The sequence below is a fragment of the Sturnira hondurensis genome, unplaced genomic scaffold (assembly GCF_014824575.4).
Source record: "Sturnira hondurensis isolate 20B ecotype Veracruz unplaced genomic scaffold, ASM1482457v3 Scaffold0006413, whole genome shotgun sequence".
Taxonomy (NCBI): Eukaryota; Metazoa; Chordata; class Mammalia; order Chiroptera; family Phyllostomidae; genus Sturnira; species Sturnira hondurensis.
The window spans coordinates 40,546,464-40,668,359 of NW_028079044.1; the positions used below are offsets into that span (position 1 = coordinate 40,546,464).

A 121,896-nucleotide genomic window follows, 5' to 3' on the forward strand; every position below is an offset into this window, starting at 1 on the left:
TCCACACTATGATGGAAGACACTGAGACATATTGGTGCCTCTATTTTAAGAGGCAAGCTTTAAGAACACAATTTTAAAGCCAGAATATCCTGGGTTTCATTCTTAATACTTCTTGCACTTATTAGCTGCTTGCCTTGGACAAGTCTCCCCATCTCTCTGAGCCTTCCGCAGATAAAAATGAGGACAATATCTATCTTATGATTTGTTGCACTAACTAAAGAAGGTAACAACCACCTGAAGCATCTTTAATGAAGCAGATGGCAACAAGTGGTAGCCGGGATTATTTTTGTTTTGTAAACTGAAAATTAACTGTAGGCGGGAAGCTGGATTCCATGTCTGCGTGATTCCCAGGGCCAGAGTTCGTTATTGGTAACACCTTCAGATAAGTAAACTGTTTTTGGCGAAGGGGATCGGGGCAGGAAAATTAATTTCTTCGTGCCCTGCAGTGACCTGTTTATTCTTCCCACTCACTCTTTAGCTATAGTTATTATTTTTACTTTTTAGCAGTTTGGGACACGGGCAGTATAATTAAAATATCTTCACATTAGTTTAGTATCCCCCCAGCTTGTCCCTAGGGCCCACGGCAGGAGCTTCGTGGGTAAAAGAAAGGGTGCTCACTCAATTCAAGCTCCACGGGTACACGAAACACAGAACCCGCGCCCCGTCCAGATGTTTATATTTTCCTCCCTCGGCCCCGCCCCCGACCACGCGGGCTTCAGCCACGCCCCCAAGCTGGAGTTCCTGGAGCCGACTTGCGCAGCTCGCCAGTCTACCCACAGGGATTCCCTTTCCAGCCAATCCTGTCTGAGCAACGGGATTGCCCCTAACAAATATGGCGAGAGAGGCCTCTGTAAGGGCAGACTGATTTAACACCCAAACCCGCTGCGGCCAGCGAAGGCAGTGGTAGTGGAGCGGCTGGGAGTATGGAGGGCGGTAGCGCTGGCAGCGCCGGTAGCGCTGGCAGCGACAGCAGCCCCAGCGGGAGTGGCGGGGCGCAGCAAAGGGAGCTGGAGCGCATGGCTGAGGTCCTGGTCACCGGGGAGCAGCTACGGTAAGGCGTGGGGTAGTGCCGGTGGGCTCGCGGTAATACTGCCAGCCCGTGTCTGCAGCTGTCCTGCGCGCACACGCGCCGTGGCTCGTGGCTTGCGGCGCGCGCCGGGCTCCGGGACCGCTGCTGGCGAGCGGACCGTCCGCCTGGCGCCCGTGCCGGGCTGCTGCAGCCCGGCGCCTTAGAGCGGGGCTCTGAAGGCGGACGCAGGCGAGCGGGTGGTGTGCGGTGCGCCCGCAGACGCGCTGCCGCCCACAGCGCGCGCTCCCTCTTTCCTGGCACCCGGGTGCTCGTTACCAGGCCTACCGCTTGACAGCCAGCTCCTAATCCACCCGTAGAGCCAGAGGGGTCGGTGTGGTGGACCCAGCCGGACCCAGCCGGACCCAGCCGGCTCCAGTCCCCTCCTGATTACTCTTGGATAAAAGGATCCAGCCCAACGATCGCCCTCATTTAAGGTTTTTCTTTTTGCTGTCAAGTCTTGCTTCACTTCCCTGAGCCTCAGCATTTCATCTGTAAAATGGGGCTGATCACTGCGGCCCTCTTAAAAGGCGTTTGTGAGGGCTAAACTGGAAGAACATTTTTGAAAGACTGTACCTATCACTAAAAGGCACGTCCTCATCAGTCGTAATTTGGGCCCGCAAGGGGGCGTGGAGGCACCTTGTCCACTGCGCTGCGGCTGAGTCAACTGCCCCAGCGCGCACATTTTGGGCAAGAGTCCATCAGCCCCGCTGTTGCCAGAATTAGGATTTGACAGGTCTCATCCAGGTCGGGCAGTGACCTTTCTTAGAACTAACACCGCCTTCTCTGTACATCCCATTCCTGATCCTTCTTGGATTCCTGTTTAAGAATTGTGCTTATGGTCTGACCGGTTCCGCGGCTTCCCTTCTTCTGGTCGTAAATCAGTTTGCCAGGGAAAAACCCCGACCTTCGCAGTGTTTGAGTCACAACTTGCCTGCTGTCCTCTCGCCCCGCGGTAACAGCACGCACACCGCTTCCTTTCAGTTCTTGGTCCGAATCTCCAGGCTCATTATGGTATCTAAATGCTGTGTTTCGGACAGACTTGAAAGACAGAAAACTTTGCAGAGGTGAATGCCAATCCCTAAGGTTTGGCATCCACCCTGCTTGCAGCACTTAGATTGAGGAAGTAAATATTGGACGTAAGAATTGAGTGTAACGTTACAAGAATTGTCTATTTCTATTTCCTGAGGATTTTTTAAATATATAGCCAGATTGAAGTGAATGAAAGCTTGTATTCCTTCATCAGGAATGTTTCTAACTGAAAAAAATTAAAGTTACAATTTTCTAATTCAATCTGAAACACTTTTAAATAATTTGTTTGCTTCTCATCACTACATTGTCCTTTCAAAATCCTCAACTGGATACATTTTCTTGCCTTAAATAAATGGCATGGTGCCGCTCTTTGTCCGACGATGCAGCCTAAATGCTTTTTCTTGGTGCCCCCAGAGCTCCTGTTACTCCCTTGAACCCTAACACCCTTTGGCACAACAGTAGGTTTCAGGGCCATGCTTAGCATGTTGGTGAGAAGGGACAGGGCTCTCTCTCGCTCTGGCTGTAGAGTTAAGACAGACCTGGGTTTGAATTGCTGCTTTGCCACTTTGTAGCCAAGAGTTAGCCCTTTTTAAAAATTTTATCTTTATTGTAGGTTTTTTCCATTATCATTTAGTCCCTTTATACCCCCCAGCATTTTGCTCTGTTGAGGACGTTTCGCCAGAGTGGGTCTTGGTTTTGCCCCTTACTAGTGTGGGACCTTGGGCACGTTTCTTAACTAAGATGATTGGGTCATAATGGAGCCTGCCTCATCGCATTATGATGGGATCCCAGGAGTTGTGCCTAGAACAGAGCCTGGTATATACACAGTGAGCATCACATCTGCATTAGCTGTTATAACTCTGTGACCTTGGACAAGTTAATTCACTTCTCTGAAACGCTTTCCTCCTCTACAGTGGTAATAAGTACTTCCTGGGCTGGTTGTGAGAATTTTCCCCTGGGCTTCATGTATTAATTGACATTCAAGAAATGGCTGCCAGAATTAATAGTATTATTGGTCTCCTGTGTCACTACATGTGACTTCCAGCCGGGCAAGATCTGGCAGGAAGGACTGGGTGGTGGTGAAGAACACAGGGAATGGGCCCAGGCTGCCTGAGTTCTTATTCCCCCTCCACCCTTTCTTCATTCTGTGACCTTGGGACAATTTACCTAACTTCTCTGTGTCTCAGTTTCCACTTCTCTCTTCTTGCAGGAATTTTGTGAGGATTAAACATGATGCTATATGTAAAAAGTTTAGTAAATGTTAGCTATTTAATTTTACTTTGGAAAATTATAGTCATTGCTTTTTAAAAAGATCTCATCTTAGCATTGTGCCCGGCACATAAATAATAGCTCAATAAATGTTTGAATAAATATAGTGTGTGTAAATTATGTACACTGCTGTAAGTACAGATAACACACAATCAGAATTTAGGGACTTAGGTGGCCTTATGCCCTGGCTCCTTGATTTCTCCAGGGACCTCTCATTAAGGAGTGGGCATGCCACCATCCTTGCCATCTGTCACTGTCTCCAACTTGTTTTTACATCCCTGGCTGCTCTCTTACAGTCTGATTGTGGGGACTTTGTGTTGTTCAGGCCTCCTGCCTCTAATTGCTTCACACACACAGTTGCGCACTGTCCTCTCTTGCTTACCCATTACTTCCTGGGTCACCAAAGATGAGGTAGATGAAGGCGATGAGGAAGGAGGAAACTAAGGACGGGGATTTAAAATTTAAAAAATCGGCATCCAAGCCCAGCTCTGTGAATTTTATTCATTTAATATTTTTTATGTATATAATTATTTATTTTGACAACTTTTGGGGGGGCGGGCAATCAGTTAGCCACTCTGGGTCTTACTGCCCTTACCTGCAGAATGGGAATAATAATATCCTCCCACATAAGGTCTGTGGTGCTGGATCCAATGGAATATAACACGGAAAGGAACGTTGTGAAATAAGTCAATAAACCAAGGTAAGTTGTTATGATTATTGTAAGCTCCAGATGTGAAATTGAGGGATATTCACAATCCTGACCCTTGGGATGGGGCAGTTGGCTGCGTAAGGACTTGAAATTGAGTAACAGACAAAGACGGTTCCTCTTCCTTTTCCAGCCTGACCCTTGGGATCCTTTTCCTAAACTCTTCCTGCTTCCCCTTGTCACAGAATATCGTACTTACCTGTCCAATACCTGTCCTCCATGTGTTTACATCTGAAGAGTGCATTTGGATGCCCCTTCACACTTCCAGGATGGCTATAATTAAAAAAAGACATAATAACAACTGTTGGCAAGGACTTGGGGAAGTTGGAACCCTTATAAACTGCTGGTGGACAGGTAAAATGAAGCAGCCACTTTGGAAAACAGCCTGGCGTTTCCTCAAAGGTTAAACTGGGACCATATGACCCAGCAATTTTACTCCTAGGTATGTACATTCCAGAGAGATGAAAACAGATGTCTGCATAAAAATGTATAAACACGTGTTCACAGCAGCTTTATTCATAATACCCCGAAACAGACACAACACAATTACCCGTCAACTGATGATGGCATAAACAAAGTGTGGTACCCCTGTACAATGGAAAAAAGGGATAAAGTACTCATATGGGCCACAGCAGGGAGGACCCTCGAAAATGCTATGCGAAATGAAAGAAGTCAGACCTAAAAGGGTGTGTACTGAATTAGCATTTATACGGAATGTTCAGAATAGGCAAATCTGTAGAGAGAAAAAAGTTTCCAGCAGCAGCAAGAGGGGAATGGAGAGTGATTGCTAACAGGTGATAGAATTTCTTTTTAGAGTGGTGAAAATGTTCTACACTTGCTTGTGGTAATTTCCATCCATAACTCTGTGGGTATACTTAAAACCATTGAATTATCACATTAAGTGGATAAAGTGTGTGGTATGTGAATGACCTCAATGAAACTATTATGAAAATTGCATTTGGATGCCACATTAGAGTCATGAAAGACAAGATATTTAAGTTTTTTAAGGAACCGTTTTGCTTTCTTTGTTGAGGGGCCAAAGAATGCAGTGATATTTATCACTCTCAGGAACGCATTGTCACCGCACCAGAAGGAACTGATATTTTACACAGGTATTTTTTACAGTATTGCTCTGAACACAAAACAAAGATGCCATAAATACTCAAGAAAACCTCAGAACATTCTTAATTTGAAGATGATTAAGCACATAGAAATCATTCCTATTAGTGGAGTTTCATACTAAGATTTTTCAGATCATTAGTTGTCTTTGTATGTTTTATGGATAAGTCTTTCCTCTTGGAATTTGCCCACGCAACGATGAGATTCTAGTTATGACGTCTGAAATCCACCTCAGGTTTCTTCTGTAGGCTAATCTCAGAGACACGTGACAGGAAGTGTAGTGGGGCAGTTAAATAAGAAGCCAACAGTCACTTCTGTGTGTGGTGATGGGAAGCATGACCAGAACTGTAACACATGGCATCGGTTACCTGCCAAGGACTCTTCTAAGTGTGTGTGTGTGTCTTTCTATCTTTAATCTTTATAGCAATTCTTCACAGAAGATGTGCTTAGTGTCTTCATGTTGCCGATGCGGAAACCGAGGCATTTAAACTAACCAGCCCTGGGTCATTCAGCCAGAAAGTGATAGAGCTGAGTCCCTGTTTGTAAGGAGGATGCTGAACTGCAATTGAATGGTGTCTTCAACCAGCTCTTCAGAGGGTTAGAGATGCAACAACAAGACAGAAATAAAACAGAATTGTGTTTATAAGATGGTCACATTCTAGTGTGACAACTTTTGCAAACAAACAAGTCGATGAATGATTTTTTCCATCCTTTGTTGGAAAAAATCTCATTTATTTCTAGAGAGTGTTTATGTTTCGACAAGATAGTTTTCTCTACTAACTATTAATAGTTTTCTCTACTAACTATTAAACCAGGTCTTGCATGATACGTGGTTTTGAAAACTTAATTTACACTCCACTCGTTTTGAATGTATAATGATTTGAATGGGAAGATAAACTGCAGTTACTATTTTGCCAGCTGTGAGGATGGAAATGGGGTGGGGAGGCGTATTAAGAATGTAATGAGGAATGCTTAATTAAGAGAAAATGGTTCAGGCATTTCAGTTATGCTAATCTACCTAGACTAAATATGCTAATTACCATCATCTCATCCAATCACGAGCTAGCTCCCTAAAAAGCAATTTACTAGGCAACAAATTTTAGCTAAGATGTAGGAAATTGCAGCTCCTTCAAATTGTTCGATTTTTGTTATAACAGACTGCCTTTCCAGACACTTAGAGCCTTGCTATTGCCTTTTTCATGAAAATGTATTCAGTAAATGTTGGGTTGCTTTCCTGAGTTTGCTTCTTGCAAGTGTTAATGCAGTATACAGATAAAAGGTAAAAGCCAGCTCATTAAACTAAGGACCAAACTACAATAAAATAAATCTCAGATGTGGCATTTAGAGCATACAGTATAGAAAAAAGATAGTTCATTTTATTGTACATTGAACTTAAGGAACTTTAGGTTGTCATAAGGAATGTCGTAGGGGGTAGCCCTACTGGTGACCTTTAATAAGGAAACTTAGCTCTACTAGACACTGCCTGTCCAGGAACAGCAGGAACTAGCCCAAAAGTTACTACCCAGAAGCTACTGCTGAAATCCAAGGATCCAAATGGAAGGAATGCACTTCCATTCTTCTAAGAAGCAGAGAAGGTATATCCTGGAGTCAGGAAACTACTGCCTGTTCAGCTTCTGGGGGTGGTTAGAAAACGGAGATCACCGTATTTGGAGTCGGTGTAGAGAAGCCTGGTGTAGAATGTTGGACTGTCTTTGAACTGGGGGCTTTTCCAACACACACACCCTCCTCCTGTGAACTTCCTTTCTCCCTCACAAGTGGGAGTGTGTGTGTGGGGGGTGCTGAGCACGATTCTGGCACCGACCAGGCTCTCAGCAGAGTCTTGTTACTTGGAATGAGAGCACTCGAAAGTGCTTTGTCACTTGCCAAAAACATCATGCAAATGGAAGACAGTAAGTGTTCGATAAGTGATGAGGAATTATTTTATGCCCTTGTGCACTTACTCTTATAGTAAACCTTATTTCGAAATGATTAGCGTGTGAATCATTTACAAACAATAGAGTATTTGTGATTCTTTTTTCTAAAAGGCTGATGCTGATATTTAAGTTGTGGCTTTCGTCAGCTTTGGAGTCAATAAACCTGCAAGTAAGTTAGAAACTCCTGCAGTGGAAAGAATGGGAGGTGAAGGAAGATCGCTCTCCTCTCCTGCTATTCGTACCATTCATCAGGAACGTTGATCCGGACGAATGGTACGAATAGCAGGAGAGGAGAGCGATCTTCCTTCACCTCCCATTCTTTCCACTTCCCATAACCACTTCCCCGTATTGGGGTGCTGGCTCTTACGTGGTGGGTTTCTATGAATTTAGTGGTTAGGAGAAGACAGAGGGGAAATGATCAGCCCTCTTCCTCCGACGTAAATCATCACACCTTCCTTTGTCCCTCTTCTTATCTCCCAGGGAGATAACAAGAGGGACAAAGATCCCTGCTCCAGTATTTATCAGCCTTGACCAAACTTGGAAGCTTCCTTCAGGGACTGTTTTCATGGGTTACCAGCTACTTGGAGAACAACACTGGAGACAGGGTGGGGACAGAGGGCTTAGTGGGTCAGACAGCATGCCAGCGGCAGCTGTTCCCCGTGGCGGTGCCAGCAGGGGTACGGGGGAAGCAGGAGCTATTTTCATCGGGGCTGTCTGGGATGGTGCCGCCCCGGGAAGAGTTCAGAAAGAACACCGACTTGCTCAGTTCTGCACAAAGAGTCATTTTTTTTTTCCTGTAGATTTGAGGATATTTCTTAGGTTGGATAGAAGAGGTGAGATGAAGAGAGAGAAAACACATCAGGAGTGTGGGACAAGTTATCCTTTCCTATGTATGGTTTTCAGATAACAGTTCGCGCTGGGGTGTGGCAAGAGAGGACAGATGCCAGGGCCTCCATGGGAAAGCCCATGGCAGCTGAGCAGAGGAGATCGTTAGCAGCTGGTGTCAGCCGTCGGGATAGGCCCAAGCTTTCCCCTCTTAAGCCTCAGCTGCTACTTGTGGTTCTGCTACTGTTGTTAGTGTTTCTTTGTTTATCTGTTTAACTCCTGCTGACACTGTCTTTCCGCAATACCGATACCTACAGATGTTGATTCCGATGTTTGCCCAGAGATTCCAGGCCGTGGCCCAGCACCCACTGAGGTCTTGGCGTTATTGAGACCATCCAGCTCTGTGGGGTTGCCCTCCGTGTGGCAAAAGCAGTCCAGCTGCGGAGACCCGCACCTTGGGTTTTGAGGCAGATCAGGCAGGATTCCGAAGGACCAGTCTGAGCCCAGAATGCTCAGCAGTTACTCTGGTCTTGACTTAAGGTGTGAGAAACAAATGTTCTGATGAACATTCTGTCATTAAGAGAGAGCGTCTCACTTCCTGCCGTCCCAATTTCATTAAGCTGAGTCGCTGCATTTTTATTATCTGTGACATTCAGCCATTTTTTTGACAAGTTGTGAAGTTCTGGAGGAATACACTATGAATGACATCTTCAGAGAAAAAGCAAGGGGCACTCGGAAGAGGGTAGCATAGAGATATGTAATTCTGTGCTGGTCTGAGAACGAGCAATGTATGTGAGTGCAAGTTTATTTTACAAAGCAAATATTTAAGAAGGGGTTGCTTTTTCCATGTTGAAGAGGGATTTTGCACATATTTCTATTGTAGATCCTGGGTTAGTTTGCTATTTAAAGTGTAATTCTCTTTATAATATTTGCACACTATCTTCAGGCACATGTATTTAGTCCAGGGTAGCATGAATTTCTTGGAATGTAGAAGTAACTGTTTTGCTTCCCGATTCCTTTCCTTTTCCCCAGGAGGAAAGGAGAATGGGGTAAACTTAGTTCCTGTTTTCATTGAGTGTTTTTTTTAAAGTTCTACTTACCTTTACTCTTTAACTTTTCCATAAACAAAATTAACTCTCACAAAATATATTTCCTGAAAAAACAAACAAACGAGGGTTTATTCCCTGTGTTGATATACAACAGTTTTACCATGAGTATAAAACGCCCCTTGTACCATCTTAAGTTAAGCTATAACAAAGTTGATAAAATAAAACTTTACTAAAGCTCCTATTTAATGTACTGTTTTCTTCTTTTTTTTTTAATATGAGTTGATTTGGGCCAAACTGATGATTCAAGCCAGGGAGCAAATGCTCCCCCATGTTCTTCTTGAGAATGGCCAACAAAAAGCAGTGTAATCTGAGGTTCGAGGCAGTGATCTAATGCATAACCATGACTCATTTTTCTTCTCGTTTGTCAGATGTTATTTATTCGTAACTGGCTTGTAGAATCTGATAGCCAAGCATGCCAGTATATATGACCTAAGTCATCATGACAGAGGATTAACAGACCTCGGCTTACTGACCAGGGCCACAGGTTATTTCAAAGTATATAAGGTCATCCATACATACAGAATAAGGGTGAACTGGTGCTTTTTCCCCCAACATTTTACTATGAGAAATTGCAGATGTACAGAAAAGTTTAAAGAATTCTACAGTGAACACAGATTCCACAAGTAACTTTTTACCGTGCTTGCTCTATTATATATAATAACTATCCTTAGAGTCCTTCTTTTATTCATCTATCAGGTCATATGTTTTCTAGGCATTTGGAGTAAATTGCAGACAATTTATGCTACTGAAACCTTCAACATGCAATTCACTAGCTTGATCACTATTTGTTTATGGCTCTTTAAGAGATAAAACTTACATACAATGAAATGCAACATTTGGTGAGCATGGACAAAGACAGACATCTGTGAAACTGAAACCTCCGTCTAGATATTTTTTAATGCTTTGGCTTCCAGAAACAGAAAACCAACTTAAACAGTATATTGGCTCCCCAAACTGGAAATCTAGGACGTGTGATGCCTTGAAGTATAACTCATTCTTGGTAGTTCTGTCGGGTCTGTCCTGTAGCTCCTTCATGTATCAGCTGTTTCTCTTTGGTTGGCTTCCTTGTGAAGCCAGTGGTGGCCCAGGAACTTCCGGCCTCGAGTGGCTCCTCATAATGTTCAGGGGAAGAGAGGGAGCATTTCCACCTAGGATTTCAAACTCAATTCCTAAAGTCCGTGCTGATTTGACCACTTAGGTCCCATGCCTGCTTGTAAACCAATGGGATTGGGGCTAGGGGAGTGGATAACACAAGCCAAGGAGGCATCTCCCTGCTGAACATACACAGTCTCTATTTCTATTGCCATCTCTCTGTCTCTTAAGGGTCATTCTGCAGTTCATGTATTTTATGTACTCAATTTATACCATTCTAGGATTTCCTTGCTCATATATATATATAGAGAGAGAGAGAGACAGAGGGAAAGAGAGACAGAGAGAGAGAGAAAGAAGGAAAAAAATCTAGCACAGGTTGTTTTGAGAAAACAAACAGTAAAGCATAACATGTTACAAAATACACTAATAAAAACAAAAATCTTTTGTTTCTCTGCAAGTGTGAATTACGATGCAGGAAGTCAAAACACTAAGGCACATTATTTTTACAGACAACTATATATCAGCTCATTCTAGAAGAATTTCTTTAAACCTTACTGTAGGTAAGGTTTCTTTAAACCTTATAGCTTGTATTTGTTGTCTGTTGTATGTCAGGCATTGCAGTACTTGCTTTGAAAGACGCAAAGTAAAATAAGAGAAACCCCTTACTCTTGAGGAGCTCAGAACTATGTCTTGTCTAGTGTGGGTACAAGGTGGAATCCGTGGCCTAATAGCACACTGTGTTGACGCCAGGCATTGTATTTGTCAGTAAGGAAAACAACTCAACGCTGGGGAGAAATGATCATGTCTTTTACCAGTTGTCTTAAAGTCACTATCATGTTTATTTTTAAATGTTGTGTGTTTGTAAAGAGAATACAAAAATCACATTTTTCCCATCTAGGAAAGAGAAATGGCTCTTCCAGATAGTATAACCAAGTGATACTATGTACATATATACTTGTATTTCTTCTGAAACAGTACTGTCTCCTTAGAATTTGGTAGTCTACTTTTAGAATTGTCACGTGTCAAGCCCTTGCCTCCATTTCCTTTTCAGAACCCAGCCAAAGGGTTGCAAAGCTGAAGGAAAGGTTGAATTTGGTGTTTTGAAGCCAAAAGGTGGCTCAGCAGTGGCATGAAGTCGCTGCCACCCTGCATATCCTGGCAGGAGCCTGCCCAGGGCCTCATCACTGGTTCTAGAAACAACCCCTGCACGCCTTGTCCGTGCCAGACCCTGGGTTAGGTGCTGGGGGCAGGAGGAGGACCTCTTTTGCCAAGACCACCTTCAGTGATCACGTGTATCTCTAGGAGTCTCAACGCCTAACCTTTTGAACTAACTGAGTATCAGGGACTTTACATTCACCTTCCTGGTTCAAGATTTCCAAACGGTGAAGATAAACCACCTGCAACATAATAAAAAGAATATAAATCCCAAAATAGCATCTCTAGGCTTCCTAAAGGCAAGAGTCTTTTGTTCCCTTGTATTTGTCCTGTCAGGGAAACATCCAAACCTGTAAGAGTTGTTACGAGTTTATTGGAGCCAAACCTACAGAAATTGCTAGGAAGCAAAATCTCAACAGAAAATGCTCCAGAGAGTGACTGCCCTGTGCCTTCTATTATGAGTTGCCGTCAGAGGAGGGGGCCTGAGGGGGTTGCATGAGTCCCCCTGGTGGGAGAGTGGGGAGGCAGGAGAAAGCAGAGCAGAGGAAAATAGACAGATACATGCACAGGTGGGTATAGGATAGTTAACATTTAATATGATAATAATACCAGTGAGGGGATTTGTGGTCTCTGCTTTCGTTGGGTGGTTGTGCACGGAGGGATCAAAAGGAAATTATTTGGAGGTGAAGAGTGAGTGGTCTTTGTTACAGAGAAGTACCCGCCTAGGACGTGACCACCTGCCATGACCTACTTTTAGTGAGAAAGTTTTAATGTCAGCCCATCTTATGTGGTCCTGTAGGTTTCTGCGTTTGTAAGGCTCCCATGCCGGCCTCCCCCGAGCTTGTCAGGTTTAGTAGGTGGCCCCTTCGTTGTCCACAGTCTGAAGGCAAAATTAAGCACATAAAGGGTGGCTACCTCAAAGGGGCGGGAGCCACGAAGGCGCAACTATCATACTTTACATGAATCTCATGTCATGTATATCCTCATACAACACATTTATCTTAAAATTTACAAAAGTACAATATAGTCCAATAAATTGAACTATAAATTTCAATAAATTCATACATTCACAATTCAATAAATATAAAAATGGAGTCATGCGGCATCTAGGGAACACACTGAAATAACAAGCAAAGTAGAGACAGACCCTTAGGGAGCAGGCTGACAGTTCTGGGCGAGAGGTGGAGCCTAAAAAAGGACTCTCGGATACGGACCACAGCGTGGTGGTTACAATGAAGAGGGTGAGTGCAGGTGGAAGAGGGTGTGAGGGGGAGAAATGATGATGGAAAAAATATAAGAAACTGTTTTTAAAAAAGACATTGAAAAGAACTTACTGAAAATCTAAGGCTGGGACATTATCGAAGGGGCTATCAAGCATTGAACTAAGAGGACACTTAGAAAAGGAGGCCATGCTTCTGGGGTAGGGGAGATGGTGGCCTCAGAGACCCCTGCAGGGCAAGAGGGCTCAGCGACAACAGAGAGACACAGGCTATGCACCGAGAAGAGCTGTGAATCCAGGGGGCAGCCTGCCGTGGGGAAACGGGTCAGATGTGGGCCCTCCGGATCTGGGGGAGTACTCTTTGAAAAGTGCTACAGTACAAAGATCTTCTCATAACTCACAGAGATACGGGGGGCAGAAAAGTTAGTTACAGAGGGCGGTGGTCAAGGCATGTATTTTTATATGCGGATTGTGAAGATGGAAAGCTGGAGAATTCGGTAATGAACTCCTGATAATGGTGAAGTGTCGGGTCCTGTCCTATGTATGCATTTCCACGTATATTATTTCACAGAGTCCTGATAATGGAAGGAACTAAGGTACGCACAGTTCGATCGAGATTGCGAGAGTAGTAAGTGTGGGAGCTTCGTTGTGAATCCAGGTCTCTCCGAGTCCCTGCTGGGTGCCCACAACTGTGGAAGTAGCTCCGTCAGATGTTAAGAAGTGGGCCCCCCCTCTTACCTTCACGCCCCACTCTAAGTGGGGTTGGGGGGGGGAGAGGCGGATGCAGTTACGTAACATGTAGAGGGCAATTTGTAGAGTGGTTTAAACTGCGAGCTCAGTGAGTATTGGGGAGATAAACACCTTGACCTCCACAAAGGACAAGTTGGGCTCAATGATGAGAAACCATGGAAAGGTTTTGGAGCAAGGAATGATGTGATTAAGGCAAACTCTTAGGAGCAATAATTTAAAATTGGGAAGGGGAGCTTATACAGAGAAAAAAGCACCCACAGAAAAGCCACAAGAAAGGTACAACTCGGGAGGGGTTAGGAGACGCTCGCATACATCTTGGGCTCTGGTGCTTTCAACGTGATGATTTTCCCTGCCAACCTCCCCACCGCAAGCTCCCCATCACCTGTGCGGCATCCGCATGGACCCTCCCTGAACTCTCGCCCCTCACCACCCTCTGATTTGGAAGTTAGGCCCCGGTATTCGGGATTTGCTCAGTAATAGAAGTCAAAGAGAACTCTCAACTAAAACGGCACAAGGTTCAGGTTCAAACCCCAAAGAATGCTTTTTTTTTTTTATCACTGGGTTTTGATGTCTTTCCAAGGAACACCTCCACCCAGAGATAGTCCCAGCCAAAGCTGGGAAGGCATCTCTTTGTTGAAGCAGAGCTGCTTCAGGGATAATTAAGATTCAGACTTTCTGGGAAAGTGGCCAAATGCTCTTTACTTACATAACACAACGAAGAAAGGTCTTTCAGGTCACATGTTTCAATGTATTTTATCAACTTCCTCCCTTCCTTCTGCATAATTTGGAAAAATGGGAGCTCCTTGGATTTTCAAGGAGGCAGGTTTTTGTCCAAGATTAGTAAGAGGTAAGCTTACATCTCAGTGCATCATGGCACTGACTTCACGGCAGAGACTTTGGCATTGGTTTTGTACCGCATCTCCCCATGAGGATGCCTAGGAGGGACATGGCCAAATAGAAGTGTGTTTTTTTTTTCTTGGATAATACTCCTTGAGTTTAGCTTTTTATTCTTCAAAGTGGGTGATGTATACAAAGGCACCAGACGTTTCCTACTTGAGCACTGGAGAGGCGTTGTGATATAAAGAGTGATTTTTCTTGTGCCCGTGTGGAGTACAAGAGAGAGATGCTCCAGTTAAACCCGTCGAGGACTGTCCGTGAAATCTAAGAAGTCGGGCCTGGAGCCAACACTTTGGTCTACACGTTTGCAGTTTGCTGACTTCGCCCTGATGAGGGCTTTAAGCCCAGAAGAGCCGAGTCGGATCACTCAGGACTTGCTTGTAATTTACAGTCGGGTCCTTCCCATGAAGGTGTAGGATGCAGGGCCGGGAATTCCTTAGAAACCGCCATTCCAATGCACCAGGGTTCAGCTGAGCCATTTTGTATATCATGGGACAAAACGATTTGATTATTGGCATGCTTAGTTAGCCAGAGGGAATCTCTCTGTCTTCCTGTTAGCTCCACTTTGGGTGGCTGTTTTGCTGTTAGATAATTTCATATCCGAAAGGGGAACTTGGAGAAGGAGAGGAAGTTGGTTTGGCTACATGTCAGCACTTCTGGAGAAGTGTTTACTCAGGGAGTCTGAACACTGTGAGAATTCGGGGATGACGGAGACCTTTTCGGTTCTTTCATGTTGCTCCTGCCCTAGCTGTGCTCCTCAGCTGACCTCCTGGCCCCTGCCAGAGAAAACTTCTGGTGACCAGGACTCAACCAGTTCTTTTTTAAAAAAAAAGATTTTATTTACTTAGTCTTTCTTTCCACCCTGGGCCCGGCCTCACGGCTCCCGCAAAGAAGGGCGGCGAGAAGAAGGGCCGCTCTGTCATCACACAGGTAGTGACCAGAGAACGCGCCGTCGAAGTCCACGAGCGCGCCCATGGGGTGGGCTTCAAGAGGCGCGCCCCTCGCGCACTTAAAGAAAGAGGTGGCCCTCTGCCGTGAAGGGGATGGAACTCCAGATGCGCGCAGGGACCCCGGGCTCAACAAAGCCATCTGGGCCACAGGAGTGAGGAAAGTCCCGCACCGTGTCCGCTGCGGCTGTCCGGAAAACATAGTGAGGGTGTAGATTCCCCAAACAAGCTCTGTACGTTGGTCACTTACATACCTGTCACCAGGTTCAAAATTCTACAGACAGTTAGTGTGGATGAGAACTAACTGCTGATTGTTGAATAGAGTTATAAAACTGCAAAAAAAATTGTATTTATTTATTTTTAGAGAGAGGAAGAGAGGGAGAAGGAGAGGGAGAGAAAAATCGATGTGTGAGAGATACATAGATCAGTTGCTTCTTGCACACCCCCACCTGGTGACCTGGCCCGCCACCCTGGCATGTGCCCTGACTGGGAATTAAATCGGGGACCTTTGCGCTTGCAGGCTGGCACTCGGTCCACTGAGCCAAAGCAGCCAGGGCTCATTCTGTTCTTGGTGAGCTTCTAAATGTATGGGCGGTGGACGGAAAGGCCCCGTTAGCACAGCACGCAGACTCATGGAACCTAATATACATGTGCAGAAATCACTGCAATTCGTATTGGTTGCTTCTGTGAAAGGAAATTTTATTATGAAATGCAGCCTGGCAGTCTTTAGAAGCACACCCGTGTATAATAAGATATGACAGTTTATTTTCTTTTAGAGTCAAAAATCCTATCCTTGAAAGAACATTGGAACAGTTACTAATTACTTTGTCTGGGGAGTTCTGGGAAAGGCCCTTCCTGGAAATTTTTGTGCACCGTATATCAAGGAGGACGCTTATTGAAAACTCTGTGGTTGTCTATTAACCTATTACCAAAGGTTAAAGTTGAGAAATTCAGTTAGTCTTTTAAAAAACTGCGCTTACTAGGATTTTTCAGTATCTCTCAGTATCTCCCCACATGGTGCCATGAGGCCTTGAGAACCGCATCTTATCTCTGTGACCTGAAGTCCCTGCCATGGCAGAGGGGTTGTTCAAGTTCAAGATTCTCAGAGAGCCCATGTTTTCTTGACGGAGAAACCCTGTGTCTGTGCGATAATTCTCCAAGAGGAGGGTCAAGGTGATTATAGGCCTGTATCCCCTTCAGACTTTTGGGAATGGAACATATAAGCCAGAGGTGACACCTTCTAAAAAGGGAAGTCCTGCTCTGGTTGCCAACATTCTGGTGACTTAGAAGAATGGGTGCTCCTCTTGCTTTGAGTCTTTGTGTGCTTTGTACAGACTTCCATCAAGGCCTCTACAACCCTTTTTTGTCCCCCCTGTGGGGTAAGGAGGGTAAAGGTGAACACCATGTTTTATGGTGTGGCTTAAGGAACACCTTTACTGGGGACCCATAAATACAGAGGGTTGGCAAGAAAGATACATGGTCTTTTATCCTCTCATTATTCTAAAAGAGCTGGGCATGAGCCCAGAGCTGCCAGACCCAGGCCCCACTGCTACTTGACCTTCCTACGATGCAGTGTGAAGATGGCCTCGCCTCTGGCTCATGAATAATAGGAACTCAGGCACTGAAAAGACCGAGCTGGGAAATGCCAGGTGTACACAGGTGTGCTGTGCCTGGAGACCTTGGCGCCTTGTTTGAAGTCACAGCCCAACCTGCTGGAGAAGGGAAGCCATGAATCCTCGGGGGAGTTTGGTTTGGCTACAGCCCTTCTTGCCGAGGAAAGGCTGGGCTCCCAGTCCCAGCCAGCTCACTGCCTGGCAAATCAAGCCGGGCCTCTGGGGCCACACCCACAAATCCCGTGTGTCCCTCCACAGTTGGCCGATCTGTGCCCTCTCTAAGGGGAGGTACAGTGCCTTACTCGTTCTTGGGTCCACGGCTGCCCGGCCTACAATCCAGAGGAGGCATTCCGTCTTTCGGCACTCCAAGTACATTTTGACTTCCTCTGAAGTTTTGAAATGAGGACTTTAAGCTTGGCTTTATCTGATAAATGATGATGTTTAGTTCAAAGGTTAACTGAGGTGGTCTTTTAACCTCTGATTCTGTTTTTAATTGCTAAACATGCAGCTTCCATCTATTTTCCTTCTGCCAAGATAAATTATTCTTTGGCAGTAGCCTGTAAGTTTTATTACTATGCTATTTATTGTGATATCCATTGTTTTGGTGTTATTCTGGTTTTCTTTTAGCCATCTCAATAAATAACAATAATAATGTAATAATAATTAGATTTATTGATAGTATTGGATATTACTGATAATGACCAATATTATTACCAGTATGCCAAGGAGTGCAATTAGGATTTTACATGAATTGCATCATTTAATCCTCAAGTAGGTGTCATTAGTCCCATTCTAGAGATGGGGACACAAAGGCTTAGAGAGGTTAAGAAACTTGCTTGGGTCACAAGACCAGCCAAATGGAAGAGCCGGGCTTTGCAGCTCCACGGTGTCCATCAGAAGCCATGCTTAGTCCTGGCTGGTGTGGCTCAGTGGATTGAATGGTGGCCTTGAACTGGGAGGTCATTGGTGTGATTGTCAGTCAAGGCACATGCATGGGTTACGGGTTGTTACCGGGTTGGGGGCATGTGAGAGTCCACTGATTGATGTATCTTTCGCACATCCATGTTTCTCTCCCTCTCTTTCTCCTTCCCTTCCCCTCTCTCTGAAAATAGATGAATAAAATTGGAAGAACAAAAGCCATGCCCTTAGTCTTTAGTCTAGGATGCCATGCCCTTAGTCTTTAGTCCTTAGTCTAGGATGAGGACACAGCTGGGCTCAGCCCTCAGACTGGGGTCAGGGGTGGAAAATGCCCCTACCCCTGTGGACATGGATCTTAGACTGTTAAAATTGGGCTTGTCTCTAAATATTTGTGTCCGTGTTGAGCAAAATTTAAACTTTCTCACCTAGTAGCGTATCAACTACATGCATCAAAATGATGAATAGCAACATTAATATATTTAAGAATTAATTAAGAAATACTTAAAGCTACAAAAGTTGGGTTAGTTGTGTGAATAATTACCTCGTTATACTACACCCTATGCCTACACAGTAGGAAGCATACTGAATATATATATATATATATATATGCATATATACACATATATACACACAATGCGTCAGATCAACTTTTGTGTTTTAATTGAATAATAATAGTAAATACTCTCCACCTATGGGCTTTCATTAACTAAAACTATTAGAATTTCTGGAATGTGAGTCCAGATGTGAGCTGGTCATATCTTAGGGTTTAGAAGGGAACTTATTTGTTGCTGCTTCTTAGTGACATGAAACTCTAGAAAAATGCATATTCCCAGAATTATGTTTTGCACATGAGGAGTAAATTATTCAGCATAATCTCATGTAAGAAACATTTTAAAATATTCCAAATATTATTGGTACATTGTAGATGAAGAGTTTTTCAAGGTGTTGCTCAATTTCTATTTAGAGCTGGAGTAAAAATTGTTTCCATTATCATTTAGTGCCCTTCTAGCCTCCCCCCACCCACCGCAATCACCACACTGTTGTCCATGTCCACGTGTCCTACCTATTTCTGTAGGTTCTTACCATAGACTGTAATAGAGAGCTTCTGACTCATCATTCTCGAAGAGTCTAAGTTGAAATAGCAGAATAAGCACTGGAGATTCAGCTTAGGACCCTCTTCTTTTATAGGGACAGACGAGACAATGACTGTATGATTATAACTGAATTTGTTACACTAGACCTTGACATTTGGTGGGAAATAGGTCCTATGGTTTAGATGTTGGTTTTAGGATTAGAAGAATGTAGAACTCTAAGGGTTGGGACATCTTGGATTTGAGACAATAAATATGAAGATTTTATGAGATTTCAGTGGATAATGGCATAACATTAGAATTTTCAAGGACCCTGAGAGGAAAAAAAAATGCTTTAGCAGGAGACAGGATAAGGAGTATTTCGGGGGAGGGTATGTAACTTTGGCATTGGGTTCCTGAGTAAACAGGCTCTCTCAGTAGATCCAGGGGCTGTCACTGGACACTCTACTGACTAAATCAACTTGAAGTTCAGCTTTCTTTCCTATAAAATGGGAAGAATAGTTAGGGCGCTCGAGGTTACCTGCACATAAAGTTCTTAGAACGAGGCCCAGCAAATAGGGAACACTCCTTGTTAGTTGTTGTTGCTACTAATAGTAAATAGGTCAGCATGCTCATTCCGGAAGCACTTTTTCTTCAATTACGAGATGAGAGTGTCCACGTTTATTTATGAGATTGGGAATGTGAATTTAAAATGACACGAGAGTCAATTATGTGTATGTTGTAGATCGGCAAGAACTATGGCCGCTGAGCTCCACTGCCAGTTGAGGTGAATGGAGTTGTATGGGAACACAGCCCTGCCCATGCACTGGCCTGCTGTCTATAGCTGCTTTTGTGCTACAGCTGCAGAGTTGAGTCGTTGTACCCAGGACTGTATGCCTTACAAAGCTGAAAATATCTACTATATGGTCTTTGATAGAAAGAGTTTGCCAGCTCATTACGTATATCCGAGAGAAAGAGAGCAAGAGAGAGTGGGGAGCGGGGAGGGAGAGAGGTTGAAGGAGGTTTGTTTGTGCCAGTTATATTGAGTAATACCTACTAGAAGTTGGTGGCATTCTTCTAAAGAAGAGATGAGCATTAGGCACGTTTATAAATAGATTTTGAGAAGCGTTTATTATTGTTTCCATTATTTGAAAGACGTATTTTATAGTAGGAAACCAAGATTAGAAACATACTAATTTCGATCAAGGGTAAATGCTTTCCTTAAATAACCAGCCATGCAGGGAAGTCAGCTACTTGCTTTCTAGTTATTTTGCACCATCATGGATGCCTGACACCTGTTGCACCCACACAGAAGATGAGGCGAACGGCGTGGATACGGCTGTGGGCTCATGGGTGCTCTCTGTGCGCTCTCTGCCCAGGGCCTTCTGGGAAAACCCATTTCAAGGCCATGTGCCAGTGTCTTAAACAAACAGGAAATGCTGAGTTTATTTTCTCCTGTTGGTGTTTTCCCCCCAACTTTCTGTCAGTCACCATGGATTTCAAAATAATGTTGTAGGTGTCAAGTTGTGTTGTTCTTTCATTTCTCCTGGTCCCATGATACGAAGCTCTTTTTATTTGCTCGCACATTGAGCAGCTGCTTGTATGTGTGTGTGTGTGGGCTTTGTCACATCGCTGGACAGGAAATTACCCTAAAAGTCTGTTGTTCCTTAGCTGTTAATTCTTGCTCTTGGTCTCAGGAACTGAATGAAGCCTGAAGAAGGAGTCATTCATTTCCATATCTTATTTTTTAAGGGAAAAGTTGTCGTTTAGACACTTAATATCAGTTTATAGAAGTTAGTGCTTTAAATCTGTGTAAGAATCTGTGTACGTTGAAATTGTTAGTCAAGAATCTCGGTTCAGGAGTGTGGGAGATCTTGCTCCCTGGCGTATGTTGTCAGTTGGCTCAAATAAACTCTTACAAAAAATTCTTAAAAAAACAAAAACAAAAACTCAGTTCAATAAAGTATGTGCTTTCAGAGACAAATCTGTTGTGGGCAATTGGAATGGCTTTTGCTTTGTAAAACATTTTCACAAATCTGTTGTGAAACAACCAACACATGTGTCCCCTGGGTCACTGTGTAGCTCGGAGAGACTTGCTAGCCTACTTCAAGGTCCCGCTGGTGTCACCCGCTAGGAGTGCCCCCCAGTCTCCGGGAACGTCTTGCCCATGTGGCCTTCGTCCCATCTAGCGTCCCCGTGCTTCCTTACTGAGACTCTGGAGCCTGTTCTCGGCGGCACACGGCTCCTGTGTTTTCTCAGCTTCCGTCTTCAGTCTTCTCGTGATTTTGCTAGAGGCACTGGATCTCTCAGTAAAACCTCTCTTTTTGCTTAAAATTAGCCAGAATTCATTTTGTTTCTTACTAGTACCTGGAATTGTGTTTATAAATACCCTGTGACAGAGTGACAAGAATTATAGGTGCCTATTGCAATCTTTTTTCTCTAAAAACACAGTCGGGGATAGTTATGTAAAATTTTTGTCTGCTAGACAGTGTAAAAAAAGGCTACTTCTGCTTGGTACAGCATAATCATCGTATGATCCCTCACATTTGCCTGAGCTATGATACGTGAAAATGTTGGACTTCTAACCACATTTATTGTATAGGTGGCTGTATGTTATTTGATTTGTGTTATCCTCGTGGGAACGCCACTGTTCCAGAAATAGGGTTAGACCATCAATAAATGCCTGTTGATCGATCCCTTATGGAAAGTAAAAGTGCTTTTAGTTTCCAAGTAATGAAATTTCATTTTCCCCTTTCCTCCTTTGAAAATAGGAAAACCAAATTTGGGGAATTGGACCTTGTGCTTTGGAATTAGCATTGGGAGTAAGAAGCCGAAAGTGTTTTATTTAATTGATTTCATTTGGTTGTTTGCAGTTTTACATCTTTTCATGGACAAAGACACTCGTGCAGTTCTAGCATGAGCCAGTAAACACTTTTTTGTTTTATTTTGGTCCTTTTACATTTTAGTCTATCACTTCACTGTGCTGTGAAAATTGCAAATATTTAGTGATGAGCATTAAAATCCCACTTTCAAGTCAGCTGATTATGCAATCCCAGGTAAGAGGACACACAAACATATTAATATTTTTAGCTTTCACAGATGCTATTAGAAAGGTATGTAATTACAGCCTTGTGGATTTATAGCAATTATTAGCTGGTAGCCCAGATGCCTTCAGAGAACATGGGAGGAGGTCATGCTGTGAGGCTTTGGACTATAAAATCACAGGCACTTCCTGGGTGAGAGGAATATATAAAACTAATATATATATTAGTTTTATAACAATTTCCCTTTCCTCTAACTTAGTTCTGTGTGATCATTGTTTGCTATATAAATTATGATCACCAGGTAACATTTAAATAGCATCTTATATTTTAAAAGATTTTCTATGTAGCATTCTATTGATTCTTATCATTCTGATGGTCCTTAGCTGGTGAGCTAATAGGAATCCGAGTGGTGGTTTTGATCCCAATAGAGAGCTTGAAGTGCTTTCCTAAAGTTCTGTCATACTGTCTTGTTCCTTGTTAATGTCCCTAGTAGTCACCACAAGATGGGCACACAGTTGATGTGGAATCAAAACTCAAGTGGGAAGAGAAATGCAGTTCAGGAAGAGAGTAAGTGACTTGGCCAGAGACACACAGTTACTAAGTGATGGAGGCAGAGCTCAGATTTCGATTTTGTTTTTTTTTAGATTTTATTTATTTTTAGAGAGATAGAAAGAGAGAGAAAGAGGGAGAGAGAAACATTGATGTGTTAGAGGCACATCGACTGCTCGTCTTTCACACACTCCCAACCTGGGACTTGGCTCTCAACCCAGGCATGTGCCCTGACTAGGAATCGAACTGGCGACCCTTTGGTTTGCAGGCCAACACTCAATCCACTGAGCCACACCAGGTTTTTTGGTTCCAAATCCCACACAGCTTTGTAATGCTGATGCCCTGATGAGGGCAGCTGGGGTAGTTTTCAGGGACAAGAGCTAAAATAAACAAACACATTTAAAATCCTCAAATGTAGCTAGATCTCTTAAATTGGATGAGGGATTATTTTACAGCTGAAATTAAGTTCTATAGTTACGATGCATTTAAATGGAATTTTTAAGACTACATAGAACTGGAGAAAAAGTCTTGAGAGCCATGCCAGTTTGGAGTTCACACAGAATCACCCCATTTCAGGGGTTTTAGGTATGAAAGCGTCTTCGCATGTTGACAACAAGGAAGGTGAAGTTTACTCAAGTGCATAGTCCGTGAGGGCGATCCACGTTGCTTGCTACTGTGCCTGATATGCACTAAGTGTCCAGTTTATATTTGTTGACCAGGTGAGGTCCAGAGAACTGAAGTAGTTGCTCCAAGTTATGCCGTGGTGAAGGGCTTCCTAAAGGGGTGATCTTACCATGTTGATCAACACGTATTTCCATGTCATAAATATTATCAGGTTGTGGAACGTCAGGTTGGAGGGACGTCAGTGCTAATCTAACCTGGCCCTTTTAAATGACGCTTGCATGGCCATTTGACTTTGTACCAGAGCCAGAATGGAACTGACAGTCTTGGTTCCTTCCTACTTCCTACTTACTGCTGTCAACTCTGAAAATATTTCCGAGGAGTCAAAGGTGTCCTGTCCTGCAGAGCAAGTGGCCCCGAGGTCGTTAGCGTATGTAGAGTCAAGACAGGACATGAGGCTCCTATCTCAGACCTGAGCTCCTTTCCTCTCAGTCCCATGGGCGTCTTCACAAGACTGTTCCACCCAAATGCAGTGCGTCCCTGCATTTCTGATTTGCTCTTCCCAGCCAGGTTCGGTAGCACTTGGTCTCCGCCTGTACTAAACTGGCCAGCCCCTCACTGGTCAGTTTAAAATGTATAGTTTCCTACATCCCAGCTCTAAATTTTCTGCTCAACGGGGGTGTCAGGGGTGATGCGCTGATGCCTTCAGCATGAACACCCTTCCCCACCCCAAATGCTTCTCGGCCCTTCCACAAGGGCAGACAAGGGGAAGTGATCCCCACTCTGATTGCCCACGTGAAACTTCTGTCTTTGAGTCAGTTGCAGGTAGAAAGAGAAAACTGTAACTGTATTTCTCACATACCCTGTGAGTGTCTCTTAGGTGCCAGACACCAATGCTAGAACATTAGGTCAACCAGAGGAACCCTGCCTTTGAGGAATTGATAGCCAGAGATGCTAGCCAGCTAGAGACATGAATGGAAATGTGGGCAATTACCCACTGTGATAGTTTCTGCTATAGAAGGATGTGGCAAGTGTAGTGGAAGCACCTGGTGGGACTGATCGACAGCCTGGGGAAGGAGGATGATGAAGACTTCCTTGAGCATTGACAGCTAAGCTGGGTTTTGGAGGAGTCAACTCAGAGTACAGTGGGGGAAGGGAGATACAGTCTTTTAAGGCAGAGAACTAACAAGTAGAAAGACTCAAAGATGTGAAATGTTATGGCATGTTCAGGAAAGTCCAAAGAGTCCTGAAGTTCACTGGTTTTCAAATGTTTCTGCTTGCCCATCCCTATCTGTAAACATATTTTGGACATAGATTCCCCCCATCTTATGTGTGTTAATTTAACAGTTGTGCACATGCACTACTATTCCAGTGCATCATGTATATCATAAACACACACATACACAAATAGAAGTTTAAGTCTCTTGAAGGTGTGTGACGTATAGACACTCTGATCTTTTCTGGCTGCACCCCAAATGATGGCATCGGCCCCTCCTGTGTAGGCCGCTCTCTGGACTCTAAGCCCCATGAGGGAGGCTGGGTGTGTGTCAGGTTCACTGCTGTGTGCCCCCTGGTTAGCACAGTTTCTAGCATTACTAGGCGCGCAGTCGATGGTAATTGGGTTGAGCTGACTTTGAACATTGTCTGAGAGTTAGCCTAAAGAAATGAGCTGGTGACAAGTGTGTCTCAACTTTCCTGAAGGAAGAGCTCGGTAGGCTTTCCCAGGGATCTAAGCAGAAAAGCAGGACCTTGAGTTTAAGCTCTGACTCTCACTCTTTATCTCCGAAGCCCCGTCCACCCGCCTGAGCCATACCTGCCCGGACCAGGGCGGGGCAAGTCGCTCCCATCATTTCTCTGTGTCTCAGGAGGCCATTCTCGCTGTCCAACTGGGCAGCAATATTCCTGCACATCACATGGCGCTTGTGGCGAGTGACGGATGAAAGTGATATTGTGAAGCCTCTGGCAGCGGTGAAAGGCCCATCCAAATGGTAAATAGCCCTTGTATAAGCGGCCGGAGAGAATGAGGCCATTCTTCCTCCCACCATGGCTCTCACTGGGAATGATAACAACATCAAAAGCATATTTTTCTGTTGGACTTTTGAATCCAGGGGTCTGTGATGTCATTGCAACAGAACTGTCTTTTTTGCCTGGCAACAAACAGTGCCCTGCAATCCATAGATGGGTTTGAAGAAGATTCCAGGCAGTGTATGTGAGCCTTTTACAAGTGCAATTAACAGTTTATTATAGATTAGTTAAGCTCATATACTTCCAGGTAAATAGAGAGAACAGATTTCTTCAGCAAATTTCAGAGAAACTAGGAGATTATGTATATATATATCCTTTTTCATCTTTTTTTTCTCCCAGAATAACTTTGTAGGCATAGGCCTGTTGGTAATATTTGATCTTTAGTTACTTAGCCTGCAAATATTTATAGAGAGCCTGAGGGGCCAACCTTTGTTTGTATTAAACAAGATATCAAGAGATAAACAGCATGATTCCTGCCCTCAGGAAGCTGACTTTTACATAGAGAAATAAAATAAGAATCCATGAATAAATGGAGGACAACTAGACAAAATATTGCAAAGGATCCTGGAGTGTTGCAATAGTGGCTTTAGAAAGGAGAAATCCTTGTGACCTAGAAAAGGAGATGGCTCTCTGGTGAGGTGGGACAGGAGGAAAGATGGGAAGTTTTTTTGCTTTTGTTCTTTTTAGAGTCCATTTATTTACTCTTTAGAGAGAGGGGAAAGGTGGGAGAAAGAGAGGGAGAGAAACAGCAATGTGTGGCTACCTCTCACATGCCCCCAGCTGAGGGCCTGGCCCTCAACCCAGGCATGTGCCCTGTCGGAGAATCAAACCTGTGACCCTTTGGTCCACAGGCTGGCACTCCACTGAGCCACACCAGCCAAGGCAGGATGAGAAGTTTGCATGGAAGTCAAAGGGAAGAAGGATGGGGATGCTGGAAGCATCCTGGCAGTGGGGATGCTGTGGACAAAGGCAGAGAAATGACGTAGATGGAGGAGATGTGCCTGCTTGATTGCAGCAGGGACCTGGGGTGGGGGACAGGGCTCCACAGGGTTGAGAAGGGGGAGAGGCGGAGTGAGGGAGCTGCGACTGCGGCCCCGGGGATGCAGAGCCTGTGTGTGCCAAAATTAAAAGCTGGTCTCTGTATGTCCTTACCAAGGACAGGTGAGTGGGGCGGCAGGTATGTGTTGGAAGGGTGGAGATCCGGGGACTAAATGAAGAGACTCTGGACTCGGAAGAGTGGCCGAGGAAGGGCGGCCGTGAATCAGAGGAAATTTCCCAGGGGTCAGCAACAGAACTTGATGGCAGCTGAAACCTACAGCATGAAACAAATCTGACTGCAAGAAACATATTCTCTGTGTGTGTGTGTGTGTTTGTGTGTGTGTGTGTGCGCACAACGCAACAAATGTTTACAGTATAAATACATCTGCATAATCAGCACCTCTGTCAAGAAATAGAATGTTACTAGCACACCAGAACCTCCCCCTCATCCCTTCTTTTTACAAGAAACAGTCTCGGAGCGCCTGTCAGCACTGCACAGATTCCTGGGGATACAAACCCTAACTAAAGCCTAACTTCTCTCCGTGAGGGGCTCTTAGGTCAGGGTCGGTGAGAATGTTGCCCGGGTGGCTGGAATATTCGAGGAATCATTCCTAGAAATCACGTGTTTGGGGAGAGGAACTGGTTCAGTAGGGAATGATGATGATGGGGTAATGTGTGTGTTTTTCTGAGGGGAGGCAGGGCGGGGGAGGGGGGAGTCGAGAAGGAGCAGCAGTGAAATGATGGGTTTGTGGCGGCCGTGTTCTCGGGGTGTCGAATTCGGGAGCGGGTGCTAGGCCGGGGCAGTGCAGCCGTGAGAGTCAGGGATGGTAACGCCTGAGGCATTGTCACCTTTTGCCCACAGCAGAGCTGTCTCTGGCCCGTTGCCTCTCAGAACTTGAGTGAACCTTCAGATTTGGCTCCTTATCCTTGAGTCTGCCATTCCTGTGGTCTTCCCCAAATTTCCTTTCTCTCTGGGGGTCTGGCTCCTTGGCAAAGCCATCCCTGCAGAGCCCCATCCACCCACCTGAGCCATACCTGCTCAGGCCTGCCTGGGTCAGCAGACAGAGTTTGAGCTAAACCTCAGACTCCTGCTGGATACACAGTCTGTGAGAAACGGCATGGACTGTTCCTGGAGGGAGAAATATTTAACATTTCTTATCCAAGGGGAACCAAACATAATCACAGGTGATCCAGATAGATACTCCTTCAGATGAATGGACCAGCAATGGCAGAAACTCTTCGAAGCGCTTCTGAGTATGTACCACCTGGATGGGTATATATGTAGCCACCAAAGGGCCCAGGACTAGACACTCCGGTTGTGCTTTTTGTGCTGTGCTAGAGTTTGTTCTGGTCCAGATGAAAACCCAGAGCCTGTACTAAATGAGACCACTTACCATTAGCCCTATCCCAGACACTTTGGGGAATAGGAAAGAAAGAGAATTCTTTACTCATATAATTTATGGTATGGTTGAAGAGAAAGAATGGGTGAAAATAAGAGTAAAGAAATACAAAAGACTATGTGGATGAATGCTAGCACTGTATGCAAGGCATCCTGGGCAGTCAGGGAAGCTAGATGACGTCCGGTTGGAGGAGAGAAAGTGTAGTGGGAGAAGGTTGAGTTAAGTTAGGCTTTAATGGCTGGGTGGGAGAAGAGGGGCAGCAGGCACTCAAAAAAGGGTTAGCGTACATCTCAGGGACAGTCACAGCAGTGGCGACACATTGGCTAAAACCAGAAATAGAAGAAGAGGGAAACAATAGTGTTGGATAAATTCAGTGTGTGTGTGTAAGTCACACACATAGAAGACAACATTTTTAGTTTGAAGAAACAATGCCTGTTTCAGTTTCATAGCCCTTGAACTACAGAAACTAGTTCACCAGGAGCAGTTGGTGAAGCGATGCCTGGTATGCAGTTGGGGCTCCATAAGTGTATATGGGTTGAGATTACCAGCCCCTTAGCAGGAAGCACCCTCCACTGTGGCTGCAGATGTCACCGAGAACACTTTGGAGGGCCCCTGAAATATTTTTAAACCCTGAGAAATCTTGTTTTTCCCCCGTGTTACTGACCTGCACCCCCAAAGCCTCTGGCACCTTGGCAGCTTCAGCATCTGTTGCATGAGCTGAAAATACACGGCTGTAACCCTACCCGGTGTTTGGACAGCATGCTTAGCACAAGTTTCTCTTTGATATATTCATCCTCGTCTGAAAGCCCAAAGGAAATGAAATGTGCTGTTTCGTGCTCCTTGGCGCTGTGGTTTGTGGTAGACGGTTTCAGTACAAGATGTGCCCCAAACAGCCTGTTCTGTTTTCAACTCAGGATTGAGGATTTACCCTGGAGGCTCTTCGGGGTGTCCGTATAAACAGAGAAGTTAGGAGTTGAAAAAGATTTTAGAGATAAGTCTAGTCAGCTTCTTCATTTTCCAGATTAGGAAACTCAAGTCCTAATTGGATAAGAGCCCTCCCCTGTTACCTAGACAGAAACCACACTCTACAGTTTAGGTGGCCCGATTCCTCCCAGAGACAGTGCAGTCCCTGGTTTCTACTGGTCGGCCCAGGCTGGGACGAAGTGAGTCCACTTTCTCAGCATCATTTCCGCCTTGGCATCTCTCCCACAAGTGGGACCAACCCTTTCCTCTTCTTTCCTGATTACAGTTAATATGTGTGAGCTTGTCACCTATTTCTCAGCCAAGACCTGTCTTTTAGAGAGAGAGGAAGGGAGGGAAAAGGGAAGAGAAACCTCAGTGTGCGAGAGACACATTGATCAGTTGCCGCTTGCATGCCCCAACCTGGGGACCTGGCCAGCAACCCAGGCATGTGCCCCGGACCGCAGGCCAGCATTCCATCCACTGGGCCACACCAGCCAGGGCAGCCAAGACATGTCTTTAAAAAGAAAGACTCTGACAACTTCTTACTGGACAGAGGCCTTTACTCCCGTTCTGGGAGGATGAGCATTACTGAGCAGATGGGGAGGGACTGCGGTGGCTGGCCAGGTTCAGTGGATTAAGAGCTGGCCTGTGATTCCCAGTCAGGGCACAATCCTTGGTTGTGGGCTGGGTCCCCCGACTGGGGATGTGAAAGAGACAACCAGTCAGTGAGTCTCTAACACATCGATGTTTCTCTCCCTGTCTTTCTCTCTCCCTTCCCCTCTTTCTGAAAATAAATGAAAGAAAGAAAGAAAGAGAGAGAAAGTGGGGCCAGGGGTGGGTGGGTGGGGGGAGGCAGGAGGAAGGAGGGAGGGAGGGAGGGAGGGAGGGAGGGAGGGAGGGAGGGAGGGAGGGAGGGAGGAAGGAAGGAAGGAAGGAAGGAAGGAAGGAAGGAAGGAAGGAAGGAAGGAAGGGCTCCAAAAATCACACTATAAGTCAGGCCAGGGAGTTAGTTTCCTTGTCAGCTTTGCAGGGATTTCGAGGGTGCTCCAGTGCCTGGACTAGACTCCTCCTCCCAGAAAGTGTGTCTCACCTTGACCACACCCTGACCCACAAAGGTCTGTTTGATTTGCACACACCTTACAGGCCACGGGCTGTTCTCCTTTCTGTCCCCTCCCATCACCCTCCTCTTTTTACTCCATCACACAGGATGGGTTCTGTTTCACTGCAACCTGGTGGTTTGCAAAATGTGCTCCCGGAGGAGCAGCATCAGCATCACCTGGGCTTTTGTCGGAAATGCAAATTCTTGGACCCGCCGTTTGTGGTGTAACAAGCCCTTCAGGTGACCTTCTTGCAGGCTGGCTTGGAGCGTCACTGCCCTCTCCTTCCCTAAGTTCAATGTCCGCCTCAGTCTGCAGATCACCTGGTGTGTGTTTCTCATATTCCATTCATTTTAGTTATTATTTCATGATCTTTTGTGCTTAATCTTTCCATATATTTTTTCTTTGTCTAAAAATGGGCCCTGTGACGTTTTTCTGAGGGATGAAATGTTCAGTTTCCCACACTGGATTGATGGCGGTGTCTTTCTCAAGACGCGAGTGCTGTCTGCGGGTTACCAGCCAGGATTTGCAAGGCTGTCGCAAAGAGTCCAGGCCAGCTCTCGATAAAGTGCTGGATTAGCAGCAGCCTCTGTTTCCAGGCCATCCCACATGGCGTTCAGCAGATAGCCCGGCCAGAGGCAGAAGGTCAAGGTTGACATTCCAGCAGGGAAAACAGCTAACTTCTCCGAGGCTCAGTTTTCCCATTTGTAAAACAGTAATGTCAGGGTTGGGGGGGGCTTATACTAGATATCCTGAAATCATAACTAGATGTTTCAGTTAAAACAAGTCCGTGATTTTAGTTATCCCTTTGCTTCTAGCAATTCTCATGGGAAGCAAAGACTTGGGGGCATTTTCAGGTAGTGACTGAGCTCTCTCTCTCTCACCTTTGATGGCCTCTGCCTTTACCTTCCACTCCACATGTGGGGCTCTCCTGCTAATTCTTTGACAAAAAGCAGCAGCCTAGTCTATCCAGAAGTTGTCAGCCCTCCCTGTACCTGACTCCCTTCCAGAAACATTAAGCACAAATTTTGTGCAAGATCCTGCATCCATGCTGGGGAACTGGTCCACTGAGGACTACGTTTGTTCTACAGAAGTCACTGAAATGCTTATTCCATGGCTTCTTGGTGGTGCTTTGGCAAAACCTGGCAGTGAAATATGTACAGAGTAAGAGTTGACATTAATTGGGAGCTTATTATGTGCTAAGCACTGTATCTATCTAGTCTCTCCTTTAATCTTCACAATAGAAGGCACATTATTATTCCCATTTTGGGGATAAGAAAATTGAGGCACTGAGAAGTTGAATGCTTTGTCCAAAGTTACACAGTGAAATGGCTGGAACTTGAATTGGAATTCTGGCTCCTCAGCACTTCTGTGAGTGAATGATGAACAGTGAGTGAGGAAGGCAGGAAGTTAATTTGCTAACTCATGCCACTGAGTCCCCATTCCTACCTGAGAGCAATACTTTCCTATCCCCCACTTGGGACCCACTGAACAGCACCAGTTGTTGGCCCTGTGCCAGATGTTGGAGAACAGAGGTAAAGGGAGGGACGTACTGTATGTCCCAGTTCGGGAATCACTGTTCTAAGGGAAGGGAAAAACCCTTGCATATTGATCAATAGTCAGGACACAGCATCCTTGACTACAGAGGGGCAGGATGGGGTTTGGGGACCACGACTGGAAGCAGTTGCCAAGATGTAAGAGCCCTGCCCAGTCCTTTACCAAGAAGATAGCAGGGACTTTTACCAGTACCGGTGCTGAATCATTCTGTGTCCTTGTGAGTTCCACGACCCACTCTGGCCTTGTTTCTGCACCTGTAAGACGGCAACTAGAGGCCTGCTACTCCTGGGTGTGGTATGTAAACATAGAATGACTTGTTTGAAAAAAAATTCTGGAGCTTCTTGGAAAGGCACTTTGCAAACAGGAAGAGCACCATTCCATCTTCTGAGGAAGAGATCAGGGCTAGACATGTTGACACATTGGTCTGTCCCTTTAGAATAGGACACCTCTTAGGAGAAAGCCCACGTAGAAGAAGAATGCAGTAAAAATATTACATCTGAGGAGATAAGGCTGAGTTAGGGACCCTCCCGTCCTGGCCCTATACTTACCTCTTATCTCAGGGATGAGATGAAAAGTTATTTATTTATTTTAAATGGTTTTTTATCTTTCAATTACAGTTGACATGCACTATTATATCAGTTTCAGGCATGCCACATAACAATTAGATGTCTCTGTGACGTACAAAGTGGTCTCCCTGGTGAGTTTAGTACCCGCCTGGCACCATACATAGCTGTTAGGCATGAGATATTTAAAAGGGACTCTTAAACTTCTCGGCACACATAATTAAAGTAGGATTTGCTTCCAAGAGTTGGAAGCAACCTAAATGCCCATCGGTCGATGACTGGATCAAAAAACTATGGTACATTGACACAATGGAATTCTATGCTGCAGAAAGGAAGAAGGAGCTCCTACCCTTTGCAACCTCATGGATGGAACTGGAAAGCATTATGCTGAGCGAAATAAGCCAGGCGGTGAAAGACAAATACCATATGATCTCACCTTTAACAGGAATGTAAACAACAAAACAAACAAGCAAGCAAAATGTAACCAAAGACACTGCAATACAGAATGTGCTGACAGGGTCCAGAGGGGAGAGGGGAGAGAAGCACAGAGTAAAAGGGGATGGACTCACATGAATAAGTATGAAGGACACATGGACAATAACTAAGATGGGGGCCAGAGATGGGAGGGGGTGGGGAGCACAGGGGGGGGTGCAGGGCTGGGAATACAAGAAAGAAAACTGTACTTGAACAAAAGTTAAATAAATAAATTAAAAAATAAAATAAAATAGGATTTGTTATATGTCCTGCATGGCCTGATGGTGACTCTCTGGGATGGTGTGACTCTCCAGGTCCATTCCCTGTCCCCCAGGAGGGTCATCGTCGTTAGTGCCAACATGAAGACAATCTGATGATTTCTTTTATAGGCACTTCTGCAAACCCCATCTGTGTTTACATTGGTAGGAAGATCTGTGTGATGCATAAATTGCATAAATTTTCACCTCGCCATGGCACTCTAGCATAACTAGAATGTTTTTTTTTTCTTAGCCTGTAGGAGCATAAAATAGGCAGAAGACGGGTGCTTCTGCCATTTAAAATTCAATGGTACGGGAAGCTCTCTACAGACGAGAATCAGAAGATCTGGGTTCAAATCCTGACTCTCTTCCTTTAAAAATGTAACTTGGTCACATCACTTTGATCCTTCTGAGCTCCCTTCCTTATCTGTCAAATGAGTGAGGGCGGCTTCCTGATTCCCAGGGATGTTGCTAGTCTCAGCTCTGACAGTCATGGCTTCGCTCAGATGCAGGGCGCTGCTATTATTGTTTCTGCTCATACTGCTTCAGCCTGATTTCCAAAAGTGTACGATATATGGGACTTGGAGTGAAACCTGCTTTCTGCCTGGGTGTGTTTACCGTCTCAGTTCATTGTGGTGACAAGACACACAGTATACATGGGACTTTGTACCGACTTGACCAGGGGCCTGCGGGGGCTCCGTATGGAGACTTTCCGAGTCACAGAGCCACAGCTTGCAGCCCTCCCGGAAAGGAGTCTCGCTGGTGAACCGTTTGACCGAACCACGGCGGAAGGCCATTAGTGCAGCTTCCTGCACGTTACGTGCGTGCGTCTGGGGGCGTGTTTCCGAGACCCATTCCTCTTGGCTCTGCAGAACGGCATGTGCTCTGTTACCGTTAAGCAGTTCGATTCTCTCTCCTGCCTCTCTCTGTATTGTTCTCTTGTTCTGACTAGGCTGAGAGAATTCAGGCATCTTCTTGAAGCAAAACTGCATGAAATGTATATTAGGATCCTATTTCACACAAATAAACACATATATGTGTAGGTAAAAAAACTTTTGCAAGGGTATATACACAACTATTAATGCTGGGTTCCTTTGGAAAGTGGGGTTGAGGAAAACTTCAAACACATCCTAAAGCACATACAATAGTGTAGCAAGCGCTCACACATCATCTCTTAGTTTCAGCAATTAGTATCCTGTTACCCAACTTTCTATTACACGTATTTGAATTGTTTCTCTACCATGAACATGTATGATTTTGATCATTTGAAATTTTAATAAAATAAATCCAGACATTCAAAGGAAATGCAGTATGTTAGATTTCACTTGTTCTTGTCTTTTTTCTCATCCTTTAGGGTGGGTGATTAACAGTGATTTCCCCTGAGTTCTCTGGGCCCCAGGGACAGACATTGGCTGTTGCAGAACATCTGGAAAGGACAACAGCTTTGGTTTAAAGCACATCTATGTCAGGGCTACAGTCCAAATCACCAGGCTCCGACTGGCAGCCCCACTGTTGGGCTTGCTGTGTTTTTTAATTAAACTGTTTACTTTGGCCGAGATTTATGACACTGTTTTTAAATGAGAATCTGTAGTTTCTGCCTCTCTTTTGTTCCTTGCCTTTTACAACCTGCTGTAGTTCTCTGCGAGGTATTGTTTAAAAGGCAACAACAATTTCTCTTTTCCTTGTCAGATGGACGGTAATTTCGTCGGGATTATTGACGCCCTGCACTCAGCAGTGTTTGTTGTTTGGGGGCTGGGAGAGGAAAATGTCTGATGCCCTTTCAGCAGCTGGTTAGCAGGACAGGAATAGAACATCACAGAATCACCTTGACTCTCAAGCCTGCGGACCAGCTGTCTGAAGTGAATGATGGAAAGGTTGTTTTTATACTGAAATTTCTTTGCCAGTGAGATTGAAAAGGCAGCTAAAATAGAGATGGTTATTCTCCCCAACAGTGCAATGGAGATTGAATTGACTGATGTAGAATGTTACTGAGTACATAGTGGGCACCAATATTTTTCACATCAGTGAGGATCTGTCCCCTCCCTTGGGCCAGGCACAAGAATGGTAAAACTAAATAAGCAACCCTCGCTTAGGATCCCTGACCTCATTTAGTTGTAATACAGTAAGATGAATGCTTTATTAGTGTCATTAAAATATTAGGAGAAAACAGAGAAGAGGTTGTTCCCTGGCTTTGGAAGGCTGGGGAGGTGTTCATAGGGGGAGGTGCCTTTCAAGCTGAAGAGCAAGTAGAGTTTTTGAATTATTGGGGCCCTGAGGATGGAGCATTCCAAGTGGAGGGGTCTGTCTGGATTGGAGGCATAGGGAGTGATGGCATATTCGGGGGGACAGAGAAGACCCCAGTGTGTCCAGACTGCAAGTGCTCATAGCTGGGAAAGAGGCCAGAAGGCTTGGGAGAATCCCTGGGGTCAGGGAGAAAGGTGTTTGTAGCGAATGTGATTCCAAGACATACTCCTTAGAACCTGGGTAGGTGAGGTTCTTTTGGATCCAAGGAACCGAGGCTTACACAGCCACCCGAAGGGACTGATTGGTACTGTTCTGGTTACCATAGGGTGTGCATAGCTGGAAGAAGACTGGAAAACTCCAAAGAATAAAACACTGCAGGCTGTCCTTTACCGCCTCTCATTTCCAGCTCCAGGGCTCTTTCTCCTGAACTCTCAGCTTTGCTGTGCTGTCCCTCCCCACACCTCTCTCACTCCTCTGCATCTTCTAGTCCTGGGGACTTTTGACCTTTGTTCTAGGATTCCATGCAGACACTGGAGGATGTGGAGAGGGTATGTGGCAGAACTGAATGGGGAAACCAGGAAGTATATACTTGGACTTGGCAGCTGAACCCCTTTAGCCAGAACGCCCCACATTGCTGTGTTTTATACATTGACACCTGGGTAACTTCTGCTTCAAAAAAGTGTTCCATGGCACAACTACCATGTGAAAACTGCACTCTGGCTTAGATCCAGGAGGGAGCCTTAGTGCTTGGCCTAACTAATCATTGTCATTTAAATTGGGTAGCCCCTGTCTCCTTGGTGAACTGCCTGTGGGCATGGACAGGGATGCCCCTGCAAAGAAAGCAGGCAGGAGGTTTTTAAACCCTGCTTGGGCAGGTATAGTGTGGGAGACCATTTTTTAAAAAACATTTTTTAAAAGATTTTATTTACTTATCTTGAGAGGAGAAGGGAAGGAGAGAGGGAGAGAAACATCAATGTACGGTTGCCTCTCATGCGTCCGCTGCCCACTGCCGGGAACCGGGAACCAGCCTGCAACCCAGGCATGTGCCCTGACTGGGAATCGAACCTCGATCCTGTGGTTTGCAGGCCCGCACTGAATCCACTGAGCTACACCAGCCAGGGCTAAAACATTTTTTTTTTTTACTATTTTATTTATTTATCTTTAGAGGGGAAGGGAAGGAGAGAGGAAGAGAAATATCAATGTGTGGTTGCCTCTCATGTGTCCCCTATTGGGAACTGGCCTGCAACCTAGGAGTGTGCCCCGACTCGGAATCAAACCGCTATCCTTTAGTTTGCAGGCCCGCGCTCAATTCACTGAGCCACACCAGCCAGGGCGGAAGACCATTTTAACTCAAAAGGGATGTTGGACATGGTAGACAATGTGACTGGAGTGTCCAGGCAAAATGCTGTGTTTAAAAGTGTGGCTTTTAGCCCTTAGCTCAGCATTTTTGCAGTCTTTCTAGAGAATGCTATTCTACAGAGGTTCAGTTATGCAAAATTTCCGGTTTTCTATGAAACTTGGGCACATTGCCTACTCTGTCCCCTTCTTGGGGATTTGTGCATGTGAGTGTATTAACAGCTGCGACAATTCTAAGGGGTGAAAACTCCAGAAACTGGTTACCCTAGAAGTGGAAGCATAAATCATTTTTAAAAAGGCTTAGATGACGATTTCATAATAGTTGATGCTTACTAAGTTGTGGGGTGGGAACTCATCCCAAGTTAGTGAGAAGCCCCCTCACCTTTTTGAAAAAAACGGTGGCATTTCTGTGAGTGCCCTTGTACATTCATTTGTTCACCAAATATATATTAAGGACCCATGGTGCCAGGCAAAACACTTAATTATGTGTTTGCACGGTGAAAGTCCTTGCCTCTCTATTGGGCTACCTTGTCCTGGAATATACAATTTTCCAGGCTCATTTTTAGAATGTGTTTCCGAGTATACAAGAAAACAAAGATGGTAGCACAGGTATTGAGCATTTTTAACCTCTGGTTACGTGTCTAGAAATATCAAGTTTCAGGCTAACTCCTGGACCCCAAGTTCCTTCCCCTCCATCACACGTCTGCTCAGTTTTCCAAACATGGAGATGTCCCAGGCCCCGGTGGGCCGGGTGGTGCTTACTACTGCTTTCCACGGGGCAGGGCGGGAACTGACGGGAATCAAACGTGCTCGAGAACCAGCACCAAGCTTGAGCGTGTGGGTTCATGAAAGGATAGGAGCTGAAAGGTTCTATTCTGTAGTATTTAGAGGTCAACATCACCTAACATATTTTTTGAAGTTGGAAAGTGTCCAGGAGCTAAAACTCCTCTTTTGGCTCATAACTTATTCCTCCTCCAAATTATAGGGTAGCTTATCCCACATTTCAATGTCTAAATAAATTGGTCTTCATTATTCTTGAGTCCCTGACAGACATCACGCCTAAGAATGAATGTTTCGCATTTTGCCACTTGGAGCACGTTACACAAATTACCCAGTGATAGTGTCACTGACTTCATTAAAAGGATACATGTGATGACTTTGGTGCAGCTCTGTGAACATTTTTTTAAAAATTAGGGCTATTTATTCTTTAGTAATCATTACATCTTTTTGTGGGTATCATTTGTGGTTTTGACATGACCTGCCTTGGGGAGTTAGCATGAGGATTAATAACGTTCAAGCAGTTAGCTCTGCCTAGCACACCCTGAGTAAGGGCTCACATGCCGTCTTTGTCCGTGTCACTGAGTGAATTTTGTGACAGTGTGACACCATTTTACCGATGGGACCTTAGTGCTTGGAAGTTTGATTGTTTGGAACTACAGGCAGCCAGGTCTTCATATTCCCCATCCTCTGCTCCCGATTGTCCTGTACCTGACATTTGGGTAGTAGTTCTTTCTTTTTAAAATTAATTTTTAATGCTTTTTCAAATTTCCAATTATAGTGGACATGCAGTATTACGTTACTTTCAGGTGTAGAGCCGAGTGGGTTGACATTTGGGGTTTGGTATTTATTTCAACACAGAAACGTTGTGGGGGGGATGCACACATCAGGCCATTGCAGCTAGTTAAGTGAGCATGTGTGAAAATGCTTACTATCGTGCTGGGCGTATGGTAGGAAGCCCACTAAACAGAAGCCCATTCTTTCCTTTCTGTGCAGTTAATGGATGTTAGGACCCCCTCGTTTCTCTCCTCCTCTCCCTGCCCCCTGCCGATGCCCCAGCTGAGCCCTTTCTCCCCGGACTACGCAGGCCACGAATCCAGTCTTCAGTAGTTGGATTTCTTAGTGAGCTCTGGCTGCCGTAGCGAAGTACCGTAGATTGAGTGACTCTCACTGGTCGGGAGGCTAGAACTCTGAGACCAGGGTGTTGGCAGGGTGGGTTTTGCTGAGGCCGCTCTTTGGTGTGTAGATGGCTGCCTTCCCTGTCTGTCTGCATGTGGTCTTCCCTTCGTGTGTGTCTGTGTCCTCATGTCCTCTCCAGATAAGGACACCAGTCCTATTGGATTCGGGCCCAATCTGTTGACCTCACTGTAATTGAATTCCCTTTGAAAAGACTCTGTCTTCAAATGGGGTCACATTCGGAAGGCTGAGGGTCTCCACACAGGCATTCTAGGGGACACTGCTCAGCTTATACCAGTGTGGAGCAAGGAAGAGCAGCTTGGCCTCAGCTCCGGCCCAGTATGCGCCCAGCCCCCCATCAGAACCTTTGGGTTATCAAAACCCCTTATCACTCAGTGCACTCTGTCCAAAAAACAGGCGAGAGTGTGATCTAGTTCCTTTCTTAGGGAGTGGGGGAAACGGCGGGTGGGACCTGCGATGTGTCGGGCACTAGGCTGGGTGGCTAGCAGGTGCTTCACAGACCTTCTATCCCTAAATCTCCACACTGCAGGGAAGACAGGGTAGGCCTAATTGCCTACATTTTACAGGGAAACAAAGAGACATTAGGTTACTCGCCCCAGGCACACAGTTGCTTTGTGGTTTTCTCACGTGACACTCCCATGGTGCCACAGTCTCAATAACTGACTTAAGGAGGATAGGAACCATGTGAGCGAAGGAGAAGGGAAGCCGACCTGATGGTTCACTTGAGACTTAAAGACTAAATGCCAGGCTGATCAAACAGAGAAAGAAAAATGGGGCAAACTTTTTTTTTCAGGCAGGTTTAAGACTTTTGGAAGAAAGTCACTGAGTTCTGAAGGGAATAAGAGAAGGCTCTGTGTCAGCCACTTCCCTCCACACTCTCCCTTCAGCCTATAAATAAATCGTAGTTATTGGACAGCTTTAATCCATTTCCGAGATTTTTTTATTATTCCTCCCTAGCTAGGGGCAGCATGACATGGCGATTGAAAAGCAGAACTCTGAAATGAGATATGAGATCATCAGGGGTCAGATCTTAGCTGTGTGGTCGCAGGCCAGTCTGTGAGACCTCAGTTCCCCCTGCTGGAAGGAAGGGAGGGAGGGAGAAAGGGTGGGCAATAATACGTTCTGATGAGATCGTTACTATGAACATTAAGTGAGTCGATCTACATAAAAGTTCTCCAGTCAGCACCTGGAACCTAGTGAGCCTCAGCAAGGATTGCCTCTTGCCTGTATGGAAACAAAATCCATAAAGGCAACAACAACCTTCGAGTATGATCCGACATGTGCTTCTAATGCTCAAAAGTGCCTGATGGGCAGGGAATAGACACTCACTTGTGTTTGTTGTATGAATGAATAAATGAATGCAACTGTGGTGGATCCTGATCAATCTGTGATGGAGCGGAAGTACCTGGACTCAGAGTTTTTGTTTGTGGGTTGTTTGAAGCCGTAAGTCTGCTGGTGGAGAGATCAAGAGAAGCGAGTGAGGCAGAGGTTGAGGGGGGCAGCTTTTCTCAGTCTCCTGAGTGACCAGAGAGCTCTAGGTTGTCTGGTTGTGTGTCCCTCCAGTCTTCTGTGTCACCTATAGATCTGGGGGTGGAATCATTCTCGGGAGGGGGGGGGCGGCCTGGGCTCTGACAGGGTGGAAGTCACCCACTGCCATGGAAATAGTTGAGTGGCACTCTAGTACCTGCCGAGCTTCCATTCTGCCATTGCCCTCTGGGATCGGTTTAATCACTTGTGTTGTCACCAACATTTCTAAACTGATTGCCGAGTTTTCTTTCCAGGCTCAGGCTGCATGAAGAAAAGGTTATTAAAGACAGGCGACATCATCTCAAAACATACCCAAACTGTTTTGTTGCCAAAGAACTGATCGACTGGCTGATTGAGCACAAGGAGGCTTCCGACAGAGAGACGGCGATTAAACTCATGCAGAAATTAGCAGACCGGGGCATCGTTCATCACGGTGAGTGACCTGGCGGTCAGGGGCACTGAGGGGAAGTGAAGGACTACATCTTGTATTCCAGACTTGAACTTACCCATTTAGGAAATAGAACATTTTACTTTAATTGTCTCCTGTGTACCTTTCCCCAGCTCCATTTCCTTCCTTCCTCTTAGAGGCATTTGGGTTTATTTCCGTGGGCTTCGTTATACTTTTCTTTTCTGTATGTGCATCTCTTAGCAACATATATCATTTTAAATGTTTGAAATCATTATAGCAATGCAAGTTTATTCTTTTGCAGCTTGTTCCCTGCGCTTTGGGGGGGACACATCCACACTGATAGTGTGTCTCCTGTTCTCTCACTTTCGCCGCTGTGCACCGGGTGTGTGTAATTGTGCTTTCACATGTTTCTCCATGGCCGTTTCGTTTTTTTCCAACTTTCTGCCATTGCTCTCAAGGGTTCAAAGGATATTCATGAACGCATCTCCCTGAAATCTCTAACCCAGGCCGAGATCTTTCACATACCGTATTTTGCCATGTAAATGCACACCCACATCCTAGTATAATGCTCATCCTTATTTTCCCCTCAAATTTGGGCAAAAGGTACACATAATACATGGCAAAATATGGTATTGTTTTTCTCTCGGGCTGGCATGCCCAGTTGCTGCTCATTGTTCAGGTCTCCACTTATATGCACACTTTTCCGAAAAGCATCCAGTCCCCAAATCCAGAGTACTGGGGTCCTGGGTACGCCTCCTCTGACCTCCCACTATCTCCTCACCTCTCCCATAGCCTCATCACACCATATTTTAATTACACGTTGACATTTCTCTTTATTGCGTTAGCTTTCACATTCTTTGTGGTTGACGCTTACCTGAATATCATGCTCAAGCAGTTTGTGGAATGAATGATGGATGGAATTTTGTGACCCTTTTACTGGATAATAGTGATGATAGGATATGATAGCTAATAATACTGAGCACTTACTCTGTTCCCGGTCCTGTGCTCAATACTCTACGTGCATTAAATCACAGAGCAGTGTGCTTGAGAAATTAGGTAGTAAACACGTCTTAGTTAGCATTTTAGTTCTTTTGAGTAATTACATGAGGGTTTTTTTTTGCTCATTTGCCCCCTTGTGTATTGTGTTTCAGTGTGTGACGAGCACAAGGAATTCAAGGATGTCAAGCTCTTCTACCGCTTTAGAAAGGATGACGGCACCTTCCCGCTGGACAACGAAGTGAAGGCCTTCATGCGAGGGCAGAGGCTGTACGAGAAGTACGTTGCACACGAAACCCCCCACTGTAACCTTGAGAAAAGCAGGGCTATTTTAGACTTTCATCGTTTTGACTTCAGCCTGGCTCTTCCATGTGCGGTGGTTATATAACTGTCCCTTTAATAATGAGAAAACTTTATCAATCGCTTGCTTTTCTCCAGAAATTAAGTCAGTTTCATAAGATTCGTAACGAAGGATGTATTTAAATAGTATTTTCTATATGTAAGTCGATTTAACAAAAACTCCAGAAGTAAAAACAAAAGGTTGGAGCTTGATGTTTGCCATCAAATGATGAAATACTGTTGTGTAACTTGGAAACGTAGTCTTGTAAATGGCTAGAGATGCAGTGTCAAGTGCAGTAGAAGTTCAAGTTGAGGTCAAGAAGGGAACAGGGAGAGAACTTCAGATAGCAGGGTGATCTATGAGGGAAAACCTCTCGGCTCTTTGAGAAATGAGTCTTTGGTCGCCCAGGAGTATTTGGTTGCTGGATCTCGAATCTCCGCAGTGGTCTCTGAGCTGCGGATCCTACTCCATCCTACCTTCCTTATTTGTTTGTTTGTTTGTTTGTTTGTTTTTTCTCCCCTGGGCAACCAGAAGAGAAGGAGGAGCAATGGCACCCCCTTCTTCACTCTGGTTGCCTTTCAGTGTTTCCGGGAGTTGAAATAATACTTATCACGTAAAAGAGCCTGCTCTTTCATGGGTGGGTTGGTGCATGGGGGAGGGGACTCAGGGGGTCAGCTCTTAGCATGATGGCTAAGAGCCAGACAGAGTTGGGTTCTAGCCCTGTCACCTTGGCTTTGAAACCTCAGTGACTTCTTTTTTGACACAGGAGTAATGATAGCACCTACCTCCTAGGTGTGTAGTTCTGTGTGGGAATTAAAAGAATAAATTGTGTCAAGTACTCAAATATTTTAGCTCATTGATTCTTGCTTGTTGTCAGACCCCACCGATGGAAACCAGTTCGGTTACTCACATGACAGTGATGGCCGCCCTGGATTCTGTCCCTCCGGTGTCCTACCCCTGTCCAGGTTCTGCATGCCTCTGTTTTTCAAGCTGGGATTGTCCAGCCACTTAATGCTCGATATGTACTAGTTGGCCTGTTACGTGCTGTCTGTATTGAACTATAGAGAAACTCTCATCTCTCTGACTCACATGAATTTGAATGGAAGGGCCCCATCGATACCTCCTTTGTCTTCCTGACTGTATACAAGTTTTGTTGCTGTTTCTTTGCCTTTCTTAGTTCCTTTTGGAGAATTCTCGCAGGTGTTAGGTAGATTACCATGGTGGACCCTTCCAAGAGTGTCCAACCTTTTGGCATCTCTGGGCCACACTGGAAGGAGCAGAGTTGCCACACATTAAGTACATTGTGATACGTAATCACAAAAAAAAATCTCATAGAGTTTTAAGTAAATTTACGGTTTTGTGTTGGTCTGCATTCGTAGCCATCCTGGGCTGCGTGCAGCCCATGGGCCATGGGTTGGACACCCCTGCATAAGATTCTGTGTTGTGGAAAACATACATGTCGCTTCCAAAGGAAGGAAGCCAGGGGGGTCTGTACCCCTATTCTGTAGCTGCAGTTTGTCTCCTGGGATCTGGGTGACCGTACCGTGGGAATTGGGGTTAGCAGTAACTGAAAATGTCTGATACCAAACGATTCTTGCTATGGGCTGGGTAATGGGTATGATGGCAACGCCAGCATAAGAAAAGATAAAGAGAGTTGTCATACCTTCTAGAAAACAGACTTCCTCCAGCCCCACCTTCTGTTGCTTCTCCCCTTCCATCCTATGTGCCGTTCATGCTGAACTACGTGCCTCTGGACCATCCGAGGCTCTTCTGTGCCTTCAGGCCCTTTATTAATTCATTAATTATACAACATAAATCCACTGAGCCCCTACCGCATGCCAAGCATGGTTACAGGCTCTGGAAACATGCCGCGAACCCAAAGACAGACAACGCCTCTGCCCCAGTGGAAGAGGTGGACGTTAAATGGGTGTCACATGAAGAGGAATGCTGTAGAATTCCTGGTTTTCAGTGCTAGAAAGAAAAGAGACTTCCCGGAGGTGGTGAGGTATTGTAGGGAAGAGGGTCAGGGAAGGCACTCCTGCAAAGGTGACGTTTGAGTAAAGTGAGCCCTGCAGATACTCGGGAGCAGAGCATCCCCTTTGCAAGGGCAAAGGCTGGGAAGCAGGAACGTGCTGGGTGTGTCTTATGTCAGTAAGGAGACCAGAGTGTCCAGAGAGAGCAGGAAGAAGGGAGAATGGTAGGAGATGGGTTGGGGCCGGATCACACAGGACACTGAAGGCTGTGATACGAATTGAGGACTTTATTTTAAGTATAATGGGGAACCACGGACAGCAGGGAGCAGAGAAGTGGCATTCTGCATAGGACTCCCACCCCTTTCCCTAGCTCACTCAGCAGCTTCACAGACTTGCCTGCTCTGGGACCTTCCGCAGGCTGCTGCACCTTGCTGATCTGCAGTCTCGAGTGGAGACACGGCGGGACCCACAGGGAGAGGCTGTTGGGGGCCTAAATGGAACATGGTCTGTACAATGCTAAGCACAGTGCTCGACTCAGTATGAGAGCCCAAGGAATGTTCGCTGTGGCTCTTAGTGTAATAAACAAGAATATAAATGAATGGCACCTGTTATTTTCATATTATTTTAAAATTTAGCCTAGCATAGCCATGAGGAATTGGGAAGCCAGGCTACCTGGGTGTGAGTCCTGGTTCTTGTCCTTTGGCTGTGTGGTCTCACATCTCAGGGCCTCCATTTGCCCATCTGGTAAGTGGAGAGAAGGGTTATGTGGACCTCATAGGCTTCTTGTGGGCAGTAAGTGAACTACTTTTTATAAGCACACGGGACGGAGCTGACCTCAGCGTGATTGCATCCTGTTGCTCGCCCCCTGCTGCCGTCTGGAAGGGAGTGTGAGAGAGAGGGTGTGTGCTCCTGGATCACAGCCCAGACTTTGTCATTTTGAGGAATTCAGGGCGTATCCAGGGCACAGTGCCCTTTCATCAACAAGGTTTCACTAAACCTTCACTCTGGACTGGAAGATGTGGATAATAAGGCATGACTTCTCTCCAGGAGGGGCTTACCCTTTCCCACTTAATTTGGTATAAGCACAAACATCCCTGACACACAGCTATACACATAACCCACACTGTCCCAAACAGTACAGTTTCTGGTTTTCAAGTAAAACCTTTGTAAGCAGGAGAACTATGTGTAACTTAAAAAAACAGCCTCCAATCCGTGCCTCCTCCCTTCACGTGGTGGAAGATGTTTGAGGTGCCTGCACCAAACTGCAAAACTTGGTTATCTTTTCAGTGGTTAGCAAAATAAATGTCTTTAAGAAAAAAAGTCGGAGTACGGATTTGTAAGTGTTCTGTAGATGGATAAACAGAATTAGCTATAAAAGAGAATGCAAGTTTGAGGTACCATTTGGACTTTCCTTACCAAAACTAATAGTTGAAATGCTCATTTTGAACTAAGATTTCATTCAGACATAGGTCTAAGAGATTTCTCAGTTCTGATTTCACCTCAGTCTTCAATGGAGTTCATGTCCTTCCCCATCTGGTACAGAAAGACAGTAGCTTAGTTGTTTATCTAAAGGGCTTTTGGTTTTTCTCACAGCAAGAGTTCTCTCTCCATCCCCTAGAAGTCTACTTTTTCAGCCTAGGAGTGTTGACCTGATTGAAGAATTGGTTTAAATGCCCATATGCCATTCAATCTCTGTTGCATCCCTACCGCTCCCATTACATTCTCTCCTCTGCAGACGGAAGAGGAATAGAAGGGAGAAACTGTCCACAGGGGAAAGGCCCTTTTTCTTGTTTTATCTTATCAGAGGTTACCGCGTGACCCTGGGATCTTTTTCCTGTTTCCTCCCAGTGCCTGGCACAATAAATATTTGCTGAGTGAACAAAGGACTCTGCAGGCTGTGATGGCTGTGAGCTGCTGAACTCCTCCCGAGACAATGAAAGAGAGCTTGCTTTTAATGACAAGCAGGGATAACAAGAGGTGTACCTTTGTCTTGACTCTTCAGAGTTTACAAAGCATCTTATACACTAACGTGTTTGGTCCTCTGTGAGCTATACCCAGCAGGCACAGTTAATCCCATGGTAGAGGTGGGGGCAGGGCATGAGCTGGAGAGAGGTTTAATGAATGATGTCACCCTAGATCATGAAGCTGGAGTGAAAAAAAAAGTCTCTAAGCTTTTGGCTCCATCTTGTTGTATCTCTGGTATAGACCTGTTTTTCAGACTGAGATCCTGAGTTCTGCAAATTGATTCAAATTCTGTGTGCGAAATAGGTTTTAATTATCTTGCAAACTTTCGTAAAAATACTCTCTAGCATGTTATGTACAACATTTTCACAGTTTACCTGTGCTGCCCAATTAATCAGAAGCTTCATAGAATCTTGCGATAAAGGATTCCTGCCTTCTCGGTTTCTTTGAAGAATGTCCAAAGATTACAGTGTAAGTGGGTTAAAAAAGTTGTTACCTTTTGCAGCCATTTATCTGAATCACAGGGGTTGATTATGACACGGTGTAACTAATTGCAAGAACTGTTAAGCGTCTTGAGACTTTATCCTATTTGTAAGAGAACAAATAAGTTGGCCATCATTTATTGCATGGGTGCTGGCAGAAGACCTAAGACCCCTGGGTTAGGGACCAAGGACAGTTCATTACCTTTGGCAGTAGTGCGAGGGTATCATCATTTTCTGGAACCAGTTCCCCAAGCCTTGGTTCCCATGGAACAGTACAGCACCAGCCTGCGCTGGGTGACACAGAAGTGGAATCCCAAGCTGAGGAACCTGAATCTTTTGTAATTGTCTTCAAGCAGACCTGCTCTCTGGCCTAGCAGGAGAGGTTATCTGTGTTATACTGGACCATAGGCAGATCTGCCCCTTTGTTCCAGAGGAGAGACACCACCTTTATCTTCCCAGGCTATTCATTATGCAGACAGTTTTGAAAAGATCGTCTAGAACACAAGCTGTTGTGCTTCTGTTTGCGAGGGAGGAAGAGATCTTGGAGTCTCCCAACAACTCAAACAAAATGCACAAATTAAAAGGCCATCATCTCTTCTTATAGGGTGTTTAACAACAACTTTAGAACAAAAATTTCTGTGGTTTCATTCAACGTGCAGAGGAGAGTTAAAAAAATTCAACGGAGTAAACTGGAAAATTTAATTGGCTTTATGAAGTGAGTCATACATTGGGCAGCTTCCCATCCAGCCGCTAGAAACTTTGTACGAAATGGAAGATTATTTATTGGAAGAAGAGTGGATGGAAGGAGCTGTAAGTGACAGAAAAGGAAGGATTATTTTGGGCAGGACATCTCTTCTTTGGGGAAAGACAAGGGTTTTTATCATGCAGATTGCCTCTCCTTTCCCTGGGGGATGGGGAGGGCCATTGGTGGTTGACCTGAAAGTCCCGTACTAATTAAGGTGTGGAACTTAATGAAGGTTCTGGGAGGGGTTGAGACTACAATTAGATCACGTATTGAGATTTGGGGCCTGTGGTTTTTTCCTGGACAGGAGTGGGAGAGACAGCGGAGTAAACCCGGAGGTTCTAATGACGATGATGAAAGCAACACGCATAGGGCATCATCGATGCTTATCGATGCTTATCGTGTACCAAGCGCTTTATTGTCTCAACACTTGTGCTGTCTTATGAAAGCCTTGTTCTAAACCAGTGCTGTTACCTGGATAAATACTGTTGTTCTCCCTTTGGCAAATAAGAAAATTGAGATGAGAGAGGTGTACTAAATTGCTTAACTTCACACAGCCAGACAACACAGGGAACATTTTGAATCCTGGTTTCCAGTTCCACAGCCCACGATCTTAAATTAACTGTTTTTAAGTCTGCGAAGATCCTACAGCTTCAATACAAGGGAAAGCGATCACGAAAACCACTAAATAGTGGCAAACGGTAAGCAACTTAATAGATTTTTTAATGGGCCTGAAAAAAGTGTTTTCCTGGCTCTTGCTAAGTCCTTGGGTCTGGTTTTGGAAATCGCATTCTCCTGGCTGTTTCTTGACAATGCCTCCGTCCCCTTCCTACGCAATAAATGGCAATGGTATTAGAGCTTTGTTCACATGTAGAGCCGGTAGCAGGTCAGCTGTGCTTGGCAGAAGTCATCAGCCCTACATTGTCACCTAAAAATGTCTAGCTCTGCTTGGTTATCTAGAAACGCCTTGACTAAAAGGTAAACACATTGCTGCTTCAACAGTAGATTGGGTTCCTCGATGGAGATTGACGGTGCTGGTTCCTCCTGCCAAGATTTCCTGATCCTGTGTAATTGCAAGGCTACGAATCAAGTCTCTGTAACATTGACTTTTGCCAGTCTCTCTCTGTAATTACTTTTCAACTCAGTAGGGTGGAAAACCCATTTAAGCTTTCTGGAGTTGGAGAGACGTACGTCAGGGTTCTTTCCCAGCCACTGACCAAGACATTCAGCCTTTCTAAGGCCGTTTTTCATCTGTAAAATGGGAAGAAAATGTCTAGTATGGATCTCAGGACTAAATGAGATAAAATTCCATGGAGTTTCATTGAATGCAGGACATGTTATGTTTCTAATACATAAGGAAAATGCATGTAGTCGAGGGATCCTTGTATTACCCTACTTGCGTTAAAAAAAACATGTCTTGATGCACTAGAATTGTATTCAGCACGATAAGATGGCAGGGTATGTCTGTGTTCCAGGTCTCTCCTCTACCCCTTTCCCACCTGCCGTGACCCCCACAGGCTGGTGCATGTGGATTGCAACAGGCCCCAATGTACGTGGGAGGCACTGGCAGCAAGTAGGTGGGAGGGAGGACAGTGAGGTCAGAATATTTATTTCCCGGCTCCTTCCCAGCTAATGAAGGGCAGAGCTCCTGTCAAACAGCCCTTTCCTGACATGTGCCTGGTTCAGGCTCTGGAAGCTGCCCTTTCCCGCTAAGCCTGAAGTTGTTAGTGATCTCCACCATCTGCTCATCTGGGAGCCTCGCCGTCCCTGTTAGTTCCCCTTACCCCTGCCCATAGCCTTAGGAGTTCTTTTGTTATAAACTACCTTTCATTAGCCCCTTCCCACATTCCTGTGGTTTCCTGTTGGGACCCCGACTGACAGAGCCTGGGATATCCACCTGGGCACCGAAGTGAGTTGTATCCTCTTTTGAATGGAGAGGAAGGCAGAAAGGTCCACACTGTATCAGTGGGAAAGTCACTTGCTCTCGCTGTTTTTCTGTTAGTGTACCAGGTGTGATGTGATGGTTAGAATTGCCACAGGTTTCCGAGAGTGTACCAGGCGTGGTGTGATGGTTAGAATTGGCACAGGGCCCTCTCAGTAGCCACTGTTGTATGAGTATGGAGTAGGTTGGATTACAGTGGATTATTTTGGCCCCGTCTCTGCTCCTGTGTCACTCCGGGTGCCAGCCTAGCAACCAGAACTGCCCTGTCTCCAAGGTGATGCTTTTGGTGATGATGGTTCAGTCTCTCTGCCTTGACTAGAAGCTCTTGGATGTCCTGACCTTGGAAGCACATACAACTTCAGAGCCTCAATGTCTAGCATGGGCCCAAGAAATGTTTGTTGAAGAGATGAATAGATACACGGGTGCATGGTCACTCTTATTGAGGAAAGAAGCTGATGGGCAGGCCCTTCTATCCCCAACCTGTGGAACGTTCAGATTTGAGTGAAACCATTCGTCTGTATTTGCTGCTGTAAGATCATTCCGATTGTATTTGCTCACTGTCAGTTCTAATGATAAACATTCAAAGCACAGGAATTATAATCGTGGTCATTGTTTACTGATCACTTGTGAGCTCAAGACACCATCCTAAGTAGTTTTCACAAGTTATTTTATTTTATTTTTTTAATTCTTCCTACACCTCTCAGAGGGAGAGATTTTCACCATCAGCTTACAGGTGAGGAAAGTGAATTTGGGACGGGCTAAGTAATGTGCTTCACATCTCCAGTTCCTAAAGAGTGCTCCTGGCCAAAAGTTGCTCCTAGTGCAGGTTCTGTATTTCCCTACAATTGGCGTGAAAAATTAAAAATTAAAATTCCTAGGGTGAACCTGCAGACATTGAACACCATCTCTAGCATTCTTTGAATCCAATGACTAGTTGACACCGAGTGTCATTTTATTCCATTTGGAAGAGATTAAAAATCCAGAGTCTTTTCTAGAGGAAATAGCTCTTGTTTGTTTTGAAGTGTGGAGATTCTAGAGTGAATGCATCACGGGGGATGGGACAGGGCGAGGCTTCCCCAAACATTCTGCAACAAAGAGGGGGAAAATAACGCGCAGACTAGCAGAGGGGGAGGACCTTCTGAGAGAAGAGGCAGAGACTGAGCAAAGGACAAGTGGGTCTGGTCTGAGGGATACAGATGGTGGGTGGGGTGGGAGGGGGTGGGCGTTCTTCCATTTTTTTCGAACTCTGTGCGAGGCTCCCTGGGTAAGTGGCTTTGTCTGTAAAGACAGAGATGCTTCCAAAAAGCATAGTTGCTATGTTGTTTTCCTTGCTTTGTTTGCTAAATGAAAGCACCCCTACTTAATTATGTTTTTTTTTTTTTCACACAGAGCTGGGGAGTGTAAGCAAAGGCATTGTTCCGCCAAATGAGAAAAAAAAAAGCACCAAGTGACAAAAAGCATTTAGTAATTTCACAGCCCCTAACAAAAGAGAGTCTCAGTCAGAGAGAAAGAAAATCCAAATAACGTTTTTAACTTCATGAACGTTAAATTTGTTGTTAAACTTCCGCTATAAAGTTAAATGTATTGACGTGTAATGTATATAAAGTAGCCATATCGTAAGTGTGCAGTTGAATAAATTTCCCTAAACTGAACACACTTATGAAGCCACCAACCAAAGAGTATTTTTTTTTAAATTGCCTTCTGTATGCCACCATTGTTTAACATCCTAAGTAAAATGAACTTTTGCATCAGCATTATTAGCAATAGGTCTGGAATAGGAAAGATCCTGTTAAGAAATTGAACCTCTTTGGCTTTTTTGTGTCTCACCCACCACTTGCAAGGCATCTCCTTTCCCAGAGCCGTGGAATCAGCTCTTCTGGCCCGTTTGGAGAACTGCGCCCTTGACGAGGACTGACAGGTGTTGACAGGGGTCACTCTCGGGCGTGTGTGTGTGTGCACAGCTGTGCGTATCTTTTGTTCACCTCTACTGTGTGCCAGGTGATATGCTAGACGCTTTGTACAGATTAGGTCTAATTTTCACAGCACCGTTAAGGCAAGCATTAGTACCCTCATTCACATACAGAACAAATCCAGGATTACAGAGCCCAGGTGGACATCACAGTTCAGAGAGTCAAACCCAAGACTGCTTCCCATTGCCGCTGTCTCTCGGGAACCGTCCGTGTTCATAGGCAAGAGAGGAAGAGATGGTAATCAGCTAGCTCACTTCCACATTCCTTTGGCATGGCACCCGGGCATTGTTTTGTGCTCCTTATAGTTCCTTCCTGAACTAGCCCAGATAGATTCAGAAAGACCGAAGTCTGACCTTTCCATCACATTTCACTGCTCCATGCTAACAGACGGCTGAGAGGCAGTTCGCATCCATGAGAGCAACAGTTTGTAGGGTGTTTCTTTATCCTATTCCCTCTAGACTGAGCTTCGCATTGGTCCTTTGGTCCTGATGCCTCTCTCCTGGTGTCCAGCAGGTGGGCAAAATCGAAGTTGTATCAGAGCAGTTTCAGGCTTTCAGGAACTGTTTCCCTTGCTTCCTCTCGGTCTTCCAGAGTAGGCACCTCGACTCATTCTGTGTACAGCTAGTGACCAGCCAGAGTGGGGTGAAGTGCTGATACAGTTGTTGAGCTGGAAGCACAGCTGCCATAATAAAGAGAAAAAGGGACCGATGTTCATACCAGCGGGCCATTGTGTCATCTGTGTTATATTCCTGGGTGCACCTGGGCTCAGAGTTTGTCCTTTCAGCTGTAGGTTCTGACGCCTTTCGGACAGAATGGCTGCCTATCTCCCAAGCTTATCCCCTTCTACTTTGTAGTCCCTCCCAGCCCCACCTCGGCCCCTACTCAACACTGCTTGTCCTGCTGGCTGCTCCTTAAGCCTGTGTCCCCTCATGTCTCTCAAAGCCAACTCCCAGCTCTTAAGGAGCTGGGAGCTGGAGCTACAAAGCTCCCTCTGGTAGACCTAGGCATTTCATTCCTTGCTTCCCTTTCATTCTACTTGTACTTCTGGTTCTGTTTTAGTGTTTAACAGCCTTGCACATAGGCTTTTAATGTTTGCTCCCCCACTGGATTGTGGGTGTGAAGTGGTGTGGTTTGGATTTGCAGGTCCCTGACGACTAATGATGTCTGGTGTCTTTCTATTTGCTTATTGGCCATTTGTATATCTTCTTTTGTCTCACGAGACATTTGCCCACTGTTAGGTTGGGTGATTTGTCTTTTTATTATTGAGCTTTACGTATTCTTTACATGTTCTGAATGCAAATGCATTATCAGACATAAGATCTGCTAACATTTTTACCCACCTGGTGAGTTACCATTTTACTTTTCTGCCAGTATCTTTAAAGCATAAAATTTTGACACAGTCTAATTTATTTATTTATTTTGACATAGCCTGTCTATCTATTTATGTATTTATTTTTGGCCCATGTGCTTCTTAGTGTTGTATCTAAGCATTCTTTGTCAAATCCAAGGTCATAAAGATACTCTTATGTTTTCTTATGAAAGATTTATGGTTTTATCTCTTACATGTAGGTCTTTCCTATATTTTGAGTTTGTTTTTTTGTATAGAGTATGAGGCAAGGGTCCCACCTTGTTCTTTTGCGTGTGACTCTGATAGTTGCAGCACCATTTGTTGAAAAGACGATTCTTCTTCCGTTGGCTGGCCTTGGCCCCTTGTCAAAAATCCACAGACCGTAAGTGTCTCAAGGCCATGATTTTAAATCTGTTTTAAGGGAGGTAGTCTTATGATTGGACAATGTAAGACCTTGGTTAGGAAAAAATTGCAGGGACTGTCCCCCTTCTGCTTTCACGCCATTTCCACAAATGTGCGGGACAGAGCGGCTCTGCTGTCACCAGCCCGGTAACCTCTCGTTGTTGTGCTCAGTGTTTCATCAGTTTCTTTCAACAATTTTCCCTGCTTGGGGTCGTCTTCAGTTTTTCTTCATGACTTCATTTTACCCCTCCTAAAGTTTTTCACTACCTTCCTTTCTTTCTTTGTTTCCAACACTAAGTCCTTCTATTTTCTAAGAAGTATGGGAGCCTCCCAAATAAATAATAACCACTCTTTAAAAAGAGCTTTTATAATGTGTTTGAGAACCCAGGTCCCTTGACAGTTGTTTGAAAAGGCTTGCAGAGATTTGCATTGTTTTGAATTCGTCATAAAAGTCCTTGGTGTCTCTCCCTCTTGTAGAATTTTATGGTTATGAAACCATCATAGAACACGGCCTTTTAGGACGGCCATGGACTTGGAATCCACACTCAGCTTCTATCTACAGCTGATTCAGGTTCTGAAAATGTTTAATACAACAACACTCAAAACCACAGGGACTATGAAAATTACAACTTAAGTTTCAGAATATCAGTCTCTTCAGAGCTTAAAGCAAACACTACCAAGTTCTGGCTTCCAGCAAATGTAAAATAGCAAGCCAAGTGGGAGGTCTTTATCCTTCAAACACTAATAACACTCTCCATTTCTGTTGCTTGCGGTCTTCTTAGTTTCCAGTCAGTTGCTGAATAAATATTTATTAAGCACCTAATATATACCCCATTCCAGGGCTTGGTTTTCTAAGAAATAAAAGCATTTAAGATGTGGTGTCTAGCCTTCAGAAGTTTCTAGTTTAGTGAGAGGGGTAAATATAGTACATTTTAAGTTGAGAGGATAGCCCTGGCTGGTGTGGCTCAGTGGGTTGAGCTCCAGACTGTGAAGCAAGGGGTCGACAATTTGCGTCCCAGTCTGGGCACGTTCCTGGGTTTCAGGCCAGGTCCCCAGTAAGGGGCGTTCGAGAAGCAAACACACATTATGTTCCTCTTCTTCTCTTTCTCTCTCCCTTACCCTTTCTCTAAAAATAAATAAAAATCTTTTTTTTTTAACTGAGGTTAAATAGATCCTGGTCCTGACTTTAAGTTCAAAAAAGACAGAGGTCTGTGTGGATTGCTTTTTAGTTTGGACATTTTCAAAGAGGAGATTAGTACTTAATCCAGCCTTTAAAGCAGAGCCCGATTCTCTCACTTAGCACCTCTGTACCAGGAGAACCGGGCTCCCATTGACCTGCCTTCAAGTGGTTCGGGGGCTGGGTTTTCCCTGAAGCTAAGTTCCCTGATGTAGCGAACAGCTTGTACCCTGGCACCATGAGCCCCCCTTTTTAATGAAGAATAGTTCAGATTTCTCCAGGAAAAGGAAGAAGGAAAACTCTGGGGGGACAGCCTGAATAAGGAATAAAGACCAAAATGAGTATGTTCAATTCAGGGAAACAAGTGAAGGAAGGTGATTAGATACGTGTTGTCGAAGAGTGTGAAAGCTGTTTTTCCTCCCTTCCCCCTCCCTACTTTTTCCAGTATGTCGTACTTTTGCTCATAAAGGTTACCTGAACAGCTTTCTGTTTCCTAGCTCCAAACCTAGTTGTTAGGAAAATTATGTCAGTTTCTCTGTGTGACATCCGTTCTATGGATCATAGTGTAGTACTCAAAAATACCAATACTCCTGTAAGCATTTCTGCCTGATTAATACTTGCTTGCCAATTACGGAAGTCAGTGTTATACATCTAAGTACGTAAGTCGTACATTGGGGGCTACTTTGTATACTGGGAATATAAGTATTTCGTGAACAACAAGTCATCTGGTTAAACATAAACTTAACCTTCATATAACTTTTTAATTGATAACATTTCCTCCAGTTACAAACCAAATACACCCTCTCTGGGGAATAATTAAAGCAATAGAGAATTCTGTTCAGAGAGAAGAAAAATCGTAAGTTGTGCCCAGGGATAAACAGCACTTTTAATATTTGGATAAATGAATTGTTAGTTTTGAATAGTTGTCATATATATGGAGTTTTTGTTTTGCTTTTAAGAATAATTTATTATTATAGTCACATATGACTGTTTAAAAAGCTTTCTCTCTAAAAAATCTAAAACATGTTTTTGGCCAATAGCCTATGAGTTATTTTGACTCCCTGCCTAATTCGTGACCTTGAACCGCATTCACATACATTCCCACGTTCTATAGGACCTTTTCAGCTCTTTGAATTCTTTTTCAATGTACACGGAGATTGCTATCAGTGTATTTCTATTCCTGTACTGGCCCCTAAATGTAGCAGTTCCTTCTATTGTAATGCTGCCTTTCCCCGGGTTAAAGAGGGTCTGGGAAATCTGACTCACGTATATGCAGGAAAGGCTGGCATCAGCTCACATGCACCGGCAGCATCTGGTGAGTACTTGCTGGAGATGAGTGTTATTAACCCTAATACCTTGTAAGGCCTGTGACTTGATGTAATGATTATAGGCCAGCATGGGACAATTTTAACTAAAATTGAATTTGTTCCATAAAACCTAAGAGTTTTAGAGCATCATACACATTTCTGATGACTAATTAAAATGGATCTATTATTCCTGTCTATAGTAATGTAGACACAGTCTTAATTCATTTTTGCCACAAAGAAAGGTGCTTGACTTGATTGAGCAATGGCTCCATTCAGAAAACTTTTAGCAGCAGCAGCATCACATCATCGTGGCTGGAGTCTGGTCAGTGTTCATGGTGTGCCGGCACCGTGACTGAAGCACTGCATGCGTGATCACGCAAGCTGCTAACGGCTCACGGAGGAGGCCCCGTTGTTACCCCGTCGTCCACCTGGGGAAGCAGAGTCATGTAGCTACCAGGTGTGCAGAGTGAGCATTTGAAGCTATCTCTGTCTTTAGATCTGATGCTTTTGAAACTATTCCCTCCCCGCTTTGAGTAAAGTAAAAAATATTAAATAAATGAGGAAGAGAAAACGTAAAACTGTGAATGAGCTATACATAACGGAATTGCCATTCAGCTGACTAATTAGAATAAAGCTGTATGGTAGCTGGTCTCCAAAGATGGCCCCACACGTTTCTACCTCTTCCTATATGTGCATATTGTTCTTTCCATGAGGAGGTGGTCTGTATGTCCCCTCCCCTTGAGTCTGGCATGTGTCAGATGGCCTTAGCAAATGTAATTCAGGGTAATTGACATCTGTGTCCTTTGAGCTTAGGCATTGAGAGGGCTGGCATGGTTGACTGATTTTGGACAAGAGTGCCAAGATAATTCAATGAGGAATGAATGAATAGTCACTTCAACAAATGGTGCTGGCACAACTGGAGAGCTGCATGTAAAGGGTTGACGTTGGACTCTTATGTCTTGTAGGAAAAGTAACTCAAAACGGGTCATTGAACTAAATGCAAGAACTAAAACTATAAAACAATTAGATGAAAATCTAGGAGTAAATCTTCATGGGCTTGAGCTAAGGAATGGCTTCCAAAACGTGGCACCAAAAGCACATGTGACAAAAGAGAAGTGGATGGATTAGATTACATCGAAACTGAACCACTTTGGGGTGATGAGCAGCACCACCAAGAAAGTGAAAAACAATTCACAGAATGGGAGAAAATATTTGCAAGTCATATGTCTGATAAAGAGTTTGCATCTGGAATATATGAAGAACACCACATTCAGTAGTAAAAGGGCAAGTAATCTGGTTTAAAAGTGGGTAAAGGATCAGACATTTCTCCAAAGAAGACATACAAATGGACAAATAAGCACACGAAAACATGCTCAAAATCATTAATTATGAGGGAAATGATCATCAAAACTACATTGAGATACCACTTCACAGCTACTAGGATGGCCTTCATAAAAAAAATGATGACAAAGATTGGTGAGGATGTAGAGAAATTAGAACTAATACTTTACTGGTGGGAATGTAGAATGGTACAACCATTTGGAAAATAGTTTGGTAGTTTCTCCAAAGGCTAAACAGAGTCACCCCATGTACCAGCGATTCTACCCCTATGTGTATATCCAAGAGTGATGGAAACATACAGCCACACAAAAATCTGCCTATGAACGTCCAAAGCAGCATTTTCCACAATAGCCAAGAATGGAAACAACCCAAAGAGTCATCAGCAGATGAATGGGTAAACAGAATGTGGCGCACCCAACTCAGTTTGTATTCCAGATGCCACTGAATTGTACACATGAAATGAGTTCACTGCATGCAAGTAGGTTGTATCTCAATAAAACCATAAAAATGTCCTGGCAGCATCTGCCTCCTCTCTCCTTCTCTCTGCACCTCAGTGTTCCACCCACCTCACTGGAGAGAGAGGCTCTGTCTATGTAGGAGCACCACAGGGCCAGACACCCTGCCCTGGCCGCCACCTGCTCGTGTCTGTGTGAGTGACCTCCAGCAGGAGTGACAGAGGAGCTGCCTGGTTCAGCCCCAGGCAGCCCACAGAATCCTGTGATACAATCAGGTGGTGGTGGTTTAAAGCCACCAAGCTTGGGGGTAGTTATGTAGAAAAACATAATTGGAACAAGTACCAAGTCAAATTCTTGCTTTACCACTGTGCCTGCCTATGAATCCTGAAATTACATCCCATGAAAGGCCTGGTCTTGGAGAAAGGAGCTGGATGGGGACATGACTTGATTCCAAAGGGAAATGAAATAAGGAAGAGCTAAAGGCGGCGGTACGTGTTTTAAGTGGCCCGCCGAACCGTCGCAGGCAGGCTGGCCAACTGACCTCTTTTTCTTGGCAGCGGCAAGTGACCAGCCACTTGTCCAGCGGCCACCCTCTCGTTAGCAGGAGCTCTAGAGGGCTGGCAGGTCATGTTTCTGGTGACAAGAAGTGACATCAGTGAACTCCCGTCCACCTGTCTTCCCCACACCCTGAAACAAAAGTGCTGAGCTGGCAGGGTGGTTAGAGATGGGCCAGGGCGGGAGCTCTGGATTCACCTCCTCTGCGGAGGGGAACGTGGAAGTGGCACGTGGTCTGTATTTGTGGAATTGGACACAACCTCTTAGCGGAAAAGATGTACAAAACTGGAAGACTTCGAAGGCTCATTTTACCCTGTTTTCACTCCAAAATACCTTGAGGGTCAACGGAAGAGAAAAATGGTGGTATTCCTATTTGGCCATGCACATGGGCACAGGAGTTCCATCACCAATGTACGCTCCCAGGTCTAGCTCCATGTGCCTTTATTCTATGCAGTTTATTTCCAGAACCTTCTAATATTTGTTCATTGTTCCTTCGGTACTTTCTGAGCTGGGCGATATGTCTCTTTTTGTGGGTTTTCACATCTTTTTGCCATTGCCCATTGGTATGAGTGTTACCTCTTGCTGTGAAACAAATCACCCCCAAACTTGGTTGTTTGAGACAACAATGATATGTTCTTTCTCTGGATTCTGTGGGTTGCGTGGCTTTTTCTTGGGCTTATTCATGTGCTTGCTGGAGGGTCAGCTGGCCTGGAAGGCCCCGGAAGCCTGGAAGGACAGCCCCCTTCACGTGTCCGAGAATTTGAGCTGGCTGTTGTCTGGGCACCTCAGTTGTCCTTTTGGCCTCTTTACCTCCAGTAGCTGAGACTTGCTTCTGTACAGGGTGGTCTCATCGCAGCATTGCAAGGGGTCCGGGTGGGAGTGGCAAGGCCTCTGAAAACCTCACTTTGGAAGTCTCACATGTCACTGCTGCTGCATGTAGTTTGTCAGTGCAGTTCACCACCCAGCCCAGGTTCAAGGAAAGGGATACAGGGTGGTCTCATCCCAGCATTGCTGGGGGTCCAGGTAGGGGCCTCTGAAAACCTCACTTTGGAAGTGTCACTCCTGCTGCATGTAGTTTGTCAGTGCAGTTCACAACCAGCCCAGGTTCAAGGAAAGGGGGAGTAGACTCGGTCTTTTCAGGGGAGAAGCACTGAAGTCACACTGGAAAGACACGAGAGGAGCTCGCCTGACCATCTTTGCACATTGTCGCCTATAGAATGTCTTTGTGATTCTGTCACTTATGTTGATGGATATGTAGCAATTGTCCTTTCCATCTCCTAGGAAGAAGGGTCATTAGTATATTAAACATAAATACTCAGTGTGAAAGCATATAGTTATATACTTAGGTCCTTTTTTCCCCAAAGATTTTTGGTGATCACAGCAAGCCAGGGAAGGAAGTAGACTAGATCGCGTCCTTTGTGTTTACTGTGAGTTTGGGCACACTGAAGCAGTGGGAACTGGTGTGATTAGCTTGGGGCAAAGCCGTCTGGGTGGGAGGCAAACCCGTGCAGGGTGGCCCTCCGGCTGAGGGGGGGGTCAGTAGCACTTCACACTATTAATGCCGACCATAACGGGCACCTACAAAAGGCCCGTTGTATATGGATGCAGGAGAGCATGTTTATGGTCCCGGTGGGGTCTGGTTTTGGAGGTGTGGTGAGGACAGAAGCTAGAGAACTTGAAAAGTGAATGGGTGTGAGAAACGAGCTATGTCGGGGAGTGGTGTCGGAAGGGAGTAATTTATAGCGTTGCTGTAGTCTGTTTGGGCTGCTTAGACTGACGGCTTGAACAACAAACACTTATGTTTCATAGTCTGGCGGTTGGGACATGTAGGATCAAGGGGCTGGCAGACCTGGTGTCTGATGGAAGGGCTGTCCTGGATTTGTAGGCAGTGGTCTCCGAGTGTCCTCACAGAGAGAGAAGACAGGAGCAAGCTCTCTCACGGCTCCTCTTGTAAGGCTGTTAATGCCATCAGGGGAGCCCCGCCTGCATGAAATAATCACCTCCCAAAGCCCATCTCCAAGTACCGTCACACTGAGCATTAGTGTTGCAATACGTGAATTTTGGGAAGATATAAACTTTCAGTCTGTAGTGGTAGTAGAACCAATTCTCAGTTGAACAACAAATTGGGAAATGGATTAATGACTTTGGGAAGAAATACTAGGATTTTTTGAAAGGTAGGGTGGGGCTTGGTCAGTATATTATAACTCCTTTTCAAGATGCTAAAATGAACAGTCCGTTAATGCTAGAGTTTTGGATCGCATTTGGTTTTTTTCCTAATTACCAGGAGAAAATGCATCTTGTTTACTTCTGAAGCTCATCCTTCTGTTAAAAATTACATTTGTGGCAGCACGTGACAGCCACATCTGTCTGTCTAACTGCCTTGCTGCGATGACTCACAGAAGCCCATGACGTAGGATTTCAGATGAGCTCTTTTCCTTTTGTGTAGTTTTATTTTTCGTCCCCTTCTTCCTCACAGGCTGATGAGCCCTGAAAACACACTCCTGCAGCCTCGGGAAGAGGAAGGGGTCAAGTATGAGCGCACCTTCATGGCATCTGAATTCTTGGATTGGCTGGTTCAGGAGGGTGAGGCCACCACCAGGAAAGAGGCAGAGCAACTATGCCACCGGCTTATGGAACATGGCATCATCCAGCATGGTGAGTGTATGGGTCAGCTTTTGCTGCGGTAACAAGCAGGCCTAGAATCTTGTGGACTACCACCCCAAGCATTGACTTTCTCACTCATAGGTCTGTCAGGCCACGGTGCCTCTGCTTGGGCTCAGCTTAGCTTGTCCCTAAGCTAGGGGTCAAATTCAGGTCCATGTTCCGTGCCTTCTCATTTTGGTCCCCAGGCTAAAGGAATTTTCACTCTCTAGGATATGTCATTTTTACAAATGAGGGTGGAAGCTAAAGAGGGCAGGCAGATTCTTGTAGTATCTCCAAAAACATTACTACTCCCATATCCAACTGGCTACAGGAAGTCACCTACTCAAGTCTGAAGGGGCAGTAATGCCTCTCACAAGGTGGGTGGCAAGGAGAGAATGAAAATTTGCTGAGCTAGAGAGGGGGTTGGGGAACTAGGTGGAAAAAGTGAAGGGATGAAGAAGTATAAATAGGCGGTTGCAAGATGGTCATGGGGATGCGAAGTACAGCATGGGGAATACAGTCAGTAGGACTGGGATAGCTGCTCATGGTACTGGCTGGGTCCTGGGAGTATCGGGGGAAACACTTGGTAAAGTACGTGATTGTCTAACCACTACGCTGTACGCCTGCAACGAATACAAAGTAATATGAATGTAAACTTTAGTAGAAAAATAAATTCCACTGTTGTAAAGAAAAAGAAATTTTAAATTTAAAAAAAAGAAAATGTGTGGAAACATGCATAGTAGAAGCTGCCACAGTGAAGAAATAATCCAAATGGCCTTGATAAAAATTTTTTAAAGATTTTTTAAATTTATTTTTAGAGAAAGGGAAAGGAGGGAGAATCAGAGGGAGAGAAACATAGATGCGTGGGAGAAACATTGATCCATCGCTTTGGGCATGCGCCCTGACCTGGGCCTGCCCCGCAATCCCAGTGTGTGCCCTGACCAGGAATCAAACTTGTGACCTTTAACCTTGTGGGAGGACACTCAAGCCTACTGAGCCATGCCCATCAGGGCCATAAGACTTTCACTTTCCTTTTTGGGGGCTCAATCAAAATGATGCAATATAACCCCTTGGTTAAGAACTACATCAGTTCTCTATTATTGCATGTAAGGAATGACCCCAAAACTTAACGGTACAGAACAATAGTGAATGTTTATTACTCACACAGCTTCCGTGAGTCAGGAATTTGGGAGAGGTATAGCTGGGTGGTTCTGTCTTGCATCCTTCATGAGGTTGCAGTCAAGAAGTTAGCAGGCCCCAAGTCTTCTGACGAGCTGGCGGATTTGCTTCCACCACGGCTCACTCATTGGTCTAACAGGTTGGTGCTGCCTGTTGGCAGGAAGCTTCAGTCCGTTGCTATACGGGCTTCATTGGGCTGCTTGGGAATTCTTATGACATGGCTACTTAGCCTTTTCTAAAGGGAGTTGTCCAAGAGAGTGCAAGACAGAAGCCACCATGTCTTCTAACTGAGCCTTGGAAGTCACAGTCTTATTCTCAGAGCTCTGTTGGTTACCAGGTCAGCCCGATTCAGTGGGAACACTGGGAGGCAAGGATCACGGCAGCCGTCTTGGAGGCTGGTTGTCACGAGAGTGTCATCTCTGGAATCCCAGTCCACCAGTTACTAGCTACTTGCCTTCTCTGATCTGTGAAATGGGAATACCTGCATAGGGTGGTTGTAGGAATATATGGGGTTAGATATAAAGTACTTGGTTCAGTACTCTGTTCTTAATAAGCTGCTCAACAATTTATTAATGTAGCTGTGAGGTGTAGGCTTAGAATAGTGAGAAAAGGGCTAGGAACCAGTTAGGCATGTCAGCCGAAGTCAAGATGAAAGATACTACTTGAGTCATTCTTGTGGTGGACTCCCAACTCCCACTTCTGGGTCGGCCTAGGATTTCTATTCCCAAGGTTAAGACGATTACAATGGAATTGTAGTGACAGATGAAAGAAGTTCCTGAAATTATGTGGAGCTGTGTTTTACATACAGCAGGTAACAACTCTTTCTGTAGGGGGCTCTGAAGTAAATTTAGGAGCCATTCTCAGCAATGAAAAAAGAATTTAAATAGACTAGACTGGACTCTTAACTACTCAAAATGTGGGCGTGGACCCAGAGTGTCACAGGGAGCACGACAGAAATGCAGGCTCTGATTCTCCCCAAGCCCTGCAGGATCGGATCCATACTTTAGCATGACCTCCAGGTGATTTGAGATGCCCTGCACTGGATTTTACTGGAATAGGAAATATCAGAGCATATTTTATGGAGGAACGTTAAGTATTATTTCGCAAACCTTTATTTTTGGGGTAGACACTGTATAAAATATGGGCATGTTCTCGTGTGTATTAATTTGCAACATTAAAAACTGGGTGGGGGTGAAGTGTTTTGGGAGCCACTGACCTAGAGGCATTGACTAGAAAGGCCCTCAAGGTGCCTCGTGTGCTCTGGGGCGTTCCCTATTCGATGCTGCTGCCGTCGGACTCACAACTGTTTATTAGTGGTCTCATGTGTCTGCTGTTGGGCTCAGGTCCCTGAGGTGGAAGGTAGGTAGAAAGGTGTAGTGCCAGTGTGGTTGGTGGCCTTCAACAGCTTGTTGGGACAGCGAGATGGACACAGAAGCAATTAGAGGACAGTAGAAGGTACATGGAATGGGGGGGGACACCCCCCAAACCGGGATTTATTTAGAAACAATTGTGTGTTTATTCGTACATGTTTAAACTTCAGTCACCTTCAAAGTACTCTCCCTTTGATGCAATATACCCATCAAGACATTTTTTTTACTACTTAGAACAGTTTTTGAACTTGTTGATTTTGATGCTTTTAGTGCTTCTGCTGTTTTGTTTGTTTGCTTCACCTCTTGCATATGGTAAAATGCTTCCCTTTGAGGACTTTTTGCATCTGCGGAAACAAAAAGTAAGTCACTTGAGGAGAGATCAGGTGAATAGGGAGGGTGGGGCATGAGGGTCATGCCTTTTTTGATCAAAAATTGCTGAACACTCAACATGACATGGGTGGATGCTGTAAATTGTCATCATGAAAAGGGCAAACATGTTGAAAGAGTTTTCAAAAAATTTTCCCGGAAGCCAAACGCAGCCTCTGACAACGACACCAGCTGGTACACTGATACAGATGGGCTCCTAGAGCATCCATCTAGTGAGGGGAAGCCTGTACTACAAGGGGCCCTCCCTCCAGAAGAGAATTCTAGTTTCTTTTGTGTCCCTGCTCACATAGCCAGGGTTAGAAATTTGGATTTTGTTCCCAAGGCAACAGGAAACCATTGCAGGGCTTTGAAACGTATCAATTAAGTGGCTTGGGAGTATGGTTTAGGCATACTTCTTAGGGCCCTCAGACGTGAGCTATTCCACGTGATCTGCTCAACTCTGAATAACAGTGAAGACTTATAGAGCTTTATATAGACCAGCTAACGGTTCTAATCACTTACTCATTTACTCATTTATTCTACTCAGTAACTTCACGAATTAGATATCATAATTTTTCTCATTTTTTAGATGAGGTTAGGTACTTGCTGAAGACGAGAGTTGGTAAATGGTAGATTCAGGACTCAAATCAAGGCATTTTGGCTCCTAATCACGAAAGAAGATTGGATGCTAATTATAAGCTGTACTAACCAGGAAAAAAATTCTCAAGTTGTATGCACCAGCTCACACAGTCTGGCAGATATTGCAACTAAAATTTGTAAGCTTGTAAAATATGCAGGATTCTTCTCGCAAATCATCGTCACTAGGTACCTTGAGATTTTTGTGTTACTTTTGCAAATGTGATTAACACATTTCCGTGCTCATATTAACTGTCTCCCTGAACTGCTTTAGTTTTCTTATCCTTAAATGGAGGGAGATAGAAACGAGATAATCACGTGCGCAAATTGCTCACAGCTGCAGCAGCTGACCCTGGGTAATCAGGCGGCTGCTGCTGTGTCCAGGCGTATAATTTCCTCTTTTAAAGATTTAGTCAAAGCACTTCAACAATTTCAACACTTCATCAAGCCGTCTTTCTTTTTCTTTTGTTTCAGAAATATATTTATGTAACATTTTGCAACACGCAGAGCAGTTTTACACACATTATCTTTTTTAGTTCTCCCAGCTGCTTGAGGATGGTTGGGATTGTCCCATTGTCCTTTAAAAGACAGGGGCTCAGACGTTCACTCTGGTGGCCATGAAGAAACAACGGGGGGGGGTGCAAAGGGAGCTGGGTGCTGGATCCAGACAGGCATCGCCCGTCTTTCCAGTAATGAACATCACTGACGGAGCTCAGCCTAAGCCTGGAGTATCCTTGGCAAAGAAAGAGAGAGGGAAGGAAGAATGGCAGGAAGGAAGAATGGAAAAAGTAAAAGGCACTGATGATTGACACTAAAATCAAGATTGTAGCTTGCCCAAGATCATAGGCTATTACGGAAAAAAAAATTATTCTGACACTTGTTAGTAAGGAAAGGCTTTGTTCAAGACAGTTGCAACAGGGTAAGAGGTTCAGTGGGTGGGAATTTATTCATAGGAGACGTCAAGGGGAGAGGAATTCTTGCCAAACCAATCTAAGAGAATTCTTGCTAAAGGCAGGTCAAGGACTTACATGTCAAAAATGGAAGATGAGGAACTTGATCAAATATCGAGGGTGCTCTGATAACCACGGCGGGGGGGATTCTCACTAAGTTGATTTAGCAGAATTCTCTGCTAAGACTGGACCTTGTGGGCCCAGGTGCTGGAAACTAGTGACTAAGGGACAATTATTTGCAGCCACCTGCAGCCAGATAAATCAGCTCCAGCTATTTTCTGCCTATACAGAAAATGTAACATTTGGAGTTGCGATCTCCAAATGTTAAACTCTTGAGAGTGACTCTGATTGGCCAAGCCTGGGCCTGGGGAGCATTGTTCTACCAAAAAAAAATTTTTTTTGGTTGGGGAAGTTCTGTTACAGCAGAGAAATGAGTGCTTAGCAGGCTAAAACAAGAGACAGATGGCTTTTCTTACTGTTCATTTAATCTCTCCAAATTAATGCACTCGGTATTGTTATCCCTGATCCAAATAACAACACTGAGACATTTGCAATTAGCATAATCATTCTCAGCTCCTAAATGTTAAACACTGAATAGAAAAACACGAAGCCTGGGTAGAATGTATTTTCTTAAGCAAATTTCAGTGACGTTTTAAGCATAATCTTATGTCAGCAGCTGTTAATCTCATGTAATTTTTCCCTTTACTTTCTCAATTTGGAGTTTCTGGGAATTTTCCCACTGGGCCCTCTGATATGTGTTGGCTCTGTTTTACTTTTTATTGCAGCTGAATCCCGAGCAGGAGGGGAAATGGACACGGCCAGGCCGATGTTGCAATGCAAACACAGAGGACAAGGTTGCCTGGTAAAGTCAAGGGCGCACACATTGGCGCACAATATAGTGTTGGTTTTGGTTAAAGAAAAAGCAGTCCGTAGCTGCACCCAGCCTTACTTTTTAGAATGTGTGAAGGGAATGAGAGATGCGTTATCTTACGTCATCTTCTAAAAAAAAGAGGTGTTATGCAGAGAGCTCAGAGGCCTTCTGTGAGCAGGGCTCTAACTGAACGTAGTTCTCTTCTTCCTTGGCATCCTTATGACTCCTCACGTGTACAGAGTCAGATCTTCTAGATAAGCACCTAGTTTGTCATTGAATCCTGTGCTCCTACCGACTGCTGTCTCACTTCTGACAGCCTGTCTGTCACTCAGGGTCCCCGGTCCTTCGTCATCCTCAGTTTGCCCAAATGCAACGTTGTTACGACAGTATGAGGCAGTCTTAAAACACAACCATACTATCTATGGCTGAATGTACGGAAGGTACGCAGGCATGTTTTAAGTGCCCAGCTTGGCCTCCTGTGGTCCTGTGAGGACTGAGTTGGATTTCAGTGGTCATTTTTAGCGGGACAGATAGGCCAGGGTCTCAGGTTTACTAGAACATATCAGAGTCTCCTGGGTGGAATGCACAGTTCAGACTGCTGATACTACATGGCTTTCCCTTTACCCTCCTGGTCAAAAAGCGGTGTGGTGTTATTGGGTTCTGGTTACTGATGCACATGAACTTGACCACAACCCTGAAGGCAGGGCTGGGAAGGTGGGACAGAAAGTTAAGAGACTGTCCTTTAAGATACGGGTATCAAACTCATTTTCACCAAGGGCCACATTAGCCTCATGGTTGCCTTCAAAGGGCTGAAATAATTTTAGGTTGTATAAATGTAACGACTCCCTAACTGTTAAGGAGTTGAAATTACATTCGGCCCTTTGAAGGCAACTGCAAGGCTGATGTGGCCCCCGGTGAAAATGAGTTGGACACCCCTGCTTTAAGAAATGAAATCTCCATTCTGTTTACTGTCACAGGCCTTTTTTCTAGCTGTGACTTAGCGTCGTTCTTGAGTGGGCTTCTTGCGTCAGCCCCTTCCCACTCAGAAGCTGGCAACTCAGGCCCCGAATTCCTGGCTCCGCCCCAAGCCTTCCTTGGGCTGTGACACGATTATTGTCACAGCCATTTCACACTCACTTCCCTGCTTTCTCTCACAGTTCTTCCTGTTGAGATTCTTCCTCTAGACACTCTGGCTCTGGATTCTTCCCTGCCCTCTTTATTTGACTCAGTTTCTTTTAGGCTATGTGCCCGTCTCAGACGGTGCGTCTGGATTATTGTTTGCATTCAGACCTACAGTTCTTTGGAAGTGTTCTTTCTTTCTCTACTGCTACCTCCTCCCCTCTTCAGCCTGAAATGAACAAACAGATTAAAGGATGTTAATACCATGGAGTGATTAGTAGGTATAAAAATGACCACATATAAACTCTCATCAGTGTGACTATGGAACAGTATTAAGTTAAAATGTAAGATGGAATCACGTATGTGTACACACATTCTGATTACGGTTGGAAAAATAGGTGTTTTCTAATATTCATAGCCAGTTCTAATCTAACTTGAAGAATGATTGTTTTATAAAAATTAAATGTTATTTTTAAATGGACAAAATTGTAAAGGCTCTAACATTATCTAGCTTCCCCTGCCCCCCAAATCCTCTCTGTCACTTTCTCTCTTCCTTGTCCAAGTGAAGACATTTGACTACCCAGGAACCCAACCCTCCCCTCCCCCGTCCTCTCTCCTTCCATCCCAGGAATGATCTGTATTCTTTGCATTTCCTTTTAGCCACTTCCTTGGCTGTTGACCAGGTCTTAGTCTGATTGGCAGTTGCCAAAGCCACCATGCCAGTGGAGAGGGGTGGTTGTTGGTTTTGCCCACGGGCTCACCCCTGTCTCTCTGAAGTCCTCTTCCCCGGCTGCTGAGAGCGTAACCCCAAACGGGGATTCCTGTGAGTGAAAACACAGTGTGCTTCGTCCTCAAAATGAAGGAAATGGGACGGGGGAGAGAGGGTAGAAGAAAAAACAGACGGCGGCAACAGAGTTCTTGATCACTTAGTCATCAAGCTCAGGATAAGAATTCCTTCTTTTTTCTTCTTTTTTTGAAGGTATAATAGATTTTAAACTTTCATCTTTTTTTCTTTTTATCTTTATTTGTTTATTTTATTGGTTTTCAAATACAGTTGTCTCCATTTTTCCCACACCCCCACGCCCTACCCACCCCCACCTTCCTGACAGTAATACCCAAAGTGCTACCCGTAAGGGGGTGGACTTGTCTGTTGCTTAGCCGGTCTGCTCCCATGGGATTACCAGTCTCTAGACAGGTATTCCAGTAGAAATATGATATAAACCACAAATGCAATCCATGTTTCTAACTTAACATTTTCTAATGACCATAACAGTAACAGTAGAAAAAGGTAAAATCAATCTTAATATATTTCAACTCACTCTCTCTAAAATGTTACCATTTCAGAATGTAAGCAATAGGAAAAACCCCAGTCAGCTGTTGTACACTGTTTGCTGTATGTTCAGTCTTTAAAATTCAGCGTGTATTTTACACCTAACCTCTCATCTCTGCTCGGACCTTGTGCGGTCCCTAGTTCCTCATCTGTAAGGTGGGAATAATTGTAACAGCTCTCCCCTTGTGCTGCTGTGAGGACTACAGGATACAGTCGTGCAGTGCTGCTTAGCACAGGGCACGGAGGGTCACTCAATCAATGTTCGCTGAGTATTGCCATTGTTATCGTTGTTATCACCACCCCCATCATCAGATGCCTTGGTGGATGCCAAGAGCTTAATATAAGTTGGATGACCTCATCCGTTGCTGATCTTAAACAGTAGCTTATATATACTCTGTGCTGAATATATACTTGTTACATAAACCAACACTGAAGTGCTTTAATTAGGCCTTTGGACGTATACCAATTCCAAAAGATCTAGAATAGAGTTGCAGAGTTCTTTATTGCAATTATGTATCCGAGGTGTTGCATTTGCGAGACAGCACGTTTGTGTTTAGAGCTCTCTGCACCTCCGTTCTGATCTGGTCTCTGCACCACGAATCTCGCGTCTGAAGAAACCTGCTCTTTGCTCTGAATTTTACCTCCAGTAGTAAAGGTTCTGGTCTTTGGAACGCACTCGCTGTTACTTAATGATGCAAAGAGAAGAATAAAATATAATTTGAGTTTCCTTCTTCTTCTTACCTTTACAGTTCTAAACCTGTATAGTCACAAAGTTGTGTTTTGATTTCCTTCCTTCCTGCTATCTTTTAAAAATTTAATTATTTTTACTTTTCACTTACAGTTGACGTACAATATTATATTAATCTCAGGTACGTAGCGGTGATTAGACATTGTGTAACTTACGAAGCGATCACCCCCACAAGCCTATTAACCCTCTGGCACCACACATAATAATTACAATGTTATTGACTATATTCCCTATGCTGTACTTTACACCCCTGCTTGCTCTCTTTACTAAGGTTACTTCACATCCTCTTTCCTCTTTTCTTTCTCATCCTGTCTACTCCCTTCAATCCATTAAATAAGTGTAATTGCATTCTAACTTTGTGAGTGAGAAGCATTTTGTTTTAGTAATATCAGTTAATAGGACTTTATACCTTAGAAACAATTTCCTGCTTTCATATCTTCTTCTTAATGCTGCCAGTGCTCAGGAAATAATTATTTTAGTTCTCTGACTCACTGTTGTTATTGCCTTTTGAAGAGATTCGTGTCCCAGGCTCTGTCCTTATGTGGCGTAGGCATTCAAACACAATTGCTTAATGTTCTTGAATTGAGGACTTCTGCTGCTTTGGGAAACCAGGCTCTTTCAGCTCCTGCCCCCCATTAGGCTGGTTTAGATGAGTAGTTATGGCCTGAAGTGTGGCTCAGATTTTCTTTCAAAAAAAATAGTTTTAACCTGCTGTTGTAGTTAATTCTCTGTTCGTGTTTTCCACCCAAGATTAAAAAACATAATGCTAATATTTTTCAGTGTTGATGACTTTTTCATATGCCGAATATTTTAAATGATATGTAATGCTTGCACTGTGGAAGAACTCAGACCTAGCAGGAGCAGGGAGGCAGAAGCGTGCATATCCACCCCAGGACGCGGGAAGCCACGGACAACTTTGAGGATGTCAGCAGGAAAGTGGCAACATATTCACACACACAATTTAATTGCTTTTTAGAAACACTAAGTCTGAGGACGAGGTTGGAGTTTGGTGGTCTCCATAAGTAATGTCAGTAGGTCCTGAGTGGTTCTTCTCGGAGGAGAGGCAGGGATCAGAAAGAGATAAAGAAAGCAAGAGGAAAGGAAGCACGTGGTAGCACAGGATGACGTCTGTGGTGGCCCAGAATGATCCTTCGGCCACCGTTGATCACCGAGTGAACTGGTGGGCCACACCCACCTCCGCTGGGATGTGGGATGTAGTGACGACAAGAGTCTAGTCATGGCAGCTAGTGAGGGTCTTCCGTCTTTAAGGGGACCTGGGAGACCTGTTGGCTCTGACAGTGGTGTGCAGCTGTAGTCATGGCCCCTCAGCCTCCTCCTTGCTGACCTTTCTTCTTCTTCTTTATAACAGTCATTATCCTTATTCCCCGGTCTCTTTATCTGCTAAATTGCTTATGTGGTTCCCAGATCCAAGACCACCCTTTAAAAAGTTTTCATGACATGCCATCCACGGAACTGCTGGTGTCCGAACGTTCTCTCCCCCCAAGCCCGCCCCAGCCTTATCACACTGTTGGATTCAGTTCCCTCGTTTTCACGCTGCCTGTTGTGATGTGTCATTTGCCAGCAGACATTTCAAGGATGGATGAGAGTATGTGACCTTCCTCCCTCCAACTAGATCAGTAGCTTTAAATGTCTTTCATACTCAGCCAAGCTTGCAGGAATCGAGATGATAAGTTTTCATTCGTGGACTATATGTGTGAGTGGAGCAGAAGCCAATCTCCCCCCTTTTAGATAATCAGCTTTGAAAAAAAAAAGTGTGTCTGCTAAAAATCAACCTAATAATTTATAAGGGGAAAATGTAAGAAGAAGATTACTTTCTACTTTATCCATAAGAAGAAGATTGCAGCTCCAACTGCATCACTTTTTGGAAGGAGGGGAAGCATCTCCCTCATGCTTTCTGGAAGGGAAAGACACACGGTGATTAAGGATCTGTTTTCATTTACCGAATGTCAGCAACACTGTGGGTTCAGTGCTTCCAGAGCCTCTGGGTTCCTAAGCAGTGAGATCCTCTCCTGTTTACATTCTTTAGCTTTTTGGCTACGTCTGCATTTCCTCCTATTTTATGTCTCACTGACTATCAAGCCAAGCCCCTAGAGAATCGCCCCCATGCAACAGAGAAGGCTTGGAAAGTCCCAGAAATTATAAATTGGACAAGTACAAAATTGTCAGTTTTCAGTTACCGGTGATGACAAGAGTGTAACTACCAGAGTAATAGTCACTGAATGTCAGCTTTGAACACCACATCACTTACTCATGTCTTCCTGCTCAGAGGTTCGTATTCTCAGGGAACAAACAATGGAATTTGTTAAATTATATATGTCACAACATTTACTATAGTATAAACGTCCTGTCTAGCATTGAGATCAGGGGAAGGAAGAATTGGAACAACCAAAATTTACAGACAGCAATTACTGTGCTCCTGAATTTTCATTTCCTTTAATTCCCTAACCCCCTCTCCCCCAACTTAGGTTGTGTTTTATGTTTTATAAAGACCCAGTGGCCTATGTAACAAAGGAGTTTTGTATTTGTGTGGAGATGTCACGTTGAAGTGTAGAAAGAATCTACTCTTCTCTCTTTGGAATATAAACTATGTCATTTAGCTGTTTAATTCTTGAGGCTCTACACATATAATTTATGCTGTGTATATAAAAAGGAATCTTTGGCTTTCTGAAAGCAGTTACTTCCTTGCTTTCCTTTGACTTCCAAGATGTAAGTATCTTCTAGTGGGATATTTGCCAGACTTGATCTGGATGTCTGGTTAAGATTTCATAGTTTTCATGAGTGAAGAGGTGACGGAAATACTCGTGGGAGGTGGACAACGTGTTCTTTACAAGAAGGGCAGGAGAGAAATGGGTTCTGTGCGGGACCTTAAATGGCCAAAGGCTGAAGTCAATCTTTAGGAGCCTGAGGACACTAAAAACACTGTATATTAGATGTCATTTTGAATCTCTTCCATAAATTATCCCATTCACAGCAAAACTATGCAAAAAAATATTGAACCTTACAATGGTCAGTACGTTCCCCCCCTCCAAAAAAAAACAGCTAGTAAAAGTGGCCAAAATGGAATCAAACTGAGATAATCTGACTCTAGAATCTTTGCCTTTCATTGCGTGACTTTATTTTCTAAACATGTAGGCATATGAGAGTTTTCAGTAATGTCCTAGCTCAATTCGTTTGTTCTTGCTTACGTGAAACAAAGTCTCTTGTAGCAGATTTTGGTGCTGACGAGCTTTTGGAAGGATGAGGCAGAGAAAGTATCACAGTCCAGTCGAAACGCTAATACAGACAACCGGGGCATGTGCACTGAGCAGGTTCTCCGATTGCTGACGCGATGAGTGAAGGTTAGGTGTGGTTGATGGATGTCTGCCAACCTTTGTGACTCTGATTGTCTGTGTTACACCTAGGGCTGGGTTCACACACAAAGCAAATATTTGAAGCTCAGTGTTCAGGTCGTTACACTTTCAATGGGGGGGGGGTTGGAAACGAACACTCTTTTAAAACAAAATAATTTATTGACAACAACGTAGGTGACACAGGCAGTTGTCACTTCTCTATTCCGAGAGGAGAACTTAACTCCATCTGTGCCACCCACACAGCTGGAGGACAAACACATGGAGACCCTTGTTTCAGAGCCTGGCTGCTCCCAGGCACTAAAACCTAAACAAGCCCTTGAACAGGGAAGCGGGGCATTAAATGCAGCGCCTCGTAAAATCGAATCCCCATAAACCAAATGGCAGTCTGTCACCGCTAGGCGGTAACAGTAAAAACAGCAGTGGCTGTCAAATAATACAGGTACAGATGTATTTCACTTTTAAAATGGAATTTTATTTTTATTAAAATGTAGTTACTATAAAATATGACATGAATTTCAGGTGTAAGACATTGTGATTCAAAATGTATACCCATAATACGGTCATCACCACCATGAGTCTAGGAACCACCTGCTGTAAAGGTGCTAATTGTTGAGTTTTTATAGTCTGCTGGGCGGTGTGCTTAACAAATGTGGTCCGCTACTTCCGGTCCTTGTTTTCTCTGAGTCGATCGTCTCAGAGACAATGTGCTGTGCAAGGGCTATTTCTGTTTAATTCTTGTGTGCTGTCTCAGATGGTGTTCACTCTGTGCGGGATCAGTGGCGCAGAGCTGCAGGGCAGGGGGTGAAGAAAGGGTGTGAATGAAACGCTGGGTAGGTAGGTAAAGTCCGGGGAGATCAAATTAGCAGTCAGATTGCCACCTCGATTAAAAATGTTTAAAGTACTTTTATGTGTCATGGAATTTGTTTGGATTCAGAATGCTTTTTCTGGATTTGTTTATTCCAGAGCTGATGTTTTGGGTGGTTTACTGTATGAAGGGAAAATAGCAGGTGTTAATAAATGTATATGGAGCTAGGTATTTTCAGGTGCTAATTTAAGATACAGTTGCCAGAGTCAGTTTTTAAAAATGACAATAAATCCTGAAAAGTGGCCAGAAATAAAAAGTTATCGAGGAAAATTTGTAATCGTATTATTGAACGTAGTGATGTGGTCAATTTATGTAAACATTTGACTGTCCACAAAAGAGCTATTTTAGATATCGTATCAAAATGTAATTGGCTCATCTCTGGTCCCAGGTGCCTTCTTCATCTACCGAGTCCAATAATGTATCCCTTACTAAGAACAGGCAGAGTTCTACCAGTGAGTTAAGTGTATGGGTCTTTGTGGCCAACATTCTTCATTTAGCCAAAGGGACTATGAATCATTTAAAGACTATGAAACACTGATGCGAATCATTCTACTCAATGTGGTACTCGTTTAATAGGGACTCCCCTTTCTGAAGCTCTGATATTCATGTAACTGGAAAAGTTATTAACTAATAAACATGGGTAATACATACAACTCACAATCCTAGATTGCATTTGCTGGTGTTTCCCTTAGAAGGGAAATTATTTGTGAAATACCCAAGGAGGCCATTGAATCAGTTAGCATTGCTGATTTGTTAAGAAAGGAATTAATAAGATACTTATTTTCCTAGTGGTTTACAGAATTTTGAATTTCACAGTCCAAAAAAATTTTTTTCCAAGAATGAATACTTAGAAAAAAACTGTTTTTACTGTTGTTTCATAAAACACTGGACAAGAAAAGTACCTGGCATGTAGTCCTGCTAACTCAATAAATGTCAGTTGAACAAATGGATGAATGAATGAACAACCAAAAAGTTGTGATGATATAATTTCAGGAGGAAGCCTTTAAATAGAATGTGCTTAGTTATAGGAGAAAAACAAAAACAAAAAGCCTTGTCGTTAATGTTCCAATAACCCCCAGCAAACTCTTTTTCTTTTTTAAAAGACTTCATTTTTTAGAGAAAAGGGAAGGGAGGGAGAAAGAGAGGGAGAGAAACATTGCTCCTACTCACCGCCACCACCAGGGGTTTGGCCCACAACCCAGGCATGGGCCCTGACCGGGAGTCGGACTGGCGACCTTCCCGTTTGCAGGATCCACTGAGCCACAATCAGTGAGGGCTCCAGCCAACTCCTCGGGACCTACCATCAGCCCCCAGATTGGTCTGGGGGGAACTGCTGTATAGACCAGCAACTAGAAAGTTCAAAGTTAGCTGTGTTCTGGACATGCTGCTTATTCCTTCCAGCCATTCACTGAGCACCTTCATTCTGGGATTTGAGGATGCCCCAGTGATCCAGACACACTCTGGACTGCCAAGCTGAGTGACCTAGTTGGGGGAACAGGTGTGCTCCCTGCCATCTAACCCCACCCTCATATTAACCAACAATATGGGTCACAAGAAGACTGCCTATTGCTAAGTGTGTGAGTGGCAGAAAGAAAATAAAGATCAATTCTATGGTGAACCTGGGAGTGAGTGTTAGATAACATTTTATTCTAAATTTCGAGTCTTTTCCAATCTCTTGGGGCCTATGTTTCTAGGTAAACATGTTTTGGGGGGATTCAGAAGCCTTAATTGTGTGGCATTGGGCAAGTTACTGAACTAACAAGTTCAATTTTTGCATTGGAAAATGAAAATAATAGTAATATCTACCCCACAGAGTTGTGAGGAAACTACAATATTTATAAAGTGTTTAGTACAATGGCAAGCAGTGAGCTCCTGACTTCCTTATTATGACTAAACTTCAGCAGGGTGGGCTAGAGCAGGCAATCCGCGGGCACTCCAGTGTTCACAAGCATTGTCGGGCTGAGGTAACTGCACCTCTCACAGAAATCAGGGGGAAACTCTACCTGTGATCACCTGAGATGTGCTGCAGGGAGATGGAAAGAATATTTGACTTGGGGTCAAAAGCTGGGTGGTACCAGTGCCTCTTCCAGGAACCAGCTGGTGTATCGTCCCAGTCCCTTCAACTGTAAGATGGAGGAGGCCAAACCATCCTATCCACCCGAAGCAATCTTTGTTCTGTTGCCTTTTACCTTCTCATGCCTTGGATCTGATGATTGATTTGGGTTTTTCCTCTGTGCTGCCAAACAAGCTTCTTGTATGTGTGCACTTATATTTCCGTTAGTGACAATTTTTGCTGAATCCTGATTCACCCACAGGTGAATTTCTATAGCACTTTGCATATGATTTCCTTAAGACACCTGAAATTTCTGTCTTGTGCTACAGGTACACATGAGCATGTCTTACTTTCTCTGCTAGACTTTAAGCTTATTGAGAGCAAGAATTTGTTGTATCGCTAACTTCTCTTAGTATTTCTAGCTCTCAGAAGAATGATGATTTATTTTTTACATGATTGGCCTCTAGGTGCTCTTAGTATAAATGATTGAGAAGGTGTCAATATTTTAATACTGGTAAAAAAGGTGAAATATGTATCTCTCCATCAGGTTTGGTAATTGCCACTCCTGGTTTTTGTTCAACATAATTAGATGGGCGGATGGAAAGATATATAGTTCTATTTTATTAAAGTCAGGGAAGCTTTTTTGTATTTTCCAGTTTTTAAAAATGAACATGTAAAATTTTGTGATTAGAAAAGTAAGATATTTTTACAGACTGGAACTGGATTTAAATACAATAATAGATTCCCCCCTGCCCCAGCCACCCCATCCATTTCATTCCCCACATTTAAGCTCTACGTGAAGAATGTGAATGAGACATTCAGTCACGGGTGGACATTTATGAAGTGTTGCTGTTTGGCCAGCTCATACAGAGCCCACTTTTCTTCATGTTTATGTGAAGAACTGTTTTAGAAATTGATATTTTAAAATGCATATAGCATGGTTTATTTGACACAACACCAAAAGCACACATGACAAAAGAAAAAATAAATTTAAAAAATAAAAATAGAGAAATAGACATCACCAGGATTAAAAAACCTTTCTGCCTCAGATGATGGCATCAAGAAAGTAAAAAGACAGCTTACAGAATGGGAGAAAATATTTGGAAACGATTCGCCCAAAAAAAGGCTTGAGTGTAAAATGCATAGAGACCCTGGCTGATGTGGCTCAGTGGATTGAGTGCTGGCCTGTGAACCAAAAGGTCGGAGCGCCAGAGTAGCCCCGCCCAGGCTCCCCTTCCATCCCCTGACTTCCCAGGGAGCCAGAGCAGCCCCACCTAGGTTCTTCTGTTGCTTCTTATCCTAAGCCCTTCTTTGTTTCATGCCCCAACTTTAATTGTTTTTTTAAAAAGTAAATATACAGATGGGAGATAAGTATATGAAAAGATGCTCAACATCATATGTCGTTAGGGAATTGCAAATCTGAATGATACATTCACGACCCACCTATCAGAATGGCCCAAATCCCAAACACCCATGACACCAAATCTGGAGAAAAGGCGGAGCAGCAGGGTGTGGGGTGTGGGGCAGATGGGGTGCAAAACGGCACGGCCACTTTGGAAGACAGTGTGGCAGTTTCTTATAAAACTAAACAGACTCTTGCCATATGATCCTGCAATCATGCTCCTTGGTATTTGCCCAAAGTATTTGAAAACTTATGTTCACACGAAAGTCTGCACACGGATATTTATAGCAGCTTTATTTATATTTACAAAACTTGGAAGCAACCAAGATGTCCTTCAGTAGGTGAATTGGTAAATAAACCATGACACATCCAGACGATAGTATATTATTCAGTGCTAAAAAGAAATGAGCTATCAAGCCATGAGAAGACATAGAAGAACCTTAAACACATATGACCAAGTGAAAGAAGCCAATCTGAAAAGGCTTCTATAAAATGCCGACTACATGAGATTCTGGAAAAGACAAAACTATGAAGACAATAAAAAGATCAGTGGTTGCCGAAGTTAGGGAGGATACAGTGATGAACAGGCAGGGCATGGGGGATTTTTTGAACAGTGGTATTACTCTGCACATAATACTATAATAGTCGATACATGTCATTCATCAAAATGTATAGAATGTATGTATAACACCGAAGGTGAGCCCCACTGTAAACTGTGGACCCTGAGTGATGATGATGTGTCAGTGTAGTTCCATCAATTGTAACTAAGTGTAACAGTTTTGATATTCGACAGTAGGGGAGGTGGTGTGGTGGGGGTGGGGGCTGGGGAAGAAAGTGTGTGAGAACTCTTTGTGCTTTCTGCTCAATTTTGCTGTGAACCTAAAACTTCTTTAAAAAAATAAAATCTATTAATCCCTCTGGGGGGGACTTCCAAAGCCCAGATACCCCTTTCAATTTTTATCCACCATCTGTGGGTCTGGGACCAGGCCATTCCTTGTCTCCACCCCTCCTGCCAGACTCGACGTGGCTTCTTCTTTATATCCTTAGTTGTAGAACTTTTGTTCAGGTAGATTTCAGGTGGTTCTGAATGCTGGTGTAGCTTGTTTGTATCGAATATTTCGGATGCGGCTGGGGAAGGATGGGAATAGCGCATTTACCTACACTGCCATCTTTTTGCCTCTGGTGGCTGGAGTTTTCTAGTTGCAGGGCTCGGTGGCCAGGATGCCAGGTAGTCGTCATCTGTCGTTTCTTCTCCCCAGTGTCCAACAAGCACCCATTCGTGGACAGCAATCTTCTCTACCAGTTCAGAATGAACTTCCGGCGGAGGCGGAGGCTCATGGAGCTGCTCAATGAGAAATCCCCCTCCCAGGAAACGCATGACAGTCCCTTCTGCCTCAGGAAGCAAAGCCACGACAATCGGAAGTCTAGCAGTTTCATGTCAGGTAGGTTGGTTCCATAATCCATTTGATTGCACGCTTTGGGCTTTTGACAGATAGTACAGTAAGAACTCCCCTGTGTGAAATTCTGTTCTCTGGAAAATTTTTGTTTATTCATAACCCAAAAGTATGCCAAAGAAAAAAAAAACAAACAAACACAACCAGATTGTTCCCAAGGCATCAAATCGGAGATCATGAAGTCTTTTAGAAAATTATGTATTTGAATCATAGAAGACTTCCCAAGCTCTCACTCCTACCTCACTTATTTACTTTTTGTTTATAAATAATTATTATCATTGGTTATCCAGTGTTCTAAATCACAGCATTGAAAAGCTATCTATTTTAAGGATGAATGAAGACTTTTGAGGGCGTATGTAACTAAAAGGCAACTGAGATCAACCCATTATGAAAGGGTGACACCGAACAAAGAGAAACTAGGACAACCAGGTGCCTCACAAGGCACAGTACATTACCTGTGGGGGCAGACAGTCTCATCCTGACAATTGACCCTGACAGGGATGATGGTGACTGATGTTCACCAAGATGACTGCACTCATTCAGAGGAGGTAAACTCGATGTGTCGCTCTGTGTAAGAGGCTGAGGTGCTTTAAGGGGCATCTTAGCTCCTCTGTAAACTTGGCATTGGCTGTGGTTGGCCTAAAGTCTGGAAGCTCTGGACTTAACCCGAGGGCAAAGTGACAGTGGGTGTCTAGGTTATGTGTAGAAAGTGACAGTGAGAACACCTGTGACTCTATTGAGAATTTCCTGTGACCCATCACTGAGTCGAGCTTGGCTGCATGAACTTTCTCGTTTAATTCTCACAACTACTTGAAGAGGAAAGACTTTTTCTTCTGCAAAGAGCATTCCTCTGCAGAAACTATTCAGATGATCCAGAAGACTTTTGGGGACGATGTGTAGCACAAATGAAAGTGTGGCACAAATGCTTCGAAGTGGCCGTAAGATCAGGACCATGTTAACTGCGCTTTTCGATTGGGAAGGTGTTGCCCATCGCATGTACACACCTCCAAGCCAAACAATTAATAAGGAGTGCTACCTCAATGTTCTTTGTTGAGAGATGCAATATGCTGAAAATGGCCATAGCTATGGGAAACAGGTGATTGGCAGCTTCATCACGACAATGCACCCACTCATGCATCACATCTTGTGCAGAGTTTTTTTGGCAAAATATCAATTTACCTAGGTGACTCAGGCCCCCTGCAGCCCAGATTTCATGACCTGTGACTTCTGGCATTTCCCAAAACTAAAATTACCTTTGAAAGGGAAGTGATTTCAGACTGTCAATGAGATTCAGGAAAATATGACAGGGCAATTGATGGCGATTCCAGCAAAGGATTTTGCTGAAGTGGGAGGGATGCTGGGAGAACTGTGTGAAATCCCAAGGTGCCTACTTTGAAAGGGAGGGAGACATCACTATCCTCTGTACAAAGTTTCTTGTGTCTTGTATCTTCTTCAGTTAATACCTCAATTTTTCCTAGCACATGGTTGGATACTCTCTAGACAGACTTGTATCCCTGGTTCCCCTCCCCCTTGTTGAGAGCCAGCCAACTTCGTGGCAGAAGGACCCAGATCAGATCATTGAAGCCTCTGACTCACATCCCCTTCCAAGCCTAAATATGTGTATTTTAATCTCCTCTTCCGTCGCCCTGGGTGATTCATGATTTCATATGAAATCAGGTGATGCTTATTAGTATTGTGATTCATTAAATGTATAGCCAGCACTGAATTTACTTTCTACCAGGGACTGCTCAGCACAGGCTTAGTGGTTCTTGAAATGATGTTTTATGTCACTGAGTACTTGTGCCTACACTAAAGAATCCACTCCTTGCACCAATCCTGAGATGGCATTATTCCCAGTGTACAGCTGGGAAAATTGAGGCTCCCAGAATGGAAGGGAATGGCCTCACGTTGTGCAATTGGTGAGTGGCAGAGTTGCTACTCAAATCCTCGCTTTTCTGACTCTGCAGTCAGACTCCTTTTTCTGGCACGGGTGACTTTCCTCACTGAGCCTCGCAGCTGAAAGCCCGAAGGCCCTAGGGACACCCCCCCCCCCACACTCAGTGACCCTGTGCTTTGTGCCCGCAGTCAGCCCCAGCAAGGAGATCAAGATCGTGTCTGCCGTGAGGAGGAGCAGCATGAGCAGCTGTGGCAGCAGTGGCTACTTCAGCAGCAGCCCCACGCTCAGCAGCAGCCCCCCCGTGCTCTGCAACCCCAAGTCTGGTGAGTGGCCGGAACATAGCCCCCCTTTCTGACTGTGACCTTGGGGGACTTGGGCAGGTGTGCAGGCTGGGTTCCCTGGGAAGCAGATTCTCAGACGGAGGGAGACCAGTGTGTGGGGATCTTATTACCACGTGTCCTTGGGTTCAAGACCTATGGACTGGAAGGGAGGGACGTGTGGGTTTGGCAGTGGAGAACTGAACTGCAAGCAGTCTCAATGAAGGCCCCCAGGGGGGCTCTGGGGTTGGGATGGCCCTTCAGAGTAGTCCAGATTTGGAGCAAGGTGGCATGGCCTTTGTGCCCTCATGTTGAACAGTCATTGAGTATTGGCTGTCCCTGGGAGGAGGGCATGACCTTGAGCAGGAGAGAGAGTTGCAAAGACAGGTGAGGGCATGGGCAGTCTGAGAGCTGTCTGCCATTAGCAGTCCCAGCAGCCGGGTCAGTCCTGAAGCAGGGTCTGAGCAGAACGTCAGTTCTCCACACATCAGGGGAAGTCGGATTTCCCAGCCCGCAACTGAGGCAGACATCTGTGGGGCCCTGCACCCCTAAGAAAGAAGCATAGTCTACGTGAACCCAACGATACCTGGAATTGACCCTTGGTGCCTGATGGTTTCAAACTCTGCTCATCAACCTTTATGGCCTTTACACTCCAGAAAAAATCTAGGCACAAAAATTGTTGATGAACTTGACTTTAAGAAGCAATCCTTCCTTGACTTAATTAGTTTTTCAGCCCCATAGGAACCTGTAACCCATTGGTCCTACCAGCTTGTCACTGCCCTCTTGCTTTCCTTTACCCTGCTCCATTGCCTCTTCCTTCCATAGCTCTGTACGTTGGGGCCAGGCTCACTTATGTCCACTAATATTCTCTGTCTTTACTCCGCTGTCGTATAAACTGTGAGGTGGGGACCTTCCCCACTTTCGTTCACTGGTGGTCGCATGTGAGGGTTCGGTAAAATATCTGCTGAATGAATGAATGGACAAGGACTCAGAAGGGGCCACCTTGACATTGTGTCTGCCTTACAGTGTTAAAGAGACCTGTCACTTCTGAGGAACTCCTGACACCCGGAGCCCCGTATGCAAGGAAGACATTCACGGTAGGCTCATCCACTGGATTTTTCTCCTGTGCTGCTTGTTTTTCTGGACCATGTCCATGTGTCATTGTGTCCATGTGTGTTTCACAGATGGACTTCAAGAATCTCTTAATTTTCCTTTTGTTTTGGCATAATTATAATAGTGGACTTTCTTGACCCTTAGGCACTAGAATACTTTAGGATTTGACATGTATTATTAATGTAGCATTTTAAACTCCTTTTGATGCGTCCTTAAAAAACAATTCTCATTGTGTACTTACTATAATATAATTATAGCTTTTAGGGCAAATGGTAGTACAAATACTGTCCACAGTTCCTTCTGTGTTACAGTTAAATCTACAAATTGTTGAGCCATGAGGAGAGCCTCTAGGCAGAGAAAGAAAACTGTGGGACACATTGGTCTACCATAAGGAATAGTGCTCTTGACCATGTGAGTAGGCCTTGAGTTATCCAAGCAAGCACCTGATTGATGGGGCGGGGTGCACCACACACCTGGGAGCTCCTCCTGACTGCCTGCCCCTTCTTGGAGGTCCTTCAGCCGTCCTCCCAGGCCTTCCCGCCCCCTGGTTTTCTTCGGGCAGAATCCAAGCACTCTTCTTGACAGTGCCTCACCCACGCTCCTTCCCCTGGCCTCTTTCTTCAGTCTCTTCATGTCTACGTCGACCTCCTGTTTTGAACACTTCTCCTCTTCTAATCTTATTTTGTTGACTCAGGGGGGAAAAAAATCTTTGCACACTCATTCACACAGCAAACATTTGTCAAGGACCACTTCCCACTGTGAGCACTGAGGAGTTAAAATAGGACGGTGCCAGTCACAGCCAGTCCACGTGAAAACGCACTGCTAATCCATCTGCCTCTGGGGGAAAGGTAAACCGCGCACTTGGAGGTGAAATTAGGTGGAATGCACTAGTAACAGCAAAGCCTAAAGCCAATCAAGTGCCTGGAAGTCTTTTTGAGAATGTCCACAACATTTGCATTCATTTCCCTGCCTTTCCCTCAATCTCCAGCATTCAAGAGACAGTTCATTGTATTTTTGGTTTTCAGTTTCAGTGCCAGTATTGCCAGGAATTGATTGTGAATGTGTTTTATCTGTATCTCAAAGACATGTCTGGCAGCTGGCCTGGACCGGAACTGCCGTTTCTAAGAATAATTCTATAGGAAAAGGCACCCTTAGTTGCAGACAAGTCTTGTCCCAGCCTCTACGTGTAAATTGTGAACTTTGTGTAATTTTTCACTTTCTTGTTGGTAGAGAAAACTGTGTTTCAAGAAAGCCACGACTCTTCATATTTCTCACCATTAGTAATTTAAATTGTTACTTTAGACCTCAGCGAAGTAGCAGGATCATGAAGCATGTATCATTTGGATTTAGGGGGAGAGAGCAAACTCAACAGAAATTGGATCTGGAGAGAAGGTTCACATGTGTGTTAAAGACCTTCTGCACTTAGCATCTGACTCCGACACTAAGATGCAGAACAGCGGAAGAGGCCCTCTGCCAGTTATTTATTGAGTAGTACCCTCACAGGAGTTTCTTTCTGCCCCACAGTGTTTCTTGACCACATTTCCCACAGAGAGACGCCTGTGTTTATGGCAGAAGCAAAGTGTTCCTTCTGCTCCCTGACAGCGCAGAGAGGAAGCAGAGAAGAGATGTGTCAGGGCGTGCACTTAATCCCGGGCTGGCGCTCTCTCTCTCTCTTTCTCTCGGAAGGACAGGCAAACTGCCAGGGCCTGTCTGTGGATGGCTAATTATGGTTTTCCTCTCCAGATTGTGGGTGACGCTGTCGGCTGGGGCTTCGTGGTGCGAGGGAGCAAGCCGTGCCACATCCAGGCCGTGGACCCCAGTGGCCCCGCAGCGGCGGCAGGAATGAAGGTACCTCCGACACAGCAGTGTCTGAATACCTCTCGCTTTATTTTATCATTGGTGCCGTCTGTCCTTTCTCACCCTAAGTGTTCAGTCCCATTTGGTCAAGTGTCCTTTTCCCTTTCTGAATGGGGCTGAAATGGATCCAAGAGCGTATGATGCATCAGCAAGGGCGAAAAGTTTTCCTATCCCTCCAACAGAGCCTCCTTGGTCTCCAAACCTCCCTTGGTTTTTCACGTTTCTTCCCTTCACCAACACTGAGCATGAAAAACAGTTTCTTTTGGCTTAAATCTTATGTAGTAACTATACTACTGTTCTGTAGGAAGCAGATCCCTATGGGGTCGGTGCAGCCAGCAGAGCGCGCCCGACCACGGGAGCAGCGAAGAGCGAGAAAAAGAACACACGAATCATGGAATTTAAGAGAACTCGAGATTCACGTTCTGGTTTTGCCGGTCACTGGCTCGTTGACTTTGAAGGAGTCCCTAACATCTCAGAGCCTGTGTCCTCCTCTCTGGAACGATAACCACATTCTGCAGCTTTAGGAGTTAAAGGTGTAGAAGCACTCGGTGAAGTACAAAGAACGACATGAACATCAAAAAAACCGAGTGAATTGGGTGAGATTGTAAAAATGACTTTTGTGTATTTTTAATACTAAAGTAATGCATACGTAGTTGAGAAAATTTGGAAAAGACAGACAAGCAGAAAAGGAAAAGATAATTGCCTGTAATCTTTCCTAAGTCAGAGACAAGCACTGTTAACACTTAAGCAGCTTTATTGAAGTATAATTGACATACAATAAAGTGTAGCATGGTTAGCATTTTAATTTACATCCTTCCAGACTTCTTCTATGAATGTATGTATATGTGTGTGTGTATACAAAGGTGTACTATACATCTATACACACACACACAAATTGCTTTTTATTTATACCAAAATGTGATATAAGAGGATGTTGACTGCATTCGTTTTCTGCTCCAAAACAGTTTTTGTCTAGCATGGGTTTTTTTTCTTTTTTCTGTCATCTGTAAAACATGCCACGGAGGACATTTATCTCATGATTATCTGCGACCACGGAGGCATGCAGAAGGCTTGAAGGCTATGGATTCTTCCTCAGTGCATGTCTTCACTACCTTTATCCTCTGCCATCAACCCCTTTCCTAGAGCAGCAATCCAGGAGGGCACCAGGCGTGACTTGGGTCTGCACAGCTCTGATTTCTAGCACCTTCCCTCTGGCATTGCTTTATTTACTGGAACAGAGAGGCGGGAGCAGAAGCTGCCTCATGGGAGCACAGAGCACAGGTTACCGCCAGCCTGGGGGATCAGTGCTGGTGTGATTCAAGGTTGACTCTGCACCCCTGCCCCACACACCCCGAGTCAAACACCTCCTTCATACACGGAGGCCCAGTTTCCCCGGGTACTGTGCTCTGGGCAAGTTCCGGAAGCCTTCTTGGCCAAGGTGGTCTGTCTCAGAGGCTCTTCCTACGTCCTGGGCTCTGCGGTGGGCTCAGCACCAAACGAACCCAGAGCAGGAACGGTGGCCGGGCGCATCCAGAGCATTTGTATCTGTGCAGAGGCTGATTCGTTCGTTTTCTAGTGGAACTCTTGGCTGTGGGAAGAGTTTTACGTTTTATTTCCATGGTAAAGTACCTAGGATAAATGGTTTTTGGCTGAGTGCATTAGTCCTCAGCATGCACTCGCTTGCCGTGAGGCCTTGATTTAGGCTTGTTTCCTTTGGGGGGAAGTGAGGGATTGATATTGCAGCTACAGACCTTGTTTTGCTTGGTCAATGTGTTACATTGATTTTAGTGCATCCTTAGTGACTTAATAGAAAGTCACTTAGCTTAATAGTGACTTAAGCTAATTAACTTATTAATAGACTTAATAATTAGCTTATTAACTAAATCAGTAAGTTAATCCTGATTGATTAACACATATACCTGATTTGGGCATTGTCAACTGATCAATTAGTTAACTCCTTAATGTAACGTACTTTGATAGGTGGGTAACCTGGCATCATTTTTTCCGACTGCATAACCTCATATTTCACGTGGTTTGTATCCTTAGTTTCCCAGGGCGTATGTGTGTGCACGGTAGTTTTCATATGTCGTAGAGCAGTGTGGAATTCACTAGTGTGTTTCTAAAACTGTGCCACTCAGCGCCCTGGTCCAACAGAATATCCCGTCCTCAGGTTCTGTGATCAAAACCGTTTTAAGCTACTATACACTTTACTCTTCTCTTAGAAATTCAGAGAGCACATTAGCATATTATGAATTCTGTTATATCCAGCAGAGAAAAAATCTGTTTATATTGCCCACCATAACATCTTGTCGTTCAGTAGAAACACATCAGTGGCATCTTAAGGTCGTTAAGACATGGCACTGTATATAACTGTTCTAAGGACCTGCTTTTGATCGAACTCTGTATTGGAATGAATAGGTAGGTAAAGACATAGGTACGATTTTGAATTGTACTATTGGTTAAGTCAAAATGACAGAGAATATCATGCCCTTCCATGGACGTAACCTGTGTGTATTCCTTCAAGTCGCCCAGTACATTATTTTCTCATAGAAAACACTGAACAAAGTATTTCTAGTTTTGCCATATGTGTTGGTTATAGAATAACTCCATTCACGTGAAGAGCCACGTGTATGATCCGATACTAGAGGTGGCTTCCACTGACCTCTCAATCCCGCACGGCCTCGTGTGGAAATCTGCCGGGTGGCATGTGTGGTTGTGGTGGGTGGGGGTGGGGGTGCCGGCCCTAAGGAGCGTGCCGACTGGGCGGTGATTGGGCTGCTTGGTCTGGCTGGTAGCAGTCGTCCAAAATTCTGGCCAGAGGCTTCCTCTTAGCACCTCTGACTGGCAGGAGGTGGCCCAGGGTAGTGCCAGGTGCTCCACTTTGCCTTTGCCACTCTCTGTGCTTCATGCTGAAGCCATGGCCCCAGCTGTCTCGTGCTTCCCATCGGCAGAGCCTACAGGTGGGCCTTGGGGGCCTCTGCCTTCAGCAGGGTTTTTATACTTTCCCCGTGGCTGCGTCACTTCTCTGCTTTCTCATGTGTACCGTTTCTCTCTCTTTATTCCACCTATATTTATGGGGTGGGGAAGTTTTAAGATGTGGCCCACCAGTATGTGGAAAGCACAGGCCTCAGACTGAGGAGACGGAGTGCCATTCTCCCCCTATGGACACTTCTAGGCCTTTCTATGCCCAAAGGAGAGAGCTCTGTGTCTGGTTGAAATGGAACTCTTGGCCCGTGATGAGGGGATACCCTCAGGTACCTGTTGAAATTTAGGTCTGTAGAAAGTCTAGAAGAACTCTACAGAAAATGGGTCTTTAAGGAGAGTGATAAGGTGTATCACAATTCTTTTTTGGCCTGGACTAGAGAAGTCTGTGACCTTTGTGCCTAGACCACCTGACCCCCATGTACCCAGCACAGTTCGTGCCTGCGGCCTCTACACAGCTGACCTAGGCTTGCGGGGGCCAGGCAGGCAGCTGAGCGGCAGGACCGGTTCGCTGAGATGCGGGCGGATGTGTACAGCAGGGACGGTTCCAACCTGACGTCAGTTGTCAGTGGAATTTAGGTGTTTTGATCAAATACTAGACTGTTGCACCATTTCAAGCTTGTTTGAAAATTGTGCCTTTACTCCACTGTTTTTCCTCTTTCCTTCGATGGCCTTTTACTCTTCATCAGTTAGTAGCATGTTTGTTCGGAGAGACCAAAAAGGAAGCTGATGTCAGAAGAGGCTCCAAACTATAACCTGATCTTTACTGGGGTCTGAATCCAGACTCACATAAAAGAGACAGCAATTCATCACGGCTTTTTCTTTTTAACAAGTTAATGTATCGTTTAATAATACTGTCCTTCCCTCCCAGGCTCATAAAACAATGGCTATGCTGTCATTGAAATTCTCACTTGAGCCAACATCTTTGGATTTGGAGTCATTCTTATTTTGAAGGTTCTTTTACTTTAAAAAAATGATGAACTGGCCCTGGCTGGCGTAGCTCAGTGGATTGAGCGCGGGCCTGTGAACCAGACAATTGCAGTTCGATTCCCGGTCAGGGCACATGCCTGGGTTGCAGGCCGGTTCCTTGCAGGCTAACTACCAGCAGGGGATGCACAAAAGGCAACCAAACATTGATGTTTCTCTCCCTTTCTCCTTCCCCTCTAAAGATAAATAAATAAATAAAATCTTAAAAAAAATTAAAAAAAGTCTGTAAACATTAAAAAAAAATGATGAACTGTACAAACCTCCAGTACAGAGACACGTCATTGGCATTACAACTAGAATAGAGAAGGCAACGTGGGAAGCGCTACAAGTTGAGTCAGCGCGTGCAGTGCATTTTCATCTAGAAGAGGGTGGTTTTCTCCGGCAGCTCTCCACCCATCCTTTAGGAATTGTATTCCAGCAGCCTCTGGTCCAGGGAGGTGAGAGAAGGAACGAGACTATACTGAGTGTCTTCTGCTTGCCCCACCCTGCGCCGTGCCAAGCCCTTCCCTTACCTGAATTCATTGAATGTCAGCATCTAAATACTGACGTCTTGGAGGAAGAAACCTGTTCTAGGAGGTGGAATTCTATTGCTTACCTTTTTTCTGCTTTGAAAGGGATAAAATTTCTTCCAAAGAGATTCCACAGGCTACAGTTTAATGACTGTCCGTTACACATGGCTTTGTATCACAATCTTTAACAACATCTTCTACTCTTTTTTTTAAAAAAAAATCGCATTAATTCTAAACCCATTTCTGGACCACATTACCCCAACTTTATTTCACATGACCTTCCAGTAGCTATTCTTCAGTTTAATGGAGGCAGATTTTTTTAAATTTCACAAATAGATCATCATCTTGCTTCTGTCTGCCCCTCAAGCAAATCTAATTAAGTGACTCTGGCACTTAAAATCCTCTAATAGCTTCTCCTTACCATAAGTTCCAGACTCTTTCTATGGCCTACAGAGTCCTGGATCTGGGCAACGGCCATTACCTTATCTCCTGCTCTGTTTTGCTTCCAGCACCTTAGGCCTTGTCCCCTGAGTGTATTCCCAGAATTTAGCAGGATTCCTGGTGTTTAATAAGTGCTAGAAGCAAATGTGGGGAGTGGTTCAATGAATGGGCCTTTCCACAGAAAGGCTAAGGAATTCACTCCGTGAACATCTGCGTGGGGTCCCTGCATATTTCCACACATCATCTCTTACTCTTCTTACAGCTCTTGAAGGTGGGGGTGGCGGGTAGTGTTCTCCTCACTTTGTAAACGAGGAAACCAAAACCCAGTTCGTATCTTCCCCAAGATCGCCCAGCTTGAAAATGTCAACACTAGATTCAAATCTGGTCTCTGTCCCAAAGCCCTGACCATGCTTCCTATTGCGTTATTTTGAAACAAACAAAAGAAAAAACCCACGAGGCAGAAGTCAGTAGATGATAAATTCCAACCAAACCTTAAACCCCTTGGAAACAGTGCAGGGAATGACCTTTCATGTCTCTCAAGGGAGAATTTGAGTTCAGTTCAAAAAGAATTGTTAAGTGGTCACATGGTCACCTGTGCTGGCTTGAAGAAGGTCAAATAAATAATTTTTACTCTTGGCCCCAGCCCCTAACTTAGGTCAGGACTAGAATTTGTAGGTCATCCAAGTGAAAGATGCAAAATATTCAGTTTTGTTAGTTTAGCCAAATACTTGTCAGAGCAAACCATTGGGCCTTCAGACGGGGAAGGAATTTGAGCCACACTTACAAATAAGGAGCGAAAGATAATCCTTGCTTTTTTCTGGAAAGTGTATTTTTTCTGGTGGGAATAATTAAATCCTGTGAGAAACAGTGTTCAAGTGTTCACACAGCCCCCTGCCAGGTCCCAGAGGGATTTCAGACTCCTGGCTCCTTTTCTTGTTTCCTGCCGCAGTGAATGGATGGATGTGGCCTCATGGGGCCTCTTTTCGCTCTTTGTTTCTTTGCACATGGATATCAAAACAGAATTACCTGAGTCAGAGTAAGGAATTCGTGGTCACTGTGTTCCTTTCCTCCCCTTTCAAACTTTTTATTCCTCATAGAGAGGGAAAATGTCAAAATCCTGCTTTTGGTCTTTCCTCCCCAGGGTAACAAACCTGTGTATTTTTATGGACTTCTTCCTGAGCCAAGAGAGCCCACACTGGGTGAACCATTGGAAATTTCTGATTAATTTAGCCCAGACAGCTTAGGCACCAAAATGGCAAGTTGTGGGGTGATGATCAGCACAGATGAAAACAAAGATGCATTCTGTGATGTTCTGAATGTAGTCCCTCCCCAGTTGTCTTCATGAGAGCCATCCGTGGGGACACAGAGGCTGCCATCTGCAGTGTGACATGTCTCAGTCTAGTGTTGGCGGCATCGTTTCTCAGTCACCTGAAAGGTAGGGTCTGTGTTCCTTTGCTCACCATTGGGCATGGCTGGGAGTGGGGCGAGGGCCACCCTGCCCGTGGGGGCTCTGCTGGCACAAGAGGCCACTCTCAGGGCCTCCGCTCAGGTCCCTTCTCTGCTCTGCGCCCTTCCGTAGTCATCCTCCAGGTCCGACTCCGACGGCCATTGGGAAGACCGGGCCCCTCTGCACAGTGCTCGTCCCACCAGTATTCACGGACCACCCACCACGTGCCACACATTTGGTTAGGCCTTCGTGGGATTTACAGTCTAGAAAGGGAAAGAGACACTCATCAAATAATTTCACTCCTAAACATGGAATTATAAACCGAGGGGAGAGCTTCTCATTTTTGTAGGGCTGTGGGAGGGAGAATGGGGAGGAGCCCCCTGAGGAAAGGATGCCTTAGCTAAGATGTAGAGAATGAACAGAAATCAGCTAAGCCTACGCGTATCCGTGCATCGTGTGTGTGTGTGTGTGTGTGTGTATGCTGGTGTGTTTTGTGTGCATGTGCATGCACGTGATTGAAGTGTGTTCACACGTGTGCCGGGATGCACACACACAGAGGATTTAGTCTGTGTGGAAGGGACCTAGAAGGGGCCATGATCCCTAGGAGAAAAGAATGAAAGCCGTGACTAGACTGCAGTGTGCGGAGAAGTTTGGAAGGAGGGGAGGCGGTGAGTTGGGTCAGGGTCTCTCAACCTGTTTTCCATGATCTTCCCCTGAAGGAGCCTCTTTAGGACATTTCTTTTCCTGATCATCCTTCCCCATGAGATTTGGATACTACAGGCATACTATATACACCTGTTTATATACTCTGTGTGTGTGTGTGTGTGTGTGTGTGTGTGTGTGTGTTTGTATATGTGTGCGTGTGCACACACACACTTAATAGTCCTTTTTCCCCTTTGGGGGCTAGGTCACCCCCAGTGAGGATGAATGAGTCAGGGGAGGAAAGGTCAAGAGTTTTGTAAAATTGTGTGTTAAACTGAGTGATTTCTGTGTGACCAAACGCACAGCTTTTAAGTGTGTGGTTACGCAAGCTCTGTTGAACGTATGCACCTGCGTACCCAACTACCAGGCAGACCATAGCCCATCCCCATGCTGCAGAGAATTCCCTCCTGCCCCCTGCCAGCCAGTCCCCTCCCGCTGGATGCAAGCACTGTCGTCATTTCTGTTACCAGAAATTAGTCTGGGATTTGGGAGCCAGACAGCATCTGGCTCCGCTCCTCAGGCCTCTGTGATATTTGGCCCTGAACTCCAACCTTCCCAGCCCAAACTCCCTTTGCCTTGTGCCCCAAGAGTTCTGCCCATGCCTCCCAATTGCCCCACATTGCTGCTCCCCAGCTTGTCTAGACAGCCACAGCCACTCTCTGCTGGAGACCGAGGATACAAGGCCCTTGCTGAATGATCGCATCTGTCAACCCCACTCCCAGAACACCCTCTGCCCCCACTTTCAGAAAGCCCCAGAAGCACCCCTGCCTTCCTGCCAGTTGTTCTCCTGCCCTTCGTTGGACCCGTCACATTTTCTCTCTCTTGTGGCCAGTCCTGTGCTCACCAAGGACTCCTAGTTAGTGCCCAGTGTGTGCCTGGCGCTGGGTCATATGAAGAAGGCCGGGGGCATGATGTCAGACTCTGGACGTTTGAGTCCCAACTGCACCCCTTCTGCAGGGGCCAGGATAACTACTTAACTCGGAGCTAAGCCTCAAATGCTTCACCTGCCAAGTGGCACTTCTAACAGTCATAACAGGTCACAAGGCCTCTGGGAGCCAGGTGTGTGAGACAGAAGCTGCTTTTGAAACGGGAGTGCCTGGGTGGCCCCATCAGGGAAATCAGAATGCAAAACCTTTAAGTGGATATCTGAGCAGAGGTTACCTCTGTTTGCCAGAAATTCCAGTTGGTAAAACCATGGGTGAGTCACAGTGACCGACAGTGGGTCAGAAGGATGAGTCCCTAGGGACACCGCACTTCTCTGCAGGCAGCTTCTCCTGATGGAAGTCATCCCCTCGGCACTTACAGGAAATACAAGCGTGTAACACACCATGGGACCTTGGCTGGTAGCTACTTGTGCTTGAGTCCAGTCATGAGAAAGAAACCACACAGTAATTTAACAAGGGAAGTGGAATGCAAAGAATTCATAACTATAGTGTGAGATTGGCTAGTAAAAAGATATTTTAGCCCCCCCTCCCCCGCTAACAGGTAAAAAAAAATAGTCATAGTAAACACTCCATAAATGGTTGTAGGTATAGTCATTATAGTGCTTGTTACAGTCATTGTGTTATTCTGCATCTTCTAGCTGATTCTTGCTTAAGTCAGTTTATATTTACAAACATGTAACACAAAATTACAAAACAGTAGCCAAAATGGGATATCGTGGGACTCGATGGAATCATATGCTTGTGCCGTATTGCAGTGTGCTGTTGCAATTCTGTCACTTAGAAATCCCAAGCCTCTGTTTTTCCTCTTAAAATGGCAATGAGAATGGCCGCGTGACGTAACTGAAGATAAATAAGAAAATACATACGAAGCATCAAGCGCTGCCTGTCACGTGGTGGGCGTTCAGTGAGCGTCACGTAACATAGTTCAAGGGTCAGGTGCAGCGACCGTAAGATGCGACTCAGTTTCAGGGCTGTTCAAATGTGTGTCTTAGCACCAGCCGTGGCTGGAGTTACACGAAGCCCCAGCCCCGCCGACTGCTACACTTGTATCAGTGGGCTCCTTCTTGCTTACTCCTAAGCTTGTTTAATACCACATTGAAACGAAACACTCTTATTCACAGCTGTAGAAAAAGTCGTCTTTTACAAAGCAAAAACATGGCAAATTTTAGGAATATCTTTAGCTGCTCCTAAATTGATCTGTTCCAGGCCCTACTTTGGGCTTTCTTTGTGCCGGATCCCTGGAAATGCCTCCAGGTGTAAGGTCAGGGAACGCCTTCCCCGCCCCCACCACCACCCTCAGCACCACCAGACTGGCCTGAGATACCTGAGATAAATTCAAAACTGTCCCAACCAAGGCTGGGCATCTGTTTCCAAAGCTGTACTGTGGATTTATTCTCGGCCAAACCAAATATCTCAGAAAGTAAAGCTAAACATAATAGTGTCTTACTGTCACTGCTGGTGTGCGACTTGCCTGCCGAGGATCCCTCAGTTTGGAGCCTTGTATCAGCTCTCATTAGGCTCCTTCATGAATGACATAAAATCTTTCAAAACGAGGGTTAAGATGCGCGTTTCCTTGTCAGGGAAGAGCTGGAAGGCCCACAGCTCAGCTATGTTTCTGTGGTCTCTAGTCACCTGTTTCGTAGTTTCACTTGGCTCAGCTGCCATTGCCAAGGTCACTTCATGATCTAGGATGGATGCTGGAACTCTAGCCTTTAGATTTGCATTCCAGTCACTTGCAAAGGAAGAGAGGGAGAAGAAGGGCACTATTGTTTCTTTAAAGATACTTCCTGGAAATATTTCATTGACCAGAACATGACCACACATGGCCACATTCAGCTGCAAGGGAAAATGGGAAATATTGAGTTTATTCTGGGTGACTATTATGGGGTGAATTGTGTTCCCAGAAAAAAAGATACATGGAAATTTTTCCCTGGCCAGTGTGTCTTAGTTGGCTGGAGTGTCATCCGTGCACCAAAAGGTCGAGGGTTCAGTTCCTGGTGAGGGCACATACCTAAGTTATGGATTCGGCCCCTGGTTGGGGTACATATGGGAAGCAACTGATCAATGTTTCTTTCTCACATTGATATTTCTCTCCCTCTTTCTCTCTCCTTTCCTCTCTCTGTAAAATCAATAAATGTATCCTTGGATGAGGATCAGAAAAAAAAAAAGATAAATTGAAGTTCTAATCCCCAGTACCTGAGAATGTGATCTTACTTGGAAATAGGGTCTTGACAGAGGTCATTAAGTTAAGATGACATCATTAAGTTAGGCCCTAATTCAATGTGACTGGTGTGCTTGAGAAAGAGGGGCCATGGAACTGGAAACAGAGACAGACGCAGCATAAAGACAAGCGGTGTGAAGACACACGTGGAGAAGGCGGCCATGAGGCCGGAGAGATGCGTCTACCAGCCAAAGGGTTGTCAGTTAACACAAGAAGCTGGCAGATGAAAGAAAGCGTTCGCCCCTGGAGCAATCAGAGAGAGCGTGGCCCTGTAGACACCTGATTGCATTCTCCTGGCCACCAGAACTCTGAGGTGGTACATTTCTGTTGTTTGAGGGCACCCAGTTTTCGGTATTTGTTGTGGTAGCCCTAGAAACGAATGCAATGGCCACATGTCCAGGAAGAAAATGAAGGTTCTCTTAACAAACAGGAAGGGGATAGTGGACCCTGGGTACAACTCCTGTCACTGACCAGAAAAAATGGTTCAGCAAATCTCTATTGAGTGTCTGTTGCATACGATGTCTCATGGGGACCAGTGGGGAGCAAAGCCAGTAAGGTCCCTGCCCTCATGGAGCTTCAGGTCCAGTGATGGGTCAGGTACCAATTTTTCACGCCAGTATTTAATTATCAAGTGTGATGTGTATCTTTGGCAGGAACATCACCAGGTGCAAGACCTGGAGCCTCATGGAAATTTTTGTGTGTTTGCACAGTTCATTTGTTTTCAAAGTTCCAAACTTCTATAAAGTCATATGCGAAGTCAGTGATTTTGCTTTTAAGCTGCAGTTTTGTAGTTCTGCCCACCATTTCTTTCCTACCAGATGAAATCAAAGTATTGTTGATGTTACAGTTACAACCATGGTTCTCAGAGGGACAGCAGTTGGGAAAAAGTGACTTGACTGAGCGCAACATGGGACAACCTTCATCGGGCAGGGCCAGATCACAGGGTCAGGAATTAGGGATGTTGAGTTGATTGAATGCTTTGTTTTGCACATTCCTGCTCCTCCCCCAGTCTCTTCCATCTCAGTGAGTAATCATTACCATCCTCCCAGTTGTTCGGGCCAGAAGTCAGGCTTCCTTTTCTCTTCTCCCTCCAATTCAAGACACTTCCAAAGCATATCTCAAGTGTATCTGTTTTTCTTCATTTCCCCAAATCCAATCCACTGCTACATCACCAGGACTCCAGGGATTCTGACTGGTCCCCCTTACCTCTGTTCTTCTGCAAGAAGCCTCATAACCTGCTCCCCACGCTGCAGCCACAGGAAGTCAGGTTCTGCTGCCCTCCTCTCTGAGATCCTTCATTGGTTCCACATATCCTTTTAGGGCTTTAAAAGCCCTACCATACCCAACACAGCCCCACATGATCTGACTCTACCTGGCTTTCAGATGTTCTCTCCTGCCACTCACCTCCTTGCTCACCTCCATTATCACCTTTCAGTTTCTCACACCAGTGACTGCGTTCTCTCCGTAGGACTTTGGGACGTGTCATTCCTTCCTCCTAGAGTTCTCTTGCCCTGGCTTCTCACAGCGTGGCTCCTTATCTTGTACACCTCACCTTACTTGTCTCCTCCTTTTTGTGTTGGATGGGAATTCTTCATAGCATTTCTGTTCGCATCTCATTAGCTGGAGTTGCACTGTACGGTCAGTTCACAGGGGGCTGGAAATGTGCGTATTTCATCTTCCAGTTTTGATGGGGCAAGAGAAAGGCAGGTTGGTATGTGGTAAGGTGAATCAGGCCTACAGGACCAGCCATAGCCCTCATTTCTCTCACACCTCCCTATTTTCTTTTTCACAGATGTATTTATTGTCTTTTAACCTAAGACATGCACTTTATGAATACAGGGACAGTATCTAATTCTTTTTTATTGCATGCTCAATAAATATTTCTTGGGTCTATGAATTAATTTCTGTGGCTAGGGGTAGTGGATACTCTAGTTCGGGCGCTGTTTTTGCTGTAGTGGTGTAAGAAGACTCATTAGAGTAGCAGGTAGCTAGTGAATTGCATTCTAGCACCTTCCAAATTACATGACACTTAAAGGTACTCAAAATTTTTTTTTTAGAGTTCAGTGAATTGATTCTATTTATTCTTAGTCAAGTCTTCCTATTTCTAAGGTAGTAAATAATTCCTGGAAATTATTCCCCATCACTATACTCTAAGACGGGTGAGCACATATAAAATGCATTGCAGCCTAGCAGCAACAAGATGGTTTACATGAAAATCCCTAGCATTTTGGCCTGGTCCAAAGTTAGTACTTGTTTTTATCTTTTAAAAGAATTTGAACATATCCGTGGATGTCCACACCCTATATTTCCGTCAAAGATAGAGACAGACAGCACTGAACTTACTTGCCTAAAAAGGTAGTTTTTCCATTTAACATTTTTGGGCACCTGTGCCACCCTTTCAGAAGATTTCGTGCAGAACTAGGGAAAACAGTTCTAAGATAAATGTACGCAGTGTTTGTTCAGTGACAGTGACACTGGGCACCATGCTGGGTGTGTTATCTCTGTTTTATCATGGTAACAATCCTGGGACATAGGTACTTTCTCCATTTTTACAGATGGAAAAAAATTAGCTTCAGCGGTGTGGCGGGGGTGGGGGTCGTGGTTAAGAATTTTGCCCAAGGGTAGGACTCCTGTATGAGTTCAGATATTGCTGGATCTAGATCCCATGCTTTAGAGCCATTATTGTATACGTGTGGGACTGAAGGCATCAAGAGAAGATATAGACAAAAAAATGCCCTTAATGTCGTAGGGTGTATGTAGATGGTCCTGTGGACAGAAGCACAGTGTTGCATTTGGGACCATTCTGCATTGGCTTTCATTGTACCGCTGTCTCCTCCAAGAACATGATAGTGATGGGATTCTGGCGCGGTAATAAATTCAAATCCTCCAGGTGTTTAAAAGTGAAAAGATTGGGCTTTGGAAACTGGAAAGAGTATGTCTTTGTCTCTGAACGTTCTGTATTCCAAGGATCTGAGCAGCCCGAATCTGTTGCTCTTTGGGGTGTAATGTGAGACTCCACACTTGAGCTGTGCTCCTGCTGAGTGTTTTCTGTCGGTAGGAAGCCCCAAAGCATGAGCCCTAGGTTGTCCTGACACCAAGTGGAGATTCTGAGGCTGTGACTATAGATGGCCTTAGGCAAAGTCTGTGCTGAGCATCGTCAGACACCTGTTCCACTCAGGGGTTTAGTTTCTAGTTTTTGCTTATTCTGTGTTTTGTCTGACATTGGTTCAGGTTCTTACTCTGTCTAGATCTCATCTATAGACTTGTCTCTCTTTGTGTCAGGGCTTCATTTTCTGTCCCATCTGTCCTTCAGCCCCCAGGCACAAACATACTCCTCTCACTGGTGCTACTGTGGAACCAGAGTGCGGGGTCTGTATACCTGCAGATTGACAGGGACCCAGAGATGCTCTGACCCTCACAGGACCTCTCTGGGTCTTATGATATCGCCTTCAAACTATTTTGACTTCTGGGAGGTGAAGGAAGCCATGGACAATGTTTAATGGTTATTGATAACCTTTTTTTCTTGGCTCTCACCTGGGATTTTGCACTGGGTAGATTTATAGAAGAAATATGTTTGGAATTCACCCATATGTAAATGTCTGTTGAATTGCCAACACCAGTGGTAGTACAACTCACACTACTAATAATCTGAAACTTGGAGCCAGAAAGTTTTTACTGGTTCTTAACATGATTTGTGGGTTGTATGCTTCTTTGAGGATCCAGCTATGGACCCACTTCCTAGGATTTTGCGGGGGGTGGAGTGTGATAAGAATCTCCCAATAAAACTGAAAGAAAGTGAATTCCCTAGTCTGACCTCTTTGTTTTATACATAAGGAAAGCGGGGCCCACAGAAGTGAGGGCTCCCCCTCGGGGTGAGCGAGATCTCCAGAACTCGGCTCTGATCCCCTGGCCTTGCTGTTAAAGGAGGCGTGTGTATTGTACTAGAGCAGCTTCAGTGTTTGGCCCGTTGGACACCCACGTCTGTTATTTCCATCCCTCCTCTATTCCACCCTGACTGTCACAGTCATTTCAGTAACAGGAGCCTTCGAGTGTATATCATGGTCAACTGCTTTTAATAATAACAATAATAGTGTTGTGCTTTTGTAATACGTGTGCTGGAGAATATTACCTCTATGATCAAATTCTCACAATTTCTCAAAATCGAGGTAAGTACTATTAATTCCATTTTACTTGTTAGGTTAAAAAAAAAAAACAAGACCCAAGTTGGTTGTGCAGGGCCGGGTGAAGAGTGAATTCCGGTTCTTCCTGTGCACTTTGAGGTACAGGGCTTACATCTAACCCTCTGGTGTAAAACAAGCATGAGCAAGAACACAAAGACCCTTGAGTGTCCTGAACCTCCACTATACCGCAGAATCCCTTGGAGCTGTTCCTCAAAATACCCAAGAAACGGGTTCGTTGGTCTGCGGTGAGGCCCACACGTGAGCACTTTTCAGAAACTGCCTGGTGGTTTTGACATGCAGCGGCCGACAACCATCCCAGGCCCCTGAACAGGCAGATACGATGCTGCACGAAGAATCCCTGCATGTTGGATGAGGGGCTGCGTGGATCTTCCTGCCTCAGATGCAGGTGCAAGGCAGTGTTCCACAGTGCGATTTTGAAATGCATCACGAAGACATATGGGTGGTGGACTTTGGATCCTGAGGGCTTTTCTCGCAGCCTATTATCAGTGACAAGCACACCAGAAATTATATTTGTTCTAGTTGATGTCAGCATTGACACAGAGCCAAACAACCAAACCTCAGTCTTCAAGCCCGTATTGCTCACGTTCTCATCTTTGAATCCCTACAGCTGTGCCGTTTGCTATCCCAGAAACCCTGCCTCACCCAAGCCTAGAAACCACCCTGATGTCTTTCAATGGGTGAAAAGTTAAGCCTATTGTTGTACATCCACACCATGAACTCCTTACAAGGAATGAACTATTCACATGTGCAACAGTGTGAATGAATCTCCAGGAAATTATGTTGAATTTTAAAAAGTCAACCTGAGAAGCTTACATACTGTATGATTCCATTTATATAGCATTCTTAAAATGTCACATTTATAGAAATAGAGTGTCAGTGTCCTGGTTATGACATTGAACTACACTTTAACCAGATGTTTTTATTGTGGGACAGCTAGGTAGAGGGTACGTGGGATCTCTCTGTATGACTTTTTTCTCTTTGTGTTATTTCCTACAACTGCATGTGAATTGATTATCTCAAAATACAACATTTAACTTAAATAAAGAAGAAAGGAAAGGAACCTGGCTTCCCCCGACCGGCAGCATAAACACAGCTTTGCCGCCTGCCTCGTACCTAGGGATGGGATTTCAGGATGGGGTTGCAGCCCCACTTGAGGCAAGGCTGCCAGCGAGCAGCTGCGGCCTGTGCCCTGGGAAGGCTCCACGGTGCCACAGATGATTTTGAAAAGAAAGGATAACATTGCATTCTGTCACAAGGAAAGCTTAAGGGATGGAGGTCAATTTCCTATGAATTCAGATATACGTTGGGTCTTTAGTTTTAAAAGACGGCTGAAAATGTTTATTTTTTCCTCCCTATTTCATACCTCGTCCTGGAGCCCCCTGATTTGGAAGAAGTCGTGCTGACTGATGGGAAATTCACAGAGCAGAAGTTTAAATGGGACAGGACCCATTTAAATGGGGCAGACCCCTCCTGGGGTGGGGACAGCCAGTGATCTGCATAAGGAGACCCCAAGGAGCCCCTCCACACCTCGGAGAAGAAAGCTGCCTTTGTCGGGGCCACGCGTGACCAGCTGTGTTACCGCAGGGACCACAGTGCCCTAACCGAACCGTGTCCTGGGCGAGTGGCTGCCTGCACATACCCGCAGCCGGGGTTGAGGAGATCAGGTTACACGTCACAGAGTCGGGAGCAAGCACACACCAGGTCTTGGAAGGCGTGACCGTCACCTGCCTTCACCAGGTCAGAGGAGGCGAAGGCCCACAGAGTCCCCTGTCTGTGAACGCTGGAATCCAGCGCTGCAGGCCCACGTGTGAGACATGACTTATGTGTCTCAGATTCTGGAGATTCTGAAGTTATTCTCTCAGGGGCTTCTGATCTTGTGGAAATAGGATATATATATAGAGAGAAATACCTGGAAAAAATGCACAGTTGTCTATAATTAGGCGTTTCATTGTATAGTAACAATTCCTTACCCACTGGCCACCACTTCACCCGTCCCCTCTGTGTCTGTCACTCCCAAAGGGGGCTCTATCCCGCACTCTCTCAGAGCTCCAGGCCCGTTCTCCAGCTCATCCTGGACACTGGCCAGCATATGTCATCAGCATGTTGCTGTCTCCTCATCTTTGCCTCAAAGTGTGTCCAGAGAGTCTGGGACATACAGTTCTAGGTTGATGACCACAAAGCTTCTCCTTCCTATTTATATTCATGTTCTTCCCAATACTTGATTCACAAACTGTCCTCAGTAGAAGTGTGAGGGAGGGATGAGTAGGAGATCCATCCAGGAAGGGAGAACAGAGAGTGGCCTGATAAAGGGGTAGGAGGCTCTCCTTGAGCAGTGTGCCATGTACACACTACTGCATATGGGATTATATATTCTCTAGAATCTCCCACCACTGTCTCTGGAAGCAGAAACTCTCTCTTTCTTGTGCCTTCTTTCTTGCTCCTTGGGGCAGAGATATAAAATGGATGAAGTGTTCAAGACAGAAGTTCTGGCCTTTTCTCTCCGAACTTCTTTAAAAAACTGGTTGCCACGAACTATAGTTGTGTACACAACACGGCCTAGTTCAGCTACTTTATAAAAGATGGGAGAAATATGATCAGGCTAAATATGGCCATCTGGAGAACTTTCCTGGATGCAGTTTTCTTTCTTTCTTTTTTTTTTTTTTTTTTTTTTTTACTTAATAGGAATTTATTTTCTTACAATTCCGGAGACAAGAAGTCTGAGCTCAAGGTGTTGGCCTGGTTGGTTTTTCGGAGTCCTGTGACCTTGGCTTTGCAGAGTCACCTCTCCCTGTCTTCATGTGGTCCTCCCTTTGTCCCTGCCTTCAGATTTGCACTTCTTTTTGCTTCTTTTTTATTGGATTCAGTGGAGTGACATTGGTTAATAAAATTATACATGTTTCTATAATACATACTTCATCTTGGAAGCAGTTTTTTAATGTCCAGAATGGAAGTGGATTTTCCAGGGTTGGCCTATAAATTAATCACTTTCTTGCGTAAAGACTTTGCAAGGGCGTTTGGTCCTGGCTAAGAATCCAGTGGTTTGGCCTCAGGAGTAAACATTCACAGGCTGGGGAGTTGGCCCAGAGGGTAGACCGTTGAATGTAAGTTAATGTGTCTACAGGCATAACAGGGAGAAGGAACCAATTTTTGTTGCACATCATGCTGGGTACAGTGCTAGTTGCTTAATATGTGCCACCTCCTCTGATCTTTGTCACAATCTGATGAGCTAGGTCTTCGCTATATTTTACAGTTCAGGTTGAAAGAGTTTGAGTCACAGCCTCTGGCCATTCTCAGTTGCAGAATCAGGAGCCAAACTAGCCCAGGCCTGTCTGGACCCAGAGACCTTGGTCTTCCATTATGTCATGGTGCCCCTCAAGTATTTTCGAATTATTTTATTTTTCTGGTCCTCAGTTTCTCTCCAAATGGCTACTCTTGGCTAAATATGTTCCCAACTCTTGCCAGAGGTTAGGTGTTTCTCTAGGAATAGAGATACTGGAGGGAACTCTCATCTTCGAATCCATGCAGTTCTCTGGGCCTGGTGTGTGAGGCACCTAAAGACGAGGGGATCTAGAACATGAGAGCCGTGCATGCCCATTGTTCACTGCTGGACTGTGGGAGGTGGGAGGTGGAGACTTTACTCCCAATCTTTACTCATGTTACCGTGAGACTCTTGATCCTTCAGCACAAGTTCTTGAACCGAGCCAGCCCCGATTAGCCTGATTGGGAGCCCGTGGCCCACAGATCACTTGGTCCTGGATCCTGCATGTAGCCCAGGTACTGGTAGAATATGGAAGGGGTTGTGCTTTAGCAGAAACCAGAGGCGTGGCTCCCTTGCCTGGAGGCACCGGGCTCCCATTGGCCTTAGCAAAGAATGTCTAAGGTTGCTTAGCCCAGATCTTGTCACACCCATGCTCTGTCCTGTTTAGAGTCCTTTTACTTCTCCCTCTAAAACACTATCAGTGAGATGGTGGCCTGTGTGTCTCTGCCGAGTGTGTGTACGCATGTGCTTAGCCCAGCTCAGGGCAGCTGCACCACTGCGGAGGTAGAATCGGGGACTGAGACTGGCTCACCGTTAGAAGTTAGATAATGGTACCTCTTATGAATGGGATGATACATGAAGAATGCATTGAATTTGTGGAAACAAAGTCATAAGGCAATTATTTGCCTGGTGAATTATGTTGATACGTCCTGCATCTCATTAAATAATCTTTTAAAATCTTTGTTACATTAATTATTCATATTTAGCACAACCTAGAAAAAAAGCATGATAACTTTTTAGTGTTAAGTGGCTAATAGTAAACATTCTAAGGGCAAACTGCTAATTGGGTAAGAGATTCTTGTGGAGGAAAGAATTTGGGGTTGGGTGGAAGTCCGACCTTCTAGAGCCTCTTTCCTTCTCGTCATAAGTGCCTTGGGAGTTCATATCTGTGCTGAGTGTTTCCTGCTGCTGGAAGCCCCAGGGGGTGGCGACAGGGAGTTCTAAGGGACTGTCTGCATGCACAGTGTAGGCCAACTCTGTATTGGGGGCAGAGGAGGGAGGTAGATAATTTGCATGTCACCCGTGGTATAAAGGCTCCAGGTGACAGGTCCCTTTCCTTCCGTAGTAAAGGAAGTCCATGGAATCTTGCAGCTATAATGTCAGATGTTGTTGCTCTTTGGTGCCCAAACACTTCTTACAACCTTAGAAATCACCAGCTCAGGAGCAGGCTGTCTGTCTCGGCTCTGGCGGATCTTGTAAGAGGCTCCAGTGCAACCGTGAGCTGCCTGTGGGAAGGGGATGGGAGCCGCCAGCGTAAGCCACCATCCTCCATCCTGCCTTACCCACGACTCCAGAGGGAGTCCCAGGAAGGCAAGTTTTCTTCCTAATCTGCGGAGTCCAAGTATTATGGACTGAACCGGGTTCCCCACACATCCCCCTGCTTGAAGTGCACACGGTCTCCCTTTGGTTGACCTCCATCACCGCCAACAACTGGGCAGAGTGGACCAAAGCCTGGCCTAGCTCTGAGGTAGGCCTTTGCCCCACTGGGGCTGGGAAGGCAGGTTCTGTGGGAAACCAGCAGGCGCTTCGAATTGCTCAATTTCAGACAAGAAGTCTTTAAAGTTGCTTTTTGTTGTTTTATTGTGAAAGAGAGTCATTCTTGCAAGTAGTTGGCTTTCCTTCAAGGCTAATTGCACACTCTGTTCTTTGGGGAACTGCATTGCCGTACAGCACACTTCCAGTGCACCAAGCTTAAAGCAAGTCGGTAATTCTCAGGAGAGAGAATCCGGCGTTTGTCCCGGGGCTGGATTCAGCCTCCTCCCACAGCCTGACTCCCCAGCCAGTTGCATATTTTGGTGGAGAGATTTAGGGGACTGAAACCACAGCTGCACAGTTTCTTTTCTTTTTCCCCCTCAAGAACTGTTTATTGCGGTCAGGGAGGGCTGTCAGGCACCATGCGGAGCCATGGTTTCCTTATCCCAGCAGTGACCAAAAGTCCTTGGTAGTGTCCATGCTGACTGTGGACGTTGTTGTGAACACGAAGCATTCTATAGATATAAGGACTTCTTTGTGCAGACATAACAAGTAAATCTTGACTCAGCTTGTGTCTTTTTGGTGAACGACCATCCACGAGCCGACTTACACTGCACAACTCCTTCAGTTCTGAAGCAACCCTGCACAATTCACTTTGTTTAAGTGAATATCGTCAGGGCTAGGGATTTTTTTTAATATTTTATTTATTTATTTATTTATTATTACAGAGAGGGAAAGAGAAGGAGAAAGAGTGGGAGAGAAACATCAATGTGTGGTTGCCTCTCATATGTCCCCTACTGGGGACCTGGCCTGCAGTCAGGCATGTGCCCTGACTGGGAATCGAACCAGCGACCCTTTGCTTCACAGGCCTGTACTCAATCCACTGAGCTACGCCAGCCAGGGCAGGGCTAACCCAGTTCCACTGCTCTGTTTATTAGAATTGTGTTGCTGATTTACAGTGGCTTCCAGAGCCTCTGTCCTTGCAGGCTGCTCATGGGGAGAATTTTGCTCTTATTGCCCTGCATTGTTATTATTTTTATTTTTATTTTTTGTTCTGAATGAAGAACTCCAACTCAGCATCATTTCTATTTCCCGAACCAACACCCAAATTGACTCTCCTGGATGTGGACCCATGCAGTGGTTTCTGTCTTGTTCAACAATCTGCATTCACTGGACTGTTTGAAAGGGAGAGATTGTGCAGGAAAAGGGGTAGAAGAGAAATACCAGCAAGTATTTAAGGTTCACTGGAATTAAACACTGGGTGAAGCTGATCAGACATGATCCTCATAATAAACTTGATCTGCATTTTATAGATGAGTAAAATATACTCAAAGAATGTGTAACTTGACCAGTCATATAACTGATACATTATAAAGGGTGACTTAAAACTTCTATTTCCCTACATAGAAAATGTACAAATTATTTTTTCAAGTTGTTTCTGTAGACCTCGAGCTGTTATAAAATGAGCTGTTACCCAGGAGTTCTAAGACCATAGATTAGTTGTCTGCTTTCGAGATCATGATCGAGTTGATCATGTTGTACTTGTGGTATTAGACACATGTCTAGGAGTAGAATGGCTGGGCCCTAGGCTGTGCCTGGGTGTGACGGGTTATGCCTGATTGTTCTACCCTTTACTGAAAGCGGAGCAGAATAGTCTGAACATGTTACTGTTGAATTGTCTATTTATCCCACAAATTCTGTGGATTTGACTTTATGTATTTGGGGGCTTTTTTTTTAAAGCACGTATGTTTGGTACATATATTTGTTAGGTACAAGTATTTATAAATTTTTTGATAGATTGAAACCTTTGTCATTATAAAGTGTCCCTCTTTTTTCTCCAGGGATATGTTTATTGCTTTTAGAGAGAGCTGGGGGTGGGGGGAACATTGATGTGAGAGAGAAACATTCATCAGTTGTTTGTATGTGGCCCTGACCAGGAATCAAACCCGAAACCTTTGGTGTTTGGGACAGCACCTCAGCCAAGTGAACCACCCGGCCAGGACTAACATGTCGTGCTTTTCTGCAGGGCTTCCTTTGTCCAAAGTCAAATGCCCATGTGTGAGAGTCAGTGTCTGAACTTTCAACTCTGCTTCAATGGTCTGTGTGCCTATATCAATACTATTATACTTAAGTGTCTTAACAGAATATAGATTAATAATATGTCTTTTTTGTTGTTATTGTTTATATGTCTAAAACATATAACTGCTTGAGACAGAGTCTCATCTTATAGTCTTTTATTTGTATTGTTCTGACCTTGAGTTTACACATCTAAAATAATGTCTCCTTTTCAAATTTAATGCATGCAAACTCTTAGCCTAGTTCTCGCATCAGTAACCAGTAAACAAAAGATGTTAATAGTTCAGTCAGTAATAAACAGGAATGGGTAGGGGTTTTTTGTGTGGGGGGGTGTAGAAATTTAGAGCTGAGAGTCTCTGATACATATAAAAATTTTCAGCTCAACTTATCAGATGTTTAGAGAAGTGAAGTGACTCAGAGTGACTCCAAGTGACTCAAGATGACTGAGCTCCCTGGGTGTGGAGCTGAGGCTAGAGTTTATCTCCTTGTACTTCCTCCATCAGTGTATGCGTAACTTTACCCTCTCGGGGATCCTTGCTGGGGAGGGAGGGAAGGAGGAAGGAGAGAATCCCTGGGGACAAACTTTTTAGGAAATCCGTTTCTGCTGTGGATTAGCTAAGCTTTATAGGCCAGTGAAGGGAGTGCCTCGCCTTGAGCAAGGTGACACCCATGCTGCCTTGGTCACCTGACGCCAACATTCTCCCCTCCCACAGAGGAAGACGGTGTAGTGAGTCTGCTGCTGTCCTGTTGTTGTTGTGAAGCAGAGGTGGCACACCAGAAGGGGCATGCGGGTAGCACTGGTGACATCAGGAAGAACCCCGATGTGGTGACGCGGTCACTATGACAAATGGTGTGGTTTGGGGCTTGCTGGCTAAATTGTGTGCAACGTCGTTACCGAGAGCAGTTGTGCATCCCACATCCGTGGGATGTCTCCCCTCCTGGAATCTTTCTCATCTTCATAAGAGTCGTGAATCCTCACCTCCATCCAGCAGGAGATCGGAGCCTCCTACAGTGAGAGGGAGCTTCCCCTTCTCCTGCGAGTTATGAAGAAACATGGTTATTTGGATGCTGGTTGAGGCACATGAGATGACATTGCACCCACCAGGGCTGGCCCAGATGTAAAGATCTGCCCAAGTTATTCCGAAAGAGTAAAAATGTCCCCTTTCTACTCCCAATCACGTTCTTCCCTAATGGTGACGGTGGTGGTGAAAATGGTGGCCGGGAGAACATTACTTTTTCAAAGATGGAGGAGGAATATATCAAATGCCAAGTTTCTTAAGAAATTTGGCCCTGGCTGCTGTAGCTCAGTGGATTGAGCGAGGGCCTGTGAACTGAAGGATCGTGGTTCAATTCCCAGTCAGGGCACATGCCTGGGTTGCCGGACAGTTCTCAGCAGGGGACCCATGAGAGGCAACCATAAATTGATATTTCTCTCCTCTCCTTCCCTTCCCCTCTAAAGATAAATAAATAAGATCTTTAAAAAAAGAAAAAGAAAAGAAATTTGGTATGTAAGAGCGCCTTTAAGAGGTGCTTAAATACCAGGCAGGGTGTTCATTTATGTGGTGTTGGTGCCAATTTTAGGGGAGCTGATTATCTGTTAGTTGGTGGAAGAATAGCCTAGGGCTTAAGTATAGGAGTTGGTAGTTAAAATCCTGGCTCTGTGCCCTGGCTGGTGTAGCTCAGTGGATTGAGCATGGGCCTGTGAAACAAAGGGTTGCTGGTTCAATTCCCAGTCAGAGCACATGCCTGGGTTGTGGGCCAGGTCCCCAGTGGGGGCGTGCATGAGAGGCAACCACACATTGATGTTTCTCTCCCACTCTTTCTCCTTCCCTTCCCCTCTCTCTGAAAATAAATAAATAAAAATATATTATTTTTAAATCCTGGCTCTACTACTTAGTAGTTCCGGTTACTTCTCTGAATTTGGACCTTTGACCGTGAAATGGGAAAAACAGTAATAATAGTAATAATACCTACCTCATAGATTATGTTGGAAATTTCTAATGAGTAAAGAACTTTTGGAAAACATTAGATGTTCTTTTAGCTCTCAGAGCGCTGCTCGTGTTGCCTGGCAAGTCGTGACCTAAGAAGCGGTCTGGCTGTACGCCTTAAATTTCCACGGTGCTGCGTGTCAGTTATATCTCCATACAGCTGGGCAGGAAAGAAGTTATGTAATGACCCCCCCCCGCCCCCCAAAAAAAATAAAACAAAAGGAGTGGTCTAGGTGTATGGTCCAAATGAGTGGCTAGACTTCCGCAGGCCTGGTTAACAGGCGAAATGACAAATGATCCATCGAAAAGCAGAGCTTTCGTTAAAGGTTTCTGCTCTTGCTTTTACAGTGTCATATGTCAGATTATGAAAACCAGGGTCTATGATTTGGAGCAAGGTTTAAAGAAATGAGAGCGGCCAAAATATAACGTTTTCTTCCTGAACTTTAAACGTTAATAGCTTTCAAATATTTCTTAATCTACTCAGGACTTTTGTTGGTTTAGTTCACCCTCAGCCTTGTTTGATTTTTGGTTCTTGGGCTCTCAGAAGCCCCCATCCTCCCTCACGGCAGGTCTGGACGTGACGTATATTTGCTACATCGACACTGGAAAGACGGCTGTTCACGTGTGGCTTTAAAAGTCTGTGGCTCTAATGTGCCAGCAGCTTTGGTTATTTTTGGTGTTGTTTTGAGCAACTTGGGTATTATCTCTGGTGATAGTTCTGAACTTCCGCATTTTATACATTATTATTATTAATTTTGAAGTCTACAGGATAGCAAAATGTGGCTCTAAAAATAATAGACTTCAGATAAGTACTAATTATGATGAAAACTAAAATGTCAGTCTCAATTTTATACCTGAGGCTGTTAATGTTTATGGCCATAGAATGTATTATTATAATATTAACAGGTGTGGGGTAAGCATTTAAAGTAACTTTTGGTAGGAAAAATGTAGTGTATGCTTTGTAGAACTGCTTTTCAACGTAGTGCTTTATTAGAATTACCTGATATATTCAATGAAAATGCAGATTCTTGCCAGCAACCCCCAACCCCCCTGAAAGAGTCTGGTTTGGTAGGTCTTGGGTGAGATCTGAGAATTCACATATTTGACAAGCCCCCACATGTGACTCATATTTGCACTACAGTTTGAAGGCCATTGTTTTATATTTGTGTACACTTTTCACTAAACAACTGAAAAGTGAAAATGGTTTGAATAGTGTTGACTGTAACTGCTAACAGGCAGTTGCACCCCGCCACTCCACCCCCACCCTGGCCAAAGCTTTCTCATTAATTGGTGCCTTTCCTGTCATGAGTAGCGTTTAAGTAAAATAGGTTGGGTGCCTGGCATGAATTTGTAGAAAATTCTACTTTTAGTGGGAGCTTGATAGGATGATTTCTAGAATACACCCAAATGTTGTATTTGATTGAGAGTTTAAGTACTAAGTTGCCCTTAATACCTTGCTTCTGCTTTCTGTGACATTTGATGAGATAGCTTTCCATACCCTGCTAACCAGGACTCAGCAGCCTCCTGTGACTGTGTCTTTACCTCTTTTTGTGACTCTTTCTGTCTCCAGAACTTTATTTCTCTTGGTCTCCGTCTTGCTAAATGTTTTGTCCAAGCAACCTTAACCTCTAATCTTTTGTTTTCTTTCAAGGAGGGAGAGGAAGAGAGAGAGAGAGAGAGAGAAACCAAAGTAGCGTTCACATGAACAACGCTTGGGCACATTCTTTTCCAGGAAATGTCTTGGTGGACCCAGATTTCCATAGTAGCGAGAAGACACTTATGTAATCCTAGGTGTAGGGTTTCTTCCCAACCCCACTCCCACTTTGGATGAAACAACTGAATAATTGTCATCTCTCTGCAGCCACACAAACACCAGTGCACAGGTGCTCCATCCCGTGGGCATCAGTCTGTCCAGAGGTTGTCAGACGTCCGCCAGGACTGGCTCAGGGAGAGGAATTAGAAGCGAGATTATTGGTTGGTTTGGCTCCTTGTCAGGAGGAGGGCTGGATGGCGTTCCGCCTAGGTATTTATCCCAGCCGATCACACCCTGAAACGCGCTGAGTCCTGCCTCCCTTGTCCGGTTAACTCTTTCCAGATGTACTGTGGTTTGTAGTACTTTTCTCCACTGTCCTGTTGCTCAGAGGCATCACTTACCTGTGACTTAGGCAGGTTTCGTTCTTCCTTCCCATTGAGGATGATGCCCACCATATCCCTCCTTTAAGAAGTTAAGCTACCTTGTTTTTTGTAGATTGACTTAGAGAAGCGACATGAGCTCATGAATGATTTCTTGTCTATGAACTGGGAAAATGAGAGAATTGTAATCAAATCTTTGAAACCAGATCTGATAAAGTAGAAAAAAGCGTCTTATCCTCACATGGATTCTCATTACCACCTATGGTTGGCATCTAAGTCTCCTGAGCCCAGGTAGGAGGCAAGATGTACGTGACGTAGGTCTGTTCAGAGGTCATCACATGTTCTGTCTGTCGGCATGTATTTGCCTTTTCATACAGAAGGAAAATAACCTTCCCCGGGCTGTGCACTTGCTGCAGTTACTTGTAATACGTTTATGTGCAGAACATGGTGTGCCGTAGACACTAATTCAAGGTCTGTTATAACCAAATCCGTGACAGAGCTCTACCTGTACTTGATCATTTTGCACGTCCTTAGTAACAGGCCATCGGCACTGCTGGAACCACCGCAGCTGCTGGGACCACTCGGGGAGAAATGACGTCTTTCCTAACAGCCTGACTCTAAACATACTGCCTTGAAAATAGGCGTGATAAAATTCCCTTTGCCTCATTCAAGGAAACAACTGGAGATCAATGTCTAAGTGTACACATTGTGGAGGATTTTAAGTGACACAAAAAGCAACCCAACCTTAACTGAGAAACTTGAGGCATTCTGTTCAGTTAAGCAAGCTATTATAATAATCATAACCTGCATGTCTTTTTCCATCCGAACCACCGTAAACCTGCTTTTCCCACCTCTGTATGTGAGGGGACCTAGACTTCCTCACACTTACATATGTCAATATTGCACTTGATGAATTTGTATTTGTGGAGGGCTGCAGCATCATGTGGAGTTCAAAGTCATGTGGAGTTCATGTGGCATTTAGTTGTGTGACCCTAAGCAAATAACCGCTCTGAGATGCAGTTTTTTTTTACAGGGATTGTATGGCAGATCATGGGTTGCCAATGACAGAAAACAGCTATTGTAAGGGGAAAAAAGAAAGTGATTGGAAGGGTATCGATAATGTAGCAGTCTAGACAACCTAGCTTGGTAGACTAGGATAGGAACCCGGGCTCATCTGGGGTGTTAAGTCCCAGGGCAGATAAACTTTGTCTCTGTGTTGCTCAGCCCCAGGTTCAGTGGTCCAGGAGAGAGTCTGATTGGCCAAAGTTGGGTCAGGTGACCCCAAGGATACAGGAGGGCACCTTGGTTAGCATTCCCATCCCTATTGCCCACCACAGGAGAAAGGTGGTACCGAAAAAAGATACCAGGCTGCTTTCAGCAGAATGGCAGGTGTATGGCCCAAACCCAACAGATGCCACCCATGGCGGTTAGGAGGATTTTCAGAAAAGTGGGTAAAGTACCTGGATTGGTGCCTGGAAAAGAATGGGTTTTAATAAACAACAGAATTTATTGAGGAATATCCTGCTGCTTTGAAAAGGACCCTACCTGTGATACCCCTCCTCCAGAACTAGATTACAAGCTTCATGAAGGCAAGGACTGAGCTATTTAAATCTTTATTTTACTTCAGGTCTCCACACACCAGTTGGTACCAAATGCTATAGTTCCCCCCCCCGCCCACCCCAGCACCCTAGGTGTGTTCCCATAATCTCAGTACCCCCAGAGGAGTGCGCAGGTGCTGTGGCACAGGGAAGGGATAGGGCAGGAGTGGTGCTTTAGCTCCAACCCCACCCTTGTTCTCTGCTGCTCGGGAGAGCCTGTGGGCCTACAGGGGCGAGGCTGTTTGTATGCCTAGGTAGCCTTGATCCGCTTTAGTTTATAAAAGAGTAAGTTGGTCACAAACTTTGGTGTTTGAAAAATGAGTGTGTGTTCACACACATACACAAACAAAAACAAATGACATTTATTTTTTAAAATAAAATTCAGTTCAAGTTGCCACTTGAACTGAATGGGAAGTGATAAGAAATGAGAAAAATGTGCCCATCTAGAAGGGAGTGACCCTTTCTCAGTCATTGCCAAGTGCCCATCCACATGTGGTATCGTTAGATCTTCAGACTGTTCCAAAAAGGCCAGAACCTGTACTTTGTGTGCGTGTGTGGCCTTAAATGAAACAGTAGACCAAATGCACGTAATTGACATTTACAGAGCCTTTCAACCCAGATCATCAGATTATATGCCTTCTTCTCCAGTGCTCAGGGAACATTCTCAAGGATAGATCACATGGTGGGTCAGAAAGCCAGCCTCAACAGAGTCACGAAGATTGAAATCGTGACAAGCATATTCTCTGGCCACAATGCAAAATGACATTCCATTAACACCCAATTAACTGCTAGAATCAATGGCTATAATTTTCTCTCTTTTCATGCAGAATAATTAGCAGTGATTATAAAATCTATAGCAAGCTTCAGAGTGAGGTTAACTAAAAATGTTACTTCTCATTATGTTTAAACTGATGAGGGGGGACTGTTTGTCAACACAGGTGGTTCCTCTACACAGGGGACACGGAACCTCACATGTGTGAGGTCATTCTTTCCTATGAGTCCTAACAGGTTGATAGTAGCTTTTCTTTTTTCAATCATTCAGCTTCAAAACTGGGAGCCTCCTTAGAACACACCCTAGACACATCTGCTACCTTTATGAGTACAATGATTATAATCAGGTCCAGTTGAAGATCGGATAGGGACTAGTAAACTAAAAATTATCAACAAGTTATGTAATATGTAAAGAAACAAAATTAAGTTGTTTCACTGTAACAAAAACTGAAAAAATATTTGTACTTTTAATGTTAAAAGTCCCTAGCTTCCAAATACTGATCTTTCAAACAAGCACTGCATGGGAGGGATAGGATGCGGTTCTGGCTGAGCCTCGGTGCTGAAGGTGGTGTTCAAAGACACAGGCTCACCTCATCCCTGGGCGCTGGCTCAGGGTGAGGTGGAGCGTGAGCTCACCTGGCCACTCCTGCCCTCCCATTTGGCAACCCCAAAGGATGGTTGTCAAGAGTTGCAGCATTTTCCCAGTATTTGAGTTAGTGTTAATGAATTAGTCATTGGGAGCAGGTGTGCACAGGAACTACCCAGGCATTGTACCTGAGGAAATATTATCGTAACAGCAGAACAACAGACATAGGAAGCATCATTAAGTTAACCAACCTCAACCAAACCTTCCCTGTTCCCTCCCCTGAACCCACCTTCTTTCCCTTCTTCCCATTTGTCTTCCTCTCCTTCCTCCTTTTTATTTTCTTATTTTCCTAAGAATGATCACTAAGTGAAGTGATCATTTCTCTTATAAGGACCCCTGTGGTAACACTGGGCCCACCCGAATAACCCGGAGTGATTTCTCTGTTAAAATCAGCCGCTTAGCAACTCAGTTCCATCTGCTACCTGAATTCCCCATTGCCATATGGAAACTAGCATATTTATAGGTTCTGGGGATTAGGACACGGCCATCTTTGGGAGTTGGGGTATTATTCAGCCTCCAACAAGTACTTGCTATGTGCCAGGTACTGTATGGACTTATAGTCTCTTTGGTTCTGTTTTGCTCTTATCACTGACAGCTGGAGACCTGTATTTTCTCCATTTTTCTATTAGAGTGGACACAACCAAATTGTTCATATTGAATATCCACATCTTCAGACACACAGCAGATATACCATCTGTTTGCATGTCAGCTAAATGAAAACACCCAGTACCTGCTGCCACCATGAACTTCATGAGAAGAACTTTCATTTGGGGCAGGGGCTGTGGGTCAGTAACAAGCTCCCCATGACATATCCAGAGGGGCCTCTCACTGTTTCTCAACTGGGACACCTTGGCAAGTCAAAGGAGGCACTACTAATAATTATGCAGGAACAACAGGAATAAAGGGACTGTCCTAGGAACACCGGGCCATGGGGTCCCCCTATACATTGGGTCCAAATGAATAACAACAGCCATAAATACTGTGACTATGTATTGAGTACCCCCTAGGTTCAGAGCACTGTAGTAGAAGCTTCACATACTTTACCCCATTTAAATCTTAAAACAATCTTATAGGTGGTATTATTGGCGTTACTTTTAATCATCCCTATTTTGGAGTTAAGGAAAAGAGAGCTCAGGAATGCAAATACCTAGCTGAAGCTAGTGAGTTGCCAAGTTAGGATTTAAGCCCAATTTTGTAAAAACTCTACAACAAATGCTTTCTCCATTATATTGCCTTCCAGGAAAAGTGTAGTTTCTTGGAAATGATTGAATTGCCGTCGCCAGCTGGGAGTGGCTGGGCATTTTCAGGACGGCGTGACCTGTGAGGACCACACAGTGCCTCTGTGATAGGGTTGTGCGTGGCCAGGAGCCGTAACGGATGCTTTTGCTTCCTCTTGCCCTCAGGTCTGCCAGTTCGTCGTCTCCGTCAATGGGCTCAACGTGCTGCATGTAGACTACCGGACCGTGAGCAACCTGATTCTGACCGGCCCTCGGACCATCGTCATGGAGGTCATGGAGGAGTTGGAGTGCTGAGCGGGGGGCGGGCCCCCAGAGTGGCCTGCAGATGGGGGAACGCCAAAACAACACAGAGCAATGCAATGACAAGACTCCCTTGCCTGTGGCTGGCTTTGGACATACAGATCTCTTCTCTGTGCACACACATCCTAATTGGAGTTTCAGACACTGTTTAAATGTGGAAGGACTGGATAATGCCTCTTAAAAACAACAACTTATGTCAGTGTAGAGTATATTTGAGACACAGAATTTTCTGATTGGGTAGAATCGCTCTTTGTAGTTCTCATCCACTGTTTTTTTATCTTAGTTTTACAGAAAGTTGTTGAAATGCTTCTCTAGCCAAAACAGCTACATGCTAAAATCCCCTTTGTTAGGGGTCAGTAGCGTAGTTTTTACAGACTCTAAAGTGCAGCCTCACTGAAATGAGCATGGAACTGCTTGTTAGAGAATCTAGATTCTTCTGAGCTTCAAATTAAAGCAACAAAGGAATGGTATCTGCGAATTCATACTTCGAAGGAGGTTCTAAAGCATCCGAGTGCTTAAAAGCCATCAAAAAATGGCTTTTTCTTAATTCCTGCCTTTAGTATCAGCTTTTAACTTAGCATGTTTTCAACATACGTTGACAAACAAAAGCAATGAGATGGTATGGGTGGGTAGGTAGGGAGATGCCGCTTAAAATTGTTTGCTGTTTTCTCTGTCTGAATCTAAAGCATTTTGTTCTCGCAGCTACCGCAGCTTTCTGGAGTTAATGCTGTGTGTGTTGAATGTCAAAACAGAGAAGTTCGTACACACACAAGTGATCCAGATCGAGCCTCTGGCAGGATTTCATTCTGAGGTTGTCCCTTTTTAAGTGAAGTATCCTAGAACTTGGCCCATATGTGTTGAAAACTTGAAACTAAATTGCCTTCCTGGCCCACATTTCTACCAGCTTTCTAGTATAACATATTTTAAGGACATGACATGCTGCTCATTTGGCGAGATTACTGTGTTTTGCCGTGTATAATATGACTTTTGGCCCAATTTGGGGGGCGGAGAATAAGGGTGAGCATTATACATGGGTGTAATGATTGCAGAGTGTGGGCCCAACAATCCGGTGTATAATGTGCACAGAATCGTGGGTGTGCATTGTACACTGGGGTGCACTTTGCGCCACCAAATGCGGCATTTTTCACCAAAACCGAGTCTTGTGTGTTGTGACTTTTCAGCTCACTTGTATATATGCATGTTTCCTTCTTTCTCATTCTTAGGATTCTTCTTTTTGATCTAGAAAAGAATGCATTTTGGGCCCTGGTGTATAGAGGAAATTCCTCAAAGTGCCAAATTAGGGAGTCAGGGAACACTGAATTCTTTTTAATTTCATATAATGAATTCTGAATGATGAAGTTGCTTTCTTATTGTGTATTCACAAACTAAAATATGAATGCTGTACCTCAGCCATTTTTTTGTGACAGGCCATCACGATGCATCGGTACTGGTGGAACCGACATACCATGTGAAAGACGTTGCCACTGTGTTTGTGCAATCCCGCTTTCCTCACCTGTAGCTGTAGTCAGAGAATGTCAAATAAGATACAGTGACCACTGTTAATGTTGTCAATGTGCATTTGAGAAACATTGTCTTCTCCATACATGTTATTATTGTATGTGTGTTTATACTGTATGCCAGTCTCTGGGCTACAGATCTTAACACATAGGGTCTCAATTCTCATCACAACCCTGCAAGGTCGGTATCATCATATCGAATTTTTAGATGTGGAAACTAAGTCTGAGCAAGTTTAAAATGGTCTCTAAGTTCACCCAGCTGCAGAAAGTGCAAAGTGATAGAAGCCTCGGTACAAACACAGGCTTCTGTCTTGTTAAAACCCGTGTCACCCCCTTCCCTAGCCTCTCTCCCTTTAGGGACCTTCTGTTGAAGGTTTAGTCTGTACCAGGTGCTGTGCTAAAAAACTATTCATTACTTGTTCTTACTGACCGGTGAGGTCAAGATCATTACCCTCATTTTATAGCTAAGAGGTTAGTTAGTCTTATGCCCAAGGCCCACACAACCAATACATGGGAGGCCTTACCATTCCGCTTGAAAAGATGTTTATAACGTCTTTAAGAGATGAGTCTTAAATGGTTTCCGTGCCCTGGTGTCCGAAGGCCTTTCGAGAAATGGCATCTTTTGGAGTGCTACCTTACCCTTGACTCACTTCCTGAAGCCCGTCACCATGGACCTGGCATAATGTCACCTCCCTTTAGCCAACCTAAGTCCCAGAGGAGTGAGTGTCTGGCTTTATTTACCCCCCACAGCCGCCTGCCTGTGAAATCTATTGTAGAGTATCACTGATATCTTTGGTCCTGGGAGTAACGAAGTTAAGGAAGGGAGGGAGGGAGGAATGGTCTTCTCCTTCAGCTCTCATCACTCTTGGTTTAAAGGCTAAATGCTAGAGAATTCTATGTAAGGCCAAGAGAGCTTCACTGTAGCTCCCCCTCCAGCTCACCTGTGACCTTCTCACACTGTAATTGGAGGGAACGCTCCCCTCCTCCAGGGGGCCTCCCTAGAGCCCTCCAGCCTCCGCACGTGCAGTGTCTCTTCCCTGGCACACCCTTCTTTCTCTGTCTCTGCCTGGAAAAGTCTCTCTCATTAACTCACAAATTTTGTTGGGTCCAGAGCCTGGGCCAAACGCCAGTCTCCTGCCCCCCCACCTACATCCTTTCCAGTCCAGTGTCCTCCAGGGTAGGGTAATTTGGGTGGACACGGGCCTTTGGCTTTGGAGCGCCTACAGATGCAGACAGTGCCAGGCACCTGTGCAGGTGAAGGGGATACATTTTAATCGACTCAGGTTGTTAAATCGCATCATTAAAAAAATTAGTGTTTTGTTGGCTATGTGGACAGTAGAACTGCTTTAACATTTAGAAACTCCATTCCTAAACGTAACACCAAGAATTATTCTAAATTAACAGTGAGCCGTATTTCTAAGAACTTTTATTTCCATATGGGCGGGCATCTACACGTAGCAGTGTGTTGCATGTGAGGTTCCCCTCGTTGAGAATCACTGGAAATGGTTTCTTCGTTCCCAGAGAAGAACGTTTGGTGTTTCGGGTGTTGGTGTAGTGCATCTATGCTTCTGTGGTAGAGATGGAAGTAGCGTTTTTGTTTCTTCACCAGCGTGGTGTGTACTATCAGTGCAAATCCGACAGCTGTGTTTGTTAATGCTGTTGTATGTGGCGAAGAAAACGCAGTTGCCTTTTGGGTTGATCCTATTGTGTGATGTTTTATTTTTCATCTCTATTAAATAATCATATAAATTGATCAGGGGACTAGTGGACAAGTGATGGGGAGCATGAAGAAGATACCCATGTCTGAGTAGATCAGCTGCATCCACTTCACGCCATCTCAAAGGTGCATGTGTCGGAATGGTAGCAATGAACAATTCAAACATCGTGGCTTCCAGTTCAAAGTGGGGTCTCACGTCTTCAGATACTCAAGCCCTGTGTAAGCGGATGACAGTAACTATTCTCTCCTGTAAAGTGTTAATCCATTTTATTTTGTTCATAAATGATCACACTAACTCTTTTCAGTTTTGGTAGATAATTATTTGGAGTCTATCACTGACTATGGATTGACTCGTTGAAGGAGGAACTTCAGATGTGCTGTGTTTTTCCTCAGTTCAGTACCAAAAAGACCAATCTGCAGTGTACCAAAATGAAAGTCATCATCAAAGTTAGCATACGCTGTTGTCAAATGCATTAATATATATATATATATATGTTTATTTTTAAATTAGATCGAAATTTATGTTCTCCCTTTATTAAAAATTGTAGCACAATACTTAAAATTATAAGGTAAAAATAGATAGCATAGCATGAGATAAATGTTAAATTTTTAGAACAGTGACTTTAGGTTTTCAGTTTTCCTGTCTTTCAGAACAAATTTGCTATTTTTTATGCTAAGAAAGGGTTGCACTCTAAAGCTGATCTACTACTAATCTATCAGAAAAGAACACGGGGGACTCATCGCCAGTTCTCTAATGTAGCCAAAAGTGCCATTTGTAAAATTACTTAATGATGGATGTTTTCCGAAGCTCTTTTGCCTGAATGGGGGAAAAAGTGCATTAAAAGGCTTTTTCTGTACTGTATTTGAGTTGGAATCATTTTGTCCCTGCACAGCCCCATGTGGATGAGTGTTGTGAAATGGCCCATACGGAGAATGCTAGGTGGTGTTTTACTACTCTGGGGGAATGTTGGTATTTTTACATTCAACTAATCAGGAAATTGGTTACAGAATTCGCTGTGTGTAGGGTGCAGGGGAGAGCCTGGGGGTGAGTGGTTATTTGGGCTACACTCAACATTGACCAAAAGAACTTCACTTTGTTTCATATTTATTCACGTATTTATTTATTTATTCAAGAAACCTTACTGAGGGTTTGCGTTTTGCTGGACACTGCACACAGGCCTTGGGAATACAGAGGTAAGTGGATGTAACCCTGGATCCAGCTTGTTCTTCGAGAGTGGCCTTTGGCCTTGGCCCATGTGGTTCAGTTGGCTGGAGAGTCATCCCCCATACACTGAAAAGCTGTAGGTTCGATCCGGGTCGGGGAGCCTATGAAAGGCAACCAGTCAATGTTTCCCTGTCTCTCGAAATATCTGTATCTCTCTCCCTCTTCTTTCTCTCAAAGCAATGAACAAATGTACTCAATGATTTAAAAATACAAGTCACTTTGGGTCCATCTCCTATAATTCTCTCCACATAGAGGAAGGAATATGAAACAAGGGTGTTGATGCAGGTGGTTTAACGCCAGAAATTCCCCAAGAACCGGAACACTGAGAACAACTGACATTTAATTGTATTCTCCTTTCCAATCTTCCCCTACTTACCCTAACCCAAGGTAGCCACAATGGTGAATGTTGAGTTGCCCGTTCTCTCATTCTTTTTGTTCTCATAGTTGTTTACGTTTTTTTAAAAATAAACATTTTTAAAAGAGCATCAGATTTTAAGTACTTTTCTGGGACTTGCTTGTTTTCATTCAGGATCATTTTACTAAGATTATCCTAGATTTCTAAATATGGTTGTAATTAATTCATTTTTCAAGGGTTCAAAAATTTCTACAGCACACATTATTTGTCTGCTGTCTTGTCACTAGACATTTGGGTTATTTCCATTGCTGAGGTCACAACTAACCAGTTTTCAAAGCCCTTGAATCAAGGTACACTCCCATCCGAAATATAAAAGTAATATATGTTGATCAGTATCTTAACCAATGCATGATACTCTGAGACTTCTTGATTTTTGTCCAATAAATATCTTTTTGGTCAAAGACACTGGAGTCCTAATTTGCTGCAAAGCTCACAAACCTTGAAGCACAACAAAACGTAAGAAATAGTTTGCAGTCCTCACTTACTACTACATCAGTATCTTCGAGACGCCCAGGATGTCCTCCCTCTTTGTTCTGCAACAACTTTGTGATTCCAACGAGGGAAGGATTCCTGGAAGTCAGTATAACATATTCAAGAACCTCCAGAAATCACTGATTAGGCGCCCACTGTGGGCCTGTCACCAAGTCTTGGGCAAACAGCAGCAATTAAGACCAATCTGCGGCCTTATGAAGCTGACGTATTCTTCGGGGGAAACAGACAATAAGTAAGTTATAAAAAATAAAACACTGCATGTTAGTTAGGGGTGAGTGCTAAAAAGTAAAATGAAACCAGATGGCAGGATAGAAAACAGAGTTGCTACATTACTCAATTCCTAGGAGGCACCATTCACATTGCATTATACATGAACAGCGCCCCCTGGAGTTAGTGCAACAGCCCTGAGGGCGTGGGGGGTGGGAAACCTGGGGGAACCTGATGCTAAGAGTTAATGCCTGGGATTAGGCCGGCCTTAGAGAAATCTGGAAGAAGAGAATTATGGGTAGAGAAAACAGCAAGGCTAAGGGTACTGAGGCTGGAAACGTCGTGGGGGTTAGGAGCGTGGGCCCTGGAGGCCGGGACCTGGACTGGGATTGCAGCTCCAGCTCTTAGGAGCGCGCCCAGCTGTGACTCAGCCTCTCTACACTGGTTTCCTTACCTGTCGAACGAGGACAATAGTACCTACCCCTTTTGCCTCCAGTGAGGATTAAATGAGATAATGCATGGAAAATGCTTATCCTTGTGCCTGACCCATAATACGTAATAGTTGGATGTTTATGGTTTTATGCCCACTACATAGAAAACACTCAGGGGAAGTTCTGACCTTACTCAAAACTCACACCAACTAATGTATCCCCCAGGACTGGACCCCAGGCCCGGAAGTGCTCAGTCTGATGCTTTTTTTTTTTAAGCACATCTTTCTGGGCCTTGTTTTTTTCATGTTTTAAGTGCTATAATAGTGTCTCAGATAGCTATATAAAGATTAATGAGTTAATATTTTCAAAAGTCAACACAGTGCCTGGTACCTAGGAAAAGCTCCAACAATTCCTATTGGTAGCTATTGCTGCTATCACTGTGCCTTGCAGATCCCATCATGCTGTAAGACCACACTGGTCCATAGATTGTCTGTGCGGATTGTCTCTCCACATCCTCACCACTGACAACATGCACTTCAGCTGTTTTCATTGGGAGAGACCATGTGTATCCGAAGGAACCCAAAACACTAATTCAAAAAATATATATGCACACCCACATTCACTGCCCAGTTATTTGCTGTAGCCAAGATGTGGAAGCCACCTGAGTGCTCATTAAAAGAGAAGCAGGTAAAAGAGTGTGGAACATTTGCATGGTGAAATACTACTCAGCCACAAGAAAAGAATGAAATCTTCCCTTTTACTGCAGCACAGTGGACCTAGAAGAGTGATTGTTGTGGCACATAAACTAATTACTAAAATTCAATTTGCCCTGGCTGGAGTAGCTCAGTGGATTGAGCGCAGGCCTGCAAACCAGACGATCGAGGTTCGATTCCCAGTCAGGGCACATGCCTGGATTGCAGGCAGGTTCCCTGCAGGCCAGTTCCCAGCAGGGGACACACCAGAGGCAACCATACATTGATATTTCTCTCCCTCTCTCCTTCCCGTCCCCTCTAAAGATAAATAAATTTTAAAAATCTTTAAAAAAGAGCAACCTTTAAAATTCAGTTCGGTGGCACACTAAGCAATGTATTTGTTGCCAGTCAGACAAACAATGTGTATAATTTTGACTCATTCACATTGGATGTTATTGTTGTGTTGACTATGGTGTCTGTGTCACACCAGTGAAAAACCACTGATCCAGAGTGATTGTAAGTGAAATAAGTCAGTGAAAGACACATACCATATGTTTCACATATATGTAGACTCTAAAGAAAAAAACAAAATAGGAAGAGGTTCATAGTTACAGAGGACAGGCCGTTGGCTGCCAGAGGGGAGGGAGGCTGGGGGCTGGGTGAAAAAGGTGAAGGGATTAATAACTACAAATTGGTGGTTACAGAGCAGTCACAGTGTTGTAGATTGCAGCATCTATAGGAGAATATAGTCGAGAAGATTGTAATAATTATGTGTGGGTCCGGGTGGGTCCTTAGAAATCAGAGGAACCACTCTGTACACTACACAATTGTCTAACCACCAACTTGTACACCTGAAACTAATAAAGAATAGCATGGAATGTAAACTGCAATTGAAAAAAACCATCATAGACTAGATAACAGTAGGGTTAGAAAAATGTATCTACGATCTACTCTGCTTTCAATTAAAGGAAGAAATCACTTTTGCTGTCCGACACCCTCAGTATCTGAGGAGCAAGGAGATCCCCAGGTTGGTCGGAGACGTGCCTTTGGGTTTGGGGCTGTAGGCTGGGAGAGAGCAAAAAATAAGTTCGCATTGGATCCTCATTTTATTCAGCCACCTACCTTTTAAAACTGAAAATTACATGTAAATGACTTACCAAACGTAATCTTTGAAACTCAAGATCTCATAGTAAATAGTTCCGCCAAACTGCCAACTGTTTACCCATCTACTCCCAGATCACGCTTGCCAGCAGTTTTAGAGCCTGTTCAGAAAGCAATAAAAATAATCAGTTGTGCTTTTCATCCCAGGGCGAACGGTAGTAGTTCTCCGACTAACTGGAGATTTCACCTCCGCTGTAAAGGAGTCCCTCCCCCGAGCACACTTTTATGGAGACAGCCTTCCGTTTGCGGGGAACTTCCGAAGGCTGGAGGTTTGGGAGCTTCACGCTGGAGTTATGTAAGCAGAGCCTCCGCCCTGTGCTTCTGTTAGCACGGGCTTGCAGCAGGCAGCGCGGAGGCACGGGCTGCTGCTTGCCCTGTGCATCCGATGACGGTTCTGGGTCTGATGACTGTTCTGGGCGACACACAGGAGCGCTCTGCAAAGCACTTGGCTGAGGTGGCTCCTGGTCCTACACTTGAGGCTTGACAACTCTCTTCCTTTGCCCGTCATTCTGTCTATGTGACTTTCTCTCTCTGCCTCCTGGGACTTCAAATGTTATTCTGAATGCCCTTTGCACCGTGGGGGGTAAATATTAAACTCCCTTCTTCCTGAAGTCTGAAGTGCCTGGGCCCACCAAGATAATTCAGAATGGAGACTTTACAGAGGTGGCTAGTGACGCTTCTCCAAGTCCAGTCTGAGTGGACGGGCCGTGGGCGGATAGGACAGTGAGGAGGAGCAAGGGGGGCCGAGGAAGGCCCTTTGCTCCACTGTGTCAGCTCTGAAAATGTGTAAGTGCAGCCAAAACCGTGTGACGAGCCCAGATTTGAAAAGACCTGAATGTTTCTGCCACTGGGAAAAGTGGAGGAGTGTGACCAGGACCCTGTGACACGGGAATGTGGAGGTTAGTTAATTATTAAGCAGGGAGAATGCCAGGTCTGCTGTTTATCAGCAAAGCGGGAGGGAACCCAGTGCTGAGAGCTCTGAGGAAAGCTGGAATCCAGGAACTTCAGGCCAGTCCATCTGTTAGACAAAAGAGCCACTGTTTTCTCAGACTGTTCGTTCGGCCAGGCTGGCCAGCCTCAGGTGTGAAAAACTGCTCCTAGAGCTTTCCTTGGCTGACGTGGACTGGGAGGGAGGTGGCAAGCACACCACCTTGCTCTCCAATCACACATTGTTTCTGCTCACAAGAGACGATAATCCTCTCATTTATTGCTCCATTACACTCGGAAGTCCACCGTCTTTGCTTTCCTGCTTCCTCGGAGAACTGGTTGGTCCAGGCTCCACACCCTCCTGTCTTGTTTCATAAATGGAAACAAAAGTGCAAAATCACAGCCCCCCTTTTTTTTGTCTATAAGAGATCTTGTAAAACTGCTGGGTCACTCTGTCAATTTACGGATGGAGAAACAGTCTTAGAAAACCTAATAATAATAATAATAATAATAATAATAATAGTTATTGCAATCTAAATACATGACAGCTACTCTCGCAAATGT

At 44.7% G+C, this 121,896-nt stretch overlaps 1 protein-coding gene and 1 long non-coding RNA gene across 2 annotated transcripts; one reads left to right on the forward strand and one right to left on the reverse strand.

Moving 5' to 3' along the window:
• The first annotated feature begins 771 nt into the window (after positions 1 to 771).
• Positions 772 to 116,644, forward strand: DEPTOR (DEP domain containing MTOR interacting protein). The gene is made up of 9 exons (XM_037048453.1): positions 772 to 1,051; positions 39,665 to 39,843; positions 40,971 to 41,094; positions 59,288 to 59,466; positions 76,974 to 77,156; positions 79,254 to 79,388; positions 80,409 to 80,479; positions 82,239 to 82,343; positions 112,414 to 116,644. The coding sequence occupies exons 1-9, from the start codon at positions 924 to 926 to the stop codon at positions 112,540 to 112,542; spliced, it is 1,233 nt and encodes a 410-aa protein (XP_036904348.1). The 5' UTR covers positions 772 to 923; the 3' UTR covers positions 112,543 to 116,644.
• Positions 116,645 to 116,792: 148 nt separating this feature from the next.
• On the reverse strand, positions 116,793 to 121,111 carry LOC118988631 (uncharacterized). Its single transcript, XR_005066819.1, has 3 exons — positions 120,402 to 121,111; positions 119,689 to 119,817; positions 116,793 to 117,108 (listed from the first exon to the last, which is right to left on the reverse strand). It is a non-coding gene; the product is annotated as an uncharacterized LOC118988631 (long non-coding RNA).
• Positions 121,112 to 121,896: the final 785 nt, after the last annotated feature.

What these genes read in the sequence shown, in the direction of transcription:
- DEPTOR (XM_037048453.1), top strand. Translation starts at nt 924, where the DNA reads ATGGAGGGCGGTAGCGCTGGCAGCGCCGGTAGCGCTGGCAGCGACAGC. An exon ending in GGGCAGAGGCTGTACGAGAA is followed by an intron (nt 41,095 to 59,287) that starts GTACGTTGCACA and finishes TCTTCCTCACAG; the next exon opens with GCTGATGAGCCCTGAAAACA. An exon ending in ATGCAAGGAAGACATTCACG is followed by an intron (nt 80,480 to 82,238) that starts GTAGGCTCATCC and finishes TTTCCTCTCCAG; the next exon opens with ATTGTGGGTGACGCTGTCGG.